The sequence below is a fragment of the Miscanthus floridulus genome, chromosome 13 (assembly GCF_019320115.1).
Source record: "Miscanthus floridulus cultivar M001 chromosome 13, ASM1932011v1, whole genome shotgun sequence".
Classification (NCBI taxonomy): domain Eukaryota; kingdom Viridiplantae; phylum Streptophyta; class Magnoliopsida; order Poales; family Poaceae; genus Miscanthus; species Miscanthus floridulus.
The window spans coordinates 49,150,419-49,279,510 of record NC_089592.1 but is presented as its reverse complement, the minus strand read 5'-3'; the positions used below and the strand labels follow the sequence as shown (position 1 = coordinate 49,279,510).

The 129,092-nt window shown below is 43.7% G+C and overlaps 2 protein-coding genes and 4 pseudogenes across 10 annotated transcripts; 3 read left to right on the top strand and 3 right to left on the bottom strand.

Annotated features, from left to right (window-relative positions):
• Positions 1-42,885: 42,885 nt before the first annotated feature.
• Positions 42,886-45,213, bottom strand: LOC136499786 (protein FAR1-RELATED SEQUENCE 5-like; annotated as a pseudogene).
• Positions 45,214-46,305: 1,092 nt separating this feature from the next.
• Positions 46,306-73,631, top strand: LOC136501800 (uncharacterized; annotated as a pseudogene).
• On the bottom strand, positions 61,348-63,778 carry LOC136501862 (fasciclin-like arabinogalactan protein 1; annotated as a pseudogene).
• On the bottom strand, positions 63,853-72,297 carry LOC136501854 (suppressor protein SRP40-like; annotated as a pseudogene).
• Positions 73,632-76,071: 2,440 nt separating the features above from the next.
• Positions 76,072-84,477, top strand: LOC136499030 (lipid phosphate phosphatase 2-like). Of its 9 annotated transcripts, none has more exons than XM_066494738.1 (12): positions 76,072-76,337; positions 76,465-76,573; positions 76,679-76,741; positions 79,400-79,471; positions 79,650-79,723; positions 79,842-79,871; positions 79,974-80,061; positions 80,137-80,246; positions 80,356-80,449; positions 83,599-83,787; positions 83,885-83,944; positions 84,033-84,477. In XM_066494738.1, the coding sequence occupies exons 5-12, from the start codon at positions 79,676-79,678 to the stop codon at positions 84,206-84,208; spliced, it is 795 nt and encodes a 264-aa protein (XP_066350835.1). In that variant the 5' UTR covers positions 76,072-76,337; positions 76,465-76,573; positions 76,679-76,741; positions 79,400-79,471; positions 79,650-79,675; the 3' UTR covers positions 84,209-84,477. The 9 variants fall into 9 exon arrangements, with proteins under 9 accessions (XP_066350835.1, XP_066350834.1, XP_066350833.1 ...); XM_066494737.1 differs by having other exon boundaries at positions 79,400-79,533; XM_066494736.1 differs by having other exon boundaries at positions 79,400-79,560.
• A 7,106-nt stretch (positions 84,478-91,583) lies between these two features.
• On the top strand, positions 91,584-91,940 carry LOC136499785 (uncharacterized). The gene has a single exon (XM_066495317.1). The coding sequence runs from the start codon at positions 91,584-91,586 to the stop codon at positions 91,938-91,940; it is 357 nt and encodes a 118-aa protein (XP_066351414.1).
• The last annotated feature ends 37,152 nt before the right edge of the window (positions 91,941-129,092 follow it).

The window sequence follows — 129,092 nt, the reverse complement described above, 5'->3', positions numbered from 1 at the left end:
GTGGATGCAACGCAGAGATGTAAATAATCAACGACAACTACAACTCTAAAATACGATTATGCTCCGCATGCTAACGAGCTAGCTTTAATGACTAGCGTACTAGTCTATGTATCCACGTTGTCAAGTAAGGCTTTGTCTCCAGAAAAATGTTTTAGTTCTAAAATCCAAGGTGTTTCGGCATTTTATTGATTAAACATATATTTTTGAACTAGGGCTCATTTAGCTACCCTAGCAAACTAATTATTATAGAGCTACAAAAATTACAGTGAGCACCTAATAATATTAGAAATTTACTATAAAAGTTTCAGAGGCAACACTATCACCAATTTATCACAAAAATTCCTATAAATTTATATCTTACAATATTAAGCATCTTAAATTAATTAGATAACTCCTAAAAATATTATAAAACTATGTGAACAAAATATACTAGTAGATAGATCATAATTTTAGGAACTTAATAAAATTAGTTTCATAATTTTTGGTCAACTACATAAATTTATTTTGAATTTACAATTTTACCTTAAAAACTAAATTAGAAAACACTTTAGAAAAAGAAAAGGGTCGGCAGCAACCCAATCTGGCTCGACAACCCAACAGCCCACTACAGCCCACGCAGGGCGTGATCGCGCGTCATCAGGTCGGCCCAACTGGCCCGCTATGCGAGTGCGTCCACGCATTTTGCAAAAGAGTCCCCGACTTATTAGATTACTACACGGCGATCCCGAGCACTATTGCACTAGAGATACCTTTTACATCGAGCACCCCCAAAAACCCTACCGTCTCACTGAGTCGGTCCCCAACGCCCTGTGCACGACGGCGCAACATCCACCCGGCATAGAACGGCCACGTCGGCCTACCGAGGGCCAAAAATATGCGTCCATCGAGCCAACGTCGACTCACGGACCAATGTGCAATGGTGGGAGGTGGCGGAAAGTCTAACGGTGTACTACCCAACCCTAGCCTCAAAGATAGTGGATTCGTACAACGGCGCGAGCGTTCCAACGAGCCTGTCCTGACGGAAAGGTAGAGATGGCAGGGAAGCATCAGTAGCTCACCGTGCACCGAGCTGCGGTGATGGTTGAAACTAGGAAGTGCTGAGGTGGTCTGGCCACGTGCGCCTGCACCACGTGGCGACGCTCCGAGCCAGTCACCGACGCATCACCACATCGTCGACGAGTTCTCTGACCAAAATAGTGCAAGCACTGGATGGAGGAAGTCAAGGCGAACTCAGGGTTATGAGCAATTGAACTATTACACTCCTATGGGCCTTACCCCCAACTCTATCGGCTCGGCGGCGCACCTAGCCGGTGGTGAGCAAAACGCCGAATTGGCGAACTACAAGGCTCATCTGCACCTTAGTGCGGATCGGTTTGCTAGCTAGCTTCCAATCCTAGTCGCTGGGGTACTGAATCGAGGTGGGATATCATAGACCACGCGTTTTAAGCTTGCGAAGCGGTGCGGCTCCTTCGGTGGCAAGGGCAACAGGGCAGCGGCTTCCAGGCTTATCCAACCTCAGGCGAGGCTGCTTTTAATGAATGAGAGCGTCCGCATGGTGCAACTCAGAGGGAGCGTGCTGTGGGGTGCTGAGATGGGATCGCTCGGTCTTAGCAGGGCGCGAACGGCGGCAGTGGAATAGTGGTCACGCGGAAAAGGCATTGGCACCATGACAAAGGGCAGCAATGCGATGGAAAAGAGGATGCATACAGCGACTCGGCGGGTAGGTGAGTTGAGCGGCGAGATGAGCGCCACGATGGCCAGACGGCGACTACCGCGGCATCGGCTTGGCCTGGCGCATGGCCTGGCCGACAGCGCGCATGCGGCAGCCACACAGCCGTACTGCAGCTCAGCCTGGCCCTACGGAAGTCGACGAGGCCGACCAATGGGGCAACGGCCATGGCTAGGAACGGCCAAGCAGCAGCAGCGTACTCATGTGGTGACTGCGAACCTAGGCCGAACAACTACAAATGGTGACGTGCACGTGTTTTAAAGCGAAGCAAAGGATGCCGATCATCTCAACTGAAGTTCAACCGATCCTACTAACCTAAAGTCGACACTACCAGCTAGCTAGCAGAGGAATCGTCATGACCCAAGAGCAACCAGAGAGGGAGATAAAAGGATGCCAACTTAGGTTCGTCGCTAGAGTGCCGGTTCACGAACAGAGCGCCAACAACTTGGTTACAACGCGTTCTAAGGAGGTTTGGGCAACTTTTACGAGAGCAACGTGACATCCAACACAACTTTGACCTATGCCATGCTCAAGCACTCACTTTGATGCAATCAACAATACCAAAACATGCAGCTAGTGTTTAAACATTTTTGTTAGAAATTAAATATTAAAATAGCATTGTCTTACTACTTTTCCATACTTAGAAAAGTTAAGGATTTCAGTTGGGGCTAAGTAACCATTAACTCTTTTGTCGTAATTTTTAATAGGTCTAAACCTTGTTAACTTCAACCAACAAATACTCCATGCAATAGTCCATACCTTATACTAACCCATAGGAGCAAAATATCTAAGCACCATTTAACTATTTTGCTCAATATAATTTGTCAAAAATGGTATTTTAACAATAGTTCAAGTGTTTGCCGACTTAACGAAAAGAGCTTATCTTAACGTCAAATTTGATTTTTGAGCTCCCAAGAGCACTAGTTAACACTATTTATCTTGATTTTTCTCAACCACAAAAGTGAGTCACATAGGATTCGCTTATCATTTCACGTGCGTTATAAATTTTTAAAACCCGAAAACTTGTTTGGCTAATTCCTCTCGGACCTAAATCTCGGTGCTAAGCAAGCTTGTAACACCAGGGGTGTTACAGTTTTCCTTTGCTGCTTTGCTGGAGGTTCATCGGTGGCCTCTTCCTCGTCCTCATCCTTATCCTCATCATCTTCCTCCTCCTCAACGCCGTCACCATCATCATAAACACACAATCATCATAAGAGCCCCACAGACTTCAATCAGGCGAGCTCTCATTGCTGGAGCCCTCATCGCCAATACTCGCCCAACGCTCGTATTCTTTCTCGCTGGAGTGGTTGTCGGGTAGCTTGAAGCCTGTCATGATTGAAGTTGAAGGAAGGGAGTGAAGAAACCAGAGGGGTAGTTCCAGAGGGCAGATAGCGTCAATAATATTAAGACATTGAAAGGGCGTTGAAAGTTAGGACATTGAACATTCACGGAGATTTTTGACCACCAATCCATATGTGGCCCTTTTAGGCCAGCGGTGATAACTACTATCGCTGCTGGCTCGGCCTCTGAACCGGCGGCAACAAGGTCATTAAAGATCACCACCAAATCATACTATATGTCGACAGTGAATAGACTTTTCACCACTAGTTCAAATGGTCTTTGCGTCCGGCCACCCCTCAAACCGGCGGTGAAACCGGTTATGTAATAAATGATGATCATAAGGATGCTGCGATAACACTTTCTATAGTAGTGCAAATTCAGATGTGTAATGTTGAATGGTCATTTTAGCTTCAAAATTATTATCTGTAACTTGGTTTATATCAGTGGCCATGGCTTTAGGAGATTTCCGGATTCACCATTGATTGAAGATATATAGACTCTAGAAGCCTTATATTTGGGTTTAACTCATTCTCTCCTTTACACCTTACACGTCAATACATAATATGAACTACCATCGCTAAATTCAAACCGAGCCAGATGTTACATATAACATGAGTTTGTGATTATTTTACATTAAATATATATTTTCTAAAAATATAATGAGTACATATGAGCCTATCCATGTGCTGTGTCAGATCGAGTTTGATTTGTGTGGACACTCTTTAGGTTAGCCTAACCCGACATAGAGTTTGTTTGGATGCAAAGGCTAATTATTAGTTAGCTAAAAAATAACTAAAATTATCTCTAGTGTATACAATCAAGAGGGTTAACAGGTGAGCTAATTTTTTAGTTAAGTCTTTAACTAGTTGTTAGTAAACTATCTAGCTAATCACAACTAATTGAGATTAATTTTAGTCTCAATTAATAACTAGCCATGCATATCAATTGGGTCCATGGAGCAATTTTTTGGTCTGCTTCTGTTTTAACAGAAGACGTGTTGGGTTGAATTTTTTTTTCATGTGTTATGTTTGATGGTACTCCCTTGGTAAAAAAAATACAACTATTGGATCCACGCCCGTTAAGTTAACTTAACTTTCACCAATTTTGTAGTAAATAATATTAGTATTTTTATATAACTTCAGCCAACATTTAAACTATTTGATTTGACTTTTTGAAAAGTGAGTACTAAGTAAGTACTAACCGATATAATGGTCCGTCTGATCGGTTTCTTTAAACAGATAAGATTGGGTTGTTTGGGTCATGATTTTTCGGTCTAAATACTCCGTATATGCATAGGCGAATTTTGTGTCCGCCATTGGGCATTGGCCATCTCTTATCTCCCGTACCAACACGTGTTTGGGAGGAGAGTAAAACACGTGCACATTGGGAGCATTGGGAGATGGCCCTGGCGCGGTGATCCGATTTCGTGTGGGCCACAGGCTTCTCCCGGTCGCTGTCCTTCGGCAACCTTCCAAGTTCCAACGACCAACCATCTGACCATGACGGCAATAATGACGTGGCCTCCTCTCCCATTTGCTGGTGAACTTCTACCATCGTAGTGGTTGGGAGATAGCCCAAACCTGTAGCCGCAGGAGATAAGAAGATGTCCACAGTGGTAAGTAACAAATAAAGATTCAAAATCCAATTCATGTCCAAAGAAAAATCACATTCTAACCGTGACTCCATTTTCTGTTACCAGCGCCACAATGTCCTGTGGGTGTTGGTCCACCAAAGGCAGCAGGTCAGCAGCAATGGCACATTTGAGGACGCAATTACAAGACTTCTTCTGTCTCAGTTTGGTCACCTGCCAAACCAAAAAATGCTCAAATTTGTAATTATATGAATTTCTATTACTATTTGATTTGGCCCTGGCAATTTCGTTGAGGCAGGCCCTAATAATACAGAAATGCTCGGTGTAGGGCGTCCGGCCGAAGCGCAGCCATCTGAACACCTCTTTGGTGGGCTTTCGGACGAGTGGCCCAGACACTCCCACGCATGTTCCCCACTCGCGACGACTTTCTGAATTGGCATTTCCCCTCACCTGACCGCGATCGCGGCTGCGTCCACCTCGCCGCGGAATCCTCCACTGTGCCGCGCGGCGCCTCCACTGCGCCATCCGCCCGCCATGCTGGCCTCCACCGCGTCACCCGCCTCTAGCGCGCCGCCCTCCTCCACCGCGCCGCCCGCCTTTCCCGCTCACCGTACGCCCCCACCGCTGTGTCTGCCTGTCGTGCCCGGTCCACCGTGCCGCTCCATTCCGCCCCGACCTTCGCTGATCGTCTCCACCGTCCCATCCTCCCGCCGTGACTACCTGCATCGTGCAGCCTGCCATCACAGGGATTGTGACGGTTGCCTATCACCCGAATCCTAGCGGTGCAGGTACGACGCCAGTTGCCTGCCTCCCGCCCGCTCCTCCATCTCCACCATGACCAAATGCTGGTTTTGAGTGATGCATACAACATCAGGCCAGGATGTGTTGCCCGTCAGGGGCGACTCGCCCAGCAGCACCGATGAGGAGGTAGATACTGGGTGGGGACGTGGTCGCGGGCGTCTGTCAGTGAGGAAGGTCCCCAACAGCAGGGCACGAGGGGGTCTGACAGTGAGCAAGGTCCCCAACAGCAAGGCAGGACAAGCATCTTCGAGCAAAGGACGAAGCAACATCTCTGTGAAGAAATCTCCAATGAAGGAGGTCCCAAACCAGGAAGGTATGGAGTCGAACATGTAGCTCCTGGGTACCTGAAGCATCTCATATGCACATTTTTAGAATTCGTAAATGCAATACACTGGATGATAGTGTGTTCAATGTATGTTGGTGGTGCTTGCTAGGCAGTAGATGCATGTCCAATGACTGCAGATATTGAAGAAATATAATTAAAATCTTGAGATTAGACATGCCATTACTCTTTACTGCATCTCCAATGGATTTTCTGTTTATCATATATGATCAAATGTATGTTGATTCCAGCTAGGGCTAGTGTTGGATAGCAACTTTGAACATGTATGCTAATTCCTGCTAGGGTTAGTGTTGGATAAAAACTTTGAACATGTTTCATTATGCTGTCCTGCGTTTTTTCACCATGATATGTCCAGTGTTTCATGCCTTCTTCATATATTTTTTTTTGCAACAATCAGCTATAGGGCGTCTATATATTGGCATGTTTCATTTTTTTAAATGTGATGTGTTATTGGCACATCTATGCTGTCCACCTACGTGTTGGAACATGTAGCACCTTGTGTCTACTTTTTTATGCGTTATTATGAACCGTGTACCCCAATTTTGGATTTAATTTTAATATGTTGTTTCTTTATCTTTTTTATGCAGGAATTAATGCTCCCAAAACCAAAGGCAAAGGCAATGGAGACCCCTTCATAACAAGATTTTCAGTCCACAGGATCCGTGACCACGAGTTCAGTCAAGATTAGATAGGGTGGATTGAAGAGGCTAGTTTTGGTGCTTTACTTGCCATGTCTAAGTTTTCCATCCCTGTGAAGCTCGTTGCATGGATTATGAAGCACATTGATGTTGATTTGAGAGAGTTTATGCTCAAACATAAAGTCATTGTATTTGATAAGCAGCTTGTTTGCAACATTCTTGGTGTGCCTAGCAGAGAAGAGCCTGTCAAGATTACTTCCATCGCCGATCAATATGAAGCATTCCAGAAGATTTGGTAGCCTTTTATGGATGGATTCAAAGGGAAGTGGCCCAAGTGCATGGAGGTGTTGACTAAACCTAAGGACAAAAACTCTTTTATGAGGGCATTCACGTTGCTTGCCTTGGGGTTTGTACTCTGCCCAAGAACAGATAATGCAACCACCTCATGGTACTTGTACACTTATAGGATGTCTCTAAAATCAAATCATTGGACTGGACTAGGCACATCCTTGATGAGTTGATGAATCAAGTCCGAAAGTACCAGACCCGTGATCCTGAAGCTAAAGGTGTTGCCACAAGCCCCTACCTTAGCTCCTGCCTTGCTATTTTGGCGGTATGTTCATTTTTCCCTTTTGTCTTATATTCTTTTCTGTAGTCCCATTGCAATAACTTTGCTAATCTATTTCATACCACCTCATGTGTTGCAATAGCTATCTATATATGTTTCAGTACATAAGTTTCCATATACTTTAGCCCTGATTTTCTACTGTTTCATTGGTACTACCTCATGTGTTGCAATAGCTATCTATATTTGTTTCAGTATATATGTTTCCATATACTTCAGCCCTGATTTTCTACTGTTTTATTGGTACTACCTCATGTGTTGCAGTAGCTATCTATATATATTTCAGTACATATGTTTCCATATACTTCAGTCCTGATTTTCTACTATTTCATTGGTACTACCTCATGTGTTGCAGTAGCTATCTATGTATGTTTCAGTACATGTGCTTCCATATACTCTAGCCCTGATTTTCTACTATTTCATTGCTACTACCTCATGTGTTGCAGTAGCTATCTATACATGTTTCATTACATGTGCTTCCACATACTGGAGCCTCGATTTCCTAAATGTTGGGCCTTCATGTTTTTTGGTTGTATGTAGATTGCATACATGGACCACCTTGACATACCTGCTGACCGGGCTACTCACAAGATCAATTATTCTGTCCCATGCATTTGCCATGTCACCAACAACGACTTTAAATTCGTTGAAAATGTTGACAGGAGTAGGCTATAGCTTATTGCATATGGGCGGCAACTTGTGAGTTTGATGCTTTTTTATCTTCATTCATCTTTGGTCATTTCTTTTAGTCATTATGTTATTTCTTGACATAATATATCTTCATTCATTGTTAGTTCTGAACGACCAGCCCCTACCCTACCCCAGTGCCCATGACTGGTTGCATTCCACCCCCGCCGCCAAAGCCTAAAGAAGAGGCCATAGGGCCACCCCCGCTGCCAATGCCTGAAGAAGAAGAAGAGCCCGTGCAGCCAAGTCTCAAGGACTAGCTAGATTGCCTAGGCACTTCCAACCGTCGTCCAGTTGATACTCCTGCGGTTGCCATTGAGGTGATTTTGTCAAAACCCTCTCACAATTTCCATACATGTTGCATAATGTGCATTCATATGTTGCAGTATAATTTCCTCCATACTTCATTTACTCCACTTGATATGTTGTAGTGTCATTTCCTACATGTGTTAGTGACCCTATTTTATATTGTGCAAATATATATGTATATATATGTTTGCAATTTCCTATGTTTGACATTGCATATATTATTTTATTGTAGTCCCATCCTGAAGAATACCAAGTTCTATTGGCTCAGCATAATTCTTTGGTGGAGAAAGATTTTGATGAGCTTGCATAAGCAATGAAAGAGCAAGGAAAGGTGATCATGGCAAAGCATGGTGCTGAGTTGGCTTCTAAGTTGATCCATCTGAACAAATGTCTGAATGATGTTGCTGATTTGGCAAGTAAGATGAGCCAGCTGAAAAAACCTTCCAATGACAATGCCAACATGCATCCTCCACCAGATACAATAGCTTCACCAGCCGAGTCACCCAAAAAACCATCCAGCCCACTAGAGAGTACATAACATGTAAGTACTTCTAGTGCACCAATCCCACCAGAGGATAGAACAGATGAACCAACTCCTTCCCCTCCACCAATCCGACCAGAGGAGAGTACAAAAGGTCCAATTCCTTTCCCTCCACCAATCCCACCAGAGGAGAGTACAAAAGGTCTAGTTCCTTCTCCTACACCAATCCCACCAGAGGAGAGTACAAAAGGTCCAATTGCTTCCCCTCTGCCAATCCCACCAGAGGAGAGTAAAAGCGGTCTAGTTCCTTGCAAGCCATCAGTACCTTCATATGTACATGATATCCCTTCATTTGACCTATTCAAACCTGATGAACCAGAGTTCGAAGATATCTGTGGAGAAAGATCTAGAAGCCCTATGCCTACTGGTAAACACTCTGATTTTTTCATCCATCTCATTTTATTTGTTCAAATGTGGCTTCTTTGTTTGACACATCCTTTTTTTCTCTTTTTGTCTTATATTCTTTTGTAGCCCCATTGCAATAACTTTGCTAATCTATTTCATTGGCACCACCTCATGTGGTGCAGTAGCTATCTATATATGTTTCAGTATATATGTTTCCATATACTTCAGCTCTAATTTTCTACTGTTTCAATGGTACTACCTTATGTGTTGCAGTAGCTATCCATATATGTTTCCACATACTTCAACCCTAATTTTCTACTGTTTCATTGGTACTACCTCATGTGTTGCAGTAGCTATCTATATAAGTTTTAGTACGTATGTTTCCATATACTTCAGCCCTGATTTTTTGTCTAGGGGACACCACCATTAAGGCTTCCAAGGACAGACAAATAGGCTCAAGCACAATCAAAAAAAGGAATAGAAAGAAGAGGAAAATAATTTATGTTGGCCTTGGGCTGAAGCAAAAAAGATCCAAGGGTGATGATGATGATACCAAAGAAATTTGGAACAAGTTTTTGGCTAAAAGAGCTTTTGATCAGGGATTCAAGATAGAGGGTGAAAGCCAACCGTGAGTTTACCCACTCCTAACTCCCCCTACCTTTTTTTTAGTTTGACTTGTCCTACACTTATGCTCGGTTTAATGTGCTGTCAATATCTGTTGCATTAGGCTTGCTTAGTTGTTGTGAATGCATTATTCATGTGTTGAAATTAGCTCTTTTTTTGTTTCCATACTTCATTCATACCTATTGCATTAAGTGATCAGTTTGCTTTTGCTTGTTTCCCACCTCTGTAGTCTTCATTTTTTAAACAAAAAATAAAAATTGGCTCTACTTCATTCATATGTGTTCAAGTAGTTGTAGCCATAGCTTTATTTAATTGTTGCAAGTGTATTTTTCAACTGTTGAAACAAGCTTCTATTGGTTTAGCACTTTGCTCATCTTTCTTCTAGTATGTTTTGATTATACATCAATTGTGGTAATTATATCGCCTTTTCTTTTCTATAAGGCCACCTTTCATTGAGATCGATGCCTTCCATGTTACATACGATGAGTTTTATGACTCCTTCAAGCCAAGGGGATTGGTTGGTAACAATGTAATGGCCTTGTGGAGTTACCAGTTCAATCTTGACCACCTTCAATTGTATGAAGAGAAAAAAACAAGAAATATAAAATTTGCTTTCCCCTAGTTGGCCATGGTAATGATACAATACCTATGACTTTCCATTTCAAACTGAATTCCTAGAACTCATCTTTTATTTAGCTTTTTTTCTTTTTATGTGTGCTGGACAGGACTTCATGAGTGTGGATCCAGCTTCTTTCAGACATGATGGGACTTGCAAGAACATTTACACCAAGATAAACGAAAAATGGACTATCGCCAAGATGGATCTGGTACATGAGCTATATATACATTGTTTGGTTTCAATGAAATACAATTAACGATGTTGTCAAAGGTGCCAAATTAATTTATTTAATTTTACATAACCATACTATGCAAATGTTCTTTCCGATAGTATTTGAGAACCACTGGGTGCTTCTTTGTGTTAGTATGTTCATGAAGCAAATTGCTTTCTTCAACTCTTTGAGTGCCTCCAAGGAGAGCACATGTTTGAAGCATCCCTAGAACTTGGTAAGTGGCTTCCTTGCTGTATCCTATGTTTTCTTGGGTGTTTCAAGTAGCTTTTTACTTTTAGTTGTTGCACATTCATTCCACCTTTGTTGAAATAGCTGTTGATTACCTATTGCAACATATTTGTAGTTCTTGGTGTAAATTTCAACACATGTGATGACATATGATGTGCATATGATTTAGCTAGCAAGCTGAAAAATACCAAATAAGAGGATTCTAAAAATCTAGTGTGACCTGGTTTTTTTCTAATTTGTCACTGCCTCTTGTACATGTTGCACATTCATTTTTCAGTTGTTGAAGTAGCTCTTGATTATCTGTTGCATGTGTATTCCTAAATTGTTTCATTGTTTTTCAGATTCAGAATTTTGCAGCCACAACACTAAAACATGGGGTCCTCAAAACTAACGTGTCTTGTTTTGACTGGATCTACCCTATAGGATATCCTAAACAAAAGAATTTGTATGTTTCTAATTTAGCATGTCCCTCCTTGTCATTATCGCCTAATGATTGGATGTTCACATGTTTTATTGTTCCTTTTTCTTAAATGGTTCGACTGCGGGCTGTACACAATGGATTATATGGACGCATGGGATGGCAATAAGATTATAGCTTCATCACTTGAGAAAGTATGTGTTTCCATTCTAAAACTTTCTTATTTTTGCAACTCCTATTTTTGTCTCTAAATATGCTTTCTCAGTTTTGCTCTCCTTTCTTTTTTTCATTATCTCTCTACCCAGGAGTCGGTGCTAGAGTACAAGAAGCACGCTACTACACTACTCCTATGAAAACGCAATGTGGTTAAGCTAGATGACTTTGTGAAGAAGTATGATGCCAAGAAGACCTGATCAAGTTGATGCTATGTACCTTAGGAGGTGTTAGGAGAACGATATGTATTGAAACACCAGAATTCTTGTAAATATGGAGTCCTGTTATGCTATGTGGCAATATGTGAATTCTTGTAATCTTAGGTCATCATACCCTAGAAACATCCTAGCATGATGTTGATCTACTTTTTGGTAGCAACTAAAGTCTGCTAGTGTTGCAATGCTGTGTACTATGAACATCTTTCTAAAAATATTGGTTAGTTCTTTAGCTTGTGTTGCAACATTTCTTTTTCTATCGATCCATGCTTGTCATTGTTTGTCCACTTTTGCAACAATGTTGACCATATGCAAGATCTGGTAGTCAACCATTGCTTTTGCATAGCCACTGTCGACACAGAATTTTGTCCCGTGCTAAGGACACATGAGGAAGCTGAACGGGTCCACTCGATGGAGCTAGAAATCTGCCTAGCTTTAGCATAGGGGTGGTCAATCCTGCGTACTCCTTCTGAGATGTGCCAGTCAATTTGAACCAGCAATTGACAAGAAGAGAAAGTTTATCAGTATTTAAGGGCGGAACATGCCGGTGTTGCCAGATAGTGCTGAATGTGCGGCCCTGAGAGCCGATATGAAAGGAGATAGACTAAATAGTCGATTCCAGCATATTCGTAAGAATAAATTGGTTAAAGCTCATGGGGTTGTGTAAGAGGAATTGGTTATCGTTCAGGATAAATATCATTCTTTAAACAAATATTGGTCACTGGCAAAAGGATATCAATAGTAATTAGTTCATGCTAAGCCAATGACTGCGAGTAACCGAACCCCTTTTTATGTAAAAGAAACAATTCATCATCATTCAACCATTTAATAGAGGTAAATCTAATGAACATATTAGATCTCATCTATTGCTATGATCAGTGGGGCATGAGGCAGAATCATGTAGACCGTAGAAACAACAATAGACTCAATGACCCTAACTTATTACTAATATCAGTGGGGCATGAGGTAGAATCATGTAGGCCGTAATACAATAATAAGATCATGGGGCTAACACATCTTTCAACCTATCGCTACTTCAATGATCTCGTGATGTGAACTATTTGTGAAAGCGCTCGATATTGGCTAAAACAGCTGATTCAGGCATAGCTGTGGCAGAACCTCCTAAATTATAGGACCCACATGCACTTATCACTGTCCAACGACCTTTGACAACTATGCATATGTTCCTAGTAACTTAAGAAGTCTGTCGGGTGTCCTCGGGGAACCCCGAATCATCCACGATTTTCGAGAAGGATCATGTTACAGAGTCATTGCAGTATTACAACATTTATTCAAATATCAGCACCAGAGTAAAAACAGTGAAAGTCTTACGATAACATAGTTTACAAACCAGTTGTTTCAAACCGTACAAACTAAGTTTGATAATTATTACAAACCATAGTAGTAGTGGAGTGGCATAATTAACATATACATAACACACAAATTAAACATCCTGCCCAAGGATCACATATTTACTTCTCATCGTCAGAACGAACAATAGTCATGCAGCACGATCCAAAACAGATCTGCTCATGAGGCTCACCTGCAACAAGGGTCAATGAACCCTGAGTACAAAAGTACTCAACAAGACTTAACCGAAATATTAACTGATAACTTAGGAATGCAGGCTTAGGGATTCAAGGTATAGCTTTAACAATGATCAAAGTTCTTTTGCATAAAAGCTCTTTTAACAAAATTCTTTTATATAGAAAACTTCATAAGAATTATATACAAAGCTAACACGATCCGCGCTGAGATCATGAAACTTCATATCCAACACCTTCACAAGCCTTATTCAAGTTCCAGTTATTAATACTACGATGATGAATAGTGAGTTGAGTCTCCATAATCGAGGAGCAACGATGATTCAAACCGATTAAACCCAGCTAGGAATTCTAGACCACATGACATATGTAGGTCCTCGACCTACATATACCAACCTACCCTCGGATCCTCTAAAACAAGAATGAGTCCGCGCCACCCGAGAATACAGTACTCTACCAATCCAGCCCATTGCCACGTGGGTACACGCTATTTCCGCCATCTCTCCACTCCTAGTGCGTGAGTAGCCATTCTCGTAATAGAATTGCCAAGTTCAGGCTTACCGGAGTATGTGGTTAGTACTACAAATTCTCACCTCATGCAATTCAACAACGAACGTGCCTTAATCGACACAGGCGGAAAGAACCCACTCACAAGACCTCCATGTCTTGTGGCTCACACACACCGAGTCCGCCCGGTCTAGATTTATTACTCCACATTCCCATATCACATGCTAACATAATTAACCAATGTTCCATTTAAAACTTGCAGGTGGCAGGTAGTCACCCGACTTTCATCGTTCTACGCATAGCTAAGCAAAACTAGGCATATACGAGTTTAAACTGGTAATATGGTAAATATAGAATAACAAGGGTGGTAATGCACCAATTAGGCTCTTACTTAACTCCTAATCACTTAATGCAGTAACGGAAATCAAAAGCAAAATTAATTTATAAAACACAAGGTTGGGTTGTATGCATCCAGGGCTTGCCTTCGTTGACGGAAAAGTCCGGCTCCTGCGACGTTTCACAAGTATTCGATCCGACCTCAACAGACAGATTAACCTCCTTGACAACTTGATTAACTACCATGTTTTCACCTTCGTTCACTACACGTAATAATAATGCCATGTTTAACATGATGCGGAATACGAAACATGATGCTCGATGATGGATGCAAAATTAATAATTTGAATACAACTTTCCTTCGCGGTATAGTTGCAAGTCAAACAGACTAAATCTTTTTCATAACACATACATCAATTGCCAAGGATCATTATCAACTAATGACCCAAGGTCATCACTCAATCCAAAATTTCAAACAAAACCTAAATCATTAAAGGTTACTATTTGCTTTTATGAATTAATTATTTAATTCAAAATTATGAAATAAATCAACTTATTCTAATTGAACTCAAAATTTTAGTACATGTTCATTACATGATAAGTAAGTGGCAAAACAAATTTCATAATTTTTGGACAATTAAATAAGTCTAGAAAAATCATAGAAATCCATTTATTAATAAATTGAGCAATTTTTATCACACTCAAAAAGTACAGAAAAACATTATTTCATATTTTTCTTAAATACTATACATCACACAGAAGTCACAAAAAAATTTTCATAATTTTTGGAGCTCTAAATAAATATACACAAAAATAATAAAAATAGACACTATTCATTCAAATCTGAAAATAGAAAAAATCCATTTGAACGCTGAGTCACTGACAACGGGTCCCACCTGTCATCCCTAACCTCGCGTGTTTGACTATGATGGCGACGGCGCTGACCGACGTAAACTCGTCGACGGTGAGTCCAACGGCGACGGCTACAGCACCAAAATAATCACCAAGACTAGGCGCATCGATTGACGTCCCTATTAGCCCTGATTACGGTCCTATACTAGCTCGTCGTCGGCCATGGCGGATGCGGTGGCACAGCAGCGCTACGCCGGTGACGTGAGACCTATACAGCTTAAATAGAAGGCCTAGGAAGCATCAGCAGCTCACCCCAAATGCGACTGAGCAGAGCATAAGGCCGGAGGAGCAACGGAGAGGTGGGTCGACGTTCCGAGCAAGCACGGCGGAGCAGATCGTCGTCGGTGGTGATGTTCCAGGAGCTATGGTGGTCAAAATGAGAAATCAAAGGGTCAGGGAGGACTACATCATCGTGGCGAAGCTGAAATAAGACTCAGCAGGGGCAGAGGATCACCGTAACACGCTGGCCATGGCGAAGCGCTCGCGACGGGGATGCTGCCGGCCGCGAGGAAGAAGAGCGTGCACCGTGAGTTCTTAGCGAACACAGGTGACCAAGGTTGGTTGGCTGGGTGCGCAAGGAATAGGCAAAGCTGGGACAGGCTTTGCCGAGATGGCAATGGCGCTAGGTCGACGGCGAGAGCTCGACGGAGTAGCGGCGGTGGTGACTGGAAAACAGAGGAGAAGAGAAAACGAAGAACGGCGATGGTGGCTGGCTTATAACGTGACTAGGAAGCGCAAAGAAGCCACACGGAAGTCTTTGCCATGCCAACGCGATGCCCAGACGGCCACGCGCGCGACTGGAAGCTAACCGAAGCTCGCCGGCGGTGTAGCGCAAGTGGTGAACACTGTTCATCGAATTTACAGAATTGCCATTCGCCAAATTTCACAAATTACTCCCAAATTTACATAACAACTCAAAAATCTCCAAAAACAAAAGTTGTTCAAAATCAAAAGTTCTACAACTTTGCTTCTATAACCATCTCCTAATTCAGTCTAGATTTTGAAATGAACTTTTGAATTTGAATGGGGAATTTTTAACGAATTACGCCTTTTTGAATTACTCAAAATTTTTCTAAACAACTTGAAAAACTCCAAAAACAAACTTTGTATAACTTGCCAAGCTCTACACTTTTGCTTTTGGGCTCAACCCCAAAATATGCTTAGATTTTGAAATGGATTTTCAGGGTAGGATTTAAATGCTGAAAATCAGGGTTTTCTCGAAAAATTCAAAATCCAACAAACTTTGAACTTAAGTCAAACAATACAATTCAACACATACCACATGAATATAAACTTGTTTTAGTGTATGCATCTCAAAGTTTTTAATATGACCAATTGCCTTGCAATGCATATGATGATATGGCAGTTTTAGTATGTTAAACACCTAAGGTGTTACAATCCTTCCCCCTAAAAGAAATCTCACCCCGAGATTCAAAGCCATAGAGTAAGTAATGGAAAAGGAAATGTGTTAATCTAAAAACATCTAGAACTTGTCCATAAAATAACTGAGGTTCCTTTACAAAACACAATTTGTAGTAACCGAGCTCAATTAACATTATTCTATTCTATATTGACGCTAGAAACTCTAGAAACTTTTCTAACAAGTAATCTTCTGATTCCCAAGTAGCTTCCTCTTCTAAATGTTGATTCCATTGTATCTTATAGAACTTGATTGTTCGTCATCGAGTAACACGATCTTTCTGATCTAACACTCGGATAGGATATTCGGAATAAGTTAAATCCGGTTCTAGTTCCACTCCTTCAACTTCAACATTCTGTTCAGGCACTCGGAGACACTTCTTCAATTGAGAAACATGGAACACATCATGCACAGCGGCGAGATGTTCAGGTAATTTCAAGTGATATGCTACTTTTCCATATCTCTCCAAAATTTGATACGGCCCAATGTATCGAGGTGCCAACTTTCCTTTAACACCAAAACGGTTAACTCCCTTCATTGGTGATACTTTCAGATATACAAAATCTCCTTTGTTGAATACCAATGGTCTCCACCGTCTATCTGCATAACTCTTTTGGCGGGACTGAGCTATCTTCAGATTATTCTATATTTGCCTAACCTTGTCTTTTGTTTCTTTCACAAGGTCAACTCCAAAGAATCTTCTCTCTCCTGACTCAGACCAACTCAATGATGTTCTGCATCTACGACCATAGAGTGCTTCAAATTGAGCCATTCTAATGCTTTCCTGATAACTATTGTTGTATGAGAACTCGGCCAAAGATAAGCACTCATCCCACTTATTGGAGTAGTTAAGGACACAATATCTTAGCATGTCTTCAAGTACTTGATTGACTCTTTCAGTCTGCCCATCAGTCTGCGGATGATAAGCTGTACTATACAGAAGTTTGGTACCTAACGAAGCATATAAGTGTTCCCAAAAGCTGGAGACAAACTGTGTACCCCTATCTGACACTATGGTTTTTTGGTACCCCATGCAAACTCATGATTCTTGCTAAGTACATCTTGGCATATTGGATCGTGGGATATATTGTCTTGACTGGAAGAAAATATGCTGACTTAGTGTGTCGATCTACAATAACCCATACTGAGTCAAATCCCTTTGATGTCTTGGGTAGACCAACAATAAAATCCATACTTATGTCCTCCCACTTCCAAGAGGGAATAGGCAATGGTTGTAATTCACCAGCAGACCTCAAATGTATAGCTTTTACCTTTTGACAAGTATCACACTTCGCTATATATCTAGCAATCTCTATTTTCATTTTAGTCCACCAGAATCTTTGCTTCAAATCATGGTACATCTTGTTGCTTCCTGGATGGATAGATAACCTAGTAGCATGTGCCTCATCTAGAATTAACTGTCGTAACTCAGGAACTTTTGGTACCACCAGGCGATTCTTGAACCATAACACATTTTCATCATCTATACTGAAGCATTTCGCTTTTCCATTCTTGACTTTTTCCTTGATATGGGCTATACCCTTGTTTTCCTTCTGAGCAGCAATAACTTGATCTCGAATAGTAGCTTCAACAATTATGCTGGTCAAACTTTCTTGTTGAATTACTTCTACATTCAACTTCTCCATTTCTTGGCATAAATTCCAACCCATTGTTCTCACTGTCAGACAACTGCAATAACTTTTGCGACTAAGGGCATCTGCAACCACATTTGCCTTACCCGGGTGATAATGTACTTCCAAATCATAATTCTTAATCAGTTCTAACCATCTTCTTTGTCGCATGTTCAATTCTGATTGAGTAAAGATATACTTTAAGCTCTTGTGGTCTGTATACATATGACACGTATTACCAAGCAGGTAATGCCGCCAAATCTTTAGAGCATGAACCACAGCTGCTAACTCCAAGTCATGAGTCGGATAGTGTTCTTCATGTTGCTTAAGTTGCCTAGATGCATAAGCAATGACTCGGCCTTCTTGCATCAACACACATCCAATACCAATACCTGAAGCATCACAATAAACATTAAACGGCTTCTCGATGTCAGGTTGGGCTAACACTGGTGCAGTAGTCAATAGTCTCTTCAAAGTCTGGAAAGCCTCCTCACACTCTGATGACCAGACAAACTTAACTTGGTTCTTCAACAATTCCGTTATGGACTTTGATATTTTTGAGAAATCTGGAATAAACCGACAGTAATACCCCGCCAAACCTAGAAAACTCCAAACTTGATGAACTGTGGTTGGCGGTTTCCAATCAAGCACATCACTTACCTTGCCGGGATCAACTGCAACTCCTTCGGCTGATAAGACATGTCCAAGAAATTGCACTTCCTTAAGCCAAAAATCACACTTGCTGAACTTGGCATATAGTTGATGTTCTCTCAAGCGGGTCAGAACAATTCTGAGATGTTTCGCATGTTCTTCCTTATTCTTGGAATATACTAAAAATGTCATCAATAAACACTACTACAAACTTGTCTAGCTCAGGCATGAATACTGAGTTCATCAGATACATGAAATGAGCGGGAGCATTTGTTAAACCAAAAGACATCACCAAGTATTCATATAATCCATATCTTGTGGTAAATGTCGTTTTGGGAATATCTTCAGGCTTTATCTTTATTTGGTGATACCCTGATCTCAAATCTATCTTGGAGAAAACTTTGGCTCCAGCCAATTGATCAAAAAGCAAATCTATCCGAGGTAATGGATACTTATTCTTGATGGTCACTTCATTCAACGGACGATAGTTAACACATAACCTCAGGGTCTCATCTTTCTTTTTCACAAAAATTGCCGAACATCCCCAAGGTGAGGAACTAGGTTGGATAAACCCCTTCTCAATCAATTCTTGTAATTGAGTCTTCAACTCGGCCAATTCCTTAGGTGGCATCCTATAAGCTCTCCGAGAAATCGGAGCTATTCTAAGTTGTAACTCTATATTAAACTATACATCCCTATTAGGTGGTAGACCGGGTAAATATTTAGGAAACACATCCGGAAATTCACATACTACCGGAATATCTCTAATCTCTTTGACAGTAGTTGCACAAATCTTACCCATTGATCTTCTTAGGGTTGGAAGTTGGATGAGAAGTTGAGAATTACTATTAGGCAAACTTACTCTTAAAGTTCTATTCAAAGCATCTATAACAGCCTTATGCTGATACATCCAATTCATTCCCAAGATTACATCTATATCCTGATCCTTAAGGATAATCATGGTAGTGGGAAAAATATGCCCACCCAGGTTTATGGGTACCTGGTATACCATTTCCTTAGTACACAGACGTCCCCCGGGCGACTGTATAAAGAAACTTTCCTTTGTTGCCCCAATTGAAATTTCATGCTTCACGACAAATGTTCTATTGATGAATGAATGCGATGCGCCAGAATCAAAAAGTATAACTACAGGGTGATTGGCAACAGGAAACATACCAATCATCACTGGCTCCCCTTCTGGAATTTCTCCAGCTTGAATATAGAACACCCATCCTGTCTTCCTCTCATCTTTGCCCTTCTGAACATTCTGATTGGGGTTCTTGTTTGGTGCCTGACCTTGTTGTTGATTGGCAGGAACCTTCTGATAATTTTGATTAGCCTGCCTAGGATATGGACATTCCCTGGAGAAATGACCAGTCCTTCCACAATTGTAACATGGATAGTTGTGACCCTGGGACGTTGGAGCATTGCCACCAGAAGCATTGGTTGACTGTGAATTCAGATAGGTTATAGCAGGACGGACATTTGACCGTTGCCCGACTTGAGACTATGGTGGACGGTAAGGAGGATGATTATAATGTACTGGATGATAAATCACCCTCTGCCTCTTCTGATTTCCCCCAAAAGATCCAGACAGCATACTCTTTTTCTTTTTGAGCTCCTTAGTTGTAATCATTGTTTGCAGCTTGGTATTCAAACCTCTCATAAACCACCTCTTCTTCTTGGCATCAGTATTAACATGTTCGGATGCATATTGTGATAGGTGATTGAATCTTCCCACAAACTGCATCACTGTTTGATCTCCTTGTTTCAAAGCAAGGAATTCATCTAGCTTCATTGCCATCACTCCTTCAGGGATATAATGGGCTCTGAAGGTAGTACGGAACTTAGCCCAAGTTATTGGAATGCCAGCAGGTTGCATAGCCACTAAGTTTGCCCACCAAGCACTTGCTGCTCCTCTAAGTTGCTGGGCGGCAAATGCAGGTTTCTAATACTCCGTGCATGGAATAAGGTCAAATTTTTGCTCCATGGTTCAAAGCCAGTCATCAGCCTCCAATGGTTCATCTGCCTTAGTGAACATCAATGGTCTTGTGTCTATAAAGTCAACATATGTAGCCTCCTATCTGTTATGGTGACGACCACGGTTTCCTTGCATCTGATTCTGATTACTTAGAGCGATCTCATGAAGCAAACGGGAATTTTCAGCCGTCACATTGACAAGTGCGGTTATAGCATCAGCTAGATTTGTTGGAACTGGTGGTGGATCTGGAATACCATCCTCATCTTGTGAAGTTCTAGGAACATACGAACCCCACGTATGACGCATCTGCTCATAACAAACCAAACTTTATTCACAAGCCTTTATTGAATTGCACAAAAGCTTACTCCAGACACATTACATAGGGTTTACTACTATAAACACCAGAACCTATAAGTACCAAAATAAGATACATAGCTTAACCATAATTAACTATTATACAACTCTACTCTTTTCCGTGATTACTTCAAACTTCAGACTCGGTATCCATTCCAAAATTATTATTGCCTTCATCATCACTTTCATTGATCATTACTAATTCTTCAGGATCTTCTTCTTCTTCCTCTTCTGATTCGTTATCATCGGCAAGGATGACACCGGGGTCCATGGCATCAGCTTGAGGCTCATGATTCAGATTTAGTAGATTGCTAAGCCTATGAACTTCCTCATGCAGATAAGTATTATGTTCTTCTAAATCTTCTACATAGAATTCTAGCTCATGAGTTCTAGCTCTAGCTACATTTTCCCTATGCCAAGCCTCATTTCGTCCCTCCACCGTATGAACTAACATACTTTCACAGTTCCTATGCGCGGTGGTGAGACGCCTCAATTGATCCTATAATTCTCCTACCTGTATAGCATCCAAAGCCCTATCTTTAGTAGCTTGTGCTAATTCTGTAGAAATCCTCTGTATCTCTATTTGGGGATCAGGCCTAGAACTACTACTGCTAGCACCATCGTTTCTAGGGGCAAGTTGGTGACGAGGAACTCCTTTGGGTCCAGTGGACTTACAGGGTGTCATCTTGGCATGAGCCATACTGTAGGAAACCAATTTAATCCAAGTAAGACCATTTGATCAAAGTCTAAAGAGCAGCTATGATGGATTACATCACTCAAACCTGACTCACTAATTAACTCCAGACTAAGAGGTGAAGGAAGTAACGAGTGAATTATTCATGATGCATGAATCGTTCTTACGACCAAAAACATCAAAGTTTATAATGCACATAAACAACATTTATTTTTATATAGGGCATAGTAAGATTACTACTCCACCACACAAGACCCTTTTAATCAAATAAGGAATGGTGAGAAAGAAATAAGATAAGTTAGAAGCAATTTGGACTAAATTAGCAAGTTAAATTTAGTCATTCCAAATCATTTTGAAGTTTTTGTAAAACAATACAACAAAAACCTTGTAACGATCGCTCTGATACCATTCTGTGGCAGAACCTCCTAAATTATAGGACCCACATGCACTTATCACTATCCAACGACCTTTGACAACTATGCATATGTTCCTGGTAACTTAAGAAGTCTGTCGGGTGTCCTCGGGGAACCCCAAATCATCCATGATTTCTGAGCAGGATCACGTTACAGAGTCATTGCAGTATTACAACATTTATTCAAATATCAGCACCAGAGTAAAAACAGCGGAAGTCTTACGATAACATAGTTTACAAACCAGTTGTTTCAAACCTTACAAACTAAGTTCGATAATTATTACAAACCATAGTAGTAGTGGAGTGACATAATTAACATATACATAACACACAAATTAAACATCCTGCCCAAGGATCACACATTTACTTCTCATCGTCAGAACGAACAATAGTCATGCAGCACGATCCAAAACAGATCTGCTCATGAGGCCCACCTGCAACAAGGGTCAACGAACCCTAAGTACAAAAGTACTCAACAAGACTTAACTAAAATATTAACTGATAACTTAGGAATGCAGGCTTAGGGATTCAAGGTATAGATTTAACAATGATCAAAGTTCTTTTGCATAAAAGCTCTTTTAACAAAATTCTTTTATATAGAAAACTTCATAAGAATTATATACAAAGCTGACACGATCCGCGCTGAGATCATGAAACTTCATATCCAACACCTTCACAAGCCTTATTTAAGTTCCAGTTATTAATACTACGATGATGAATAGTGAGTTGAGTCTCCATAATCGAGGAGCAACGACGATTTGAACCGATTAAACTCAGCTGGGAATTCTAGACCACACGACATATGCAGGTCCCCGACCTATATATACCAACCTACCCTCGGATCCTCTAAAACAAGAACGAGGCCACGCCACCCGAGAATACAGTACTCCACCAATCCAGCCCAATGCCACATGGGTACACGCTATTCCCGCCATCTCTCCACTCCCAGTGCGCGAGTAGCCATTCTCGTAATAGAATTGCCAAGTTCAGGCTTACCAGAGTATGTGGTTAGTACTACAAATTCTCACCTCATGCAATTCAACAACGGACGTGCTTTAATCGACACAGGTGGAAAGAACCCGCTCACAAGACCTCCATGTCTTGTGGCTCACACACACCGAGTTCGCCCGGTCTAGATTTATTACTCCATATTCCCATATCACATGCTAACATAATTAACCAATGTTCCATTTAAAACTTGCAGGTGGCAGGTAGTCACCCGACTTTCATCGTTCTACGCATAGCTAAGCAAAACTAGGCATATACGAGTTTAAAACTGGTAATATGGTAAATATGGAATAACAAGGGTGGTAATGCACCAATTAGGCTCTTACTTAACTCCTAATCACTTAATGCAGTAACAGAAAGCAAAAGCAAAATTAATTTATAAAACACAAGGTAGGGTTGTATGCATCCGGGGCTTGCCTTCGTTGATAGAAAAGTTCGGCTCCTGCGACGTTTCACAAGTATTCGATCCGACCTCAATAGACGGATTAACCTCCTCGACAACTTAATTAACTACCATGTTTTCACCTTCGTTCACTACATGTAATAACAATGCCATGTTTAACATGATGCGGAATACGAAACATGATGCTCGATGATGGATGCAAAATTAATAATTTGAATATAACTTTGCTTCGCGGTACAGTTGCAAGTCAAACGGACTAAATCTTTTTCGTAACACATACATCAATTGCCAAGGATCATTATCAACTAATGACCCAAGGTCATCACTTAATCCAAAATTTCAAACAAAACCTAAATCATTAAAGGTTACTATTTGCTTTTATGAATTAATTATTTAATTCAAAATTATGAAATAAATCAACTTATTCTAATTGAACTCAAAATTTTAGTACATGTTCATTACATGATAAGTAAGTGGCAAAACAAATTTCATAATTTTTGGACAATTAAATAAGTCTAGAAAAATCATAGAAATCCATTTATTAATAAATTGAGCAATTTTTATCACATTCAAAAAGTACTGAAAAACATTATTTCATATTTTTCTTAAATACTATACATCACAATGAAATCACACAAAAATTTTCATAATTTTTGGAGCTCTAATAAATCTACACAAAAATAACAAAAATAGACACTATTCATTCAAATCTGAAAATAGAAAAAATCCATTTGAACGCTGAGTCACTGACAACGGGTCCCACCTGTCATCCCTTACCTCGCGTGTTTGACTATGACAGCGACGACGCTGTCCGGCGTAAACTCGTCGACGGTGAGTCCAACGGCGACGGCTAAAGCACCAAAATGATCACCAAGACTAGGCGCATCGATTGACGTCCCTATCAGCCCTGATTACGGTCCTATACTAGCTCGTCGTCGGCCATGGTGGACGCGGTGGCACGGCAGCGCTACGCCGACGATGTGAGACCTATATAGCTTAAACAGAAGGCCTAGGAAGCATCAGCAGCTCACCCCAAACGCGACTGAGCAGAGCACAAGGCCGGAGGAGCAACGGAGAGGTGGGTCGACGTTCCGAGCAAGCACGGCAGAGCAGATCGTCGTCGGTGGTGATGTTCCAGAAGCTGTGGTGGTCAAAATGAGAAATCAAAGGGTCAAGGAGGACTACATCATCGTGGCGAAGCTGAAACAAGACTCAGCAGGGGCAGAGGATCACCGTAACATGCTGGCCATGGCGAAGCGCTCGCGACGGGGATGCTGCCGGCCGCGAGGAAGAAGAGCGCGCACCGTGAGTTCTTGGCGAACACAGGTGACCAAGGTTGGTTGGCTGGGTGCGCAAGGAATAGGCAAAGCTGGGACAGGCTTTGCCGAGACGGCAACGGTGCTAGATCGATGGCGAGAGCTTGACGGAGCAGCGGCGGCGGTGACTGGAAAACAGAGGAGAAGAGAAAACGAAGAACGGCGACGGTGGCTGGCTTATAACGTGACTAGGAAGCGCAAAGAAGCCACACGGAAGCCTTCGCCGTGCCAACGCGATGCCCAGATGGCCACGCGCGTGACTGGAAGCTAACCGAAGCTCGCCGGCGGTGTAGCGCAAGCGGTGAACACTGTTCATCGAATTTACAGAATTGCCATTCGCCAAATTTCACAAATTACTCCCAAATTTTCATAACAACTCAAAAATCTCCAAAAACAAAAGTTGTTCAAAATCAAAAGTTCTACAACTTTGCTTCTATAACCATCTCCTAATTCGGTCTAGATTTTGAAATGAACTTTTGAATTTGAATAGGGGAATTTTAACGAATTACGCCTTTTTGAATTACTCAAAATTTTTCTAAACAACTTGAAAAACTCCAAAAACAAACTTTGTATAACTTGCCAAGCTCTACACTTTTGCTTTTGGGCTCAACCCCAAAATATGCTTAGATTTTGAAATGGATTTTCAGGGTTGGATTTAAATGCTGAAAATCAGGGTTTTCTCGAAAAATTCAAAATCCAACAAACTTTGAACTTAAGTCAAACAATACAATTCAACACATACCACATGAATATAAACTTGTTTTAGTGTATGCATCTCAAAGTTTTTAATATGACCAATTGCCTTGCAATGCATATAATGATATGGCAGTTTTAGTATGTTAAACACCCAAGGTGTTACAATCCTTCCCCCTAAAAGAAATCTCACCCCGAGATTCAAAGCCATAGAGTAAGTAATAGAAAAGGAAATGTGTTAATCCAAAAACATCTAGAACTTGTCCATAAAACAACTGAGGTTCCTTTACAAAACACAATTTGTAGTAACCGAGCTCAATTAACATTATTCTATTCTATATTGATGCTAGAAACTCTGGAAACTTTTCTAGCAAGTAATCTTCTGATTCCCAGGTAGCTTCCTCTTCTGAATGTTGATTCCATTGTATCTTATAAAACTTGATTGTTCGTCGTCGAGTAACACGATCTTTCTGATCTAACACTCGGATAGGATATTCGGAATAAGTTAAATCCGGTTCTAGTTCCACTCCTTCAACTTCAACATTCTATTCAGGCACTCGGAGACACTTCTTCAATTGAGAAACATGGAACACATCATGCACAGCTGCGAGATGTTTAGGTAATTTCAAGCGATATGCTACTTTTCCATATCTCTCCAAAATTTGATACGGCCCAATGTATCAGGGTGCCAACTTTCCTTTAACACCAAAACGGTTAACTCCCTTCATTGGTGATACTTTCAGATATACAAAATCTCCTTTGTTGAATACCAATGGTCTCCGCCGTTTATCCGCATAACTCTTTTGGCGGGACTGAGCTATCTTCAGATTATTCTGTATTTGCCTAACCTTGTCTTCTGTTTCTTTCACAAGGTCAACTCCAAAGAATCTTCTCTCTCCTGACTCAGACCAACTCAATGATGTTCTGCATCTACGACCATAGAGTGCTTCAAATGGAGCCATTCTAATGCTTTCCTGATAACTATTGTTGTATGAGAACTCAGCCAAAGATAAGCACTCATCCCACTTATTGGAGTAGTTAAGGACACAACATCTTAACATGTCTTCAAGTACTTAATTGACTCTTTCAGTTTGCCCATCAGTCTGCGGATGATAAGCTGTACTATACAGAAGTTTGGTACCTAACGAAGCATATAAGTGTTTCTAAAAGCTAGAGACAAACTATGTACCCCTATCTGACACTATGGTTTTTGGTACCCCATGCAAACTCATGATTCTTGCTAAGTACATCTTGGCATATTGGATCGTGGGATATATTGTCTTGACTGGAAGAAAATGTGCTGACTTAGTGTGTCGATCTACAATAACCCATACTAAGTCAAATCCCTTTGATGTCTTGGGTAGACCAACAATAAAATCCATACTTATGTCCTCCCACTTCCAAGAGGGAATAGGCAATGGTTGTAATTCACTAGCAGACCTCAAATGTATAGCTTTTACCTTTTGACAAGTATCACACTTTGCTATATATCTAGCAATCTCTATTTTCATTTTAGTCCACCAGAATCTTTGCTTCAAATCATGGTACATCTTGTTGCTTCCTGGATGGATAGATAACCTAGTAGCATGTGCCTCATCTAGAATTGTCTATCGCAACTCAAGAACTTTTGGTACCACCAGGCGATTCTTGAACCATAACACATTTTCATCATCTATGCTGAAGCATTCCGCTTTTCCATTCTTGACTTTTTCCTTGATATGGGCTATACCCTTGTTTTCCTTCTGAGCAGCAATAACTTGATCTCGAATAGTAGCTTCAACAATTATGCTGGTCAAACTTTCTTGTTGAATTACTTCTACATTCAACTTCTCCATTTCTTGGCATAAATTCAAACCCATTGTTCTCACTGTCAGACAATTGCAATAACTTTTGTGACTAAGGGCATCTGCAACCACATTTGCCTTACCCAGGTGATAATGTACTTCCAAATCATAATTCTTAATCAGTTCTAACCATCTTCTTTGTTGCATGTTCAATTCTGATTGAGTAAAGATATACTTTAAGCTCTTGTGGTCTGTATACATATGACACGTATTACCAAGCAGGTAATGCCGCCAAATCTTTAGAGCATGAACCACAGCTGCTAACTCCAAGTCATGAGTCGGATAGTGTTCTTCATGTTGCTTAAGTTGCCTAGATGCATAAGCAATGACTCGGCCTTCTTGCATCAACACACATCCAATACCAATACCTGAAGCATCACAATAAACATCAAACAACTTCTTGATGTCAGGTTGGGCTAACACTGGTGCAGTAGTCAACAGTCTCTTCAAAGTCTAGAAAGCCTCATCACACTCTGATGACGAGACAAACTTAACTTGGTTCTTCAACAATTCCGTTATGGACTTTGATATTTTTGAGAAATCTGGAATAAACCGACAGTAATACCCCGCCAAACCTAGAAAACTCCAAACTTGATGAACTATGGTTGGCGGTTTCCAATCAAGCACATCACTTACCTTGCCGGGATCAACTGCAACTCCTTCGGCTGACAAGACATGTCCAAGAAATTGCACTTCCTTAAGCCAAAAATCACACTTGCTAAACTTGGCATATAGTTGATGTTCTCTCAAGCGGGTCAGAACAATTCTGAGATGTTCTGCATGTTCTTCCTTATTCTTGGAATATACTAAAATGTCATCAATAAACACTACTACAAACTTGTCTAGCTCAGGCATGAATACTAAGTTCATCAGATACATGAAATGAGCGGGAGCATTTGTTAAACCAAAAGACATCACCAAGTATTCATATAATCCATATCTTGTGGTAAATGTCATTTTGGGAATATCTTCAGGCTTTATCTTTATTTGGTGACACCCTAATCTCAAATCTATCTTGGAGAAAACTTTGGCTCCAGCCAATTGATTAAAAAGCAAATCTATCTGAGGTAATGGATACTTATTCTTGATGGTCACTTCATTCAACAGACGATAGTCAACACATAACCTCAGGGTCTCATCTTTCTTTTTCACAAAAATTGCCGAACATCCCCAAGGTGAGGAACTAGGTTGGGTAAACCCCTTCTCAATCAATTCTTGTAACTGAGTCTTCAACTCGGCCAATTCCTTAGGTGGCATCCTATAAGCTCTCCGAGAAATTGGAGCTATTCCAGGTTGTAACTCTATATTAAACTATACATCCCTATCAGGTGGTAGACCGGGTAAATCTTCAGGAAACACATCCGGAAATTCACACTACCGGAATATCTCTATTCTCTTTGACAGCAGTTGCACAAATCTTGCCCATTGATCTTCTTAGGGTTGGAAGTTGGATGAGAAGTTGAGAATTACTATTAGGCAAACTTACTCTTAAAGTCCTATTCAAAGCATCTATAACAGCCTTATGCTGATACATCCAATTCATTCCCAAGATTACATCTATATCCTGATCCTTAAGGATAATCATGGTAGTGGGAAAAATATGCCCACCCAGGTTTACGGGTACCTGGTATACCATTTCCTTAGTACACAGACGTCGCCCAGGCGACTGTATAAAGAAACTTTCCTTTGTTGCCCCAATTGAAATTTCATGCTTCACGACAAATGTTCTATTGATGAATGAATGTGATGCGCCAGAATCAAAAAGTATAACTGCAGGGTTATTGGCAACAAGAAACATACCCATCATCACTGGCTCCCCTTCTAGAATTTCTCCAGCTTGAATATAGAACACCCGTCCTATCTTCCTCTCATCTTTGCCCTTCTGAACATTCTGATTGGGGTTCTTGTTTGGTGCCTGACCTTGTTGTTGATTGGCAGGGACCTTCTGATAATTTTGATTAGCCTGCCTAGGATATGGACATTCCCTGGAGAAATGACTAGTCCTTCCACAATTATAACATGGATAGTTGTGACCCTGGGACGTTGGAGCATTGCCACCAGAAGCATTGGTTGACTGTGAATTCGGATAGGTTATAGCAGGATGGACATTTGACCGTTGCCCGGCTTGAGACTATGGCGGACGGTAAGGACGACGATTATGATGTACTGGATGATAAATCACCCTCTGCCTCTTCTGATTTTCCCCAAAAGATCCAGATGGCATACTCTTTTTCTTTTTGAGCTCCTTAGTTGTCACCATTGTTTGCAGCTTGGTATTCAAACCTCTCATAAACCACCTCTTCTTCTTGGCATCAGTATTAACATGTTCGGATGCATATTGTGATAGGTGATTGAATCTTCCCACATATTGCATCACTGTTTGATCTCCTTGTTTCAAAGCAAGGAATTCATCTAGCTTCATTGCCATCACTCCTTCAGGGATATAATGGGCTCTGAAGGTAGTATGGAACTTAGCCCAAGTTATTGGAATGCCAGCAGGTTGCATAGCCACTAAGTTTGCCCACCAAGCACTTGCTGCTCCTCTAAGTTGCTGGGCGGCAAACGTAGGTTTCTGATACTCCATGCATGAAATAAGGTCAAATTTCTGCTCCATGGTTCGAAGCCAGTCATCAGCCTCTAATGGTTCATCTGCCTTAGTGAACACCAGTGGTCTTGTGTCTATAAAGTCAATATATGTAGCCTCCTGTCTGTTATGGTGACGACCACTGTTTCCTTGCATCTGATTCTGATTACTTAGAGCGATCTCATGAAGCAAACAGGAATTTTTAGCCGTCACATTGACAAGTGCGGTTATAGCATCAGCTAGATTTGTTGGAACTGGTGGCGGATCTAGAATACCATCCTCATCTTGTGAAGTTCTAGGAACATACGAACCCCACGTACGACGCATCTGCTCATAACAAACCAAACTTTATTCACAAGCCTTTATTGAATTGCACAAAAGCTTACTCCAGACACATTACATAGGGTTTACTACTATAAACACCAGAACCTATAAGTACCAAAACAAGATACATAGCTTAACCATAATTAACTATTATACAACTCTACTCTTTTACGTGATTACTTCAAACTTCAGACTCGGTATCCATTCCAGAATTATTACCGCCTTCATCATCACTTTCATTGATCATTACTAATTCTTTAGGATCTTCTTCTTCTTCCTCTTCTGATTCGTTATCATCGGCAAGGATGACACCGGGGTCCATGGCATCTGCTTAAGGCTCATGATTCGGATTTAGTAGATTGCTAAGCCTATGAACTTCCTCATGCAGATAAGTATTATGTTCTTCTAAATCTTCTACATAGAACTCTAGCTCATGAGTTCTAGCTCAAGCTACATTTTCCCTATGCCAAGCCTCATTTCGTCCCTCCACCGTATGAACTAACATACTTTTGCAGTTCATGTGCGCGGTGGTGAGACACCTCAATTGATCCTATAATTCTCCTACCTGTATAGCATCCAAAGCCCTATCTCTAGTAGCTTGTGCTAATTCTGCAGAAATCCTCTGTATCTCTGTTTGGGGATCAGGCCTAGAACTGCTACTGCTAGCACCATCGTTTCTAGGGGCAAGTTGGTGACGAGGAACTCCTTTGGGTCCAGTGGACTTACGGGGCGTCATCTTGGCACGAGCCATACTGTAGGAAACCAATTTAATCCAAGTAAGACCATTTGATCAAAGTCTAAAGAGCAGCTATGATGGATTACATCACTCAAACCAGACTCACTAATTAACTCCAGACTAAGAGGTGAAGGAAGTAACGAGTGAATTATTCATGATGCATGAATCGTTCTTATGACCAAAAACATCAAAGTTTATAATGCACATAAACAACATTTATTTTTATATAGGGCATAGTAAGATTACTACTCCACCACACAAGACCCTTTTAATCAAATAAGGAATGGTGAGAAAGAAATAAGATAAGTCAGAAGCAATTTGGACTAAATTAGCAAGTTAAATTTAGTCATTCCAAATCATTTTGAAGTTTTTGTAAAACAATACAACAAAAACCTTGTAATGATCGCTCTGATACCATTCTGTGGCAGAACCTCCTAAATTATAGGACCCACATGCACTTATCACTGTCCAACGACCTTTGACAACTATGCATATGTTCCTAGTAACTTAAGAAGTCTGTCGGGTGTCCTCGGGGAACCCCGAATCATCCATGATTTCCAAGAAGGATCACGTTATAGAGTCATTGCAGTATTATAACATTTATTCAAATATTAGCACCAGAGTAAAAACAGCGGAAGTCTTATGATAACATAGTTTACAAACTAGTTGTTTCAAACCTTACAAACTAAGTTCGATAATTATTACAAACCATAGTAGTAGTGGAGTGGCATAATTAACATATACATAACACACAAATTAAACATCCTGCTAAAGGATCACACATTTACTTCTCATCGTCAGAACGAACAATAGTCATGCAGCACGATCCAAAACAGATCTGCTCATGAGGCTCACCTGCAACAAGGGTCAACGAACCCTAAGTACAAAAGTACTCAACAAGACTTAACTGAAATATTAACTGATAACTTAGGAATGCAGGCTCAGGGATTCAAGGTATAGCTTTAACAATGATCAAAGTTCTTTTGCATAAAAGCTCTTTTAACAAAATTCTTTTATATAGAAAACTTCATAAGAATTATATACAAAGCTGACATGATCCGTGCTGAGATCATGAAACTTCATATCCAACACCTTCACAAGCCTTATTTAAGTTCCAGTTATTAATACTATGATGATGAACAGTGAGTTGAGTCTCCATAATCGAGGAGCAACGATGATTTGAACCGATTAAACTCAGCTGGGAATTCTAGACCACACGACATATGCAGGTCCCCGACCTATATATACCAACCTACCCTCGGATCCTCTAAAACAAGAACGAGTCCGCGCCACTCGAGAATACAGTACTCCACCAATCTAGCCCATTGCCACATGGGTACACGCTATTCCCGCCATCTCTCCACTCCCAGTGCGCGAGTAGCCATTCTCGTAATAGAATTGCCAAGTTTAGGCTTACCGAAGTATGTGGTTAGTACTACAAATTCTCACCTCATGCAATTCAACAATGGATGTGCCTTAATCGACACAGGTGGAAAGAACCCACCCACATGACCTCCATGTCTTGTGGCTCACACACACCGAGTCCGCCCAGTCTAGATTTATTACTCCACATTCCCATATCACATGCTAACATAATTAACCAATGTTCCATTTAAAACTTGCAGGTGGTAGGTAGTCACCCGACTTTCATCATTCTACGCATAGCTAAGCAAAACTAGGCATATACGAGTTTAAAACTGGTAATATGGTAAATATGGAATAACAAGAGTGATAATGCACCAATTAGGCTCTTACTTAACTCCTAATCACTTAATGCAGTAACAGAAAGCAAAAGCGAAATTAATTTATAAAACACAAGGTAGGGTTGTATGCATCCGGGGCTTGCCTTCATTGACGGAAAAGTCCGGCTCCTGCGACATTTCACAAGTATTCGATCCGACCTCAACAGACGGATTAACCTCCTCGACAACTTAATTAACTACCACGTTTTCACCTTCGTTCACTACACGTAATAACAATGCCATGTTTAACATGATGCAGAATACGAAACATGATGCTCGATGATGGATGCAAAATTAATAATTTGAATATAACTTTCCTTCGCGGTAGGATTTTGAAATGGATTTTCAGGGTAGGATTTAAATGCTGAAAATCAGGGTTTTCTCGAAAAATTCAAAATCCAACAAACTTTGAACTTAAGTCAAACAATACAATTCAACACATACCACATGAATATAAACTTGTTTTAGTGTATGCATCTCAAAGTTTTTAATATGACCAATTGCCTTGCAATGCATATGATGATATGACAGTTTTAGTATGTTAAACACCCGAGGTGTTACAATAGCGCATAGTTAAGGTCATGCCCTCTTAGGAACAGATCTACCAAATAATGATCCCCAGTCTATGGTGCTAACAGTGGGGTGTGAGGCAGAATCGCACAGGCTGTGATAACGGGCTATGAAATGGTTTTCGCTAGCCAATAGGTCCACTCAAAATTAGACATGCCTTAACCGTACGCTATGCACGATCAAGATTGATATAAAACAGCCGATAAAACATGACTCATCGTTTAAAGTACAAATTAGATCAATTTAGATTAACAAACGATGGGTTAAAAAAGATATAAGGCCGATCTAGATCAATCACAATCAGGCGAAGTGACATTTCTGTAATTAAATAAATAATGGAAGCAATAAGTAATATCGGTAACTTAATGAATCTATCCGAAGGAGTGCCACCCTTAGAGCCGATAACTTGACCTTAATCTAGTTTGAGCAGTCGAGGTCGATCGGATCGATGCAGCCGTATTTGAACTAGACAAGAGTCGATAACTAACTCATACCAGAGTCGCAGTGGAGGTCGACCGGATCAATACAGCCATACGAACAGAGGTATAAGCCATGATGGTACTTACAGACAAGCAGTGGAGGTCGACCAGATCGATGCAGCCGTACTTGCTAAAGAACTCACTGAGATCTACTCTACTCCTACTCCTAAGGGGTGGCTAGAGCAAAAAAAAAGTAAATAACTAGTATTTGATTGATTGTGTCTTTTTACAATGGTCAGGGGTTTATATTTATACCCCTAGGCGAATGACTCCTAACTATTCATAACATACAAGTCTTGTCTCAAAAGAAATATCTAAATAAAAGAAAATATTAAGATACATGGACTCTAACTTTCCCGTGTGTAGAACCCTTGCCAATAAAACCTCTTTGACTGACGCATCATTCCTTGTTCGGCTCAACTGGCAAAGCCCTACAAGTACATTACCTTGCTAATGAATATACATATATTTCTAATAGCCGAACAAGCAAGCCTTGTGATCACGTATATGCATATATATCTCCTTTGCTTTAATCAACATCCATGTCAAGCCCCACATGCATGTATGTGACTCTTTTATTTGCTTGCCTCTTCCTTGTACGTCATTTAAATTTCGTTGTGCAGCCTGGCTGGATAATATAAAAATACTATCTTTCTCAAATATCAAAGCCGGACTCCTTTCATTCCCATCTCCTTGCATCATCTGCTTTCTCTCGTCTGGCCAAGCCTAGATACAACAATTATTGCAAGGTATATATGGTATGCATCTTGCCTATATACGTATCTTAATTTAGACACGTATCTTAATTTAACCATCTTGTCTGGACACATATCCAAATTCGCCCATCTTGCTTGCTTGTACCCAGCTATAAGTATGCCAATGATAATTAAACTGGTTTGCTGATTCATATTGGAGATCTAGCTAGCATGCATTCCTCGAATCGGCCTTTTAAACTCAATACTCATTGAATTATCAGCTTTCTTCTGTAGTCTTTTATTGGCAATAACATTACCAAATTTTGGTGTCAACATAGGCCCCTCCCAGTTCGAAGTATGAATTTTCATGCTTCGAACTATTTTGATCCGATGGTCTTCTTTTCCCCAGCCGATGACATTTGATCGCAATCACTAAAAGCTACATCGACTCCATCTTCTTTTTGATCTTGATAACTTGAAAATTGATCTTTCTCTGCATCGTCACTCATCTGCTTTAGCCGATTAGGAGCTGCCCCCCCCCCCCCCGAGTTCAATCATAGCAATACAAGTTAACTGGTAGTATGGGAATATGCTGCATAAAAGTTGAGGTATTCTAGCCGATAGTCTTCTTCCAAGGAGCCAAGGAATTTACTGGCAGCAATATTACCTTATTCCAAGCCTCACTTACACATGTGAACTTTGAAGTGTCTACCATAACGTCTTGGGTAGTTGAGGAATAGAACGGATTAGAATCTAGTCATCCTCGCTTCCCCTACTAAGAAAACTTGGGTTTTTTTGAAAATTTTTCAAATTAAAACATAGCTTTGCTCCTCAAATGATTCTCTCAGATCACTCAATGTGTATAGTTTCTCATCAAAGCATTGTTTTGTCTCTTCTTATCCTACTTCTAAAAAGCTTATGTGGAGTTTTAGGTAGGGATAAAATATGCAGCGTACTTACCTTGCATATATTGTAAGGTCAAATCCTGGATCTAAGGAGAGAAATATAATACTCTTAGATCAAGATGTGCATGTGTGTGGAATATTTGGTGGCTAACCCAATTCTACTATGCTCTTTGAAATATATTTGTCTCTTATGGAATATTTTTGTGAGAACATGGGCTATCTTTTCTCATCTTTTCTTTTTCCCTTTTATTTATTTTGGAGTTTTTTTGCATCCATCTTTCGCATAACCCATGTCTCTCTTTATAACAAACTTTTGAGAGAAATATTATCAAGAACTTGGAGCATTTATTCTAATAAAACCTAATATATTTTTTGTCTTCTCCCAGTGTAGGAGCAAAACATTTTGAGGTGGATGAAAAATTGCGTACTTCCAGTATAGAAGCAACACATATATGTGGCGTGTACGTGATCTTGATCTTGGGAACATGATAAATCTCTCAACAAGGGTCAACAAGACTTGACAAAACTCAACATAGAGCAAGCAGCTTGTGTGGAAGGTTTTTAATGAGACTAATATATGGCTCTGGTAGGAAATTCAACATCATTGAGGAGACAAGCTATTGATTTTGAATTTTTATAAGAAAAATTCCCAAGTACTTTGCAAAAAGAAGCAAGGTTTCTTTCATCATACCATATCTCATTCATAAACTACTTAGATAGCATACTTTCCCTATGATAGTTTGTTCACAAGTAGCAGAAAAAGCGAGGAATAAAGAATATATGAACCAACCATAGAAAGGCATGTACCTTATATATGCATGTATGCTCCTTCACTCTGAGTCGATAAGTGCCTCTGCTCGGGATCCCTAATGATGCTTTCACCAGGGCGCTTATCGGCTGCTGCCTCTGGAATCCCTGTATGCTGCTGAAAATAATATTCTTAATCCTTCTTGACTTACGGCTGGTGGATGCAAACACGTATAGACATCATCAACTTAATTGAAGCCCCATCAAAGTACGACTTTATATGTCCAGTGTTGACCTTGATATATATATATCCATCGACTGATGAAATTACTCATGAACTAATGAGAACTTGGATAGTGAAGAGCCGATCATGTGATTAGAACCATCTTTTTTCACATACAGGATCGGCTTGTTTTCAAATTCCATAATTATTGACTCCAATCTCATATAAAGACCACCTGATCGGGAACGTTCTTGGCTCTAGCTCCATGTTTTCTTGGTATTGGCAACATGCATGCACACACGACCGACAACATCCCTCGGTCATCTTGGTTGAGACTTAGAACCAAGATGATGGCCCTACAATCCACATCAGCAAAGCGCATAGCCGATTCTAGAAATCTTTTTCTCCATCTTGCAAGCGGCATCGAAACAGTCAGAATCAGGCGATCGGATGTTTATTGACTACGATGCCGATAAGAGGTCGGGTGGCTAACGTTGACACATATAGGTTCCAACTTTTGTTTGTTTCCTTCATACAGTATTCATCGAGCCAGATTCTTTCCTTCTAGTTTGATCATTGCTAGCTTCAAATTATTTCACCCTGAAGACTGATAAACTTTTTCTATCGTCCGACGAGACATAATCACATAAAAGGCCCAATCGGCTATCAGCTTGATACCTTGTATCCTAGTCACCATATCAATGTTGTTTGAGTATATTCTGAGCACTTTTCGAATACCAGGAGCTGATATCTTTGATGACTCGGGCTATAATTATAATCAGCTATATCTGGAGCTAGAGGTAATAAGCACGAATATTGGCTTTTCCTTGCTATCGGCTATTTGCTATCTACGTGTGATTAGCCGATGCCAAACCAATGTCCAAATACCCATCAGCCTCGATGTAGACAATAAAATATTCTGGCCACCATACTAAATGCTATGCCTCCAAGCTGATGAGACATAATATCGTTGGCTTGGCTTGCTTCTGTGAGGGGCGATGTGGTAATATTGCTGATGACGGTCATCAATTCCATCGGCTCATCATTAATTTCATTGGCCATCTCCTGCTGCTAACCTTCATCAATGCTTCCTCAACTTTCCTAGCTGATCTCTGTATATATGGTCTTAGAGTTGATGGCAGAGTAGCTGATAGCCGATGGAAGAACTCTGATCAATTCCGGCTTCCAAAGAATTATCTTGCCATGACCTACACGAAGCAGATCTCTACTTTGATTGATTGTCAAGCACTAACCAAGGCAAATTGACCACGTACTCCTTTGATTTCCAAGCAGTTCAGGAAAACAAGAAGCTTTCGGCTGAATGATTAATTGGTGAAAAATCCCTCTCATGAAGCACAGAGTGAATCTAAAAATGCATATGGCTGCTACTTCCTTGCTTGATCAGCTGGCTGCTACTTTTGATGAGTCAGTGACCAAATCTCAAAATCATTTGAAAGAAACTAGAGACGTGGGACAACACGTGTCGCCGAATACGCGTTCGAAGGTGTCGCTGTCGGTGGTGGCATGACAGCACTTGATACACATGTACCACTAGGAGAAAAAGCTAACCCAAACTTGTCCGTAGGCAGAGTAGATGGTAAATATTTGAGAACCCAAAACATGGTTAGCTCCTTTTCTGCTCATTGATCGGCTATGCCCCATGTGTTGAGAGAAAAACCAAGAGCCGATGAAAGAGTCCAACGCTTATTTTCTCTAGGTTTACCACTGCTTTCTAAATGTCTGTATCTCTATTGTATGTTCTGGCACATCTGTCAAGATTGTAGTCGATGTTATCGGGTGGTGCAACTGTCCATTGTTAGCGCACGCACCATGTCCTGGCGACACGAGTCATGTGGATCTTGCGTTGTGATGTACTCCAGTCGAAGCCCGTGCATGCACCATAGGTGATGAGCATGTGGTCGCTTTAGGTGATGTGCTTAGTCCTGCTTTGCCTGACCGGTCACCAGGTGTATGTGTTGCATCAGCTGTTCCTAGATCAGGACCAGTCTCGTGCTTAGCAATTGTGGCATCTTCTGCATTCTTTATCGACTGCTTCTAATAAAATAACTCTATTAGGCCAAATATCCTTGTTTTTAATTTAAGTCCCGATGCCCCTTCAGCTCCCTGGATGCAATGAGTATGGCCATCGACATCCTCCTCTGATATTTTACGTGCCTCCTAAAATCGGTTATTATAGGCCGAAACCTCATGCATCATGTATGTAAGTCTTGAATTTCAAAATTAGTGGCCGATTCTACCCTCCATTTTGTTGATGATCATCGTGATACCAGTAGGTCGGCCAACAAGTAGTCTTCATCCAGGCAGAGAGTGATGAGGCAAGTGAATAAAGTCTGACACATGTAGTCAGATGACGAATATGAAATGCATCGACTCTTATTTTGTCTTGTTATAATTTGACCTTCAAGTAGCCGATGAATTTATCCAACTTACGTTCTCGGCCAATTAGCTCTAGACTCAGACCATAGCTTCTGTCCCATTGATCAATCTCTAATGACGATTGCTTAGACTCCACCACCTTTTGAGCAGTCAATGCCTATTGGCTTCCATTCGGCATCATCGGTTCAAACACTTAATTCTAGTAAGGTAGCTATTTCCTGGTTCCTTGATAGGGCCTTGAGAAATTGGCTCAGTGGCAATAGCAATAGGAAGATTAGGGCCCATGGAGATGCTTTTGCCAAGTCTAGATATACTATTGTTAATCCCTATTTGCTCGGCCATGCTAAAGCGCACAAGATTTTTTTGCATCAGTACGAAGGCAATTTCTTTTTTTTCCTTGGCCAAGCCAATTAAATGATTAAACCTTTCCTCTTTCTCAAACATTGCATCTTTGTGACCAAGTCAAGCAAATAATCTTGTTTGTTAGGGACCAGCAAGAATACAATGGAAATTCTGTTCATATGCATGATCCACCATGGAATCTCCAGGCATATAGTCAAAACAATCCTAGGGTGATGCATGCTTGAGCCGATGCTTCATGTGAATTCGATCTTTAACTATACTTTTGAATGCAACAGCCAACTCCCATCGGCTGCTCTTGTAAGAATATTGTATTGATTGGAGTCGTTGCATCATCGACTTCAATTATCACTGGCTTCAACATCCCGGATGTATCGTTTTCCTTGGATACGGATCATCAAAACTCTCCTCATCAATTGCCTGCTGTTACTAGATCCTAACTAGTGAATAAACAATATGAATGGACCGAGCTTATGACCTCGTGCATATCTGTAAGCATTCCATTGATAGTTTGCACTGATCGCTGCTCTCCAAGATGATCTAGTATAATAGGATCAATGCTGAATCTTTCTAATCACTCACCAATATATTCATATATATCAGCTCTATTGGCTCTTGATAAGGATGTATACTCTATAGTCGACATACTGAAAAGCCATCGTATTCGCTCGGCAATGGCAACTGAGATTCAGTTACTCGCTGTTTTTAATCAGGATTGGTGATTTTTAGATGTAGTTGAAATTGGTCTTGGAGCTTGACTTGTCGTCCATTGATGCCAGATGTTGAGGCCTTGATGGATAATGCTTTGGTAGATGGCCGAATAAACTCTGACATCGACCTTTTGTTGTAGATGAAAAATTTAGCTTCATCATGATTTAGAAGCTAATAGAATATCCAAAAAGCACTGACTTTCAATCAAACGATTATGGTCCCACCAGGCGTGCCAGAAACGTGTGTCGACATGGAATTTTGTCCCATGCCGAGGACACACGAGCAAGCCAAAAGGGTCCGCTCGATGGAGCTAGAAATCCGCCTAGCTTTAGCGCAGGGGTGGTCGATCCTGCGCACTCCTCCTGAGACGTGTCAGTCAATTTGACCCTACAATTGACAAGGAGAGAAAGATTATAAGTAATTAAGGGCAGAATATGCCGGTGTTGCCAGATAGTCCTGAATGTGCGGTCCTAAAAACCGATATGAAAGGAGATCGACTAAATAGTTGATTCTAGCATATTCGTAAGAATAAATCGGTTAAAGCTCATGGGGTTGTGTAAGAGGAATCGGTTATCGTTCAGGATGAATATCATTCTTTAAACAAATATTGGTCACTAGCAAAAGGATATCAACAATAATTAGTTCATGCTAAGCCAATGACTGTGAGTAACCGAACCCCTTTTTATGTAAAAGAAACAGTTCATCATCATTCAACCATTTAATAGAGGTAAATCTAATGAACATATTAGATCTCATCTATCGCTATGACTAGTGGGGCATGAAGCAGAATCATGCAGGCCATAGAAACAATAATAGACTCAACGACCCTAACTTATTACTAATATCAGTGGGGCATGAGGCAGAATCATGCAGGCCGTAATACAATAATAAGATCATGGGGCTAACACATCTTTCAACCTATCGCTACTTCAACGATCTCGTGATACGAACTGTTCATGAAAGCGCTTGATATCGTCTAAAATAGTCGATTCAGGCATAGCACACAGTTAAGGTCATGCCCTCTTAGGAACAGATCTACCAAATAACGATCCCCACTCTACGGTGCTAACAGTGGGGTGTGAGGCAGAATCACTCAGGCCATGATAATGGGCCATGAAATGGTTTTTGCTAGCCAATAGATCTATTCAAAATCAGACACGCCTTAACCGCATGCTATGCACGATCAAGATTGATATAAAATAGCCAATAAAACATAACTCATCGTTTAAAGTACAAATTAGATTAGTTTAGATTAACAAACGATGGATTAAAAAAGATATATGGCCGATCTTGATCAATCCCAATCGGGTGAAGTGATATTGTTGTAATTACATAAATAATAGAAGTAATAAGTAATATTGGTAACTTAATGAATCTATCCGAAGGAGCGCCACCCTTAGATAGAGCCGATAACTTGACCTTAATCTAGTTCAAGCAGTGGAGGTCGACCGGATCGATGCAGACGTACTTGAACTAGACAAGAGTCGATAACTAACTCATACCAGAGTCACAGTGGAGGTCGATCGGATTGATGCAGCCATACGAACAGAGGTATAAGCCATGACGGTACTTACAGACAAGCAGTGGAGGTCAACCGGATCAATGCAGCCAGTACTTGCTGAAGAACTCTCCAAGATCTACTCTATTCCTACTCCTAAAGGGTGGTCGGAGCCGAAAAAAGTAAATAACTAGTATTTGATTGATTGTGTGTCTTTTTACAATGGTCGGGGGTTCATATTTATACCCTTGGGCTAATGACTCATAACTGTTCATAACGTACAAGTCTTGTCTCAAAAGAAATATCTAAATAAAAGGAAATATTAAGAAACATGGACTCTAGCTTTCCCTTTTGTAGAATCCTTGCCAATAAAACCTCTTTGACTAACGCATCCTTCCTTGTTCGGCTCAACCAGGCAAAGCCTTGCAAGTACATTACCTTGCTAATGAATATACATATATTCCTAATAGCCGAACAAGCAAGCCTTGTGATCATGTATATGCATATATATCTCCTTTGCTTTAATCAGCATCCACATCAAGCCCCACATGCATGTATGTGACTCTTTTATTTGCTTGCCTCTTCCTTGTACGTCATTTAAATTTCCTTGTGTAGCCCAGCCGGATAATATAAAAATACTATCTTTCTCAAATATCTAGGCCGGACTCTTTTCTTTCCCATCTCCTTGCATCATCTGCTTTCTCTCGTTTGGACGAGCCTAGATACGACAATTATTGCAAGGTATATATGGTATGCATCTTGCCTATATATGTATCTTAATTCAGACATGTATCTTAATTTAACCATCTTGTCTAGACACATATCCAAATTCGGCCATCTTGCTTGCTTGTACCCAACTATAAGTATGCCAATGATAATTAAACTGGTTTGTTGATTCATATTGGAGATCTAGCTAGCATGCATTCCTTGAATCGACCTTTTAAACTCAATACTCATCGAATTATCAGCTTTCTTCTGTAGCCTTTTATTGGCAATAACATTACCAAATTTTGGTGTCAACAGCCACAATTTCATATGTAACAGTAGTGAGACTCGGTTGTTTCATTAGAGCATTTCAGATGTAATAGTATTAAACCTTTGCTGTTGTATGGCCACATTTTTTCAGATGTAATAGTAGTGAGACTTGGCTATTTCATTAGAGCATTTCAGATGTAACAGTAGTGAATTTATGCTGTTTCATTAGAGGATTTTCAGATGTAATAGCAGTGAGACTTGGCTGTTTCATTAGAGCATTTCAGATGTAACAGTAGTCAAGTTTTGCTATTTTCATGACCACATTTTTCAGATGTAACAGTAGTGAGACTCTGCTGTTTCATTAGAGCATTTCAGATGTAACAGTAGTGAATTTATGTTGCTTCATGACCACATTTTTTTAGATGTAACATATGATTCAGGTACTTGCAACATATGATTTAGGTACTTGCAACAGACCACTACTACCAATTCGACATGATCAATTAGAGTCTCAGAAAATGGCATAACAGAACATCAATGTGCTTTTTGCCATACTTCACCACATGCAGCTGTCTTTTGCCGCTGGTAGTCTTTAGGGTACATCCACTCAAACTTTGATACATCACATTTGAGAACACCACTTGCAAGAGTAGTAATTAATTGTATTATAAAATGCTATAAATTAAATTAAAAATGATTTAGTGCTATGACCTAATTATGAACAAGAACTCAAACTAGAGCTTCAACTCCGTTTCTTTCATTGCTTTTAGTATCTCTTGTGCTGTTTGCATGTATTTGCATGTTTGAACGCTATGCTCGTCTTCACTGCAATAGGAGCATGGGGGAGGTTTCTTACTTCCCTTCTTCTTTGATTTACTCTTCTTTATAGCTTTCTTCCTCACTTGCTGCACAATGCTCTTCTTCCTTTCCACTTTATCCTTTGGCCTTCCTAGTGTATCATTGGTGGGAGGGTTGTTCACCATGGTTGTGTTGACTGTCCTTTGTTCTTGGCATTCATCTACTTCCATACTTGCTGCACTTCCGGCTACCTTAACATCTTACCAAACCTTGTCTATCCCTTGTGAAGAAATTTTATACATGTTAGGAGCAAAACAAGCATCTACTGCTAGCCCACTTGTTTTTCTGCACAATACATTATATCTGAGTTTGTTGATTGTAGGAACACCAAAACAAGCTTCAGGTGATAAGAGGTTTTCATTGATCTTTATGGTTGCTTCCTCTGACCATCTTCTAAGCAAGTATTTCTCTGGAATTTGTTCTACATCGAGCTGGTGAATACTTTCAGAATGTGGGGACATAAAAGTCTATCTTGCTCAAACATATTGCAGGTGCATGAATATGTTGTTGCAATATCTTGGACTGAAATGTTGTAGGTTTTCCATGTTAGCTGACCGCATCTGCGCACTTGTTTCAATATTTCTATGGAAACACCTTCACCCTCTATAGTGACCTGCCCCTTCTTGCATGATGTTGAATCTGAAGAAAACACTCCTAGTGTAGAAGCGAGCAGCTTGCTTCTGAAATGCATATCTCCCACAAAGCAGTGGTTCTAAAATCTCACCCTTACAGCCTTCAAGATTCTCTTTCTCAATCCTTGTATCCATGATGTACTCATATTAGTGTTACAAATTGTAGCACTGAATCTTGTGGATGCACTAGCTTCTTGTAGAGTGAAATTATACTTTCTGACCTTCCTGTAGTGCTTGTGAAAGGGAAGAATGATTTCCTAAAGCATGCTAGGCGCCCACATGTCCTAGCAACTGACATGTTCTAAAATGCCTCATTCTTATGTAGGTTGTACTTCTGTTCCAAGCTATGCCACATGAGCTCAAATTCTTCTAGTGTTTCAGTATGATTAATGCAAGAATCGAACTCATTAGCAAATTCTTCACTAGAGTTGATCAGCCAACCAAGTTTCTCACAAGTCTTGCTCACTACATGAAATTTGTAGCATCTATGTATAGCATCAGGGAACACCAGCGCTATTGCAGTCTTCATGGCCTTATCTTCAGTCGGTCATTATATTCTTTGGTTTGAGCCCACCCATTGCTTCTTTCAAGGTTTCAGAATACCTAGACAAATGATTCAATCATTTTGTCCGAAAGCAAGGCACAACCAAGCAATATGCTCTGCATATGGTTGTTCACACCAACTATGGGCGCAAATGCCATGTTGTACCTATTAACACAAAAGGTTGTGTCAAAAAAGATACAATTCCCTAAAAGTCTTGTACATCTCCCTTGTCCTTTCATCCACCCAAAACAACCCCCTAACAACATTATCACTATTAATCTTCACTGCATAAAAAAGGTTGGTCTCTCAGACTGCTGCTTCTGAAAATACTCTAATGTTGCCTCCATATCTCTTAAATGAACTCCCTTCCTTAGGTGACTCCTCAAGTTTGAAACATCCTTGCTGTTGTAAGACAAGTTCCCAATCCCACCATGGAAATAAGAAAGCACAACCATGATTTGCATGGTGCTAATGTTCCTATGGTGGAGTGCCTTTAGAAGCTCATAATCTGCAAATGAAATGCGCCGATGGGACCTTAGTTGTTTCCTTCTTCCAATCTATTTCACCAAGGGATGTGTGTGTTCTACTTTCATCACAATCACTCTCCATTTACCATCCCATAGACCAACTACCATATGTGCCTTGCAGTCATATTTCTTGATAGTGTTGCACTTCTTTGATGCTATGGTCAGTACAGCCGAAGAACTCTTCTTCTTTGAGGCCTTAGCTTGTGCTACATCTTTTGTCAAGCTCTTCCTCTTTGAGGCCTTAGCTTTTGATACATCATTGGTCACCATGCTAGTTGAAGCGTTCTCCTCCTGCTCACTATCTGGCCTTCTGGCATGTATGCACTCAAATTTCTTATTAATAAGCTCCTTAGTAACAGTATTGTTCCTTATTGATGCAACCTGGATACTAAAACCCATTTTGAATGCATAAGCATTGTAAACTCTCCTCACTTCTTCAACACATGTCAAATTCCATCCCCACAAATAGCACAACAGGCTGTGAACACACATCTTCTTCATGGTAAACTTCTTCTTAGATGACACATCCACATCAATATAGCCTTGCACATCAGTGGCATTGTTCGAGACACTCTGATTGATATCAATTTCACCTTGGCCTTGCAAAACAATGTTGCAAAAGTTTTAAGCATGACACATATGTGCACCCTCCTTAAAGGAAACTAATGAAACAATGCTTGATGTAGCAAAAAGATCTTACTTTAGCAACAATTCCACATGATGTATGAACAATTGTGTGACTGCAATTGTTATTGCTTGAGCTTATGACATTTTGTGGCAGTCCTAATAAATGTTTGTTGTTGCATGCTGGCACTATTTACATCATGCATATACCCCATGTTGCAAACTGCATAAGTAGATGTTTGATGTGCTATAATTCTACGTTTCCTTAGTACAAACATGAAGATAAGCAACCATGGACTAGATCAAATGAACACAGCAAATACATCATAAATTTGAGGTCATCCTGCTTTACACCCCATGTTGCAAACTGCATAAGTAGATGTTTCACATTCTATAATACCCTGTTACAAATGGTAATCTGCATACAGTCTGCTACAGATAAGAACAAGGAACTATCCACTATTGCAAGCATAGGTCAGAAGAAGCTAGAAATCGTAGATATGGGAAAGCTCCTAGAACTGGCAGCTGTGAGATCTCCATCTAATCGATGAACTGGTAATCTGCTGCTCGGAGCACCTCCTCCATGAGTCTACTTAAACAAATCCACCAAATGGCTTGCAACGATTGGGGGTGGGCGATGTGCATAGGGATGATTCTCTAGGGGAAACTCGATTTGTTGTATTAGGTGAGACATTGGGGATTGATTGTTGCAATGATTGTTGAGCGGCAGCATGGCATGGAAGAAGCCATGCTTGAGCAGCGCTGCATGGCATGAAAGAAACATGGTCAACCAGAGCAGCACGCGATAGGAAGAAATGGAAGCAAGATTTCTGAGCCGTTCGATACACGGGCTGTGTGCTAACATCCGGGCGCTAGCGTTCCCCCTAATAATATCCTTGAAACCAGGAAGCAGAATCACATTGACTAATGAGACTACGGGATGGCTCCCCTAAGCCCAGGACAACAGCCATGCTTCTCTAGCTGATCCCCACCGCCACCCTTGTCGCTCGACGGAGCTTCGGCGAGTCTCCCCTCTCATTGCCACTAATGTCGCTATGTGCTCCTCCCAATCCATGTGGACTCAATCCCAATCCCCCTCTCGGCCTCCACCCCCTCACAGCTGGCCAAGCCAGATGCTTGCACCAGCGATGAGCTCCACTATGCCCTCAGTCAACGACATCGGGTGGCGAATGTGGCAGAACCACCTAATCTAATGCCTCCTAGGAGTACTTGTCTTCCATTAGATACTAAGTACTCAAGGGAGGACACTAAATTACGCAATTCCATCGAGCACACCCCATGGGAGAACCCAAAAATCCACATTTTTCAACAGGATCATAACTGGGAGAATAAAGCTTACAACATTTTAGCCATTTCTTACATCACTTTTCTTGCAACATCAGAGTATAATTTTTTATGTTTATAACAATGGAATTATAATCATGTTATCAGAGTTTCAACAAAAATAAAATCATTTAATGACAAGTTAAACATTAACATGATGATCCGTTATATACATCATAACAGGTTATCAGCTTTCCATTGTAAAACATTTTGGGTGGAAGTTTCAAATAAACTCTATGTCCGCAATGTTAAGGAAATCCTCGCTGAGCCCACCAGGAGGTTTCCACACACAAGTGTCAGCTCCACATGTTCCTATCACCTACAACAGGGTAGAACAAACCCTGAGTACTCAATTGTACTCCACAAGACTTACCCATCTGGAGGAAAGAAAAGACTCCAAGGATATGCAAGGCTATTTGGCTTGTGGGTTTATTGCATCTGCAGGAAGCATTACTAAGCGTGCATCCTTATATTCAATTTCATTAGCAGTCATCATTAGTTCATTAACTAACCATTCTATGTAAGCACCTATGCTACTTTCAAGCAGATGGTAAGCAATCAGAACCATTTTACCATCTTTCATATTCCAGTTCTTACTACTGGTGCTAGACTGTAGACAAGTCATACCGGATTACCCAGTGATTTGCGAATCAATGTGCCTAGCTGGGTACCCCAAAACACATGCCCCGCTTGTATCCTAGGCACAAGCAGGACCAATCCATCAATCTCCTATCTAGGGGTCTAGGTCCCCATCGAAAGTTGGACTCCAAGCCCCCACTCCTAAGTCCTTCCCTCAGTGTGGCGCTCAGACCTCCACCATCCCTGCCTCCAATCAGTTGGTCCAGAAAGAGCTGGAACACATGACAAGAGAGCAACAAGCCTTCCTTGCTCCCATAAACAAGTATGTGCTTAGGATAATAAGTCTATGATCCTGACAAGAATCCAATGCAACGGTCGATCCTTAACCGACACAGGCGAAACAAGTGCAATCTAAGCCTCGCTCGAATGCCAAACCAAGTCCAGATCCAAAGTACCATTCCGCCCAGTCTCCTATATCATTCATATATATTCCATGTGATAGTAATATAATAACAACAGCCTCACGAGTGACATGCAATCACTTGACTTCTACCAGGATCCTATAGCATAGCAATCTACACGATCCTGACATACTAGTAGGACTCATAGGATAAGGATATATCTATGCAAGTGGTTTTCATTCAACTTCTTAAAACTTAATGCGCAAGCATAAAATAAAGTGCAGAATAATAGGAGTTATGCACCGGGGCTTGCCTGGGTAAAATATAACCATGTTAGCTTTTCATCATGGTGGCACGAACATCAAGTCACCATCTGCTTCTGCTGCTCTAGACGACTCCGCGATCCAACATCGCTCCTATCATGAAATACGTGGACGCAACGCAGGGACGTAAATAATCCATGGCAATCACAACTATAAAATACGATTACATCTCACAAGCTAACGAGTTAGCTCTAATGACTAACATACTAAGTCACGTATCCACATTGTCAAGTGAGGCCTCGTTTCCAGAAAATGTTTTCATTCTACAAACCCCCAATTATTTTGGCATTTGATTGATTAAATGCATATTTTCTTAGTAGGGCTCATTTAGTTACCTTAACAACTAATCCCTATTGAGCTATAAAAATTATAGTGAGCACCTAATAATGTTAGGAATCTATTGTAAAAATTTTAGAGCCAACACTACTACCCATTCATCACAACAATTCCTACAAGTCTATGCTTTAACAATATTAAGCATCTTGAATTAATTAGATTACTCTTGAAAATTCTATGAAACTATGTGAATAAAATGCACTAGAAGATAGATCATGATTTTAGGAACCTAACAAAATAAGTTTCATAATTTTTGGTTAGCTACACAAATTGGTATTGAATTTACAATGTTTGGCTTAGAAACTAAATTAGCAAATACTTGGAAAAAGAAAAAGGCCAACCTTAACCCATCTGGATTGTTGGCCCAGCAGTGGGGGCGCTGGCACATGCGTGCCGTGGTGGCCCAAGGCGAGGGAAAGCCCACGCACGTGGCACTTTGCAAAAGAGGACTCGGTTTTTAGGATAATCAGGCTAGAGCAACAGAGCACTATTACTGTAGACTCATGTTTTGTATTAAAGTCCCTGGAATATGTTGCCTTCGCAATGGGGCACTTAAAGGCTTTATATGTAAAATGTTTCATTGATGGGAAAGCCGATGAGCAAAATGTTGGTGGATGGAGGTGCTTCTATTAATCTTATGCCTTATACAACTTTTTGCAAGCTTGGCAAGGGTCCATGAGATTTGATTGAGACCAACATGATGCTTAAGGATTTTGGGGGTAGTGCATCCTAGACCAGGGGGACAACAAATGTCGAATTGACAATTGAAAGTAAGACTTTGCTCACCACATTCTTCATCATTGATGGGAAAGGTTCATACAGATTACTCCTTGGTCATGATTGGATTCATGCAAATTGTTGTGTACCATCGACTATGCATCAATGCTTGATTCAGTGGCATAGAGATGATGTTGAGTTAGTTCATGCTGATGACTCCATGAGTATAGAAACAAGCTGATCCAATGTATTGGGAACTAGAAGACTTCGAGTGTTTTTCTGGCAAGCTATGGGAAGGAGGCTTCATTAAGATCAATGATGAAAGCCAATAGCCGATCTAAGCAATCGGCTCTGAGAGTTTGTTTTAATGGATAATCTAATAGATTGTACAGATGGTAAACTAGGACATGGCTTTACGTCGGCTGATGAATTAGAGGAAATAGATATTGGCTTTGGAGATAGCCCTAAACCAACATATGTAAGTGCTAAGTTGGATCCTGAGTATAAGCAAGAGTTGATAGATTTATTAAAGAAATTTAAAGATTGTTTTGCTTGAGAATATTATGAGATGCATGGTCTAGATCAATCAATTGTTGAACATCGGTTACCAATCAGACCTGGATATCGGTCGTTTAAATAAGCTCTGAGGAGATTTAGCCCAAATGTTCTTGATGATGTCAAAAAGGAGATTGAAGGATTACTAGGAGCAAAATTTTTCCGACCGTGCCTGATATGTAGAGTGAATATCGAGTGTTGTTCCTGTGTATAAGAAAAATGGGAAGTTAAGGGTTTGCATTGATTTCAGAGATCTATACAAGGCTACACCCATGGATGGTTATCTGATGCCGATAGCCAATATGTTGATAAATGCAGTAGCCAGGCACAAGGTTGTGCCCTAGCGCAATCGGCTTATTTGAATGGGTTGTAATGATCTTTGGTCTAAAGAGTTCTGATGCAACCTATCAAGAAGCAATCAATGGAAAATGTCTAAAGGAATATTATCCTAGCATTTGGATTAATACTTCACAGTCGATTTGTTCAGTCATTGGCTCGAATAGCCGGTACCTAGAAGGGGATCGCCTTTAGCTCAAAAATTACCCCAAAAGCGGGAAAAGCCGATACGATATGTACCGCATGTAGAGCAAAAAACCAACATAGACACTATTATGGTATACACAAGACATTGCAGAAAGTACACTGAGATATGATCATAGAAAAATAGAAGACTTTATTCATTGATTAGTTTGCCCTCAGTACAAACTAGTCAAAGACATTGCTTATCACATCCTGAGTGGATGTAATGTCCACGATGGCCTCTGCTACATCGACAAAGTCCTCGATCAACTCCTCATGCTCCTTGGGGCCATCGCGCATTGGGAATCTAGTCTCCATGATATGGAGCTCGTACCCGATCTGAACCTGCACCGCAGCCAACTGCCACCGATGCGCCACGATGGATGCCATAGAGGATGATCTCTTAGACATGGGTCGGGACATCATGGAGGTGGGCATTGATGAAGGGGCCCCAAGCATTGATGGTCACCGTAGCCACATTCGCCTGCCAGCTGGAGGATCTCCAACTGCACCGTCAGGGCTGGCGATCACAGAAACAAAGAAGATATCAAGACAAAAATAGTAGAAATTAGAAGATGAGTTTTCTTGTAGTTCATCTTACCCACCACCATGGCGTTAGACTCGGCCAGCCACGCCCGAGCAGCGTTGGCCTCTTCCTCAGTAGTGAGGAGGGCGGCTTGAGAAGCCCCAAGGCAGATCTCAAGCTAACCGTTCTCCTGAGTTACCTCAGAATAACAGTCCTGGGTTGCCTTCCACTCCTAGAGGAAACCCTGGGCGTCATCACCATTATAATAATAGGATGAGTCCGACAACGAGTCTGGCGCGGAGGTAGCATCAGATGCAACATTGGAGGGCTCAGCTGGCCCTAGGAGGAAGTGGACAAAGGCTATCATTCAGGACAAAACTATAAACAAGTTAGAGAGATCCATTGCCATGAGCCGAGGATGTTGATCTTAGCTCATACGACGGAGATGCTGGCTCACTAGCAGGTTCTCCTCTAGGGACCTCTTCCGCCACAGTGCTTGCCCTAATTGTCCTCGCCAGCCATGGGGTTTGGTTAGATCTATTGAGAGGAGGAAGAAATCGCTATAGGGTTTGTGAAGGCGGAAGAAGGACAAAAAACAGAGGCAGTTGCAAGTATAGATGTGTTGGAGGCCAGAGCCCTCGGCTGGTATTTATAGATATAGAGATGGGATGGTAGATATCTCGAGATGTGCGAAGAGTAACTGCAATTAATAGAAGGCAAAGCGCTGCCTCACTAATGCCATAGAGAATGTGGTGTTGATAACTGAGGACAGAAGATTGAGGAGTTTTCTTAATGAACGCCGTGTTTTTAGACTTAATTGGATTAAGGTTAGAGGTCTGGAATCGGCTATTTTCAAATTGGCTCTTTAGCCGAGACAAGAAATACAATAGATCAGTAGAAAATATGGTTCTCATTAGTTTCACATGAGATATATGTATTACAAGTAGTGACATCACAAATTCAAAGCATCTCGGATTGCCTTCAAAGCTTTCAGCTGAATAGCATCAACCTCTGCAATCTATTGCTTGTCTCCTTTGGCTGAACCAGGAATGTTCTCAAGGCTGCTGTAGATGGCTTTGCCTTCTTTGACCTTGGTCAGCATCTCTTGTTTCTTCTGTTTGATGGCGTTGGGGATCTGAACCAAGTTTGACTCATGGCAATTGATGGCGGCCTTCACACTTTCTAGTTCTCTCTCAAGTTTAGCATGCCTAGCTCTCAACTGATTCAACTCTAGTTTGATTCTGGAAGAGGAATTCTTTAGATTATCAATCAATTGCGCTAGCTCCCTAGCTTCTTGTTTATTAGAATACTTCTTGGCCATCAAAGCTTCATGGTCAGATAGATTCCTCTGAGCTTTTCTCGCCTTCAGGGCTTGATCTTCGATGATGGATAAAGGAGTCAGAGCTTCGATGAGATCCGGGGACAAATTATCCCTAATAGCTAAGAAGATTCTTCGCATTGAATCTGCATCTTGGACCAAATCGGCTATATCTTTCTCGAGCATTGGCAATATGTCCCTTAGCCGATTTATGGTCTCTTCTGATAAAGTCTCTTAGAGAGAGGTGGTAGATGAACTGATCTCACCTTCATCTATGTACTCTTCAAAATTGAAGGAGTAGCTCAGAGCTAGAGAACTAAGTGCCTACATACGAGCAAAGGAAATCTTGTTAAAAGGATCAAATCAGTTGATGATGAGATAAACGGTGAAGTAGATATGGTACCTTTTTTGGGATAGTTTCTATCTAAGAAGAAGGAATGACTGATGATGCACCAATGGTATCTGGTTGAATTAGGCTCTAAACTTTCAACATTGGTATCTGCAAATATCAAGGAAGATTTCCCAATTCATATTTGTTGTAAAAGGATAAAATAGATATATGATCTTCTTACCATCAATTGTTTGCTGGACTAGAGATTTGACAGTCTAGATGACAATGCCAATAGGATCATGTTCAATGGGTAGACTATTAGACTCCTGCTCTTGCTGTGAGTGTTTCCTCAGAGAGTATCTGGCATAATAAATAGTCATAGAAAGGGTGAAAATTGAATAAAAATTAAGAGTTTAGAGGAAGATACCTTGGCAACATCTGGAAGTGAAGTGAGAGGATTCTCATCTTCTGCTATCCTAGAAGCATCGGCTGATGAAGACTTGGTTGGTGTTGATTTAAACACCTAGGACAATAGTTCAGCACCAGAGCAGATTGGGATGCAATGGTTGATAACTGTGAGGAGAGAATCAGAATTAGAAATTGAATATGATTTTGGGAAGAGGATGAATTATTTTGCTTGAGAGCAGATGATGATCTCGTTCTACGAAGCCTTTTCCTAGTAATGGCTTTCTGGGTTGTCCCCTCGGCTACCTTGCATTTTGAAAATTGGTATGTTACAATTGTAGAATCAGTCTAGGTTTTCATTAGCTTCTTCAGTGGAGGTGTAGTTGATCCCAGTCTCGAGCATTGGACATGGCGGATAATACTCTATGGCATTCCCTTCTCTGTCCACAATTGGGGGATTGAATTCAGCATCCTACAATGGAGTTCTGTTAGATAAGTTGACAGAGGGACTTTAGTAGATGATCTTTATGAAAGAAAAGGAGTTAGCTAGTTACCTCACTATCAGAAGCAAAATCTTCATCTAGAGCTATGCAGGCTAGGATGAACTGGCCTGCAGAAGAGGTGGGAGTGTCATTCTTGCCACTAGAGATCATATAAATGGAAAGTAAAAGAGGCTCTAGTCCATTCATGCAGAAAGAGGGAAGGAAGATCTGATCCTAACTAAAAAACTCTAGAAGCTTCCATTGCCTCATAGATGCAATCTCTCGGTTTTAGTACATCTTTAAAAAATAGCCCGGGGGGTAGTTGACCAAGATTAAACTGACAAGCTACGAAAGAAGGGTTGTAAAACTCATAAGTTGGAAGGTTGCCTAGAAGGAAAGAACCTATAAACATTTTGTCGCGGCCATGATGAAATTCGGCTGGAAGAACGCAATGGTTCGATGAAGGAATTGAAGATTGAAGTTGTCGTTTTGTCTGAGCAGCCTGATTTAAATCAAAATTTGAATGGGAAGACCAACTCATTGTTCTCATCCTCATCATAGGGTAGCCAAGTCAGAATATCTATATCAAACCCTCTATAAAACTTCTTGAAGAGATGGCCAACATCGATGGCAACTGTTATGGCCGATGCAGCTTAACCATAGTTCATGCACTGATGGGTTCTTCCTTCTTCACCTCTATATTCCTCATCAAAGTTGGAGGAGGGAAAGCTCAACTTCTAGAGATTTGACTTTACAATCTTATGCATATATAGATTTAACCACATTTGTATTAACCACCAAGGGCCGCTGATGGTGTACACTACTTTATTCTTCAGTAGCTGAGCGACCACCTGATGCATCAAATGGTAAGCTGATCCCAATAGATACTTTCCAAGAGGAATCTCAACGCCTACTGCTAGATGCTCTGCCATGAGTTTATGATTGTAAGTCGGACCACAAGATGACCCATAGAAGATAAATCTTTCTAGCCACATGTTCAGAAAAGCCACATGTTCTCTTTCGCTAATAGTCGATTCATTCCCGATGTGGTTCTGGATGTAGCTTGTCCCATCCTATGTAGTCTGATATTTTGGTCAGTTTCTTTGACCTAGCACCTAAGAGTTAATATGGCTACATTGGTCCTGTTATTCTAAGGCCAGTCAACATACAAACATCGACCAAGGTAATAGTCATTGGGCTGTGACCAAAGACGAAAGCATTCAAGGTGTTGGACTAGAAGTAAGAAGCGACAATTAGGAGTGAATCATTTCTCTCCAATCCAAACTGTGAAAGGGTCAGGCATTGGCTTAAATCATAAACTTCCCTGTCTCTGCCCTTTTCGTCTAACACTCTACAGAACCAGTCTCTCCATCCCTTAGGCATTTTGGGTCAATTCCTAAAGGGATTTTTGATGTTCCAAGAAGATAGATCTACCAAGGACTGCCTAAAAGGAATTTGATTGGTTTCTTAGTTAATAAAATTCAAAGGACTAGCATCTATCATGGGTCCAAGGTAATAAGCATTTGGAACAACAGATGAAGGGATCAAAATTTCATTTTCCATCCCCTAGAAAGCCAGATGAGATAACCTTAAGGAAGAGAAAAATACTGAGTAGCGGCTGATAGTTGAAGGGCGGAAATTTGGAGACGTATCTTAGGGATGTAGTCACTAGTCGCCACTTTTAGTTAGAATAGATCTGAATCCGAAAAAAGGTTGCAGAGGAATGACTTAACGAATAGCTCGAGTAGAGGAAAAAACTGCTAGGGTTGGAGCTCTAGTGGTGGCGGCTTTGGTTGTTGAGGCTCGCTCGAAGAAGAAGGGGAAAGCGAATGGGCCGAGTGAATCGGAAATGATACTGTTGGGGTATTATATAAAATTCAGACCGAGAATATTCAGGAGTCACGCATATATTTCGGAATAAACGGTTGCGATATGGTGAACAGGTAAATAGAAATTTTGGAATAAAATTATTTTTATCCCAAAATTAGGGGGCATGTGTTTACACCAAAATTTGGGAATAAGAACGCCAGAACTCGAAGCTTCCAAGATTGTGTCATTTAGGAATCGATTGTATAAGGATCGATATGAGCTGATTCAAGCGCGATACTGGGATCGGCTTTCTTCGGATGACATCAGAAGATAATGTCAATGAGCTACGGTTGGCGTCGGGAAAAATATGTCGGACTCTAAAAAAAGGAAAGATTAGGGTCCAAGTTATCTTAAGTTGGGAATATTTTCTTTTATTCCAAAGATTGTAATGAGTCAAATTTTAGTAGGATTAAGGCTTAGGTTCCGGGTATAAATATTGGACCCCGACTATTGTAAAAGACCCAATCAATCAATACCAATTATTTTTTTCCTGGCTTCACGCCAACCCTTAGGAGTAGGAGTACTGTAGATCCCGGCGGATTCTTCAACAAGCAGGGCTGCATTGACCCGATCGACCTCTGGCTTGTCTGTAAGTACCGTCATGGCTTATATTTTTATTTATAAGGCTGCATTGGTCTGGCCGACCTCTTATGAGCTCTAGTATAAGTTAGTTATCGATCCTTATCTAGTTCAAGTATGGCTACATCGGTTAAGTTTGACCTCCACTGCTCGAATTAGATTAAGGTCAAGTTATCGGCTCTACCTAAGGGTGGCATCCTTCGGGTAGATTCATTAAGTTATTGATTTTGCTGATGTTCTTGTTGTCATTAGTTTCAGCAATATCAACCTGTCCGATCGAGATCGATCTAGATCGGCCTCACATCCTTTTAGTCCATCATTTATTTTGTCACATTGCGATGATTCTTACTTTAGACAACGGATTATGTTTTATCGGCCGTTCTACTTCTATCTTAATCGTGCATAGTACGTGGCTAAGTCACGTCTAATCTTGAGAAGGTTTACTAGCTAATTGAATCTGGTGTACAGCTTGCTATTATGGCTGTAATGATCTGGTCGATCCCCACTGTTAGCACTTTAAATCGGAGTATGATAGTTGGTAGATTTGCTTTCGACCAGGCGTGACCTTGGTTGTTTGCTATGCCTGCATCGGCTAAATAGCCAATTGCTAGTACTCTAACGCTTATAATGTGTCTTCATGATTCTGTTAAATGCGAATAGATCTGTTTATTTTAAAGGTTTGATCTGTTATCTTTATCATGGCTGCCATCGATCTGGTCGACCCCCACTGTTAAGGATAACATGTTAGATTTGATGAGTTTATAGATCTGTGCATATTAAATAGTCGATTGTTCACATGTTGTAATCCATTTTCTACCAGAATCGGCTATTTTAGCCGATTCGCCTGTGTTTTCACTGATATGGCACGCTTTCATGAACCTGTTGAAGTACGGTCGGTTCTATGGATTTTCTGGTTCTAGACTATCATCATCGTCATAGCTGCATCGATCCGGTCGAACCTCACTGTTGACAGTAATAGATTAGATCTAAACGGTTCGTAGATCTATCTATATCAAACAGTCGATTGTTTGCGTGACATATCCCTTTTCACCGGATTCATTGGCTCTACACCATGTATTGATCAAATCTAATTTATCCAGTGATGTACCTTTGACGCATACATGTTAATAGCTTAAGGGAAATAATCATTAAAACTTGGCGCATTGTATTCGTTACTATAAAAATCAATCATGACCCACGAGCGTTACGGTCCTCAACAGTCGATTTCTTTCTCATATCGGCTATATTAGTCTTTCTCCTTCTGACTGCTCCCGAAGCGGCACACTTATAACTATCTAGGCAAAACCAGCATGTTCCATCCTAAATTACTGATAAACTTTCTCTCCTTATCAATTGCAGGTCAAATTGAGTGGCACGCCCTTGGAAATTTGCGGGATCGACTGGTCCTGCGTTGAAGCCAAACAGATCTCCAGATCGTTCTGGCTTGCTGCATGTCCACCCGGCGCGGCTACCACGTTTTCGTGCCAACACATCCACTAGCACGTATGCCTTAATTTTTAAAAGGTCTAAACCTTGTCGATTTCAACTAACAAGCATATCACGACATAGCCCATACTGCATATTAACCCATATGAGCGAAATACTTAAGCACACTTTAACTAGTTTGCTCAATATAATTTGTCAAAATAGTATTCTAACTATAATTTCAACTTCCTGCCGATTTATGACAAGTCCGAGTTTAATTTCAGATTTAATTTCTGAGCTATCAAATAAACTATTGAATAATTTCTACTCACCAAAATAAAAGTTGAATTTTTCCTCTACTAAACTTGCACTTCAATTTTTATTTAAGTACTAAATACAAGTTATGTTTTATTCTTGTTTATAGAAATTGTTTTTCGTGCCAAACAATTAAAACTACTTTTCCTATTTTCTTGTTAGGATTTTCATTAGCGCATTTAAGTAAACTAACTCACTGTATTAATAGATCTACCTCTCAGGTCATAATCTCAGTGTTTAACAAGCTCGTAACACCAGAGGTGTTACGTCGAATTGCGCTCTGTCCATACAGGCCGCCGCGCAATGTATGTGTGCTTCGCTTCGGTTTGGTTTAGGTCCTCTTTGGCAGCGCTGGTACGTGCTCCGGCTCTATCACTGTTCACACACTGTAGCATAGACGCAGGAGCCAGAAAAATGAGCTCCTCCGGCTCTGTAAACAGTGCTCTGTGAACAGTGACACAAAAAGTAGGAGAGAGAAAAACGACTTTACTGAACAGCCGGTGTCAGTGAAGCCGGAGCCGTAGGAGCCAAAACAAACGAGACCTTAGGCTCTGTTTAGATTCCAAAAATTTTCACCCTAAAATATCACATCGAATCTTGCGGCACATGCATGGAGTACTAAATGTAGACGAAAAACAAAACTAATTGTATAGTTGGGTGAGAAATCGCGAGACGAAACTTTCGAAACCTAATTAGTCCATAATTAGACACTAATTGTTAAATACAAACGAAAATACTACAGTAGTCAAAAACCAAAATTTTTTGCAACGCGCCCTTAGTTTCTTCGTCACAGCAAAAATAGTGTTTGATTTGATTTGGCGTTGCGTGCGTGCAGGCTCCCGTCAGGAATCACCCGCTGATGCTGCTGTCGGGAGTCGGGACGAACGCCGTCGGATTCGACCTCTCACCCGGGGTGAGCTTGGCCTTCCTCTTGTTATTAGCTTCGAATCAAATTAAACATGTCAAAACAAAAAGGATGACGGTTGTTACGAACCTGAAATGTGATCTGCATGTGTTGTTTAGCTAAATGCTTGGAATATGATTGCTAAGTGTTCATTTAGTTTTAGTTTGGAATTCTGAGGGGCCAGCTAGGGACTTCAGGACCTTTTTGTTTGTCAACTGGAGCAAAGAGAGCCATGATTTAAATTTCATTTCTTTGTGGTTCCTTAAGTTTTTCTTTATCCTAAATTTAGTCAGTAAATGCATTATTATAACTGGCTGGTGAGTCTGGTAATGTTTTCTAATTTTTCATCAGTTCATGATAAAAACCATCAAGCTGGAACTGGAAAATTTACCCCAGGGCCTATCATCACTCTTCTTTTGTTCCACCTGTCCCATAAAGGAGGGATAGATCCAGTGTCGGAGGCTCCCACATGAGTAAGGGTCTTGGGAAGGGATAAACCGAGACAAGCCTTTTTCCTCGTAAAAATCTGCGGAGAGGCTGCTTCGAACCCACGACCTGGTGACTCAGTAAGATAGCTCTCATCACTGCACCAGGCCTGCCCTTCATTTTTTCAATTGCCAAATTAATTATAAACTTACTACTTAACCCTTTGCATTCAACGCATGAGCGAAATTCTGTGTTTTTATTTGCTTGCATCACTGTTGCCATCTCGTGTCCTGCTTTTTTTTTTTTGGTTTGAGTCATTATCATTGATACTCATAAATAAGAGTTTGAGGAAATAATGTAGGGATAGGATTAAAGAAGCTAAAAATTGTTCTTTTCCCCGTTATTTCTGTACCTTGTTTAATTTATCAAGTGTGCACACAGCGGAAATATGTAGGCAGCAATGGCACTGTATTCTTCTAACAAGTTATTTAGACTAGTCTTGTCTAGCATATCTTTTATCTTGCTTTTTTAATTTTACCTTCAGGCTTCATTTGCCCGGCACATGTCTAGCCAAGGATTTGATATGTGGATAGTTGAAGTAAGAGGTGCTGGTCTTAGCATGCGTGACTATGATGATTATGCTGCATCTGGTTCAGTCACTTTTGAGGATGTCTCTGGTGGTATTCAGCCGCTTAATAAACAGAGTACATTCGAGGCTACTTCCCTTCAGAGTTTTGGTGGCTATGCTAGTGATTGTGATGACCTTGGAATAGTTGCTTTGGATGAACCGCCTTTACTTGCTGAGCTTTCTAATTTTTTTGATCGAATCTCAAAGCTCATGGAAGAGGCTGTAGTTAATGGAAATTTTCATGAGATCACAGAAAAAGTTTCTGTTCTGTCAGAAATGGTAGAGAGCTCTACCATTATTGGTCCAGTGAGAGAAGAAAGTCTACGTCTTCTGAAGAATTTTCAGGACCAGTTGGATTCATGGGAGCGTTTTGTAGCAGCACAGATGGATCAGACTTCTGAATAACTGGGACTTCGACCATTACCTAGAGGAGGATATACCTGCTGCGGTGGGTGGAAGTGCTCTTATCTAAATTGTTACCTGGCAAACTGCAGGCAGATTTCATTTCTATTAGTGTAATCATGATTCTTTTTAATGGAACATTGTCAAGTTTACCATCTATTTGTACAGGTGGAGTATATTAGACAACACAGCAAAGCAAAAGAGGGGAAGTTGCTTGCCATTGGACACTCAATGGGGGGAATTTTGTAATATGCAATGCTGTCAAGATCTGGTGAGGCACTGATAATGCTCTTTATCTGAGCTTTCATGCAGCATCCTGTCTCCTTCACATTTTATCCCTTTTGTTCTGAAGCACACATCAAATGTGTATTTCTAGGAGTATTTAATTAACTGAGCCAGCAAGCATTTTTTGTGTATATTAGTTAAGCTGTCCATTTGTTGAGAAATATCATACGCCCCGTTCGTTTGAACTTGTTTGGCTGATAAGCCATGGCTGAAAGTACTGTTGGCTGATTTGGTGTGAGAGAAAAATACTGTTCGTTGGCTGAAAAAGTACGGGGCGATAATTCTTTAGAGTTTATGCCTTTCTCTGTATCACCATATCTTATTTGATTTTCCCCAATCTTCAAGGTTTTGAAGGAGTTTCGTCAAATTTAGCAGCTATTGTCACTTTGGCTTCTTCTGTTGACTATACAGCATCCAATTCATCGCTGAAGCTGTTACTGCCTCTTGTGAGTAAACAAACTGGCAGCTTAGATGATTTCTCTGAGCATTGCTATTTAATTGATTCAATATTTTCTTATAATTGAAAATAGGCTAATGTGTTCACTATCAGGCTCATCCTGCACAAGCTCTTAATGTCCCTGCTGTTCCATTGGGTGTGTTGTTGGCAGCAGCATATCCGTGGGCATCTGGTCCACCATATCTTTTTTCCTGGCTTAATCCTCAAATGTCAGCTCAGGACATGATGCATCCGGAGTTGCTGTCTTAAGATTGTTTCCGACAACTTTTGTAAGTAGTCTTTCATAACGCACTGTCTTGTCTTCATGTAATAGGATTTCTCTTCTGCATTTGTGCATTTGTACAACCTCTGGATCCATATAATTAGTCGAGTAAATTGCACGGTCCGGTCCCTAAAGTATTGAGTGGATTTCATCAGAGTCCTCAAACTACGAAATCGCACGTTTGACTCCTTAATATATTTAAGTGATCTTATCAAGATCCAAAATAGACACAAGGAGGGTTAGAAGCTGGTATGGCCGTCCACGTGGACATGATTTAAGCACAAAACCCTGAGCCATGGCGTGCGCGGCCAGGATATTCTAGCCTAGTCACCGCCAGGCCAGGCCCATGTGTCAGCTCATCTTCCAACTCCAGCTGCCGCCGGCATGCGAGCTCACTAGGTGAGCGCGGGGGCCGTGGGCCGTGCTTTCCTATCTGGGGCAGGCGAGCGTGTGTGCCGCTGGTCGCGCCGCCGCCGCTGGCACACGGGGTCGAGCGTGCGAGCCACGGGCCTTGCCGTTGCGTCGGGGCAGGCAACCATGAGAGAGCGGTGGCGGCTCGGCCATGCGCCTGTCGCCTGCTGCCGCTACGTCGCGCCGCCACGCCACCTCCTCCTGCTGCTCTGTCATGCCGTCTTGCCCCTCACTGTGACCTCTCTCTCGCTCCAGCACCCCGAATCCACCGCCACCCCCACCGCCACTAGCGCAGGCGCCGGCGCGGGGGCGTCCGCCACGGGGTCGAACAACTCGACAAGCTCCAGCACCGCATCCACGGCGTAGATGGCGACGGGGTCCCTGTCGTACACAGTGGAGCGCACCCGGGTCGTGTCGTCGGACGCCGACGTCCGCAACGTGACCTGGTCGCCTGCATTCTACACCGTGAGGTTGTAGTTGCTGGTGGCGCCGTCGGTGGCCAGCGTGTTCATGGGCCCGTTGCTGGACTTGAGCCCCGCAGCGTGTAGTAGACGGGCACCACATGGAACAGCAGCAGCGACGCCTTGCCGTCCGCGCTGAGGTTCTAGTAGCTGGGCATGAACCCACGCACGGCGTCGTCTGTCGGGCAGAACGCCATCACGTCGCCGCCCACCGCCAACTAGAATGCGGAGAGCGCGTCGGGGGACTTGGACACCAGCGACACGAACGCCTTGCACCCGCCCTTGGACATCAGCGCCGTGATGTTGGGCACGCAGCCGGTGGAGCAGAGCAGGATCCGCTTCTTCTCCCGCATGATGCGGCGCCACAGCGCCCTCTGCCTCACGCGCGCAGACTGGCCGTGGGGCCCCCGCGAAGTAGTAGGGCGCCCCGGGACCGCTGACCTTGGAGGAGGAGGAGGATGACAAGGAGTGGAAGGCGACGTCGTCGTCGTAGTAGTCGTCGTCGTTGTCGAGGTCGAAGCCCGCGAGGACGAACCCCCTGCCGTGACATGGAGGGGGCGTAGGAGCAGGAGGCCTGGCGCTGGAACCGCGAGCTATAGCCGTCGCCGTCCATGGCGACGAAAAGCACGGCTGCGGCCCGCCTGTGAGACTACCACCATCCGTCCCACTGCCTTGGTTTCCTTCCCCGCTGCCTCCCCGCCAACGAGAACGCGGCAGATGACTTTGTCGTGGCCTCCTCTTCCTACTCCACCGCTCGCCGGAGATCATCGTCCGCCGGAGCTCCGTCCTGCCTCGACTCCGACGAGGACGCCGCCGGAGAGCACCCCTGCGTATCTACAGGGGAGGACGACTCCTCCTACCCCGCCCGATCCAAAATCCACGGTCCAGATCGCTTGTTGACCGACAGTAGCAGTGACTGGGTTAAATCATGTTCACGTGGACAACCACATCAGCTTTTAACCCCCTCATGTCTATTTTGGACCTAGATGAGATCACTTAAATACATTAGGGAGCTAAAAGTACAATTTCGTAGTTTGGGGACCCAGATAAAATCGGACCAATACTTTAAGGATCGGCCGTGCAATTTTCATGCGCTACTTCTAATAGTTATGATCCATTAAAGATATGAAGGCACGCCGAATCGGTGGCCTTCTAGGGTGTCCACGTAAGTTCTTTTTATTTTGTGCGTTAGATCAAAATTCCACGGCACAGATGAGGCGCGTCACAACCGGTCTTCATCCGTGCATTCTGCAGTAGATAGATGAAGCAACTGCACGTATTAAATGAAGTACCTTCTAGGGTGTCCACGTAAGTTCTTTTTATTTTGTGCGTTAGATCGAAATTCCATGGCACAGATGAGGCGTGTCACAACCGGTCTTCATCCGTGCATTCCGTAGTAGATAGATGAAGCAACTGCACGCAATAAATGAAGTACGACTTCCTCTGAATAGTAGGCGGCATGCAAATAGATGGTGGCACGTAGCAGAAAACGATGGATTTTCGACATGCATGACCGGTGCCTAGTTAGTACGGTAATCGACACACATGTAAGTACGCGTGCTGGGGCCTAGGAAAGCGCCGGTGGTCGGCACCGTCCATTCAATGAATTCTCGGCGTGCATTCAATGAACTGGGAGCATGCGCACTATTTGGCGGGCTTCACACTTCCTCTTTCTCTCTCTTGTGTAAATGGCAGGCGGCAGCAGCTGCTTGCTCCTCTACTCCTCCCTCACTCTCAGCATCGGCGCAGGAGCTCTGGCGCGGGCAGGCGGGTCCGGCGCAGCGGCCACCGACATAGGAGGACCCCAGCGTGGGCGAGGCCTCGCTCACGCTGCCGGCGTGCGTCCTCACCAAGGGTGGGCCCCACGCAGAGGTGGCACGGCGGTGCGCCGGCGCGGCATCCTGGCATCATGGCCTCAGCAGTGGTAGGCTCCCACGCGGAGGCAGAGGCGGTGTTGCTACTGCGGCGCGCGGCGAGTAGCTACCTACACGCCGTCATCACCGAGGCGATGCTGCTGTACCTACCTATGCCGTTCGATGGCCGAGTCGCGGTGCGCGACGACATGCTGTCGAGCGGCGCGGTGCTGCGAGCGGGCGGTACGCCAACTACTCGACGTACACAATGTGGCGGATGGAGAAGCTGTGGGGCGAGGACTGCTTGGAGTTCGTGCTGGAGCGGTGGCTCGGCGAGCACGGCATGAAGCGATCAGTATGGTTGCAAGTAAATCTTCGGAGTATGCCGTTTCCAATCCAAAGTTCATGGGTTTGCTACGGCATCTACCTCAACAGTGACCTTCCTATTCCTTCTAGATCTAGAGCTTCTCCTTCTATGTCTCTTGTTTGTTTCTCTTCTCTGCTCATTATTTGTGGATGTGCTGGGGTTTACATCTGTGGGGTCTACAACAGGTTCCACTGCTTGCGTTTTGTTTTGGTTGGCTTCGCTCAAGCTGTCTTCTGAGCTCGTGCCCTCAGGATTTCTTTCTTTCTCATTTTCCTTCTCCAGCAATTTAGTTTCTCTGCTGTTGTTGCTGGCCTCACCTTGAGGGTCCTCCACCTGTCTTGTTCCATCTGATTCTTCTTTGCTGGCTTCCTGATTGTCTATCAGTTTTTGGTTCCCCTGCTGAGGCTCAGATTTATCTGAATGGCTTCCCTCTGGAGCATCATTTGATTGCTCATTGGCATCACCTTTGTTCTCTTGAAGCTGGACATCTTCTATGTTGGTTGTTAACTTTAAGAACTGTTCTTGTGAGGAACTGTTATCTTGTTGGTTGCTCTCCCATGTAGTGGTGTTGTAGGAATTTTGTTTTTCTGCTACAGGTACAGAACCATTGGTGTTTTCAGATTTGTCAAGTACCACAAGGTCAGAAGTTGCATTAACGTTTTTTGCTTCCACTACAATGCCCTCATCTTGGTGGCTGCTATCTGATGGATTAGTGTTGCTTGAATTTTCTTCTGCTGGAGGAGACATGGAATCACTGGAGTTTTCAGATTTGTCAAGTACCACGGTTTCAAAAGTTGCATTTTCGGTGTTTGCTCCCACTACAATGCTCTCATCATTGTGGTTGCTCTCTGATATAGTAGTACTGTTGGAATTATCTTCTGCTGTAGCAGGAATGGAATCACTAGAATTTTTAGATTTGTCAAGCTCAGCCTCAACTTCTTTCTGCTGCAGGAGTTCCTTTATAGTTGTCTGATCTGGGTTTGAAGCAGTTGCATTCTCTTTCATTTGGTTGATATGGCTCTCTTTCTCCACAAGAGCTGCTTCCAATTCTTTCTGGGTGTGGGTAAGATATGTGGTGGTAGTTTCTGAATCCATGAGCTTGTTTTTCAATTCTGCCCTCTCAATACTCAGGACAGATGTTTTGGCTTCCAGTTCGTCAACTTTCCTCCTCATCTCTTTATTAATTTATTTTTCTTTCTGCCAAAAAGAAGACATTAATATTTGGTTGATGAGGTGTTCTTGAATAACAGGCTGGATAGATAGTTCATAGAAAACACTAACAGAAAAGGCAGATAGAATGCTCTAAAGTGCTACAGCTATTGCAGTTTACATCAACAATTGGACCATACGGCAGAATATTCTTAGTATTTACTTGCAGAATAAGAGGATGTTCAATTGAATATAGTGACTTAGTTGGCTACTTGCATTTTTAAAACTAAACTGTGATGTGATGCTTCTAGATAAATATATATCTACAAATAGTGTCAATATTGAAGTCCTCTCAGGGGTGATTTATATGGACTAACTTATGAAGGCATGATTCTAGGTTTGACACTATCTTCATGGTTTGGGTATGGAAAGATTTCGCATGTGCAACACTGTAGTTTTGTTGCATCCATCTTTCTTCCAAGGGCCTGTTTACAATGTGGGAATTTTTCTCCTGCTCTTCTGTAAATCGTCATGAAATTTGTGCTTACGTACACCCTAAATTGGCAATATGATGGTTTTGTCATGACAATACTGAATGCAAATAGAATCATACTTTGCATGACATTGTAAGTTTGACCATTGACTGATAGTACCATGGTTCTGGAAATAAAAAGAAATATAGGTTAGGGAAAACTAGTGTTTGTTTTACTGTTTCGCAAATGTGCAAAGTTGCAGTAACAATCTGATTTATCTTTTTCCCACTTAGCAAGCTTAGTAATTCTGCATTAATTTGATTCTTATTAGGTAGTTACATTCTTACCAAGTATTGTTGACTTTATTGTAAATGGAACAGAAACATTTGGCTGCATGTTTGCTCATGAGGTGTTCTGTCATGCTAACGCTGAATGCCTACCTTGGAGGATATTAAACTATTAGCTCAATCCTTTGATCAGCCTGCCATGGGTCTATCTGACACTTAATTCTTCACTGCCTGTGAAACATGATTTCATATATTCTTATTGAAATAGATATTGTTGGTGTTTGTTGCTAGATCCTTATTACAGGATGCTCTACACTAACAAATGTGTATAATCATCAATGTTGGTGTATGCATATGTATCTAAAAGAAAATCCATTTGAAAGTGTTTGCATGTCTAGCCTTGAAACACCTTACATATAGCACCTCAATTGGAGCAGCTCCTTCCTTGCTTAACTGAAAATAAACCTGCACGTGACCACCATGTATGGCCATTATGTTATTCTTAGGCTTTGTAGGCTCTCTGAAGTAGCGTTATGTTATTCCTACTCATCCTGATATCCTCTATACCTAACAATACTGAAGCAGTAAAAATGTTATGTTCTATAGTGATTGCCTTGAAATAATATGAAGCAATGGCTACTAAAACTAGACTCATCATATACTTTTTTATACAAAATGTAATGTCATTTTAGTACCTGGCATGGTGGAGCCTGCAAATATACATTTTTGTAAACAGACATTGTAGCATATGGTGCTCCCATGTTGCCAAAGTATAGCAAATCAACTACAAGATGAACCAGCTATGCTGTTCTCAAATGCCTCTGGAAAGATTGAGATGGATGTGCATATTTCTTGTTTACTTTCATTTGTACTTAGTATTCTATGGATGTAGTTTAGGGATTAAACATGAACTACTAACAATTTTCTCTTTACAGATAGACTGTATTGGAAGGGAAGATACGTGCAGACAAAGTACAGTAAACTCCGCTTGCACTGCTATGGCTTTTCAAAAGCATTTGTTTCCCGATTTTGGATGCAGTAACAGTTAATATCGTTATTTTTGTAGGCCAAACAGCAATATCCTATTATAATGGTACAAGATTCCACTATAACTAGCTAGCTATTACAGCATAGCACATGAACCATGAAATGACCATGCTTCTATTTGATGTGAAAAGTTTCTAGAGACCATGATCGTGATAAAAAGCCATAGCCATACTCCACCACACTTTCATGTTTGGTGACTTTGATCAAATTAACCTTGGACAAATTAAGATACATACTGATCTGACCAATGACTAATGGGACTACCGATTGCTGCTGTAGCAACATCCCGGTATTCTAACTTTCCTTTCCTACTTTGGTCCGTTTGCTTGACTCCCATTACCTGTCCTCATCTCCTTTTTATTTGTTTTGCAAGGTCCTTTGTTTTAATAATTTTCCCTTTGTCTTTATTTCTCTCATTGGCAGGTTCTCCCAGTTTTTCGCATTGGTGTTTGACATAGCACATATGACAAAGCTTCGGTAATTACTCTGATGCCTCCTATTTGTTTACTACGCTACAGCTACAGCCTAAATCATGAATTGGCTGCTTCTAGCCTTTCACTGTATGCTGTGGACACGTTTATCTTTCGGAGGTTGGTTTAGATTTAGCCTGTACTACAAAAGTAGTCAGTGACCCAAATAATGATCTTATTCAACTAACTTTATTTTATTTGTGGCCTTGTGCTTCTTTCAACTGACATATCATATATCATCTATGCGAATTCTACAAAAATTATAGTATAACATGGGTTATTTTTTTTACCTTAGCACATGCAATGAACTATGGGGTTTATGCAAGTTGACAACTTAATATCGACTAGGCTTCTCCAACTGCGTTTTGATCTAAGAAAAAAAACGAAACTTATTGCCCTTTGGTGGAGTTTAGGATGGCTATCATGCCAACCTGATGCCGCTTGCTGCTTTCTGTTGATCTGGCTCATTCAAGCCCAGCTACATCACCTTTTAATTAAGATTTGCAGACTTTGAAACAGGTTGTGAAGTTTTTTTTTCCTAAACAGACTCGGCCAGCGCCTATGTATTTTTGTTTCCAGTCTAATAATGTTGTTTCTCCTTCAACCTGATTCTGCACATCATTAGCTGATTACAGGTGCTGTTTCCCTCAGCTAAACTTTGTCATGTTTGTGATTGGTAGTTAGCACAAGCCTTGGTTCAGTGTTGTTAATTTACTCTTGTTTCTCTCTCTCTTTGTTGATTACCTAACTATGGGGTGCTTCTGGTGCTTAGATCGTCTATGCATTGTGATGGTCTATAAAGGCTCAGGCATACAGTCCTATGGGATATAATCTATGAAGGCTTAAACATGGTTGCCCTGTCAGGCTGCCATCTGCCCCTTCCTTTTGCTTAGAAATTATTGATACATTTATGACTGATGCGATATTCCTTTGCTTCAAGTTCTGTAGGCTGCCGGTAGATATGTAGTTGCTGGACCACCTGCTAGAAAAGAAGAGATCAGCATGTGCTGCCATTTCACCGATTGCTGCTGTAGCAACATCCCGGTATTCTAACTTTCCTTTCTTACTTTGGTCCGTTTGCTTGATTCCCATTACCTGTCCTCATCTCCTTTTTATTTGTTTTGCAAGGATGTACTGGTCCAGGTCCTTGTTTGGGGTCTTGCTTATACTATACCGCACCATGTAGCTGTGATATTGTCTAGGCAAGGGTTATACACCTCCCTATCCACTTTGCCATCTCATCCTCTTTGTTTGACCCCTTTAGTATTCTGTTATGGTTTTCCTGATTCAGTTCTGCTTTGAGTTCTGCAGCGGAAAAAAAGACTTATGAGACTTACTTTCTATAGTCTATGCCCAATTCCCTCGCAATTGTGGGACTTATACTCTGTGCTCTTACTAAACTCTATGCTCTTAGCTCCATTATCTGCCGCTGTTAGCATATAATTTTACAATTATTATAACCTGACTTTCTCTCATGAAACATGGCACTTAGGCTACAATTTCTGTTGTATGCAAAGATTGCTCTGTTTTGTGGAGACTAAACACCTGCAATGTTGCTACATTTCTAAGGCATGATTATATATACTCATTTCAAATGGATACATATTATGTTCAGAACATGGAAACATTGAGACTAAATACTTGCAATGCAATGCCGCTACATTTCTGAGACATGATTATATATACTCTCATTTCCTTCCATCTTCTGTAGGTTCTATGGACTCATCGGAATGAAACGGCCTGGACATAAACTGCAGCAGTAACTCACAACCATGCCGTGAGCTCAAGAGGCTCCATTTCATGGCCTCATCTATTGATGTATCTCCGCTTAGTACATCTTATACTTTAGGTTTACTATATTCTGCAGTTGTACCATACGACAGCTATTATGCATGTAATATATGAATAAGTACTTGTTCCCATAAAAATTATATATTGAAGTCTATATATTGACATTCAAAAGCTTTCCTGTTGCCTACCTACGCACCGCATTACTCAATGATGAAGCACTTGCCTCAGCACCAACTGTAATCGCCCAACCAGGCTGGTCATCTCTGCACAACGCAATATTTCAATATTATCTGTATCAAACATCTACCCATGTATATTTGAGTAATGGTATCCTATACCTATCTACTTCTACCTATATAGCCCTAGAAACAACCCAGCACTGATACTATGCTAGGTACGTAAAAACTTAACCGCAATGACAATTTCAAATGACCTCGCATCACAATATAGCTGGTATAGGAATTGCGCTGCTATTTATTTGGTGAATGTAAGAAATAGCTTAGTCATGCGTAGTCAAGTTGTGGACAGGCCCTATGCCCTCGAAATTTGAATAAATCCACAAAGCTTGAATATTTATTCAGCTCTTCTTATTTCAACAACTATTTTAGGGCCTCTCGTTGGGTAGCGGGCGCATTACAAGGATATACAATATGATTGATGCCACCATAGTGGAGTTAGGATAGCAAAGATGGTCATGGTGACCTCATCTTCATCTAAGCACATCTTGAGAGTGTCAGCTTCTTGCTTCTAACAATGTACTTCCGGCTCCTGCTTGATATTTTCTTCGATAGTCTCTAGCTTGCAGCATTTGTCTCAGGCTTCTTCTTAAAATATTGAGATAGGTTGGCATTTGAATAGGGGGCTTATGCGGGTGATTAGTGTTGAGTGTGGAGTGCCTTGTTGTGAAGGGGGAGCTGGGGGTGTTTTATAGGCGATTGACGGCGGGTTTAGAGGGTGGGTGCGCGTCATTATCGACGGCACTGAGCAGCATTAAGGGCCGAGGGAATCAAGTTTGTGGGGGAGAGGCATTAAATGCATCTAAGACACAGCTTGGTTTGTGTGCACGTTGCTCCTGAGGTGGTCGGTGGTTGGGGTTGGTCGCCAATAGGGAGAGAATGATGTGCCAAAAAGCTGAGACCAATTTCCCTATATGTTGGCAACAGTGAAAGAACATATAGGACGTGCATTCATGCATATCCTGTTTGTGCATTATAGTGCCGCATTGCTAGCAGATACGCCATCCATAGGTGTCACGCGTGTCGTATTGTGCATGACCTACTCGTTCCTGTTCCAGAGTTAGGTCTGCGCTGTGGCTTTGTCCTCCGCGCTCGCCCGTGGTTCACGCCTGTAGTGACCCATGTCTCCTCGTACCCCTTTTCTATGCTCTTGTCAGACCCTTGCCCTGCAGTCATACTACTCAGTAATGACAGCCGCACGTCACTCACCTCGAACGCGCGGAATTTGGTCGATTCATTCATAGTGATCCCGTGTAGGAACCCTAGTGAACCGCAGTCAGGACCACAGACCGCTCCGCCTTTATAAGCAGAGTCTGGCTTAGCCATTGGTACCAGCCACTCAGGCATACTTTAGCTCGCTTAGCATTTCCTTTGAGCACCACTGGCCTTTTGTAATGGTGGAGCGGTCATTGGTCCTAGCGCAATCCACTATTTAGTCTGGCGCAGAGACCAATAAAAGGAAAGCGTTAGGATTTTTACGCGCACGAAACGAGCAGTGTCCGAAGCCATTCCCTAAGGTATCCAGAAATTCACTAAGTAAGTTTGAAAGCACTGGACATCTTCACCTACGCAGGGTGGGTCGACAACAGGTGGACACATTTGATGCCTCCCCTTCATGTTACCATCAGATAAAAACAAGTCGGGCAGGTGGACACATTTAATGCCTCTCCTTCTTACCATCAGATAAAAATGATTCACCGACCATGTAGGACCATTTGTACTTACACATGCATCCATGCATCTAAGACACGCCTTGGGTTGTGTGCACGTTGCTCCCGAGATGGTCGATGGTTGGGGTTGGTCGCCATTACTACAACTGCCATAATTGCATCTGCATCCATGCTTGCAGAGGCGCTCGTTCCTTGTGGCTTTGTGCTTTGCGTCGCCTGCAGTTACGCCTACCATGACCCAAGTCTCCCTGCACTCATTTTTGGGTTCTTGTCGGAACTTTGGCTTGCAGCCGTATTAGTCATTAATGGCCTCAGACATCGCTCACCTCGGACGCATAGGACGTGCATTAATGCATATCCTGTTTGTGCGTTATTGTGCCGTATTGCTGGCAGATACGCCATCCATAGGTGTCACGCGTGTCGTAGTGTGCATGGCCTACTCGTTCTTGTTACAGAGTTAGGTCTGCGTTGTGGCTTTGTGCTCCGCGTTCGCCCGTGAGTCACATCAGTAGTGACCCACGTCTCCTCATACCCCTTTTCTACGCTCTTGTCGGACCCTTGCCCTGCAGTCGTACTACTCAGCAATGGCACCGCACGTCACTCGCCTCGAACGCGTGGAATTTGGTCGATTCGTTCATAGTGATCCCGCGCAGGAACCCTAGTGAACCGCGTCAGGACCACAGACCTGCTTCAGCCTTTATAAGTAGAGCCTAGCTTAGCCATTGGTACCACCACTCGGCGCACTTTAGCTCGCTTAGGTTTTCCCTTTGAGCAAGCTTTTTGCTCAGCCCTTCTTTGTAGCCACCGTCAGAAATGGTAGGAGCTTGGGTTAGTAGTTACTGCTTGAATGTTGAGGGTTTTCCTAGAATCCTGCATGCCACCCTGCAAAAGCTCGGAGTCAAAGATCGTCCCGAGTATGAGGGCCGTGAGTATGAGAAGCATGGCACCGATCGGTGTGAGGTTACCGTCTACATTGGGAAGAGTGAAGAGTTCCCCGACATCACCGAAGCCTGGAGTGTGACCGCAATCGGGTTTAGCTTCACCAACACCTACCAGGTTGTGGCCCGCAAAGCCTTGCGGTACCTTTGCCATCTCTATGAAGAGCCCATTGCCCGTACCCCCATGAGTTCTTTCCACCCTTTGATAGGAATCGGCGGGCATGGAGGGATCGCATGGAGGCTTTGCAAGGGCGGGATGTGCAAGAAGATAGTCCTACCGTGGTGCACTTGACCACGTACCTGTTTGCTCTGGATGAGCAGTATGACCGGCAAGCCTTGGAGCTGAGGGTGTGCCTCCGGCGCGCTGAAGAAGCTGAGATCTTCACTCGGATGCTCCAGGTGCAGCTCGCCGAAGCGCATGCCAGTGCTGCAGCTGCTGAGAGCTGGGAGACTGCCATGTCAGAAGCTCTGAAGGAGGCCGAAGATTGGCATGTTCATCAGCTGGGTGAGGCCTATCTGTTCACTAGGGCCAAGCGGAGGACGCTGGTTGGTGAAAGGCAGGATGCCCCGATCTTGGAGGGGATCCCTATCCACCCGCCTTGAAAGGAGAATCGGTGATGCAGAACCGCCAGCACCTCCACCTTCGGAAGTAGTTAGAAGCAGAACCTTTGATTACTCTCACTCAGCCATTGCCACGAGAAGATGCAGATCCATAGCTAGGGCGGTAGAAGAATCCGCCGAGCACACGAATAAAGATACGTGGTTTCAAGGTAGATTAATTGCCTTGGGATGCTGTACCCGTAGTAGTAGTGTTTTTCGTCGCTGTCCTACTGTATTGTACTCTTGCCGTTGTTGTCGTTCGTAGTTGTTGGATGCGTGTTGTAGTTTTTGCTATTTTCACCTATAATGTAATCATATCCAATATTGTGCTTTAAATCTAAGTGTGTTAGTTGCTTGAGCCTAACTCCATTAAATACTTCTTTCCACTAACATGTCATTGATTTGCTGGCCTAGAATAGGACACCATATCAATGACAGCCAACCTTCCGTATCAACACGATGAGAAAACATACTAGACATATGAACCATATTTCTCAAAATTTTTCCTATACCAAGCACATTACCCGCAGCGAAGTGCGGGCAGGAGTGGCTAGTATATGTTTATGGAAGCTGATATAATCGTACGGTTTGCAGGTACAGTGCCTGCAAAGGTTGTCCTGCAACTTGCAACCGCATTCAGCGAAGGTGGGCTGTGCAACCGAAATGGAACGTTCTCGTATAAGCATCATTTGCAAGAGTGTCAGACTCCTGTCCTTGCATTGGCTGGAGATAAAGACCTAATCTGCCCTCCCGAGGCTGTTTATGGTAGGTAGTGCATGGCTTTTGTCTTCTGCTAGCTTAATTACTTTGTTATGTAGATTGCTAATTTCAGTTTGGTCTGAATTCCCATTTGTTAGAATCTGTGAAACTCATTCCGAAGCACAAGGTGAACTATAGGGTGTTCGGAAAGCCACAAGGCCCACATTATGCACATTATGACTTGGTTTTAGGTCGACTGGTATGTACTCCGTCTGATGACTCCTAGCATGAGGAGTCCAAATTGAATTTTGGCATGTTTTATGGGACCTATCTTTGCACATCACTGAAACGATTTCTGTTTTGCACAGTACTGATATCATTTCTGTTTTACGCAGGCGACCGATGATGTGTATCCATGTATCATAGAGTTCCTCTCTCGCCATGATGGTTGTTGATTTGATTATATGATGATGCTAACACCGAGTAATTTAACAACATGTTCATCTCAAAGGTTTTTAAGTTGAGCTGAACAATCTTTTCCATGGTCTCCTCAATCAATGGCCAGAAAATAGGTGAATGCACGAGCTCTCGTGCGTGTTGGAGAAAACAAATACACGAGCTATCTGATGTATCCTTGTAACAAGCGTCGGTTAGTGCTTCTCTCTTTCCCTTTTTGAGGAAACATTAATCTTGTGGAAAAAAGGTTGAGAAAATTACAGTAGGTTTACATGTACTCCAAGGAACAAGAAGCCGAGGTCAAAGAAGTTGTACCATGGATCTCTTACTACGATGTAACCTTTTGTTTGTTGTTTTTTAAACTTTTAGGTGGATACTTTGTTGACATGCAAGTTTGTGTAAAACTGTAGATTTCATGTGGTATCATTTTGGAAGTAAATATAAGTAAAGAGGAACATCCGAACATTGCATGTGCCTTTGATTACAGCAGTCTGTCAGAGGCTCAATAGACTTTATGGATGTTCAACAAAGCATTGTGCTTAGTGTCTGTGCACATGGTGACTGACTCCGCATAGGCTTTTGTTTCTAGTAGTATCCTTTTTCTGAAGAATGAATGACGGCCTGTTCGGCCGTAAACGATCGTGGATTATTTACTGCTGGTTGATTTGGTGTGAGAGAAAAACACTGTTTTCGGCTGGAAATTTACGATCGTTTACGAGCAAGCGAACAGGCTGCAAGGCAACAAGACAGCAAGAGGTTTGGAAAGTCGGGACATGATGGATTTGATCCTTGTTTTTTTGGCTTTGATATTTCCTTTGAGCTGAGATCCACATTATTTGCCAGTTGTCCTATATTTGCCGGTTGTCCTATATAAGCCATGACTGAAAGTATTGTTGGTTGATTTATTGTGAGAGAAAAATACTATTCGTTAGCTGAAAAAGTACGACTTAGTAGACAAAAAGGAAAGGTGGCAACAGGAAATGTGATGGTGCCAGGGGCGGAGCTAGAGCAAATACGAGGTATGTGCGCTTGCCTTGTGGGTATATATGATTTTACCGTATAGATACGAATATGGTGAAAATTTGATCATAATCACCGTTTTTGATGTTTTTGTGGATATACCTACACCCTGTACAGTGTATATAGATCCGCCCATTGATGATGCCTCCACATGTGCGCCGTTGCCATGACCTTTGCCGACGGTGCTCTAAGATTTTTGTGGTTGGTGCTTACGCCTGTACTACTTGGGAATTAAGGGTCTGCTTGGATTCTTTGTCCACCACTGTTTTGCCTAAATGAGCTAGAAATTGAAGTGAGCAAAGTGTTTGGATGTGTAGCTAGCTGTCTTTGACTTCTGTGCAGGCAAGTTTTTCCTTGCTTAGGCTGTGTTTAGTTCGCGAAATTTGAGAATTTGACTACTGTAGTACTTTCGTTTTTATTTGGCAATTAGTGTTCAATCATGAACTAATTAGGCTCAAAACGTTCGTCTCGCGATTTCCAACCAAACCGTGCAATTAGTTTTTTTTTATCTACATTTAATGCTCCATGCACGTATCGTAAAATTCGATGTGATGGCTACTGTAGCATTTTTTAGGAAATTTTTTGAGAACTAAACACAGCCTTAGGTGAGCCAAAATTGTCCCTCGTGACCTAGCAAGGTTCTTGTTGCATGTGGTGAGGCAATGACAAGCTTGCTCAGAACTAAGCACGCCTCATGATGATCCCATGATTGACTCCGGATCAAAGCTCATAACCTCATGTATCTGAACTTTAGCTCTATCAATGAACTCTGGTCACATTCTGCTCTTTTGTTTTTCAACATGGCTGGGATGGTTATGGGCAGCGGCGGATTCAGAAAATATTTTAGGGGGGACTGAACAACACTGCTGCTCGATCTTAAGTCTCAGCCTCCCCCTAAGCTATAGAACTTTGCCTAAAAATTCATAGAGACTCTACAGTAATTTGTACTGATTCGGTTTGGGTAGGGGGGGCTTGAGCCCCCCCGCCCCACCGCTGGATCCGCCCCTGGTTATGGGGTTATTGTTAATTATCTGGGTGGGGAATGTCTCTTGTTATAAAATTTTCAAACAACTAGATAATCCATTAGAATAGATGAAGCAATATTTTTTTAATAAATTTAATTAAATTTAAAACTGTATCACTTTCATAAGAGAAAAAAATACATTCTTCATAGACGGAGGGAGTAACCTGTCGCATTCGACGATGGGTACTCAACTTTAACAGCGGGTTGTAGTGTAAATGGCCGGCGAAAGCACCTGTGGCACGCTGCATCTTTCGGCCATCAATCTTTCCGACATCAACACAGCCAGCGATGCAGTCTAAAACCATCAACCCAAAATGTCGGTAACAAAAGTCTGGCGACGAACGCGGAAGAGTTTTTTTTTTTTCTGGCTATCGTTGTGCTTACAAAGACAGGCCCACCGCCCAATCCATCCTGCCGGTTCCAAGTGGAACCAACGCAAATCAGAGCCCATATCCATCTCCTCCCGAGTTCCCGTCCCTACTACTTGCTGCTGCTGTCTCCACTCTCAGTCTTCGTCTCTTCCTCTCCAATCTCTAACCCTACCTGTTTCAGAAAAGAAAAAGAACTCTCCATCCCTAGTGGCTTAGTGTGAGCCAAGCCAGCCGAGCCCAGCTCCGGCGGACTGGCAGATGTTTCAGGGCCCCGTTCCGTTCTGACGCAGGTCCACCCCCTAATTCCTTCTCCTTTTCTTTTACTTTTTTTTAATAAAAAAGGTTTCCTCTTTACAAGATTCTTGTGCCGATAACCCGATCGGGTTCTTTGTATTTTTTTTTTGAAACGAAGTACAGGTTCCCTGATATCGGCGGCCAGTGGCCGACTTCGTTCTTGGTCCCTTCTATTCCGGCGGAATCTGTTGCGGACCACCTCGCGACGGCGGCTGATACCCTGATTTGGGAGGTAAGTGAGAGGGCTCCGAGCGTTCCTACACTTTCGTTGCGGCGAAATTCGTCGAGGTTCCGTTCCTTTCGCTGATTAATTGTCCGTTCCGAGTGGTTCTTGTAGAGCGGCTGTGGCGTCCGAGAATCCATCTGAACCAGCACAGTTTATCAGGGCGGGAGTGAGTTGGTACGTTCTCTGGGCTCAGAGAAACCTTACCTTTTTCCTAATTTTCTTTGTATTCATTCAGGAGTATATGCTGAAATGTTACTAACTGGCAAATCAGTAACAAATCTTTGTCTAGTTTAACGGGAGTCGACACCTAGTGTCAACTAGTGTTTTGCGGCTAGTCTTGATGTTTTTGTTGCTGAAACTTGTCTGCAATTTGTATGAAAATTACTCTCATCTTTTGTGGAGTCATTAGTCGCTAGTGTAATTTTTTTATGATTACAGTGGCAGAATTAGCAGTGCTCAGCCTCTGCATAATGGGACCTGTGCATTTTCCAACTCAAACCTTTTCTGTTCATTCAGTTTTTTTTTGGGGGGATTTTTTTTGAGGCTTTTACACGTATGCCATTAAGAAAGTTTGTAATTACACACAAGCTATTAAAAAAATTGACCGCACACGAGTGCCATCGTTCTGAACTTCTTTGCTCTCCAAGCTATTCCGTCGGTGTTCTGTTCGTTTTCACCGTTTGGGAGTCCTGACAACTGGGTCCGATCAATCAAAACGTCCATAATACCCCTCTCATCCCTGTCCTCTCTCTCTCAAACTCCACGCGAACGCCACCACCGCGCTGCTCTGGTCGCTTCGCTCCCCTCCCCGGCATTGACCAGGCACACTGTCCGGCGGCAGTGTCCAGCATGGCGCCCTCACGGTGGACCGCGCGGCGGCGCTATTGGTGGGCTGCGTGTCCGTGCGCCGCGCCTCGGAGCTCCACACCGTGGCGGTGCGTGCCGGCGTGGACCAGGACAAAGCCGTGGCCTTCCGTCTCCAGCGCGCGTACGTCGCAGTCTGGCCACCTGGACCTCGCCGTGGTGCTGCTCCGCCGCACGCCCGACCCGACCGCCGTCTTTTGCACCTCCGCCATCCACGCGCACTCCTCCCGGGGCCTCCACCACGCGGCGCTGGCGCTCCTCTGCGAGATGCTGTTGTCCCCCCACGGCCTCCTCCCCACCGCGCACACCCTCTCGGCCTCCCTCACAGCTTGCAGCGGCCTCGCGGTCGGGCGCACGCTGCACGGGTACGCCGTGAAGCTGGCGCTCTCCGGCGAACCGTACGTGGCCACCGCGCTGCTGGGCATGTACGCGCGAGCTGGGGCGAACCGTATGGGTCTGAAGCTCGGCCGCGGTGGTAGTCGCTCGCCGCCAACGAAGCCTCGGGCGCGCTCTTCGCGGTCAAGTCCGCGCTCGCGGGGACGGCGGCGGCCGAGCACCTGCGGCGTGAGGCGGGCATCCTGTCCGCGCTCCGGTCCCCGCACGTCGTCCCCTGCCTGGGCGTCCACGCCGCGCCCGACAAGGGGCTGCCAGCTGCTCCTCGAGTTCGCGCCGGGGGGCTCGCTCGTGGACGTGGCCACCAATTTGGACACCGAAGACGCCGTGCACGGCTGCGAAGTCGTCCGCCGTGAAGTAGGGCGCGAAGACGCAGCCCGACACGCACCTGCGCCGCAGCGTCCTGCACGCCCCGCACGGCGCCCCCGCCCCCGCCTGCTCCTCGTCGTTCGGCATCTCCTCCGCTCGCGTCCGCGCCCGGCGGAGCTCCGGCCGCCGCGAGCGCGGGCGCGGGGGAGCTCCGGCCGCCGCGAGCTCCGCCCTGGCTGTTGCGGGCGCGCGGGCGAGCTCGGCCCTGGCCAGCCGCCGCGGGCGCGGGCGCGGGCGAGCTCCGCCCAGGCCGCACGCACGAGAAGAGAGAGAGAGAGAGAGTTTGAGAGAGGATAGGGATGAGAGGGGTATTATGGACGTTTTGACTGACCGGACCCACTTGTCAGGACTCCCAAACGGTGAAAACGAACAGAACACCGACGGAATGGCTTAGAGAGCAAAGAAGTTCAGAACGATGGCACTCGTGTGCGGTCAATTTTTTTAATGGCTTGTGTGTAATTACAAACTTTCTTAATGGCATACATGTAAAAGCCTCATTTTTTTTGTTTAAAGCAACACGAGAGAGTTACTCCTGCAATGCTTTGAGCTGCAGTTATATGTAGATCTATGTGGGTTATATTATTTCGAATCACTCTATATTTGCAACACCTTTACATTTGGCTGAAGCCATCATCATGTTGTATTTTTTGGTTAAACAGTTAAATGGATTACTTTGTTCTGAGTAGCTAGAAATAGCATTTATATCGTAATATACACCAATATTCCATTAAGTTTCATCCACTGCGTACTATACTGCATATTCTGTTGAAGGCGATGTTATCAATGTTTGAGCCATGGAAATGTTGCTGTCCCACAGTGCCACTATCTGGAGCTAGACATAGTCCTTCATTTCTACTAAACTGAAAATGGACATTACCACTTGATTCTTTTTTCTTTTGAATAGCTTTGGTCTTTTTTTGACCTTGCCCTCTTTAGGACTGTTTTGGACTTCATATTGATTTGACTGCTTACATGATTTTTTTTTAAAATCTAATTGTGGATGTTTACACTCTGGATCTTTTCAATTCATTGTAAATGTTTAAAGAGTTTCTGTTTTCTGCACAATACAAGCTTTATGGGATAATGTTTTTTCTTTCTTAACACTTAAGTAACAAATTTTGGACCACATGAGAATACATTCTGCTTGAAATGTTTCACGACCCCCTTCTTTTTTTTTCTTATAATCTCCTCGCATGTCATCTTCAGTCCATAAAAAGGGGGCAGACCCAGTGCCGGAGGCTCCCACATGAGTGGGGTCTGGGGAAGGGAAAAACCGAGGCAAGCCTTCCCCCCGCAAAATCTGTGGAGAGGCTACTTCGAACCCGTGACCTGGTGACTCAGTGAGACAGCTCTCACCACTGCACCAGGCCTGCCCTTCATGTCATCTTCAGTCCATGCATGACTCAATCTTTTATTTGCTAACTACAAAGTTCTTTCTTTTGCTTTTCAATTCTAGGGGAGAATGCCTGATATCCAGCTAGGATGCCACACTATACAGTCCCATGGCACCAAAGTGGCAAGAGTACACATGTATGACTGGATTATACTTTTATGTCTTGCTGTACTTGATGGACTGTTAAACATAATCGAACCCTTTCACCGCTTTGTTGGACGCGACATGATGACTGACTTGAGTTATCCCCTCAAGGGCAACACAATCCCATTTTGGGCTGTTCCAGTATGTTCTTGCTCTGGTACTTCATATTTTGATTTCAAATATTGATTTAACTGTGCTATGCACAATATGTCCTTAGGCATGTTATTTTTCTCTTGATTACAGCTGATTGCCATCGTGCTACCCTGGGTCATCTTTGGTGTCATTTACTTCAAAAAGAAAAATGTCTATGATTTACACCATGGCATACTAGGTACCTGACATTCTAAAGATGTTAATTGTCAATGGACAGTTTTAGTTTTTGCTGAACTTAAAAAAAATTATGCAGGGATCTTATATTCAGTGCTTATAACTGCTGTGATCACTGATGCAATTAAGGATGGTGTTGGCCGCCCTCGGCCAGATTTCTTTTGGCGTTGTTTTCCTGATGGCAAACCTGTAAATCCTTCCATCAGTGCCATTTTTTCTTATGCAAGTTCATACTGCTGACCTGCTCTATGTTCAAAGTTTAAACCCCTAGTCACTAAATCTGATATTTGTTATCCAGAATTATGATAATATCACCACCGATGTGATTTGCCATGGAGAAAAGAGTGTCATCAAGGAAGGTCATAAGAGCTTCCCAAGTGGGCATTCTTCATGTAGGAAATGAAATTACTTGGTATATTATGTCCATTATGCTTCTTGTGGTTATTTTGATATGTTGTAGTGGTTGATTGATCCACTATCTTGAGATCTAGTTGTGAGAACTCATGTTGTAGTGGTTGATTGATCCACTAGATCTAGTTGTGAGAACTCATGTTGTAGTGGTTGATTGATCCACTATCTTGGGATGTAGTTGTGAGAACTTTATGAGGTTTGACAATACTTGCTTCTGTACATGAAACACTTGTTATTTTGAATCCTTTATGATGTACTAATCCTTCAGCTGAGTTCAGTCACCGTTTATCTTTTATATTCTATTGCTGGTTAATGGTTTTGTTTGAGCACTCTCCTATATAAGAACTTTGCATAGTGAGTTCCTGCTAAGAGGAAAAACTTAGGAAATTTGTGACGCAATCTCAAATCTTTAATCATACTAGTACATTAGTTATTTCGTTTGTGTCATGTACTTGTTAATTACTTTGTCAGTGGTTCAACTTTTTTTATTGAAAGGTAATACATTACTACCTCCGGACCATTTTATCCGAAGCACGCGCATAGCAAGATTCAAACTTTAAAAACTTTGACCAATAATTGGGCTAATAATTTTTAACTATTATAATACAAACTTTATATGATTAGATTTGTAAGGAATTATACTATCCAATGATTTTAAGTTTATAAGCATAAATAATATAATATAAAGCAAATGAACGGTCAAAGTGTAATCTAGGAGACCGTGTCATTCTAACTTGCGCCAGATAAAATGGACCGGAGGGAGTATAATATTGCAACTTCACTAATAAGAAAAGAAAGAACATCGGTAAACAACTAAACAATGAATAAACAAAGATCAATGATTTGGTCGCAGTGCTGATGCAATTGTTTCTGCACATGAATACCTTTACCTGAAAACACTGTTGGACTATGATTGTAACTCTCCTTTCGTTTGAGGATATCCTGCATTTTCTTTCCTTCATGTTATTTATGTATTCAGAATTACTTTAGCTACTGCCCTGTGCCCTCTTGGAATTGCTGTTTTTTCTTCCTAATACAGTTCTCCAAAATCTTAATGAATAGCTATGTCTGACAATCAGAGATTATCCTTATAATTCTTGTCACGCAGTACACAGTTCCCATGATATTGATGAATTCCAGTGGCGAATCCAGGATTTTAGTTTAGGGTATGCCATCCAAAAAAATTTCATATCCAATTCGGTAAATCCATTTTAGCAATTCAGTAATAATTACAAAATTGACAACGTGATTCGGTACATATGCACTAAGTAACATGATGAGGCTTAAATTCATGGATTCAGTTGAAACCATCCACTAAATACAACATAAATAGTTCCAAAGACATACTGATAAACAATGCCAAATAATTAAACAATTCGCTATTTGTGATGTTAGCAAATAGCTATGAAAATAAACAATAATTTTCTGTAGAAAGATGAAGAGTAGAAGAAACCGAAGAGCAAAGATTAAATTTTTCCTAAATGAAATAGCGAATCAAGATGGTAAGCAATGTTTTCAAGGCGGCAAGGCGAGGCGTGGCGACTGACTACCGCTTACGCTAAAGCGACTAAGGCGTGAGGCGAGGCGATGCCTTAACATCTTAAGTGAATCTTAAAAGAGCAGCTTAGAGTGGTAGATAATGAAGAAAAACAAAAAGGAAAAAGGAAAAAGAAAGGAGAAGGAGCAAGAAGTAGTCTGGCCCAGCCCACTAGGCAGCCCATATACCCCTCTCTGTCTCTTGCTTCATCTCCAGCGCCGTTGCACCTCTCTCTCTCTCTCGTTCTCCACTGCCGCTCCGCCTCCACCCCTCTCTGTCTCTTGCTTCCCTCTCTCTTCCAGATGTGCTGCTCTTCTTGCTTGATTGACGGAGGAACAGAAGGGCTTTGGACGCTGCAGCTCGATGGAGGAACAGAGGAGGCAAGATGTTGCAGGTCAGCGCCGATTGGGGGAACATGGCCGCAGCCCGCACAGGCGGCCGCACGGCTCGGCGGCGGGCGGGCAGCAACTTCTCCCGTCGGCGTGGGAGAACGCGTCTGCACGGGCGAGCTGCGGCTTCTGGTTCCCCTCCCGCTCTCCTGCTGGTGAATCTCCTGCACGCCCACTCTCTCTCTCTCTCCCTTCGGCGCGCTCTGTTTCTCCTGCGCACCCCTTCTCTCTCAGTTTTCCCCGTCGTTTCCTACCGTGGCCATCCCCGTATGGCGCCCGCCTTGCTCGATTTCGACGAATCGGACGCCAAATCGACGACTTCCGGACGCCATGGTAGTAAGGCGGACGCCATACCAATCTGAGGCGAGTCGTCCGCCAAGTCGTCCCGCCTGTAGCGCTTTCCCGATTAGGCGACGCCAAAGCGACGCCAAAGCGGCGCCTTAAAAACATTGATGGTAAGCCTTACTGCTGTGGACGCGCAAACTACAGATGAGATGAGCCTCCGATCCAATCCAGCATCCAGGGCGGAGGGTGGCACTGCGGCAGGGCACTAGGGTGTCTGTGCGTTAAGGGTCAGCCGTCAGGCAGCATGCGTGTCCTCCGTCCTACGGTCGAGATTAGATTAATTATAGGAACCGGAAACTTCGTGTACCTTAGCATGTACTGGAACGTCTGGACTTGCGTATTGCCGCATGGGCCGCGTCACATGGGCCTCCCGTCCTCCGGTGATGGCGTGTGATGCGATCCAGATATGTTTTCTTTTTTGTTTTTACGAATACAGCGTACACATACTACTATGTATACCAGTTGCCGCCGGTCTTGCAGGGTATGCCAGTGCATACCCGGCATACCCTGTGGCTCCGCCACTGATGAATTCTCTCGGCATTGGTTACTTGTTATATATTCTTGAGCTATATATCCTTTTGATAATTCTTGTCACACAGTACACAGTTTCCATGATATTAATGGATTCTCTTGGCATTGGTTACTTGTTATATATTCTTGAACTATATGAATTATACATGTTAGCAGCATTTGGTTTCAGCATATCATTTTGAGGCATGCATCACCTTTGCAAGCAGGTTGTTTACGCTTTCTCAGTCGAGGGGGTTTCCTGCTGGGTGTTTGCCATAATATGCTAAATTTTCCCCTTTTCAGAATGTGAATTGATGAATCTGTTTCTGTTCTTTGTCACCTACTGCAGGGTCTTTTGCCGGTCTAGGTTTTCTTGCGTGGTACTTGGCTGGAAAACTTAAAGCTTTTGATCGCAAAGGTCACATTGCAAAACTGTGCTTAGTTTTTCTGCCTCTACTTGTCGCGTCACTTGTGGCGGTTTCTCGAGTTGATGATTACTGGCATCACTGGCAAGATGTCTTTGCAGGCGGCATCTTAGGTTTGCTACTATTTGATGCCCTTTTGTATTTAACATTTAGAACACGCTTTATGATCAGAAGTCATATATGGAGTGTCATTCTCTTATTTCTTTTCAGGTCTTACAGTTGCTTCATTCTGTTACCTGCAGTTCTTCCCGTTTCCCTTTGACAATGATGGTACCTTTTTCGCCCTTCTCTATAATATATGCTGATGAGATATTGAACTCACATTTTACTACATGTTCCTGTTCCTATTAATTTACAGCTCTATGGCCACACGCATACTTCCAACAGCTAGCTGAGACACACAGCAATGGTAATGCAAACTCAATCAACATAAGACCTATACAGTCTGAAGATGAACAAGAAGACCATGGTGGCATTGCCCTGAGGGACACCAGCCCTATCTTGGAGTCGATGGAGTCTGGCAGGAGACCATGAAGAAGCATGCCACTTAGTTTGTCCGAGGTGCTAATTCTTCCATTCCTTCAAATTCTGGAAGCACGATGAGTTGTGTGGTTTCATCATGTAGCCGACCAATGTAAAGAGTACGGAGGTATATCTACCGCCTTCTGATGATTTGATGATCCACAGTTTTTCTTGTAACTGCCCAGCAGGCCTTGATACCATGACATAACATCTGTTGTGTATGCTGTAAATGACAGTGAATGTTTATGTTTCCAGTGACAATGTGAATAGTTGGTTTTGCACTGCTGTAGTATGGAAAGTTTGTTTCGAGGTTCCCCTTGGCTGTAATGAAATTGTCCGACAACCTGCGAATGGATTGCAAACTGTCTTTAGAATTCAGTACTACTGCAATTCTGACAAATGTTTCCACCTTCTCAGGTTCAGTCATGTCCTCAATCTTAAACTCTTATAAAGTAAAATTTCACTATTCTATTTTTTTCAATCCTCAGCTGAAAGCTCTATTTTGGTTTTGGTGAATTGAAGAAATCCTAAGTGCTAGTCCTTTGCTCTAAGTGATCATGAAACATGTTAGCACATTTCAAGTGATGGAGCAAATGAATGAAGATCATGATGATGGTGATAGTCATGGTGATGAAAGTGCTCGGGCTTGGAAAAGAAGAAAGAAAAATAAAAAGCTCAAGGCAAAGGTATAATTTGATAGGAGCTCTTTGTTTTGGTCATCGAGACACTTAGCGAGTGTGATCACATTTTGGATAGATAACCGTACTATTAAGAGGGTTGAAACTCGTCGCGAAATGCGGTTATCAAAGTGCCACTAGATATTCTAACTTATTGCATATGCATTTAGATTCCAGTGAGTGTTAACACCCTTGAAACTATTTGTGAAAATATGTTAACACATGTGCACAAGGTGATACACTTGGTGGTTGGCACATTTGATCAAGGGTGGTGAAGTTGGATTTGAGGTGGCGCTGTTTTCTCTGACCAGACTCTGGTCTCGAAGTGACCAGACTTGGTGGTGGTGCGTCCGGTCATTTATAGCGGAGAAGGGCGCGATGTCGGTCTGTGACTGGACGCGATGCTTGTGCGTCCGGTCGTGTGTGACGTACGCTGACGCAAGCGATCTTGGCGCGTGGAGAGGATCGGACGCTGCCATGCGTCCAGTCGCTGCTGACCTAACACGTCCGATCGTCGATTTCTAGCTTTGGATGCTTACTAGATGTGACCTGACACTGGGTGACCGCGGGGAGCAGCGTGTCCGGTCGAAGCGTTAGGGGTGTGTCGGGTATCGCTATTAGGGATACCCAAAGCAAGGAGGTTAGCGCCCACACAGACTTTACGGATGAAGCAAGACGTATTAAAAGGTCTCGTCCGACCCCAAGGCCGTGGGGGTCTCACCCAAGGCCGCGGGCTCCGCCTCGCCTGACCCATTGGGTGCGGGCTCCGTCTCGCCCGACCCCAAGGACACGGTTTTCGCCTCGCTCGATCCCGTGGGTGCGGGCTCTTGTCTCGTCGGACCCCAAGGCCGCGGGCCCCGTCTCGCCCGACCCCTTAGGGTGCGGGCTTCGTTTCGCCCGACCCCAAGGACGCGGTTTCCACCTCGCTTGACCCCTTGGGTGCTGGCTTCGTCTCGCCCGACCCTAAGGCCGCGGGGGTCTCACCCAAAGCCGCGGACTCCGCCTTGCCCGACCCCTTGGGTGCGGGCTCTGTCTCACCTGACCCCAAGGGCGCGGTTTTTCGTCTCGTCCGATGGGGACCCAGTACCACCGTCAACTACTCTAGGTCCAAGCGTATGGGCCTATGTTCAAAACTCTGACATTAGGGAAGAGACCAGCACACCTTGATGTTACCCGTGGCCATGATGGGCCATACATAAGGATCCACATCAAGAACAGCGTCGGGTGTGCTGTTCTGCCTAACCCTCAGTACGAACGCTAACAGGCGTGTCAGTTCACCACGACGTCCACCAGGACAGAATGGAACGCTATGACCTGGTAGACGACGCTTGCGCATGGCATCAGTGACGAATAGGGCCACGACGTGGAGCCATCCCTGTTGACGTCTATAGGATCGATGGGACCCTGCATGAAGAGGAAGGACCCGACGATCCTGGAAGCCTTCTTCTCTCTCTAGTTCTTCTATTTTTCCTCCACTATAACCCGTGCTCTCTCCTTCACCTATAAAAGGGGAAGCAGGGCACCCCATGAAAAGGGGTATTCAGATTCGGCACAAGACCGAACCATGAGATAAAAACATAAGAGCACGACACGAGCACACGGCTGAGTAGCGATCGAGCTCTCAGCATCTGTTCATTCATTTCACTAGAGACTTGGGATCCTTCCCCTCTATTGCCTGTTTATAACCCCTACTGCAAACTAAGTGCCAGTAACACAAGCAACAACAAACTGGACGTAGGGACGTTTCGCCCGAACTAGTATAAACCCTTGTGTCCTCTGAGCACACCATCCGAGTCAGATGCGCAAATACAAATTTACTCGTCGTGGTCCAAAAACACCAACAGTTGGCATGCCAGGTAGGGACTTTTTGCGTGTCTAGACATCCACATCAGGCCTCGGATGGCTAGTCACAGCGTTAGCTGGGTCCCGGACGTGCACGTGCGCTTCGAGAACCTGGACTTCATCGTCAAGACGGGGGGAGAGTTGGTGCAGGCTCCCATCGCCATCTAACCTCTCCACACCGCCGACCTCGACACGATCGCTGAGGCGCTTGAGGAGCTGCAGTTGCACGCATCGGAGGCTGGTGCCCTAGGAGCGACCAGCTCCTCGGCTCTGATTTTGGGAGGCTAGAATGCCAGCTCGGCGCCTTCCTAGGACCCCGACTGTCTCGGGAGGACCTAGGCCGCCTCACCTTCTCGTTCGCCAATGTCATGACGCAGCTTACCGGAGGAGAGCCACTTTCCTCGGAATATCTCATCCCGAGCGCTCCGACAGCGTTCCTGTTCGGTCTACGCAACGCCGCCGAGACTGTTGGCCATCTTGTGGCGCAACACACGCCCCCATCCCCCACAAACGACGAGTTCATGGGGATGACCGAATATGTCACGGAATCTTTCCATGACCTCCTCGTAGGAGAATCAGAGTCGTCCTCCAACTCTGACTTCAGCAGGGGGAGCCATCACCCCTCCCGTGAATGTTTCATGGTAGGTACCCCTGAGGGGTATGTCGAAAGCATCCACGAGGGATAGGCTAACCCAATGAATGGCTTCGACGATGAGGTCAAGGGGGATGTAGGGGCCCCACCTTGCCTACGTGTAGGGCAGCTGAAGGCTCGACACCAAGAGCTAGAGAAAGCACGACTCCAGCTCGAACATGAACGCACGGAGCTCGAACAAGAGATCGAGCGCCATGGAGATGGTGGGCGTGCGCATGCCATGGCCCGTGACGTGAACTGGAGGATCATCGAGGACGATGAAGCCCTCCCACACTTCACCCGGGCAAGCTAGAACATCGCTGCTGTCGTGGCTTTGCTTCGGCGGCTTTCGAGGCCCACAACACCCGAGGATCATTGGGCCCATCATGAGATTCACACCTACTTGAGCGTGCGGCGGCGCAACAGGTCAAGAGCTCGTTGTCCCGACGACGTGAGCTCGATGGTAGCCAGCGCGCGCCCTCAGAGCAACCCAACAGGGACGTGTCAGTCCACTTGGCGTAGCAAGGCGGTAGGACGCATGCCGCGGTACCAGTGCATGAATGTCTTGGCCTCCACCGTGACGCGCGCGATACCCTCGACACCCGTAGGCGTACCTACAACGATGCGGGGGAGGAGGCTAGCTGTGGCTACCACGCTCATCGTGGCGGATGCTACGATAGCGACGAAGACCGAAGCTCGAGCCCCGACTTGCCGGGACCTTAGGCCTTTGGCCGACACATCCTCAACGCCGCCTTCCCATCGTGGTACCGATCGTCGACCAATATCCCAAAATACTCTATGGAAATGAACCCTGGACTGTGGCTCAAGGATTATTGGCTTGCTTGCCAAGCCGGTGGAGCGGATAATGACGATTTCATTATCCACAACCTTCCATTGTTCCTGGCTGATTCGGCACGAACGTGGTTGGAACACCTTCCGCCCAACGGAATCCAAAGTTGGGCGGACCTAAAAGAGATCTTCATGGGAAACTTCTAGGGCACATATGCGCATCCTAGGAACCCATGGGATCTTAAAAACTATTGATAGAAGTCTGGGGAAACTCTTCATGGGTACATCCGGCGCTTCTCATGGTAGTGCAACGAGCTGCCCAACGTTGCCGACGCCGATGTCATAGGAGCTTTCCTATCTAGGACCACCTATGAGTCGTTGGTTCATAAGCTAGGACGTAAGGGCCCACGAACCACCAAGGAGCTCCTCGACATCGCCACCAGCCACATCTCAGGCGAGAAGGCGGTCGGGGCAATTTTTGACCGCCTCAAAGGCAAGGCAAAACGAGACAAGGACGTCGGCGAAGGCGCCTTCAACCGTTCCAACAAATAGAAGAACAAGCAGCGGCACTGAGGGCTCACTCGTGGCCACCGCTGACTGCAAAGGGGGTCGGAAGCCTACCAAGGGTACCCCGAACCACTTCAAGAAGTTGCTCGAAGGTCCTTGCCCAAACCATGCTTTCCCCGTCAAGCACCTATACAAGGACTGCGTCCTCATGAAGCGGTTCTTGTCCGGAGGCTCCAACAAGGGGAGCATAGAAAGGAGCCCATGCCAACCGCAAACGATGCTAAGGGGAAGGATGGCAGATTTCTGGTGCTGGATGGCTGCCTCATGATCTTCAGGAGGGTCAGCGACCTACGACTCCAAGCGCCGCCAGAAGCTTGTGCACCGCGAGGTCTATTCGGCCGAGCCGGCCGCGCCTACCTTCCTCCAATGGTCGGAGTTGCCATAACCTTTTATCGGACTAACCACCTAGAAAGCGTCCCACAACCAATAAGATATTCGCTCAGTGGTCGACCCAATCATTGGCACAAAGTGGCTCACCAAAGTGCTGATGGATGGAGGCAGCAGCCTCAACATCATGTATGCTAAAACGTTCGACACCATGGGCATTGACCGAGCGCGCATCCGGCCGATCGGGGTGCCTTTCCATGGCATCAGTGCTAGGAAAGCAGGCCGTACCACTTGGGCATATCGATCTTCCCATTATCTTCATTGATCCGACCAATTATAGGACGGAGACCCTTATCTTCGAGGTGGTCGGGTTCCATGGAACCTACCACGCCATCTTGGGACGTCCATGCTACGCAAATTTCATGGCTGTCCCCAACTACACCTATCTGAAGTTGAAGATGCCGGGTCCATGCGGGGTCATCACCATCGGCTCCTTCTTCCAGTGTGCCTATGAGTGCGAGGTCGAGTGCTGCGAAGACACCCCAACAATTGTTGCCTCCAAAGAGCTTGCGGCCATCAGGGAGGAGATCATCGAAGAAACGCCCTGACCCTAAGCGATCGGCCAGGTCTTTTGAGCTTGTAGAAGGCGCCAAAGAGGTCCTCATAGACCCTAGTGGCTTCGAGGGCAAAGTGGTGCGCACTGGCACCACGCTTTCCTCTGAATAGGAAAGCGCACTCGTCAACTTCCTCTGCACCAGCAGAGACATCTTTGCGTGGAGACCCTTAGCCATGCTAGGCATTCTGAGAGAAGTCACCGAGCATGCCTTAAAGATTAGGCTAGGCTCCAAGCCGGTGAAGCAGTGCCTATGTTGCTTCGACGAGGAGAAATGCAGGGCCATCGGTGAGGAGATTGCGAAGCTTTTGGTGGTCGGGTTCATTAAGGAAGTATACCACCCCGAGTGGTTAGCCAATCCTATTCTTATACGAAAGAAGAGTGGGAAATAGAGAATGTGTGTCAACTACATAGGTCTCAACAAAGCATGTCCAAAGGATCCATTTCCTTTGCCATGCATAGACCAAGTAGTTGACTTGACCTCAGGGTGTGAAACTCTTTGCTTTCTTGATGCATACTCCGGGTACCATCAAATCACAATGAAAGAGTCCGACCAGCTCGCAACATCTTTCATCACCCCATTCGGATCATACTGCTACGTCACAATGCCGTTTGGCCTAAAGAACATGGGAGCTACGTACCAACGCTGCATGCTCAAGTGTTTTGAGGATCTCATTGGACAGACTGCTGAGGCCTATGTGGATGACATCATGGTCAAATCCAAATGGACTGACCAGGTCATAGCTAACCTAGAGCAGACCTTCGCGAAACTCCGAGGAAACAACATTAAGCTCAACCCTGAGAAGTGCGTTTTTAGAGTCCTAAGGGGTATGCTGCTAGGTTTTATCGTCTCCGAGCGTGGCATCGAGGCCAACTCAGAGAAGATCTCGGCCATCATGAGGATGGGCCCGATTCAGAACATAAAGGGGGTACATGAGTTATAGGGTGCCTCGCCATGCTCAGCCACTTTATCTCATGCCTCGGCAAACGAGGTCTCCCCCTCTATCGGCTTCTAAAGAAGGTCGACCATTTTGAATGGACGTCCGAGGCCCAGGAGGCACTTGACATGGTCAAGCAGCTTCTGACGAAGGCCCCGATCCTAGTCCCTCCGACTGATGGGGAACCGCTTCTGCTCTACATTGCGGCCACCACACAACTGGTTAGCGCTACCTTGGTGGTAGAGCGAGAAGAAGGGGGACACGCCCTCAAAATGCAGCATCCCATGCACTTCATCAGCGAGGTCTTGTCTAATTCGAAGACTCGCAACCCCCAAATCCAGAAGCTCCTGTACGTCATCCTTGTCGCCAAGAGGAAGTTGCATCACTACTTCGAGTCGCATCTGGTGACGGTCGTGACGTCCTACCCTCTCGGCGAGGTTGTTCAAAACCAAGATGCCATAGGAAGAATCGCGAAGTGGGCACTCGAGCTGATGGTTCAAATCATTTCATATGCCCCTTGGACGGCCATCAAGTCCCAAGTGCTTATCGATTTCATTGTAGAGTGGACCGAGGTCCAAATGCCACCAGCAGTCATCGACCAAGAGTACTGGATGATGTACTTTGATGGATCGCTGATGAAGAAAGGCATCGGCGCGGGGCTGGTCTTCGTTTCACCCCTTGGGGTACGCATGAGGTACATGGTTCGCATCCATTTTCCCTCCTCCAACAATGTGGCTGAATATGAGGCACTCATCAATGGCCTACACATCGCCATCGAGTTGGGTATCTGATGGCTCAATGTCCGAGGCGACTCCTAGCAGGTCATCAACCAAGTCATAAAGGAGTCACACTGCCACAATGCCAAGATGGCTGCATATTGCCGAGAAGTCCACCAACTGGAAGACAAGTTCAACAGTCTCGAGCTCAGTCACATCCTGAGGCGTCTCAACTGAGGCAGCCGATGTGCTGGCAAAAATGGCATTCGGTCGAGAGTCAGGTGCTGATGGGTGTCTTCGCCAGTGATCTGTACAAGCCCTCGGTCCGCTATGAGGAGCTGGAACAAATCGGTGATGGGCCGCCTGCCCTGGGCTCAGGGGCTAACCAGTTAGTGGCTCCATCTGACCCCAAAGTCATGGAGCTTGATGAGGATCTAGCGATAGAGGCCGATCCTCTAGCCGACTGGAGGACACCCTACCTCGACTACCACATCCGTGAGGTGCTGCCGATGGATAAAATGGAGGCTCGGTGGCTCGCGCATCGTGCCAAGTCCTTTGTCCTTATTGAGGGAGAACTATATAGGCAAAGCCACACTAGGATCCTGCAGCATTGCATCCCCATCGAACAGGGAAGCAGTTGCTGAGTGATATCCATGGTGGGGTCTATGGGCACCATGCCACACCTTGGACCCTGGTGAAAAATGCATTTCAACAAGGCTTCTACTAGCCAACCAGCGATAGCTAACGCTGAATAGATTGTGCGTACCTATGAAGGGTGTCAATACTACACTCGACAGACCCACCTACTGGCCCAAGCGCTCCAAACGATCCCCATCACTGTGGCTGTTCACGGTCTGGGGGCTCAATCTGGTCAGGACCTCTCAAGAGGGTGCCCGAGGGCTATACGCACTTGCTTGTCGCCATAGACAAGTTTACAAAGTGGATAGAGGCTCGACCGATCTCTGCTATCAAGTCCGAGCAAGCCATGTTGTTCTTCCTTGACATCAGTCCATCGCTTTGGGGTCCCAAACTCCATCATCATGGACAATGGCACGTAGTTCATCAAAAAGAAGTTCCTCTGATTCTATGATGAATACCACACCCGCAGTCGATTGGGCCACCATGGCACACCCCCACATGAATGGACAGGTCGAGCATGCAAACGGCATGGTCCTACATGGCCTCAACCCTAGGATCTTCAATCGGTTGAATAAGTTTGGCGGACAATGGGTCATGGAGCTTTCCGCGGTGCTCTAGAGCTTGAGGATGACCCTAGCCGGGCCACTGGCTACACACCATTCTTCATGGTCTATGGTTCTGAGGCTATCCTCTTAACTGACCTTGATTATGGAGTGCTGAGGGTCAGGGCATAGGATGAATAGGGAGACGAGGCATCCCTCGAGGATGCCATGGGCCAGCTAGATGAAGTGCACGACGTTGCCCTCCTCCACTCGACCAAGTACCAACAAGCCTTGCGCTGGTACCACAACTGTCGAGTATGGGGTCAGGCCTTTAACATTGGGGACCTGGTGCTCCGCCTCGTCTAGAGCAACAAGAACCACCACAAAGCTCTCTCCACCGTGGGAGGGACTGTACATCGTCGTAGAGGTGCTCCGACCAGGCACCTACAAGCTCAAGACCATCGACGTCGAAGTCTATGTCAACACTTGGAACATCGAACAACTATGTTGCTTTTACCCTTAATTTATGCACACTTTTCCTTATCAGTTTCACTATCAACTCCTCGATCTTTAGTGACACCCGACCCCAGCAATGGTAGGCGGTCAGGCCTCCCTTGGGGGCTGATAAGGGATATCTATCTGGTAGACATTCTCTACGCCCGACCTTTTCTCATGTTAAGACCCAGATGCGAGGGTCGTGGAAACAAACGCTGAGTAAAACTAGTCGGACTGCAAGAAACCTACGCCCCAGCGGCTACGACGTTTTTGCTCACCAGCGTGATCAGAGTTTTTTCCACACCATGAGCTTTTTAGCCTTAACTATGGAAAGAGTCGGTACATGTTTAAGAGTATATCCACCTGGCAAACATTCTATGTGCCTGACCCTCTCTCATGTTGAGACCTAGAAGCAAGGGTTGCAGAAACAAACGCTGAGTAAAACTGGTCGGACTATAAAAAACCTATGCCGTAGTGGCTATGGCGTTTTTGCTCACCAGCGTGATCAGAGTTTGTTCACCCGCACCCCGAGCTTTACAACCTTAATGATGGAAAGGGTCAGAACACATTAACCTTTTTATACAAAATGGGGAGAAGGGCTAAAAATCTGTTTGGCCATAACAAAATTTAAGAGCTTCTCCACTTATTACGAGTTCACCGCTTGGCTTATCTGCCTAACTAATTTCTTGGGGGGATGATCTCATCCTCTATCTCTACAGGTAAGTCCTGTGCTAGTGGGTCACCCAAGTCAATCGGACAACTTGGGCCATTGCCGAGAGATGGGTATGGAGGAGTAGGATGCCCTATGTGGGTTATACTGACTGCATCATGAACGATGGACCCAGATTCCACTCGAACATATCCAGTAAGAGCTCCCCAAACCCGTCACTTAAGCCATCGAGGTAAGTCCTGTGCCAGCAGGTCACCCAAGTCGATTGGACGGCTTGGGCCGCTGCCAAGATATGGGTAAGGAGAAGTAGGATGCCGTATGCGGGTTATGCCGACTCTGTCATGAATGACGGACCCGGATTCCACTCGGACATATCTAGTAAGAGCTCCCCGAACCCGTCACTCGAGCCATCGAGGTAACTTTACCGACCCTACTTTCTAGTGCATGAGTATTCATTCATCCATTCTTATACATGCAAGCATCACATATGCAATTATTGCATCGCAGCGCTTTGCGTCATGTCACAAAGTGGTAGTCGTCTCATTCAACATGAGCGGTAATCAACCGAGGTTTGAAGACCAGCCCGCAAAGGGCTAGAGGCCGCCTCGCATCGAATAGAGCTAGTGGAGAAAACACATATGAGCCCCAGTGGCCTTTGCTCGACCCGCTCAAAAGCAGATAGGGTCATCTCAACCTTCTCGTTTGATCCTAACCTCAAGACATGCCCATAGAATCTCCATCGAGGGGAGGCTAGCGAGCCACGTGAGTCGGTCTCTAGAATGACTTAGGCATCTATAGGGAGGTGGATTAAGGAGCATTGGAATGCCACATGAGGGCTATGCCAACCCTATTACTAACGACGGACCCACATTCCACTCAAACATACCCATTTGCGAGCTCACCGAGCGCGACACTCGAGCCATCAAGGCAAGTGACATTAGCTCAACCCCTCTAGTTGCGAAAACCATGGACGGGGTGATGATCACAAAGATGAGCCGACCCTTGATCGGACCCCTGCTACGCGTGGGGGCTCAAGGAAAGTTGAACTCTCAAGGAGACCGAATGCGCAAGTCGTAGAACGATGGCTCAGATCCTAGGGAGGGGGTACGTACAAAAACTAAGAATAATATTTCTAAAACAAGAGACACTTTCTCCTACTAGTTTCGCTATCGTCTCCTTGATCTTTAGTGAAACCCGACCCTAGCAATTGGTGAGGGGTCAGGTCTCACTCAAGGGCTGATAAGGGCATATATATATACCCTTTCTTAAATAGTCACCGTGCCCGACCCTTTCTCATGTTAAAAACCTAGAGACAAGGTTTGCGTAAATGAACGCCAAGTAAAAGTTGGTCGGACTGCAAGAAACCTATGCCCTAGCGGCTATGGCACTCTTGCTTACCAGCGTGACCAGAGTTTCCTGCCCACATCTTGAGCTCTATGGTCTCAACAACTAGAAGGGTCAAAATGCTTTAACCCCTTTTTTACAAATAAAAAGGGATAAAGAACAGACTTGTTCAAACAAAACAAAAGAATAGACTTGTTCAAATGAAACAAAAAGGATGGAACTTGTTCGCTTATTAAAGATACTCCGCCTAACCTATCTAACTGAACTAACCCCTAGGGGGGATGATTTCATCCTCTATCTTGGCAGAAAGGTCATGCGTCAAGGGGCCACCTCCTCCTCGATGACGTCTAGCTCGACGTCGGTATAGATGGGCGCGAAGCCTTGGCTCATCATCGCCAGATCGATGTTCTCGTAATAAGAACATGTGATCACGAATGAACGGTGAACGCCAAAGCGAAGCGCGCCCCTTGCCATATCATGTGCCTGGTCCGTAATCCGGTTGGTGCGAACCATGAGGGAGCTTGTCTTCTGCTCCGGGGCCAGCTCGAGCTCGTCGCAGACCAGCTAGACGGTGACACGCAAGCTATCATGTTTGTCACACTCCTTCTAGAGGGTGTCCTTCACCTCGCTAAGCTTCTTCTCTAGCCCATGGCTCTTTACCACCTCCGCCCCTAGCTTGTCATCGAGACCTACCCTAGTCACGTACTGATCGTGTTAGAAGGCTCACCATGGATTCCAAGGAGAAAACACAACAAGAAAAACCATAGACTTACCGTTCACATTTGCTCAAAGCCTGCGCACCTCATCGCGCTATCGAGTCACCTTGGCCTCTAGGTGCCAAACCTCCTCTTGGCACTGCCAGACCTCTGTGGCGAGCCTAGCGAACACGCCCTTGGCTGCAATCTTCAAGTCCCTCTCCCTCCGGAGCTCCTTCTTGAGGTGGCCGACCCGCTGCTAAGCGTTGGCGCACTCCTAGCGAGCCAGCTCAGTCCTCGTGCGGAGCTCTTCTATGGCCCGGAGCAAATCGTCTCGCTCCTTTCGTAGCTGTTCGGCCTCCACGACATCCGTGCATGCCCTCTTGATCAGGGCCGCGAGCTTCTCCTCGGCCTTATGGGCATCATCGCGAGCGTCCTTCTCTCTGACTCGGAGGTCGGCCACCTCTCGTGCGGCAGGGGCAAGCTCAGCCACCTCTTGACAGGCGGCAGCGAGCTATGCAGCCAGCCCCTCACTCAACTGCATCTCCTCAGCAAGGACCTAGGACTTCTCCTGGCTATGGGCCATAAGGACCTATGAAGAAGACAAGACTTAGAGGCACGGAAGGAGAACAAAAGGGTTGGAAGCATGGTCGTATCTTACCTGGCCCACTAGGGCAACAATGTCGCGCATCAAGCTCAGCATGGTGGTCAGGGCATGAACCGCATCCCAACCTCCATGTGGATGCTCCCCCATTCCCTCTCCTCTATCACTTCATCGATGGTAGCCACCTGGACGAGAGACCAAGACGTCCCCACATCGACCTCAAGCGGCACCGACCTCTCTAGTGACGCAGACACGAAGGCCTGCCCCATCGCCACATCCATGAAGGATGCCTCGGGTGCGCCCCCTTCCGTCTACCCTACTATGGACATGGCCACCTGCTCAAACAGTGGCTCTGGCCGTACCTCCTCCTGCCTATGGACACCGAGGGCACAATTGGCCGTGCCACACCCGCCACTGGGCGCCCTGGACGCGCCCTCCTCTACCTGCTCTCACGTGGATACAACCACCAGCAGCACCTCCTCGGTCAATGTCATGGCTGCCCTGACGCCACTTGCACTCACCACCAGCCGACCCCAGCTGGCTCCTAGCGCTGTTTATCTTAGGAGAATCTTCTTCGAAGCAAGCCGTAGGAGAGTCCCATGCCCTCCGACGCTGTAAGGGACATGACGGTCAGATTGTGGCAAAAGTTCATTAAGATAAAAGGACAAAGGAACTCTTGACTCACCTTGATGGCATCATACGAGGATGTTTTGGGGCCAGCTTGCCTGACCCTGGCTGCTCCTCGTAGGCATGTTGCTGCTTTCGAGCCCTCCCTCAGCTTAAAGGGCTCGGATGAATCAACACGGCCACCCCCCACTGACTCCGAAGATGCCGCCGAGGGCTCAGATGGAGCAGAGCGACCTATTTTCACCGGCTTTGGGGCCATCGTTAAAGTCCCGAATGAGGCAGGGTGGCCTAGCTCCACCAGTTCTGAGGCCACCGTCGAAGGTTCAGACATGGGGGTCCAGTTTGTTTTTGCCAGCTCAGGGGGCACACCCTCCCCCTCTTGCCTCATGACATGCCATGGGAAGGGCCCCGCGTGCAGCGAAGGCGGGTCCTCGTCCTCGGTGGCCAGATCATCCCACGGGATGGGCGGCATGGAGCCATCATCTTCCTCTTCTTCTTCTTCTTCCTCCTCTTCTTCCGACGAGCCTTGACGTCGCTTCCTTCGCTATAGCTTTGCTTGCTGCTTCGATGGCCGTTTCTTCTCCTCATCGTCCTTCTTCTTCCACTGTTCATCCATGACATGGTTCGTCGCCCTCACAGCTACGTGCTCTGGCAGCGGCGCGATGGAGTCCTAGAAGACTAACCCCATCGATAGCTCGATGAAGCCCGCATCTAGCCGCATCATAGGATGCCCCATTGTTAGAAACATGGCATCGGCCTCTCTCGTGGCCTCCTTGATGCACTGCGCAACCTCACTGTTGTGGAGCGGCTCCTAGGCGAGCGTTATCCTGACGGGACACGCGTCGGACATCATCCCATACAGCAGGAGGACACGTGCCATCAGGGGCACTACCCTCCTCGTGAGATACCTCCCAATGACGCTGGCCCCACAGAGGCCATGGGTCTTTAGGAACATGATGGCCTCGAGGAGATCACACATCCTCCTCTCCCTAACGGGTGGCCCCATGGCCTTGATGGCGGAACCTCCTTGATCAGATGCCTAGAGAAGAGAGGCAAGGGTGCGGTAGGGTCATCCTTCATGTAGAACCAATGCGAGTGCCACCCCTTGTTGGATCTAGAAAGCTAGCAGTGCAAGTACTCGGCCGCCCGCAGCACCCAAAGGTGGATGCCCGCACATCCCATTGGCACCGGGGTCTCCTGGCCTGTCTCCTTCATCAAGGAGATGGAGAAGAAATATCTCTAGAGCTCGAAGTGGGGCTCAATCCCTATGTATCCCTCACACACCATGATGAAGGCCGCGATGTGCTGGATCCCATTAGGGTTCAAGTGCTACAACTTGATCTGATAATGGTGCAGCAGACCCTAGAAGAACGGGTGAGGAGGAACCATGAGTCCATGGTCATGGAAGAGCGTGAAGGAGATGACATAGCCATCGGGTGGTGCCAGCGCCTCCTCGTGGCTAGGCACAAGCCACTCCGCCGCATTGGTCCTCCCGTAGAGAAGACCATGCTTGATGAGGCCCTCCATGTGCGCGTAGGTAACATTAGAGCGATGCCATGAATCCATGGAGGATGGAGGTGGCTACGGAGGAGCGGAGGCTATAGATCTAAGGCTCTGGTGGTAGACTAGTAACTATGGCAGATCTAAATGGCGGCGGTGGAGAAGCGGAGAAGGTAAGGCTATGGTTTTGGTGTACAGAAACGTGAAGGGGGATGCCGCTATTTATAAGGCGGAGCAGGGCAAGAAGGTGAACCGTCCATCTAGATTCATGTGCCCACTATGCCACATCCCATAACCTCCCTCCAAAGATCGTGCGCATGCAATCTCTATCCACGCCCTCAAAGGATACGCCGGATGATGGTTTGCCCGTTCAATGGGCCAAAAACCATCGTAGGTATGGTGGGATATGGAGCTGAAAATGCTGCTCCAACCCATTTAGGCCCAGGAGTTTGAAGGCTGGCCCTCTGACAGGCTTATAGCCACTTTGGGGTGCCCTTAGAGTGAGGACTGGAAAGGGATGGACCGACTAGTGGCCAGTACCTAGGCGCATGAGCATCGCGGGCATCCCGACCCATGTTCAAGTCTTTAGTCGGTTCCTAGTCCATGGTTTTTCCTCAAAAAAGGTAATGAGCCCTCAGGACCAGTCGAATGGACCCAAGAACTATATGGATTGACTGCCAAGAGTCTGGAGTCGGTCACCGGCTGATCCATGTCGGACCCCCACAAATGAGAAATTGGGGCCCCACTCAGACTAGCGCGTTAATAGCTCATCGAGCACCATGTTTTGTCCACCAAGGAAAATATGGCATGACTCAGCCCCTCTATTTTATCGAACAAAACACTTGAGGGACGACGATCATGAAGACGAGCCAACCCTCGACCGGACCCCTGCTATGCGTGGGGGCTCAAGGAAAGTTGGACTCACAAGGAGACCAAACACACGGTCGCAGTACGATGGTGGACCGATTGGATCCTAGGTACTAGAATCAAGAAAAATCTTTTCGACCTCCCGAATCCTATGGTTACATGCCCCCGAGAAGACCGATTGCGACAAAAGGGAACCGCCGCCCTACCAGGACATGACGCAGGCTAAAAAAAAGAAGGCTATATGCTAATGCTCATGAATGCTTGGATGATGCTTGTGCTCATGAAATGCAAGTGCTAAATGCAATGCTTAACACTAGGGTGTTATAGGCTATACCCCCCAGAAAGGCAAGGCAACCTTTGCTCCTCACAAGACTAGTTTTGTGAAGAACAATGGTCAGTTTTGCACTAGTTGCAAGTAAGTTGGTCATAAAGAGCATAATTTCAAGAACAAGAAGAATGCTATTGTATCCTCCATTAGATTTGATTCTTGTTACTTGCTCACTAAGGGTGCCAATGGTGTGAAGGCTAAGTTTGTTCGTACATCCATGTTGGGCCTAAAGAAGAAGGCCATTTGGGTATCAAAGAGCTTAGTAACTAACCTTCAAGGACCCAAGCAAGTTTGGGTACCTAAAAAGAATTGATATTCTTTTGTAGGTCAATTATAAAGCCAGAGGAAGGCATTGGGTTCTTGATAGTGGGTGCACTCAACACATGAATGGTGATGCAAGATTGTTCAACTCAATCAACACCAATGATAGCAATGGTTATGATAGTATCACATTTGGTCACAATGGCAAATGCAAGGTCAAAGGGCTTGGTAAGATTGCAATATCCAATGACTTGAGCATATCCAATGTGTTGCTAGTAGAGAGCTTGGACTTCAATTTGCTATCCGTGGCTCAATTATGTGATCTTGGATTCAAATGCATACACTACTAGAAATATCCACTTCTATGATGGATTCATCATAGATCATTGATAATGATCCTCGAGCCCCCTTTATCTATGATGAAATCATGTATCATCACAAAAAACATAATAGGTTTTCGTCACAGATCACTCGTGCAACTGTTCCTACTCATCTATGACGATCTTATTCAGAACTATGATGAACAGGGCTTCATCATTGAACTAATTACTGATCTATAAGGACGGTGCCTCATCATAGATCTCCATGCGGTACTTTCTCCATCTGACGTGTACCTATGGGACCTGAAGTTACTCATCCGTAATGCTTACAATTCGTCATAAAAGTCTACGCTCGATCTTTCTCCATGCGACATGTACCTATGGGACCCATCTCCATCCGACCTATGGGACCTGGCAGCTTATGTGTCACGTGTACGTGTGGAGCCTCTCTATCTCCATCTAACTTGTGAGACCTGACGGCTTGCGTGTCACTTGTGCTTGTGGACACTTCTCCATTTGACTTGTGGGACCTGATGGCACCTTTCTCCATCTCCACCTGACCTGTGGGACTCGACAGCTTGCGTGTCACATGTCCAACTTGTGGGACCTAATGGTACCTTTCTCTATCTGTATCCGACATGTGGGACTCGACTGGCTTGCGTGTCACTTGTTGCCAGCCGGGGCTTAATAAATTCAAACTAAAAAAAACCATGAGAGCTAGGAGTTGAACCTAGGACCTAGAGCAAGGAATAGACCATCTTCACTATTGCGCTAGATGTCTGGTTGTGTTGACATGTCTTTGGAGTAGTATATGTTCTCTGTGTGGATAGGTTGACTTATATATTGGTTATATCCCCTGCAAGTGGAAATAAATCTGTGCCCGTTGAACTTGCGGCGGCGGCTGCCAGTGGAGGATCCCTAGTGTGCTATGGTGGCTCAAGCGTCCTTTTGGAGGCTAGGCGGCGGGTCTTCCCGGTGGAGCACGACGACATTGGCACCTCATGTCTATCATGTGCCGCAGTAGAGGCGACATATCCGATCCGCAGGTCTCCTTTCTCGCCTTTTCCTGTTTGCTTCACTATTTTGGTCCTTGCTTGAACATGAGGTATACAAGAAACATTATAGCATTTTAGATTTGGTTGGACCAATGATGATGAAAAGAACTAGGAGGTGGCACTGGTTGGTTTTCTGCCGACGCGCGTCACTTGCAGATCTGTCTAGGCAAACAAATAGGCCCTTTCGCTTATGCCTTATACTATTTTTTGTCCAGTGCTTGCTTGATTCTACATTTCTGTTTCATATGCTCCAGTGCCACCAGTGAGTCCTTATGGTATTTTGAACTTGTAACATATTTGAGGCCACATTTCTATGCTAATGATGTCTACATGGCTGTTGGATGTATTAGGATGCAGCTCATATGTTTTCTTTCTATGTCTTTTCCTTGTTGACAACCAAGTTATCCATTTGGTTCCAAACAAGATGAAGGCATTGAAAGCAAATCAATGCTTTGTGTCCATCATTCACATGACTATGGCCACTAATGTTTGAGCTGCACATGTTGCTACTGATGCCAATGATAATCACTACCACTTGTTCACTGACATTCTACTTGTGAAAACTGAGGCAAGCCTATTTGGGTTGTGTAGATTTGAGATGAGTCAGTCCTTTCTATGTTGTGTTCAATGGCCGTGAGCCGAAAGTTTACTACAACTGGCCTAACTATTAGGAACAAGTTCATAGGTTTTGTGGTGCTTGTTAAAAAAAAGTACAACTCCTATGAAGAAGGAATTGCTACCTTCAAGTCAAGAACCAACTCAAATCCACCCTTAGCTCATGATGATGACTTCTATCTTCAAAACCCAACAGCTGCTCCACCCTCTTTGTCCTTCAAAACTATTGTAATTGTAGTCCTCTTAATCTTTTTCTGTCTCCTATGGAAGAAGCTTTGAGCTCGTGTACTGATTGTAAGTGTGATGGTTAGACTTGATTTAGCTGGAATTGTAATGGTTACAACTCCATTAACTGCTACTCTAGTTTGAGTTATATATATTTATGTGGTGCTACTCTAAATTTAAATGAGGTTATACCTATGAAAATTGTTAATGGTTGTTAAAGTTGCACTTTGGTATGAGTTGTCGACTTCACTGATGGATCTTTGTTGGATTATTTTTCTCCTCAGTGATCTCATTACTAAGCAAGCTCTCATCCTACTGCATGTACACTAATGAAATGGAGGAGGCCCCCAACAAGAGGAACGCACTGGCTAGCCTCATGGATGATGCCTTTGTCGAGATCCTCTGCCGCCTCACTACACACTGCTTATTCTACTACAAATGTGTTTGTCGCTTTTGGAAATGCCTCATCTCGTACAACCATAAGTTGATGCCCTAGACTATGGCCGGCTTCTTCTACGATGGAATCTACGACCAACAAAACTTCACCAGCATCAAGTGTTTACCCCTCCTTGTCCTTCTTGCCCTTCACCATGAACAATTTATCTATCTTAGATTGCTGCAACTGACCTCATCCTATGCTGGTGCCTTGGGGCTGATGGATACCACTATGTCGTCTGCAATCTGGCAACCCAAAAGTTGAAGGTACTGTCATCTAGAATCCATTCTGTTGGTGAGGCTCGATTGGGGTTCGATCTGATAGTCTCCTCGCACTTCCATGTGTTTGAATATATGGAGGAGGATGGTCAGTGTGTGGGTGTGGATATCTACTTATCTAAAACTACAGGTTAGATCTCTAAGGAATCTAAATGGGGTGAGGAGGCTGAGTTGACATTTTTAAAATTAGCAATTATGTTTCTTAACGGTTGTCTGCACTATATTGGGTTATGCGAGGGTTACCGTCAGTATACTTGTTGTGGATATGGAGGGAAAGTCATGGAGGAAAATTCCTAACAGGCCGTGTGATTTTTTCACGCTCCATCCATCAAGCTCAGGGTCACTTGTGTTAATGTACTATTGGTGGTCGCAATATGTCCAAGCTTTCAATCTGGATCCTTGAAGACTATGGTACTAATAATAAATGGACATTGAAGCATACTATCAGCTTGTGTAAGTTGTTTGGAAAGACTAAGAAACAAATGGGTTAGTTTGATTTTGAGTCATGCTGCACAGCAGTTATAGTTCACCTAGAATCGAATTTGGTTTTCTTTGTTGGGTTGGGGTGGAAAGAGCCATCATCGCATATAACATGGACAATAGAAAAAGTTCATGTCATCCCTACACATTACTTTCCATATGGCAGACATGACATCCTACCAGAAATCATCGAGAGACCATACTATCTTCCCTCTATTCAATTGTTCTCGAAGTTGGAGTCATTAGCAAAGTAGTAAATAAAGCTGCATTTGATGTATCTCTCTGTCATGACATGTTAAAATGGATCAATGTTGTTTGATTGTCTATGGACATATTAATTTTCTCTTGGATGGATGGTCATATTTGCAGCAACTTTAACTTATTTGTAATGTAAGCTAAAGTCTGTGTAGTGTGTCAGACGCGTTCAAACCTATTGAGGTTGGACTTTCTTGCATGTGCAGTAATATTTCAACACCAATGGCTCCTTTTTGTTCACAAAAAAACACCAAATCACCATTGGCTCCTCTGTGGAAGTGATATATTAACCGCCACGATCTCTTCCGCAACTCTGCTTGATTTCCTTCCTTCCTCGTTCCCTCCCATTCCCAATGTAGATCTAAAATCGCCAGGAATGTTCAGTTGCCTTCTCTAAACCTGCTTCACTCTTAGCCACTGCCATGGTGAAGGGTGAGCCTTCTACTGAAGCAGTGCATAGGTAGGGGGATGATGTCATGCCCATGGTGAAGGAGGATGATGCCATGCTCGTGGTGAAGGAGGATGATGCCAGTGCTCATGGTGAATCAAGATGAGCTTCGATGGATCCCTTTGGAGATAGAGACTGATTGGGCCATTGGCATCATGACTAAGGCTTTCTAGAAGATCAAGAGTGTGGTAGAAAATATCAATCAGGGCACCCTCACCCCAGCCTTAGGTTGAAAAGGTGAGCAATTACTGTCTTTATTTTTCACCAACTCGCCTGATGTCCTAGAAGAACTTCCAGTCTACCTGAACAAGAATCATGTGGACAATGCAGGAGTACATCCTTGCCTGCTACCAAAGATAGATAGATGGCTTCGACACTACCATCGTGACTCAGGGAATTAGCACCGCCTACAACACCGAGGAGCACTGGCGCAACCTGGTTCGTGCCTGATGCTGAGCAGGTGGCCAACCACATCATTGTTGACAAGCAAAAGGGCCTAATGGCTATTGAGGAGGACAACAATGATGATGATACCAACGATGAGGATGAGGACAAGGATGAGGACAGTGATACCGACGACGAGTAGAGGAGTTGTATCACCTAGTTTTAAGAATAAAACCAGATACGCACCATATGTGAGCCTAGGAAGTCAAATCTCACATATAGCTACAAATAAGGGTAATATCAAAAGACAATGCTAAATATATAACATACTTAGTATAAAGGATATAATCTTAGACAACAAACAGCGGAAAAGACAACTCTGATCTTTGGGTGAAGACTCCAATCCACAGGGATAACTGACTAGTTGATCACAAGCCTAACTCCTCTAGACTAGCAATCTAGTACCCATCTAGGATTTTTTCCAAATAATTGAAAAGTAAAGCAAGCGTAAGTATATGTCATACTCGACAAATGTAACATGGGGTTCATGAGGCTTAAAAGGCTGACACTGGTTTAACTACGATTAGCTTTTAATGAGTCATGATTTTAGCAATTGAGTAGCAACAAGTTTATCACAAGCCCATGTAAACACATAATCAGGTAAACATGAATAATGAATAGCATAAACAGTAATCATTAGTGAGCATCTTCATCATCCGTATCATTAGTGTTCATCATCTATTCCATAAGGGTCCAAGGCCGCTCATGACTGTGAGCACGGCTGATATACTAGTTTTATATTGTACACTTTCATTGTGAGTCGTGATTTACCCTTTCACCCGAGGCGGCCAACCTCTTGACCCACTACCAAGGAGGGTCAGTAGTGTTCACTATGAAGCCTTTCAAAGGTTCGTCTAACTAAGTTAGGGCCTCTAAGGTTTCCCCATCAATAAGCATGAACCCCCGTCTAAGGGGTGACTAACAAATACCAAGAAACCAAAGTGCACCCTCTTGGCAAGCCAAGATCATACCTATTGAAGCCCCTCTTATACCATAAAGGTAACAACTAACAAGCTAGAAAAGGACCTTATACTGAGCTAAAGCCATAGCCATGTAGCCCTCACAGTTGTACTGTAAGTCCCTGGATGATCACTTATAGATAAGTCCTTAGGGAGAGGAATCTAGAGCACCATAAAAATAGCCCAATACTCTAGCCCCCTTGTTCCATGTTGCTAAAAAGCATCTTTTAATGTTTATTGCATATTCCATTAGTCAAGTTACAAGATCATGACTTTAGTTGAGCACTAGCATCATACAACCCAATGTAATAACCCGTAGGAATCAAGGAATCCAGGATATCAAATAACTAGGAAAATTACTATGGTTGCCAAGGTAGACACATGCATATGATTAAATTATTAAAGTGAATAGGACAATAAGGAAGATCCCATGCTATACTTGCCTTAAACTTAGATCCTTCTTCTAGTTCAAACCTTCAAAGATCTACTTCTTGATTCACCACGTATAGCTCACCGACTGGACATGATCATAGAGCACCACACAAGCATCCATGCAATCATACATGAAGCAAACAATAGATCTAAATTAGAATAGTATACCAAACATAAAATCAAGATGAAAAGTTTGTAAAATGAATCGACAGTCTCACTACGAACACACTAGAAGCGAAAAACACTCTAATTGGAGCTATAACGAAAAAGTTATGAATTAAACAAGATTTCCTTTAATAAAATAATAGATTAAATCTAACCTCAGATTTCAGAAGTTAAAAATATATTTAACACTAGGATGAACATGTAGATTACTCAATTACGAATCTAACGCAACTTGAATGGATCAAAACAGAGTTAAAATGAAGATTTTATGGCCTAAATAAGACTAGTGCCAAAACTGTAAATAGATGAAAGCGTATTTTGAATCTAACCGAAGAAACTACGTTTTCAAAAGAAGAAAACGTATTCAGAATCTAAAAGAGGGATTTTACGCTTTCCGAAAGAGAAAACGTATTCTGAATCTACTACAAAGAAACTAAACTTTTGGAATAGGAAAACGTATTCTGGAAGTGAGCCATGGACTGCGAGTGACCTTGGACTGTTGGATTGAATTTGGATGGCCTAGATTAGAAAGGACGGGGAGAGAGAGTCACCTGGCTGAAGAAGAAAACCGGCGCGGCGGAGCTCCATTTCTGGCGGCGAGAAGCTTCCCAGAGTGCTTGGTTTGGGCCCTAGAGGCCACGGTTTGATGAGCCGAGAGCATAGGGAATAAGAGGAGAAGACGACAAACTCAACTAGGGCCTTCTTGCAATTGACGGTGGGTCTACGATGTCAAGCAGCGTGGCGACGACGACGACGGCGACGACGAGAGAAGGAGGAGAAAAATCTAATTTACTACACGACGGATTTCTCAAACTAGGGGTCCCCTTACGGTAGTTTTGTTGTGCTTTGTCCAAGGGGTTGGTACATATTTATAGGGAGAAAATTTCCCACATCAACATCAACTAGCAATATGATACTAATTGATGTTGCACCCTCCACATTTACTAATGGACCTAAATAATCATTAAAGCCTATTAGTAAATAAATGCATGAGCCTTTGAGATTTATTAGGATTATTGCACATGGGCTTTGAGAGTTGGTTGGAAAATGAGATATATTATTTATTTTCAGAATTAATTAATTTCATGAATAAAATAATTCTAGAAAAGTCTAGAATTGATATTTAAGCCACAAAAAATACTCCGAGACCTCCGAAAATTTGGGGAAAATTTCCTAGAGACACTTTGAAACTTGATGAACCCAAATAAAGTATTTGAAGCTCATGAAAAGATTGTTGGGAACTTGGTACATAAAGATTAAGGTGAAGGAGGTAGGAATTAAATTCTAGAAAGAAGCTAGAAAATTCCTAGAGATAGATATTGGTCTCCTAAACGTATTTAAAAACACACACATTTTGCACATAGAAACACAAGGTGCGACCGACATGAATGCAACAAACACGTTTCTACCTTAAGATAAATTTTAATCTAATGAAAATTATTATTTCCCCATGTTTTCATGAGGATAAAAATACAAAATTAAATCATTTTAGCTCTATTTTAAGAGAAGCAAATTTTAGGGTGTTACAGGAGTAAATAAGGTTGCATTTGGTGTATCTCACGTTGCATTTGATGTATCTCACGTTGCATTTGGTGTATCTTCCTTATGTTGGGAGTACGGAGGGAGTACATTTTTTGATTTGTGAAGTCTTATTTGGTCATTTGGTAGATCTTCCCTTGCATTCTTCCTTATGTATCTTATTGTGTTTACTTTTGTTAAACTTTGTATTAGGTGGGTTTAAACTCAAGCATGGTGTAGATTAGGTGCTTTGGTCATTTGGTAGCCGGTTTCTAGTCGCTGTTGGTTGGTTTTGCCTACAGGTTTCTTCCTGGTACTATTTCTGATTTATAGTATGGTAAACATGCATAACGGAATTCATTTGATCAAATCTCACGTCGATGTAATGCCTAATGGAGGAGCCACATAGCTATTCAAATTTTACAGCACACATAAGAAAGTTCGAGCATCATAAATCTGACCGGGCCAAACATATCTCATGTTATATAGAGAAACATGTTTTGTATGAATACATTCGTTGAATCCTTAAAGGAAAAAAATTGAAACTAGTTACATGTCCGACCCATTCAAATTTACGCTGCTCGGACTATCAGGCGAGCAAATGGTTTACAAGAAATAGGTAAACTGCCATTTCATCGAATATACTAGAGGGATGTGGTCGAGGGAAATTGGTGATCGTTTGTTGTAGAGTACACATCCGTGGTATGGTAACTAGTTGCCATCTATAAGCATGATTTTGGTTAATGTCAATCGACGGAAGGGGAATGCCACTCATGACTACTGCTATTGATACAAATGTTGTGTCGAGTGCACTTCGTACGCAATAGTTTTACTTATAGTGTTGTGCTATATAGTGTCCTGACGAGATCAAATGTGCCGCATTCAGACTTTCTTGCAAGTATAGTAAAATATGAGAGTGAAGCGAATGCGGTAGAAAAGCTAGACACAAGAAGTGAATCGAGAAAAAGAGCTTTTGACCACCATGACACACTTGGGACTTGAATGCCTGGTGTAGTTGTGATAAGTCTTTTCAGTACTTATTTCACTCCAATCCAAGTGGTCATGGTAGTCAAGGGGTAGACTGATTGCTACGTACACTCTGGGCCTATTTTTTCACTTTTAGTCACTAGAACCAAACATGGGTGACCAAAGGTTTGTCATTGGTTTTAGTAGCTAAATTTTAGTCATAGGAAACCAAAATGTCATATGCCCCATGGAATCAAGAGCTCTAGAGAGAGAAAGCAGCAGGTGTATAACCTTCCCTCTCGCCCCTTGTCTCTACTGCTATAGTTTGGGGGCCATCGACCACCCCACAACTGAGACGTTTGCATGGGTAGCGGTGGGGCTTCGTCCGTCACGTTAGTGCGACTGGGCCGGAAGGCGATGTCCCCTACTATAACAGGCTGCTAATGCCACCTACGCACGCGCTTGCATGGGAATGCATGAGTATGTCGTCTGGGTAGTCAAGATTTTAGACGGACATACCTTATGTGCTCTTGTGAAGTATAAAAATTCTGAATAAAAAAAATCTTTGATGCATGGTTCTTACAAGTTCAACAAATCTTATCAAATACACAAAAAAAGATGAGTTGGGTTTAACACAGATCAAAGCGACTCATGACTACTACTACCACTGATACAAATTGATTGAGTGCACTCCATAGGCAATAGTTTTACTCACAGCTCTGTACTGTATTGTGTTCGACAAGATGAAATGTGCCGCATCGAACTTTCTTACGAGTGCAGTAAAATATTAGAGTGAAGCGAATGCGACAGGAAAGCTGGACACAAGAAGTGAATCAAGAAAAAGAGCCTCTGACACACTTGAGACTTCAATGCCTAGTGCAGTTGTGATAGGTCTTTTCTATACTTATTTGATTCCAATCCAAGCAATCACAACAGTCATGGGGCAGACTGAAGAGTGAAGAGTGAGATGTGTTCGGCTCGGTCAGATTTGGTCTATCGGCTTGGTCAGATTTAGTCTATCAGCGGTAAAGTCAGCGTGAGTTAATTCCCAACTACTTGCATCACTATTACTTGCACTTCTCCATCTTCGGCTAGCCTATTTAACTCAGGTCTAGATGCACCTCTTGGGTTCAATCCACACACTCTTGAATCAACACACTCGTGAGCCAACCATCTTTCCTCATCACCTAGAGGTGATTTATCTTCCTCCTTGCACCTTTCATGCCCTAGAGCCCATGAGAGGTTCAAGATGGAGATAAATTACCTCACAGGGATGCTAGTGTTTAGATAAGGCCTTCAAGATTGGGTGCTTTAGATTCCATAATCTTGTTACACTTGAGCATCGAGATGTAGATCCGCATCCCTCGATCCTCAGAGGTAGTAAGATTATGGAGTATAAAGCACCTCACTGAGATGCTGGTGCAAGTTTTGCGAGGTGCTCCTTCTCCATCCTTTGCGAGGTGCTACCGTTGAACAGGAGCTTGACCCAGATGATTGTAGATCTTCTTATAGATCTTGTGTTAACAGAAGATCTGTAATCATCTGGTTCTCTCCTGTTTAGGGGCTCCATACTCGATTAGGGGTGCTTCAAGTTTGCGAGGTGCTCATTCTTCAAGATTGGGTGCTTAGAGGATCTCCAAGAGTACCCAATATTTTTTCCAAAAAACATGAAGTTTTACAACTCCTAATAAAGTATTAGAAGGAATAAAGAATGCAATCTCTAACAATTTCTAATAATTAGCTAATTATTTGTGTTATTAGTCCATACCTATTTGTATGGTAGACATAGCGTCCTGCTAGAGTTCATCAGCAGACCTTACTACATTCCCTATGTTCCCTTGTTCTTGGAAAATTAGTAGAGGAGTAAACAAAGTCCATTTGATGTATGTCATGTTGCATGGTGCACTAAAGTCTAGCCCGTGTTGTTTCTCAGTGGCCGGCAATCTTACGCGCCAACCCAGATTTAAAAATAGGGTCCAAACTTAAAATTTTAAATGACACAATAACAAGCATCATAGGAAAACTAGAAAAAATGAGACTTGCTCGTATGAACTCTACAGAAAGAAATTTGTAGCAAAAAGCAACCTACAGGGGCTAGACCATGCTCAACAAAGTTTAAACCACCTAATATAAAGTGCAGCAAAAGTTCACACAGACATGCAAATAAATGTTCACATATTTGCAAGGGCGTCTCACAGCGCAAACCTAGTCATGACTACTAGTACTACTGATACGTTCCACAGATCAGGGGTTAAGGCGGGCGTGCAGGATCTGCTCCACGTTCACCTTCGCTAAGATGCCATTGGTGGCTGGCTGGAGGCTCTCGATGAGATCATCGATCTCATTATCATCCGATCCTGGCGAAAAACCCTGCTCCACCACCCGGATGTTCACCACCTTGCCAAACTGAAGCTGGGCAGTGGCTAGCGCTATGGTATCCACTTGATGAATGGCTTCAGACACCATAGCTGCCTTGTCTTCTCATGCCTAGGCGGCTTCCTGCTGGGCCATGACAAGAGCAGCATGTGCGGCCACCAAGTCACCGGTTGGCGTGCAGCCTGGATGCACACCACAATGCTCGGACCTCGTGGTAATGCTTCAATAACTTTCAATATTTTTTGTCGCCTAAAGATTCGCCCACTTCAGAACCAGAGGGCTGCGCGGGGATAGATGAGCTTAGTGGCGGTGAACGGTGATGGGATGACTCTTCGACACCACAGGTGGGAAGCCCCACGACGGGCGGTGGCATTGCCATGGAGGAATTGCTGCACAATGCAATACAAGTTGAAAGCCCAGATGATAAGGAGGAGAGTGATGAGATTTAGAAGGAAAATGATTAACCAATCTAACCAGCACCGCATGGCATGGAATTGTCAGTGGCTGGCCCCATTGATGATCTAGCACTGGTTCCTCACCAACGTGCGATGCCGGGCAATCTTCTTGTCGATGGCATACATCCTATGTGGATGGTGGTTGGCCCAAGCAAGGACATGCTCCCTGATGATGGACTATGTCCAACCATAGGGCGCACTCTCTAGGCAAAGGGGTAGACTAGCAAGCCATAGCGGCTGGTGTGTATCATCAGCTTCTGGCTCTTAGGGATTAGAGTTACATACCCATGCTAGTGATCGTCCTTCGACTCCTTCGTAATGCAGCCTAAAGAGTGCTCGGACATGTCCTCGGTGAATGGTGAGCGGGAGCATGAGGATACATGAGACCCACTCACCACTGTTGGTATTTCTTAACGCATACAGAAATAATCTGCAAGCGCATGGAATTACTGTTGTAGCATTTCACCCAAAAGTATTCAGGGTATCATATTTCCATGAGGAATAGAGGTGTAAGAGTCTCTTAAGCTAGTTCACAAAGGATGACAAGAAGAATGATAGCTCAATAGTGAGGTTTTCTGAGGATAGAGATCCTAAGTCAAGATAGCTTTGCCACTAGAGACTTGCTTCGGACACTGAATAACACTTGGTCTACCAAGCATTGCCAGTCTATGGCTCTACACCATACCTAGACTTGGGGGATTACAAGGGACGGACAGGGCTGTCACCACCTGCTGCATACCCCTCAACCATGGAGTATGAGGCAAATGAATGTAGCATCTAGCCTAGACACCACGTCTACGCTATCGACTATTACTCTAGCATCGATCAAGGTTATTTGTCTTTATCAGGGCCCTTTACTAGAATATTCATCACAAGGACAAACAATGAACCTGTAAGTAAATAATTAACAAGACTAACTTAAAGTAGAACTCACCACCTAAGATAAACACGAACCTTATACTTCAAGTAGTATTCGGTTCGTAGAGGTACAAGTGGAGAGGAGCCAATGATTTCTGGCATTCCTTCCGCTAAGTGTACAAGGGGCCCCAAGTACACAAGTGGAGGTAGCTGACAACTCCGGTACTTCGCCACTCTTACTCACTCCCTACATTAAACTAGCTAAAGAGCTAAGATAGGAATGGAGCTCTTCTCTTCTTGTCACATTGTGTCCCTCTTGTGTTGTGTTCTGAATGAGATGGAGTGAGGGGGTGTTTATAGGTTGAGAGGAGGAATGGAGGCTTCTCAATGCACCTTGTTAGCAATCCATGTGCCTCTTCACCTCAGCCCTTGGATCAAACCATCATAGGATCAATTGTGGAGATGGAGTGGAGTTGTGTTTCTTCGCATGCCTCCATGCATTGAGGCAGTGGAGCAATGGGAGGTTAGTTCTCAGCTATTTTTGTCGCATGCCCGCATGCCACCACCATGGGAAGACCACCAACAAGCGGTGCTAGGTGGGGGGCGGCCGACCCTAGGGGGTGGCCAACCCTTGTCCGGCTCTGATCGCCACCGCCTTTGCGTGGTGGGCTCCTGACTAGACCTGGAGCGTGTTCCCATGGTGCTTTCGGTCCAGTTATGTTAGGTTCTATTCTTTCCTTCCTCTTTTGTTTGGGCTAAATTATGTGGGTGATGTACTTTAGGCTCATTTTGATACATTTTTATGTTGGTCACCTTCAAACAAATATTTCACCAAAACTTGTGGAAATGATTAGTTGAAAGTCCCATTTCTAGTTTTGTTGATTGGGTTTGATGAATTTTATATAAGTGTTGGCGATATAAAATATGAGTTAAGAACCGCCAACAAGCTCCCCCGCACTTAGCCCTTTGCTCTTCCTCGAGCAAAGCTTAGAGATAAAGGTAATCATGAGCACAACATCCTAAGATATATGGCTTACATAAGATTTACTCTAACACATTCCTTACACAAGTGGGATATGTGGCGTTAGCTAACATGTTTCCTTGGGTGGTTGAAAAGTGGAATAATTCTTGAAACAAAGTCATCTCCCAAATCACATCTTAGTAACTTGGAGTTTTTGAAAGTTTTTCTCAAGAAAAGCATAGTTCACCTTATACTCCTCAAATGGCACTCTCAAATCACTCAATGATGTATAACTCCTTACCAAGGCATAGTAGAGTTTTGCCTTATTTTGTTTTCTCCTCCTTCTAAAAAGGTTTATGTGGAGCTTTAGGTAGGGATGAACAATATAGCATATTTGTATTGCATATGCTGTAAAGTCAAATCGAGGATCCAAGGAGAGAGGTGTCATACTCTTAGATCAAGATGTGCATGTGTGTGGAAAAATGGTAAACTAAAACTATACTCCTTTTGTAGACATGATCTCTCTCTCTACAACTTATTATTTTTGAAACATGGATATCCTTCTTTCTTTTCAATACATGAGCCTTCATGTGCTCATCATTTTTTTGTACTTGGACCTTCATGTGTCCATATGTTTTTTGCATAGCCCATGACTTTTCTTCTAAACCACATATTTAGAGAGATCATTATCTTCTTAAAGCATGGAGTATTTACCTAACAAACATTTTTTGTCTACTCCCAGTGTGGGAGTAGAATTTTTGGTGGATCTAAATGAAAGCATGTTTGTGCGTACTCCTAGTGTAGGAGCAGCATGTGTATGTGGAGTGTATGTGATCTTAATCTTGGGAGCATGATAAATCTCTCAAGAAGGGTAAAAAAGACTTGACCAAACTCAATACAATAATAAGCAACGTATGTCGAAGGCTTTAACCTTGCAAGATGCCATATTCAACTTTGGTAGGAATTGCTCACCAATTTAGGAGTATGTGATACTATGGTTTTATGACATTGTTATCACAACAAATTCTCCAAGTACTTTGAATAGAAATGGTAGGATTTCTAAGTCAGAACAATATCACACCTCTCAACAACTTAGTCAACATGATTGTCCTATTAGAATATTTTCCCACAAGTATAAGTGTATGTATATGGAACAAACTTTATGCAAGCTTCTATCTTAAATATGTTATGAACATGTCACTTTTCAAAAAATTTAACAAAGTATAGTTTGTAAAATTTTATAGGGGTAGTGTTGATCATGAGGAGATAGCATGGATAAATTGAGTTTAGTTTTTGTGATCAAGATCCATGTTTGTTCAAACTCAAAATTGTAGGGAGTAGAGGGTTGTGTTGCGCAAACCATCGTTGAAGAAGAAACTAAGTGATGTAGACTAGGCCCGATCTTCTGATAGGTATGATAGTGTCAATTGGTGGAGACTTGACGTTCATGATCTAGGCTTTGAACCAAAACTGATTCAGACCCCCACAACCGTTACACCACTGCTCCGTTGGTTATCAACCACGCGAACGCGATTGACCTTGTCGAGAAGGCTTTCCTGCAAACGAATTGAGAACACAAGCAAGAACAGGATGAACACAATCTGAAATTGCAAATAAATATGAGGCTTAAGATAACAAGAAGGAGTTCAAGTATTTATTCGAAAGGACTAATCACCATAGGCGAATAAGATCAAGAACTAGGGCCCTGGTTCACAGCAAGCAGCCTTGGCGGCACAGTTGTAGCAAAATGATGTCTGTTTCATGAGGAAATCAAGAACTAAACAAAACCCAAACCCTAAGGAGAGCGATGCCTGCTATTTATAGAGCCTTGGGCGTCACCCCCCTGGACGCGCCCCCTAATGGGCCCAAACACGATACACGGTCCAATGGACCAAAAGACGGTGTCATAGCACCCAGGCAGATTCTGGATGCTGACTTGTTTTGACAATTCCCGTTGATTCCGATGGTATTTTGACATAAGACCACTTGGATTGGCTTCCTTATCAAATTAGATTTCAAACCATATGTGGATCATCAAAAATGGAGTCCAGATACGTCCTAGGTGACCAGTTTAAGGCAGATTGGTCCTAGAACCCGAGATGGGCTCCAACTTCTGTTGGACTAGGCCTCCACCATTTGAAAGATGAATTGGACGCCCATGCTGGTCCTCCTCCTCTCCTTGGCTTGTATGTGATGACGAAGTGATGTCCTCATCATCCTCCCTTTCTTTAATTGAAGTTGTCATCGACTGAAGTAGATCATCTCCTCCATTGGATGACAGCAACGATGGCTCCAGAAGAAGACGTTCATCTTGGCGCCCAATCCTTCGCAAAGGCGGCTGCCATGGTGGCTTCCCTGCTAGGAATTCATCCTCCTCCTGCAAAAGGTTTACCTACAAGAAGCATAGCACTAGAAGCAGGACCAAGTGGACATATAGGCGATGTACAAGTTAAAGCATAACAAGGTTCATCATGACCAGCAAGAACATATTTAAGAGCAAATAAAACTTCTTTCATGTTACTTGATGGTTCATTTGTTGGTTTGCTAAAGTCTTTATCATGGCATTTCTTTTTCTTTTCAGCAAGTTCCTTTTTATATTGCACAATTTCAATAGGAGTTAAAGGAAGTAAAGCAATGGTCTTTCCCTTAAATATAAAAGTATATCTATTTTACCTACCATGATGTAGAACATTATTATCATATTGCCAAGGGAGGCCTAACAAAAGTGAACAAGCTTGCATAGGCATGACATCAAAATTAGCATAATCATGGTATGATCCAATAGAAAAATGCACATGAGCAGATTGTGTTACCTTTGCCTTACCACTATTGTTGAACCACTGAACATGGTATGAATGTGGAAGAGCACGTGTAGATAAACCATGGGTCTTGACAAGCTCAGAACTTACTAAGTTATTGCTGCTCCCTCCATCAATTCTAGCACGAACATGGAAATTATTGACCATGAGGAACATTTGAAACAAATTGTGGCGTTGTAGCTTGTCTACTGGCTCAACTTGTGTACTCAAAACACGTTGAACAAGGATTGATTTGTAGTTTATTGTGCATGTCACACTATCAATTACCTCATCAGGATCTTCAGCACTATCCGCAAATTTATCTACATAAAGATCAGTTGCAAGTGCAAATTCATTCTCTTCGTCACTAGCACTGGCATACCCACCATCATCAGTAGCAATATATGCACGTTTGCTAGGGCATTCTTTAGCAATATGTCCCATGCCCTTGCAGCGGTGGCAAACAATTTTAGAAGAGCTGCTAGAGGGAGGTGTAGTAGATCCACTGGAAGAAGGTGTGATAGAAGAACTCTTCTTTACAGGCGCTGGTGGTGTCTGCACATCAGAAAATTTACTCACCTCGGTTGGACGTGAAGGAGTGGACGGAGTCGTGGAACGCCTAGGTTGTCGTCCCTGTACTTTCCTTTTAGCTTTAAGAGCATAATGATATAATTGGGAAAATCTAGTCCATTCTTTATAGTCAAGAACATCCTGTATTTCATGACATAAACCTTTAAAAAATCTAGAACACTTATCCATTTCATCCTCTTGTATGTTACTACGTGCTAGACCAATTAAAAGCTCCTTATAATATTCCTCAAAAGTCATACTACCTTGATTTAAACATTGCAGTTTTAATTATAGATCACGCTGATAGTATGGAGGAACAAATCTTGATTTCATTCATCGTTTAAGTATAGTCTAGGTTTGAGGTATTTGAGCATTAGCATTAGCATTAACATTAACATTATAGCAAATATCATTCCACTAGAAAAGAGCAAAACTAGTAATCTCACTAGTAGCAAGTCTAACTCTATATTCTTCAGGGACTTGATGGAAGCTAAATTTTTTATCTACAGCCATCTCTCAATCTAAATATGCTTCAGGATCAGTAGAACTAGAAAAGGAGGTATCTTAAACTTGGTTTTAGAGAAAGGATCATTATTACCTTGGTTATTACCTCCCATACCGCATCAGTTAAAGTTCAACCGATTACGGTTATGTGCATCCTCAGCACATCGTTGAGCTTCGGCTTTAGCCTCCATGTTGCCATCCTCCTCCTCAGAGAGATCATCATCATCATCTTAAGGACATGGTCCAGGATGTCGTTGTTCAACATCTTCAATCCTCTTGGCCAAGTTGGTGATTTGTTGAAGGATCTCATTGAACTTGTCATCAAGAACGGCACAAAGCTCATTCTTAGAAACATAGTCATTGAAATCTGTAGGTGTGTCCCCATTTCCTTTGTTGCTGCCTTCTGCTTTTCTTGACATGGTTAGTAGAAAGAAGAAGACAACACAAATAGTAATATCCCTACCGACTACTTAGGTTGTGGACAAGGAAAAACAAGGCACTTAACTCTCAAGCGTCTTACCATGGTCGTACAAGTGTTCTTACCAAAGCAATAGGCGGTGCAATCGGTCAGTGACTATGATACCATTGTAGCTTGAGTGTAACAATTGCAAGGCGAACATGTACTTAGTTAAAAGAAAGTGGAGCTTGGACAGGCACAATATAGTAGCAAGGAATAACAAAATTCACAAACTGAATACAAAGCTGAATAAGTATCCCAAGTACTTGTCTTAGTTGCTGGCCTACTCATGTTCCAAGTACCAGATATATTAGGTGATGTGAACAGCAGGAATATGATTAGGAACAAAGCAGAAATCAGCACACGCAAACACAGCTCAAATGGCGCTCTCTATGTGCTCCACTAGATATTGTTCCACTTTTGCCCCTCTTTTTTCTCTATTTTTGGGCTGTCGTTGTTTTTTTTGGAAATTTTGACTTTTCTTTTTTTTTATATTTTTCCTTCACTTAGGAGCACAAAAGAAGTAACCATAGAAAATATGAGCCTAAACAAGTGAAAGACGTGGCCTGGGGAAATTTCAGAAGACGTGCTCAAAAATGACAAAGAACTTGTGACCACGAAAAGAGGATCTTGTGACTAGTTTTTGACCAAAATAAAAATCTCCGACCCCGATAAAGCGGGGGATGGATGGATCCAAAAAATTTTTCAGATCAATTTTGATATATGAAACGTCGAAATCCGAGTTCGTATGCGAAAACTAGACCAGTTTTACAAAGTGACTCCGAATTAGAGGACAAAATAGGAACAATGCGCACAAAATTGGTCGCGACAGCAAAGATTTGATGGAAACAGTGAAGACAAGTATACCAAATTAGATGGTGCGGACTAGGGTTTGATGGATATAAAGGAAACACAACAAGACTTGAAGGTGTTCACTGATTATGATGAAAAACAAAGGAAAAAACATAAACTAGACTAAAAACGATCTAAAACCAGCAACCAGAGCTTCACCTAGGGCACAAACTGAACCACGCGACACAGAGACGAAATTGCATGGCACAACGAGGCTATAGGACAGGGTATATGTGGTGGTGTATATTTTTTTGACTTTTTGTGGACTATAGGTAATGCAAAAACAGTAACAATTTAAAGGGAAAAACAAAGTTATACCTAATGAGCAACAAGGTCTCTGATACCACTTGATGTAGACTAGACCTGATCTTCTGATAGGTATGATAGCATTGATTGGTGTTGACTCGACGTTCATGATCTAGGCTTCAAACCAAAATTGATTTGGACCCCCGCAACTGTTACACCACTGCTCCGTTGGTTATCAACCATGCGAACACGATTGACCTCGCCAAGAAGGCTTTCCTGCAAGCGAATTAAGAACACAAGCAAGAACAAGATAAACGCAATATGAAATTGCAAATAAATATGAGGCTTAAGATAATGAGAAGAAGTTTAAGTCTTTATTCGAAAGGACTAATCACCACAGGCGAACAAGATCAAGAACTAGGGCCCTGGTTCACAGCAAGCAGCCTTGGCAGCACAGTTGCAGCAAAACAATGTCTATTTCATGAGGAAATCAAGAACTAAACAAAACCCAAACCCTAAGAAGAGCAACAGCTGCTATTTATAGAGTCTTGGATGTCACCCCCTGGACGCGCCCCCTAATGGGCTCAAACACGAACATGGTCCAACGGACCAAAAGGTGGTGTCGTAGCACCCTAGCAGATTCTGGACACTGACTTGTTTTGACAATTCCCATTGATTCCAAAGGTATTTTGATGTGAGACCACTAGGATTGGCTTCCTTATCAAATTAGCTTTCCAACCATATGTGGATCATCGAAAACAGAGTCCGGATGCGTCCTGGATGACCAGTTTAAGGCAGATTGGTCCTGGAACCTGAGATGGGCTCCAACTTCAGTTGGAGTGGGCCTCCACCATGAGAAAGATGAATTGGACGCCTATGCTGGTCCTCCTCCTCTCCTTGGCTTGTATGTGATGAAGAAGTGATGTCCTCATCACTAAGTCAGAGATGGTTTGACAGAACCAAAAGTTCAGCCAATCCTCTCTTGAGCCATTTGTTCTGTCCTGCATGTTGGATCAGTCGATGTTTGTGCAACATGTTGGCGGGATATCTCGAATGTGTGTTTGTCATGCTTAAGAAATCACCCCCACACTTATTGTTGTACCTGCTTTTATTTAACAAAGAAAACAAAAAGAAACAGACATGGGCTCTACTAGCTAAAACACTGGGGAGCCTTAATTTCATTATATTATTACTTTTATTTTTGTTATTTATTATTTTATTTTATGTGTTCATCCAACTTTTTATCATTTAGCATAAACAAGGTAAAGTTTACAAAAATAAACATAGCCTTAATTTATCTCCTTAGTAGATTACTTCTATTGTTTGTAAAAGTAATACTCAAAGTTCATTATCCAAGATTTAACACCACATCAAATGTTGATTAAAGAATGCTCTTTTAGCCTAAGCACCATGCTTAATTTAAAAATCCTATGGGTGTATCATATATAAATACACCCAAACTAGAGCATTCGTCATAAGTAAAAGAAACATGAACTTGTATGAGCAATTACATCCTATGGAGACAAACATGAGCAAGGGAGTTGGTGAACATTTTATTTACCTTTGCATACCTGAGTTCTTACCAGCAGCATTTGTAGATGGAAGCTTTGAAGCTACTGTAGGGGCGGCCTGTATATAGTCCATCTCAGGTTATCACCAAGTCTAGGTCACACACTCAACTAGTGTGTATGGACCATGGGCTTTAGTGATAGCAAGGGTCTAGAAGAGGAGAATGCTCCTTCTTTCTCTTCTTCTTTTTTCTCCATCTATTTTTTTCATCATTCATTTTTAATAGATTTTTTCAAATTTTTTAGCAAGGCAGAGCTAACATCTTTTTTAACCAAGATGGCCTTGTGGTGAGATTCTCACCATCCTCCCCCACACTCGGACCTTTGGAAAGTCAAGTGTGTAGTGTTGGGGGTCTCCTTTTGAGTGTGTCCTGTCACCAAAGATCATCAAGGTATGTAGTCAATGCAGCTCCCATGATTTTGAGCATCATATGTCTTCTGTTCTTCTTGATCTTAACCTGTCATGGTTAGCAAACAGGAATACCCAAAGTTGAATACTTACTTGAGAACATGTTCTTGCTTTTATTAATAAGAAAGTTGTTGTTTTGTTTTTTATGATAATCCGGGGTATCTCCTGGTAGTGCTTAGTTTATGGTCATAAGTTTGACCATGGGAACTTCATCTTGCAGCTATTAGTGGTGGTATAGTTCCCGGCTTTACCACCAAACATTTAGCATTAATGTTCAACTTGCAAGGTTAGTGCCACAATGTAACTATGGGATTTGCAATATTTATGATAAATGAAAGTTTCCACAACCATTCTCCAAAAAGCTTGCAAACAAGGGGCGAGAGATGGTTGCAGTCCTCATAAAAGAATGTGGCACTAAGCAAGGTGTCCATGGCATAAAAATGTTTGTTTTGAAGAGATATGTCATGAAGGATTAGTGTTGAATCTCGGCCATTATCGAGAACAATGTTTTGTTGGCTAGAGAGACACGGTTTTGGTTTGAGTGAGGGTGGTGATGATTGTTCTATTTCACAAGCAAAGCTTGGGTGAAATGAACGGGGATATGAATTTCTTCTCCTCGAACAGGTCATGGTTGGGATGATGCTTTGCCATCAGATTTTCTAGGTGAGAGATAGACATGGCGGAAGCAGTTTTCTCAAACTCTTCTTTTAAGGCTCCCATAGGATGATTTTTCTTGAAGGGGTAGTGAAACGACCTGATTTCCGCGAAGGAAAATCCACAGAGTCGAAGTGTATTATGACCGTGGTAGATCATATTACCCAAATTCCAGTCGAATACCACATCCATACAACGATAATATCAGAGTACATAAAGTGTGGAATTATATAAATTATTACATCGCCCCATCAGCAGAATCAAAAGTAGCATTCATCCAGAACAGCTTGGGGATAAGATCGCCAAAACTTGAGCGTAGGAACGAACCCCTCAACCGTCAAATTCCTCAGAGCTATACTCCTCAGCAGAACCTGTGTGCCAAAGTTTATCAGTATGATTTGTACTGGCCACTCCCACCCTATGAGCAATGCTTTGTGGAAATTGGATGCAAGTTGGATATAATCACAAGGAACCTATAAGGCTGGGGTTTCCTATGTATTAGCATATCAAGTATATAATAGTATAGTCAAGTTTTAACACCATTCCCACATGCACGTTCCACCCCATTTCCATCCAGAGCCAAGTTTCAATCCTGGGATCGATATACCACCATCTCCATATCATCACCATACCATCGCTCAGTCGACAGACCAACTCCCTCTCGGCACTGTCTCATGGCCTGTAGCCCTAGCTACGACCGACACTCTCTCACGGGGGAAGAAGAGAAGGACTCATCTCACTATCTAGTTTAAGTGAAACCCAGGAAAGGTCCATAGCCGACTAGTCGGCATATGTATTGATCGATCAACCATACACTCTGTAGAGGTTTTACATAACCACAAGATCCGCCTTCTTCACTGACCATCATCAACTAGGCTAATTCTAGCCGCTTGCTAGCCAAGGATAATGCGACTCTACCATTTAGCCCTGGTACACCCCAAGTTTAGTCTGGGTGGCTAAAACTGTGAGTCATGAGCGGGTCCACAAGGTCTCCATGAAGTCTTGGAAGGGTGTGGGGGAAATCCTCCATGCCCCATACCTCCTTGCACTGTCCGCTATCAACCTAGCAGTAGTGGCAATATCCTACCAAGTAGTTCGGCCGTCCCGCAGCATATAGGGTGAGTGGTACATAAGGCTTCCCGGTAAGTCTGAGTACTAGTATGTCTTCATTAGGGTTTTACCATGCCACCACAGCACCTCCACCCTGGGCTCCTCCCATCACAAGTTCACACCCAGGGCCACCTCATATCACCATTTACCCACCATAGGTATCCATTCTAGGGGTGCCCAAGTAGCACCTCACGGCAAGACTTGCCCTAGGCTCGTCGTATACTCCAACTTGGTCGACACAACCCTTACCCTCCACACACCCAAGTCACACACGCAACACTCTCCCCATAGTCCAGATAACTCCAGTTTCCACCACGCATCAATATGGTATATATAAGCATAGTAGAAATAATAAGCAATGAAATATAGTAGCAAGCGCATGACTTAGCCTAACAGCAGGGTGAGCAGGGGTAAGGTTACGTCAAGGTAAAGGCCATCAAGAAAGCATACTACCATACAAGTCCTATCATAGTGTGATTATAACAATAAGGTAAAGCAATAGCAGCTCTATATTAGCCATGCGTAATAGGTGCTACGAGATTGGGTGGGATGTGGCACCTTCAGTGTAGTCATCTCTGTACTCATCACAGTACTCTCGGTCCTCGTCCGTCTAGTTCTCCTCCGAGTCTACAAACGATTGCATTATAGTCGCGTTAGCGACGTCTATAGAATAGCACAAAAGGCAATGAAAATTCAAAAGAGCCAAATGCACTCAAACATGGGTTCATTGCGTGGAGCTTGATTTTAGATGAATTTTAGTCCTGGTCTTGTATTTTTCTAAGTTCGTATGAATTAGTTATGAATTTCTAAAGTTTCAATCATTTCTGAAAATTAGAAAAGGCTGAATTAATATCGTGCTGACACGTGTCACGCCCCTATCAGCTCTGGTACTGACAAGTGGGTCATCAGCAGCTGACGTCATTATGACATCATCATGACGTCACCTCAGCTGTGTTTGTTACTGACAGGTGGGACCCGCATGATGTCATCATGACGTCTCCCACTGAAAAGTGGGTCCAGCGGCTCTGTGTCACTGACTTGTGGGCCTGGTCAACGGTCAGCTCAGGTCAGGTCCAAACTAGGCCGGTTGGGCCTAGATATGGGCTGGGCTTTGGCCCGCCACATGGCGCGCGCTGGTGCGGCCTCGTCATCTTACTGGGCCACTAACGGGCCATAGTCCACGGGCGCAGGTGAGGCGCGGTTCATGGTGAACCCACCTGTGTTGGTCCATAGACCGCAGAGCCGATCTATGAAGGACTTGGTCCACATACTCCTTCCTAGGGTTCGGTTCACATGCACCAAGTGCACGGACGTGTGGCCGGCGAGGGGAAAATTCCCCTCTTCTTCCTCGACGTGCTCCCGCTGGTGGTGAGCTCCCTGGTGAGCCTCACCCACGGCGTTGGTGTCTGATTAGGGTAGGCAATAGCTTCCCCATGCCATGGTGACTACGACAGTGGGGTCGAGGCGATGGCTAGGGCTTCCTAGGGCTCTAGCCATGGTGAACGGCGGCTCAACGTGGTGGTGCTCGTCGGCGAGGCATCTAGGGGCAATTCCAAGGGTCCTGGTGCCCCGTCTTCCTTCAAATAGTTAGCGAGGAGGCATAGTGTAGCGTCGACGACGACCACAAGGCATGGTGGAGTCTGCACGTGGGGGTGGTGCACGGTGGAGCTTCGCCCGAGGTCTGGTGCATGTGGCCAAGGCGCTGCGGCTAGCTAGTGGCTTCTTGGTCTACACATCTATCATCTAGGTGTCACGGCGGTGCTCAACGGCCACTCCTAGTCCAGCGAGGCGGCCGGATGCGCATGCGGTGGCCGCACCATGGTGGCGGCATTGCAAGCACGGCGAGCGCATGCCTTGCGATGGTGTTCCCGATGGGCTTGGAGAGGTCTCAGCCAAGGTGCTCACCGCGGTGTGCTAGGCAGTGTGGAGTGGTGGTGTGGTGATGATGGTGTGGCCATGTAGCGGTGTGTGGTGCTGCGTCGGCTCACAGAAGAAGACGGTGGTGCCTTCCTCTACTCCGGTGGCGGCGTCCTTCTCCGCGCCTCTCTTTCTCCTCTCGTCCCTCGGCTTAGTGTGCTGGTGCGAACCGCACGGCGGCAGCGAGGTGAATGGAGGGCTAGGGCTCAGGGTCCTCCTTTTATAAGCCGAGCTCCATGCTCATCCATGGCGGATGGCGGAATGGCTGGTGATGCGTTGAGCGCATCGGACAGCCCTCGCGTGGGGGGGGGGGGCAGTTGCATGGGCGTGGCGCTAAGGTGGGGGACAGGGTCATGCGATGTGCGTGACCCCGAGTTCGTGCCTGCTCTGTGGTCGGCTCCTAGTCGCGTGGTGGAGGGAGCGTGGGGAAGATGACAATGCTGTAGCTGGGCAGCTGACAGAGGGGGCCCATTTGTCAGCTTGTCCTGATGCGGCGACGTGCGGTGCATGATGGCTGACGGGCGGGTCTGGCTCGTTAGCGGCTTGTGCGCGCGCGGGTGGTAGGGTGTTGCTGGGCCGGCTTCGTGGGCCGCACGTGAGAGTGGGAGGGCAGGCAGGCTCGGCCGGGCTAGCTCGCAAGGCCGAGCAGGCCTGGGCTGCTGCTGCTCCCTCTTCTTTCCTTTCTCTTTTTCTTATTCTTTTTTCTATTATGTTTTCCTTTCTCTTTTATTTGTTGCCAATTTGGTTAGGGTTTAATTTATTTAGTTTCATGTACAAGTGTGCACCTTGATTATGGGTGGAGCTTAGGGCTGGTTGGTGGGGCCCACATACTTAGGTGGTACTTAGGTGATTAATTTATTGCATAATAAATTAATTATAAGTGGTCACTTTTATTTGTACAACAAAAGATCAATAAAAGGCAACTCACTTGTTTAGAATTAAATGCAAGCAAGAATGTATGTGTTAGGGATTTTAAACACACACATATACAACAAGTGACATGCTATGCTTATGAGCTTGTTTAGTTGGATTACGACTAATGCAACACTTAGGGTTAGCTCCTACAAATGTCACTCATCATCACATGGGGTTTTGAAGAAAAAATTTTGTAGTTGGGATTTTTGGTGTGTGGATTTTTGGGTTGTTACAGTCCTACCCCCTTAACAGAATCTCGTCCCCTGAGATTAAAGCGTAACGTACTCTTCGAAGAGATAAGGATATTAGTAGCCGGAGGTCAGACTCTTTCTCCCATGTTGCTTCCCTCTCAGTGTGATTGCTCCATTGGACCTTGCATATAGGAATAGTTTTGCTTCAGGTCTCTTTGGTATCTCTACCCAGAATTCTGATAGGATGCTCTTTATACTCGAGAGTGTTCTGAATGTCAAGTGTATCAGTCGGGATCACTTCATCGGGCACTCTCAAACACTTGCGCAGCTGGGATACATGAAACACGGGATGTACACCCGCTAATTCTTAGGTATCTCAAGTTTGTAAGCGAGTTTTCCAATCCTCTTGCGTATCTTGCATGGTCCAACAAATCTAGGGGCAAGCTTGCCTTTTACGTGGAATTTGATAGTTCCACGTAGCGGGGATACCTTGAGATAGACAAAGTCTCCCACATTGAACTCAAGTTCTCTTCTTCTTTTGTCAGCATAGCTCTTGTATCGACTTTGAGCAATTCTCAAATTCTCCTTTACTTGAGCAACTCCTTCTTCGGCATCTTAAATCTTAGCAGAGTCAAAGAACGATCTTTCCCCCGGTTGAGACCACATCAAAGGTGTCTTACAAGGTCTGCCATACTAGAGCTTCAAACGACGACATCTTGACACTGGCTTGGTAGCTGTTGTTGTAAGAGAACTCTGCATAGGGTAGGCATTTCTCCCAATCAGAGCCATAATTCAGTACACTAATGCGAAGCATGTCTTCTAAGATCTAATTCACTCATTCAGTCTGTCCATCTAGTCTGTGGGTGATAAGCAATACTAAAATCAAGTTTGGTTCCAATGGACTTGTGCAGGGCTTCCCAAAATTGGGACATAAACTGAGGACCACGATCAGATACAATACTAGAGGGAGCTCCATGCAGTCTGAGAATATGCTCAACATATAGATCTGCTAAATTTTTGGCATCGGTCTTGGTCTTAACTGGTGCAAAGTGAGCAACCTTGGTCAAACGATCAACAATCACCCAAATGGAATCATTGCCTTTCTATGAACGGGGCAATCCAACTATGAAATCCATGGATATGCTCTCCCATTTCCACTCGGGAAAGTCAAGAGGCTTTAACAATCCTGCAGGCCTTTGATGTTTAGCCTTGACTCTATTACAGGTGTCACATCGTGCCACATGTTCCGCAATGTCTGTCTTCATGCCTTTCCACCAAAAGTGTTTCTTCAAGTCTTGATACATCTTTGAACCTCCAGGGTGAATACAGTACTTAAAATCATGAGCTTCTGACAGAACTTCCTCTCATAGTGTTGGATCAGAAGGGACATAGATTCTATCCTTGAACCAGATGGTTCCTTGTTCATCTTCATGGTGGTTGGTCTTGTAGCCTAGTTTCATCAGACCACGAAGATATTCGATCTCTTCACAATTTTTCTAAGCTTGACGGATGCAATCTGTGAGATCATACTGTATGCGGAGCTCATTCAACAAGCCATGCGGTAGCATCTCAAGTTGGAAATCATCAATCTCTTCCTTGAGTTTAGGTGGTATGGATTCTATGATCAGAGTGTGATAGTAACTCTTGTGACTGAGAGCATCTGCGACCACATTAGCTTTTCTCGAATGATAGTGAATTTCTAGGTCATAGTCCTTGATCAATTCTAGCCATCGGCGTTGCCTCATATTCAGATCTCCTTGAGTGAAAAAGTACTTCAAGCTCTTGTGATCGGTATAGATATCACACTTGTTGCCTATCAAGTAGTGCCTCCAGATCTTCAAAGCATGCACAACTGCTGCTAACTCAAGATCATGAGTGGGGTAACGGTTCTCGTGTTCTTTCAACTATCGAGAAGCATAAGCTATCACTCTTCCACCTTGCATCAATACACAACCAAGTCCTTGATGGGATGCATCACAATAGACCATGAAATCTTTGCTGATATCAGGCAATGCTAGCACAAGAGTTGTGGTAAGCTTCTGTTTCAATTCCTAGAAGCTTTGCTTGCACTCAGGGAGTCCATTCAAACTCCTTAGTCTTCTTCAGAAGGTTTGTCAATGGATGGGCAATCTTGGAAAAGTTCTCGATGAATCGGCGGTAATATCCAGCCAATCCCAAGAAACTTCTGACTTCAGTCACGTTATGAGGTTGATTCCATTCTTTCATAGCTTCAATCTTAGCTAGGTCAACTGCAACACCTTCAGTTGATAGTACATGGCCTAGGAAGGCAACTTTCTGTAGCCAAAACTCGCATTTGCTGAACTTTGCGTAGAGCTGATGTTGGGCTAATTTCTCAAGCACAGTTCTCAGATGATGTTCATGTTCTTCGGCGGTGGGTGAATAAACAAGGATGTCATCAATGAATACTACCACAAACTTATCTAGATCATCCATGAAAACCTTATTCATCATGTTCATGAAGTAGGCGGGAGCATTCGTAAGTCCAAAGGACACCATAGTGAACTCAAACTGCCCATACCTAGTCACAAAAGCTGTCTTCGGGATGTCACTCTCTCGAATCTTCATCTGATGATAGTCAGATCTGAGATCAATCTTGGAGAAATACTTGGCACCTCTGAGCTGGTCAAGCAGATCATCAATTCTTAGCAGAGGGTACTTGTTCTTGATGGTGACTGCGTTCAAGTTCCGGTAATCAATGCACATTCTCATCGAGCCATCCTTCTTCTTAACAAATAGAATAGGGGATCCCTAGGGTGAAGCACTGGGTCTGATATACCCCTTCGAGATGAGCTCATCAAGCTATTTCTTGAGCTCGGCTAGTTTGTCAACTGACATGCGATAGGGTCTCTTGGCAATGGGTCCTGTTCCCGGCAAAAGATCAATGATGAACTCTACATCACGGTCTGGTGGCATACGTGGTAATTCTTTAGGGAATACATCGGGATAGTCTCTGACCATAGGCACACCATGAACTGTCTTCTCCTCTTTTTGTGATTCTGAACTAGCTTTAAGGGCACATAGGATAGAAGTGGACTTTCCAGACTGGGGTTCACATCTAATAACTTGGCCTAATGGGTGGGTCACTTGGATGTATCTAGGTGAACATGATATGATACCTCAGGTGAATGGTTAGCCAATCCATACCTAAGATGACATCTAGACTCATGGAAGGTAATAGGGTTAGGTTGGCTTCAAAGATAAGACCCTCAATGGTAAGACTCACTCCCTTATAGATGTGGGTGCACTTTAGGTCTCCTAAAGGTGAGCTGGTGATGATAGGTTTTCCACAGTGGGGTTACAGGCAGGTCATGCTCTCATGCAAACTTGGATGATATGTAAGAACAAGTTGCTCTAGAGTCAAATAGAACTAATGCAGTATTGCCATTAACTAAAAACATACCGTACACAATGTCAGGGGCAGCTTGTGCTTCCTCGACGTCCAGATGGTTGAGACGTCCATGAGTAGCGGATCCCTTGAACTGAGACTTCTGAGCGGCTAAGTTCTGAGGGCACTCAGTGGCTTTGTGACCTGGTTGGCCACAAGCGAAGCAGGTGAAAGGCGCACCAGCCTGTAGGGGTTAGGCGCAGGTGCCTTCCAGTTTCTAGTGCTTGGTGCAGAGCAGGTTCTATGTTGGGCGTTCATTCGCTGGGCGAGGACGGTTGGAATGGTCCTGATCATTGTGGTCCTAAGCATAATGGTCCTAGGGTGTAACGATCCTGAGCAGGGTGGGAGTATTTGGTGGTGTAGCCTCCACCACCCCTACTC

Bases quoted from the DNA above. Each gene is read 5' to 3' on its own strand.
- LOC136499785 (XM_066495317.1), top strand. From the start codon at position 91,584: ATGGGTGTCTTCGCCAGTGATCTGTACAAGCCCTCGGTCCGCTATGAG.
- LOC136499030 (XM_066494735.1), top strand. From the start codon at position 79,656: ATGCCTGATATCCAGCTAGGATGCCACACTATACAGTCCCATGGCACC. The intron at 79,872-79,973 runs GTATGTTCTTGC...TCTTGATTACAG, and splicing joins TCCCATTTTGGGCTGTTCCA to CTGATTGCCATCGTGCTACC. The intron at 80,062-80,136 runs GTACCTGACATT...AAAATTATGCAG, and splicing joins TTTACACCATGGCATACTAG to GGATCTTATATTCAGTGCTT.